Below are 121896 nucleotides of genomic sequence, written 5' to 3'. Positions count from 1 at the left end.
ATGACAGTACCTCACAAGTGTCCACATCTGAAAAAACAAAACAAAAAACTTGACGAAATACTGTTACTCAATCTTGGGATGCAATTTGAAAAAAGTAGTGGTGATGCTTCAATCAACAAACATGACTATAACCAGCCCAGGTCTGCGTCTAGGTGTTGCCATTTTACTTTTCTGTGCAGTAGTCGACTTAATCCTTGTAATACATGCATATGGCAGTGTGGCCTAACACTAAGGTGTGCACAGATAGCTTACAGATGAAGACAAAGAGGGATTAACAGAAAAAAAAGGAATGAGTCTAAGCTGTTCATTATACCATCAGTCCTTCATGCTCCACTAACAGAGTTAACCTACACGACACGGTAGCACCTCCCTTTCTTTTTCTGCCTTTTCTCTTTTCTCTTCCTTCTCTTTCTTGTCTCCATGTCTCATTTTGCTGCTGTTTTCCTGTTTTTTAAATTATATATTAGAAGCGTATGAGGCAAAAACAATCTTTTGTCCTCATATTTTCACTCAAAACATTTCCCTATATTTGTGTTTCTCTATTTCTTGCTATCAGCTTCAATTTAAGTCAGCGTTCACTTTTTGACCCAGAGGTACCATTTCATCAAAACCCAAGGTATGTTGAACAGTAGTATTTGTACCAACTACTGCATGTGCTTATATCAGTGCTAATTTAAAGTATTTTGCTCTATTTCATGTGTGTTTGGGTCGCTGTATTTTTCATAGTGAGTGCAATTTGTAATGTTAATAAAATCACAATACAGTGTATAACTAGAGTATTCTCCAGTAGTAGTATTAATCTTCAAATGACAATACAAAAAGCTATCGCAACTATTTCCACCACTACTGTCACTATATACGTTACTACTGTATTTATATATTCTGCTGCTGCTTATAAAAATATGACATTATTGAGCCAAACAGGATCTGACCATGGAAAGTCCAGCTGGAACACAACGAGTGAAAACTGTGATATCTGCTCTCTGCAAAATCCCTCTTCTCTTCCTGCTCCTGTACCTCTTCGTGTGCTCCCTTGACATTTTAAGCTCTGCCTTCCAACTAGCTGGCGGTAAGCAATCCCATTATCACTATCTTTCATCAACTTTTAGACCTGGCAGTGCTCAGAACTCACAATGTCATTTCAATGCATTATTCAATAAAGCAATATGTAGTGTGGAAACTACATCCAAACTGTAGTTTAGTGAAGCACCAGTCACTCCACAATGAAAAGCAGGTAAACTACATCTTAACAGCTTAGTAAGTAAATCTAGTCTCGTCCATTGTCAGCTGGGATGGGCTCCAGTCGCCTGTCACCTTGTAACTGGATAAGCAGTTTCAGAAAATGAATGAATGAAGGAAAACTGGTTACAATAAGCAGTTCAACTACATCAGTGAAAACTAGAAAAGCACTCAGAGAGTGCAGACCTCTGCCAAGTAGGTGATATTCCCTCCCCCTCTGCATCAGATTTTGCAGCCTGCATCACAATTAGGTTATTTGCATCACTATCATTATTAGGTTATATATGCCTTCACCATGGAGACACTGTGGCGTATTTATTTCGTTTTTATTTTGTACCAACACAGAATATAATGTTTTTTTTTTATTTTTCACTTTCTTTTTTTCCAACACAGAACATTAATTTCAACTTTAGAATTACAACAACATTTAGCAAGTAGAACAAGACGTGCTTTCCGACCACCAGATGGTGCTATTTTCACCATCTTTAGAAATTGGAATTGCTGCTGAGGCTGTAAGACCATAGACTTTATTTATTATTTTATCCACTTTGCTTCAACCGATCACCACCAAAATTTTATCATCAGTGCCTTGTCCCATTATCCACCTTTCCTGAAAATTTCATCAAAATCCGTTCATAACTTTTTGAGTTATTTTGCAGACAAACAAACAGACAAACAGACCAACGCCGGTCAAAACATAACCTCCTTGGCGGAGGTAATAATCACAATCTGAATCCCATGGTGTGACACAGAGGTATGACTAAACTTGCACTTAGTTAAGTGTAGGCGTAAACCCAACCATGTGTGTTTGTTTCTGAAGGAAACAAAAGTCAATTTGTGGTGTTGTACCGACGCAGTGCATTTATGTTGAAAGACAGTAAACGATAAATTTCCTGTGAAACCAGAAGTGTATTTTGAAAGACGACAATGCATGTAACAGGCAGAACTTCACACGGTGTCCCAGAACATCAACAAGCAATGCACCCAGGGTACCTTGCATGTCATAGGAAAGCCTATGATGAAACGTCAACATGTGATGAGGTCGGAGTGAGAATGTGCTGCTCACTAACAAGGGAGTGTTTGCTGTTTTTATAGTATAGCAGAGTGCTTTCAACAAACAAGTCCTCCATTACATCAACTCTTGCACTTCCTCATGTATCTTTTGGTCAAGAACTGGTCTTGTCTGAAACATTACATGCACACTAACAGGCAGTGTTGGGCAGTAACTAACTTAACTACACTTCTCAGTAGCGTGGTGGTAACGTCAATGCTTTCTGAGTCAAATAGCTTTTCAGTAGCAAAGTTGATTAATTGAGGTCTGCAAAGAAGTAAGGATAATAAACCTGAGAATAAGTTATGTGACTGACATCAGTGCCACACTGAGGCATGTAGATGAAGGGAAGCCCTTTCGTATGACATCACAGACTAATCCTTCAGTTTATTTTGCTTGCTGCTTCGCTATTGGCTTTTCTTGGCAAGACCCACCCCACTCTGCCTCTGATCGGATACACTGCACTTCTTGACACGTCCGTCACGTGTCTTGCCCAAAGACTGTATGTATATATTTAGTGGATTTGCAGTGGACACTAGAGAAATAGAGACAACAAGGGCCAAGAAAAGAGCTCAGAGAGAGAGAACAGAATTAAGTAGGAAGAGAGGGGAGATTTTTTTCATGTCATAACATCCCCCCCCAAAAAAAAAAGTTTCCATTTTGGTCTGATATTTTTATTGTTTATATCAGTATCTTTTCTTTATCATACTTTGACTGAAAATAAATTTTGGAATTCTGTTTCTGAATTACTGACACAGCCAGGCAGCCTACTGATACATAACAAATACATTAGGTAGGAAGAGGAGAGAGGAAGAGAGACAGCAATGGACCGACTGATGATGTCATGTCATTGGAGGACATTTTCAATGTCACAAAGTCTTAAAAAAAAAAGAAAAGAAGGAAGTTTGTGATTTTATGATAAACAGTTCAACTTAACATTTTATTGCCTGCGTACTTGTTTGGCTGACAGTTTTTCTTATCACTGAGGTAATGCTAATTTGACATCGAGTAAAAAAACAACAACAATAAAAGCAGCTTTGCAAGTAGCAAACTACTTTTGCCATTTTCTTGTAGCTTAGCTTGCTATGTTTCTGTGGAGATAGCTTCAATAAAGTGAAACTCTATTTTGATGTAGAGTAATTGGTAGCTACGGAAGATCCCCGAAATAAGGAAATCAACACATATAATGACACCTTGATTATCATGTCTCACAAATATATCTCTTTCGCTTACTGCTAGAAGACAGTCACCATGAAGACACTACATACACACTAACTTAAATGATTATTCAAAAATGCGACAGCTGTTAAATCAGATAATAGCATACTTCTCGTTTTTATCTTACGGTTCTTGTTTTCTAAAGTACACTTCTTATTTTCTTGCAAAGCAAACAACTCATGTTTTAAGCAACAGCTGCGGTTAACTACTTAGTCACTCTGACTATGATCTCCTTCATCATTTACTCCTCTTCATCAACATATTCTACATAACTACACCCCCATACTGGATGTAGCTGCATGTTTTATTTGCTATCATGGATGCTCAGCTTGATTATGAACAGCAAAGATATCCTCCTGTCTGTCTCTTTTCTTCTGTCTCTCCTTTCCAGGCAGAGTAGCAGGAGATATCTTCCAGGAAAATGCCATCCTGTCTAACCCAGTGGCAGGGCTGGTGGTGGGAATACTGGTGACAGTGTTAGTCCAGAGCTCCTCTACCTCGACCTCCATTATAGTCAGCCTCGTCTCTTCTGGTTGTGAGTTTAAGTATTAACATTTCTACAACAATGTTAGTTGCAGGTAATTCTTAATTCATTCTTCTTCTTAAAACATGTAACGGCGGCATTTCAGATAATCAAACTAAACTTATGTTCTTTGGTACAGTGCTGGATGTTCAGTCAGCCATTCCTATTATCATGGGCTCCAACATCGGAACATCAGTCACCAATACCATTGTTGCTCTAATGCAGGCTGGGGAGAGAGATGAGTTTGAAAGGTAAAGCTGCGTGTGTGCATTTGCCCCTGTAAAGTATGTTATATATATGTAGGTATGTTTGTGTAAAAATAAGATCTTGAAATGTTTTTTACAGGGCATTTGCTGGAGCTACAGTCCACGACTGTTTTAACTGGTTGTCTGTGTTGGTGCTTCTCCCTCTGGAAGCTGTGAGCGGGATGTTGAGGCGACTGTCACAGGTCGTGGTCGACACACTACAGTTCGGTACTGGAGAAGAAGCTCCTGAACTCCTGAAAGTCCTCACTGAGCCACTCACTGGAATGATTATCCAGGTACTGTGCCAGCATATTTCCAGAAACACAGGAAATATCTTCTTTAAATGTTCAAGACTGATACAGAGGCAAATTCAGTAAGAGGCGGAGACACAGAAAGCACAACTTCCATAGGAAACAATCAAGATGTTCTTCAGAAATAATACTAGAAAGCTTTGCAATCAAATCTAATGCTTTTTATCAATTACTTGTTTTTAGCAAACATTACAGCCTCCATTTCAAATTGAAAAACTGGCATATAATGAAATTTGCACACCCAACCAGGTAGAGAAGGCAGAGAGGAAAAGGTCTCTTAAGAAAACGTCACCTATTAAACAGATCTTCCACAATTATTCTACATCAGTTTTGACTGAGAACAGCACTAGGAATGACTGAAGCTACAGTGCTCAGGGGCACAAGATAAAACTAGAATTACCGTCTTACGTTTGTATGCCTCTCATCAGTTAAGTTGCAGTTACAGTTTATATCCATGTTGGTCCAGACTCACATGTAGCAATGACTGCTGACATTACTTAAAATTCAGATGTTGCTGCAAAGAAGCTATATATTCTACAACATGGATGGGCCACTGCTATTGCTGGCATGGAGGCATAAAGAAAAATGTCAGACAGCAGATAGAAGAAGAAGACAAGTTGAAAATTGATAATGTGGCCTTTCAAAACACTTTTGACAGTAACACATTATGTACAACCCATTAAGGGACACAAAGGTGTATCATAGCATAGTTTAGGCCGAGAAAAAAAACAACGTTTTTGCCCAAACCAACAAGCTGGTTACCAAATGGGACAGACAGCCATCACTATCACTTTACTACTTGTGAAATGTCTTTAGACATGATAGCAGCAACAAACTGTAATTCTAACCAACTGTAAAATTAATCTCACAACATGATTCTCTCTATGTAGCTGGATCAGTCAGTCATTACAGCCATCGCTACTGGAGACCAGAGTGTGAGGAACAAGACTCTGGTGAAGCACTGGTGTCAAAGCACAACCATAAAGGTACTGGTACGATGCAGTTGGTACTTCGCAAAGTCAAGGAAGGATCCTTAAACGGCTAATTTTCAAGGAGGCCAAAGGATTGTTCCAATGTCAAGGATGCTTTAAATTCGACCAAGGGCCGAGTCCTAGAGAACTTTCAAGGATACATGCATCTATCCTCAGCAGGCATGATGTACCCACAAGTCTTTGCACACCATTTACCGGAATTGAGGACAGGGCATCTTTAATGATGCACACCCTGGCACTCGCTAGCCAGTTCCGATGTGTGTTCATTGAATGCTAGGCAGGAGTCTTGCCTAGCCTACGTAGGACCCAACTTGGAAGGGCCTGTCCTACCAAGGAAGCATCCTTGACTTTGAGAAGCACCAACCATGTCCCATTTTTAATGTTAATTTGTTACATGTTTCTTCTCTCATCCCAGGCGCTCTGTGACATATTTGTCTTACTTTTAGTTATTGTGTGAAAAGACACGTCTTGGTTATAAGCGTCATGCTCGTACATTTAATGTGCAAAACTAAAAGTGTGGTTATCATTATAATGTATTTAATATTACTGTTACATTATGTATATTGCATTTTAAAATTGTCCCGCCATCTCTTTGCCTCAGTCTGCGCTCTGTTTATCATTGCTGACAGGACAATGACACATCCTGGGGAACACACAACCTCTCAGAACATACACTGATATGTATGCCATTTTGACAGTTGACCTATTTCTGTGATTTAAAGTTTTTAACCTCTCTTTGAATGAAAAACATCTCTCCTCTCATACATTTTCCCTTCTTGCATGTTCTAATCACTATCTTAAACCCTCAATCGCCAATAATCAACATAACCTATAAATTAAACACACTGATTACTACGTTTGTCAGTTGTTCTTGTAGGGTAGCTTTCCTCCCTTTACATCTTGGAAGTTATATTTTGTTTCTCACTCAAACAATCTTGTTCACTACATCAAATGTCACATGTCTGTCTCTCTGGCCAGGTAGGCATCTCTTTGTGGACTGCACTTTGTCAGACTTGGCCATAGGTCTGATCCTCCTGGCCTGCTCTCTGTTGGTGCTGTGCAGCTGTCTGATACTGCTGGTTAAACTGCTCAACTCCCTGCTGAAGGGCCAAGTAGCCAGTGTTATTAATAAAGTTGTTAATACAGGTAATACACAGTTGAAATATAAAGCTCTTATCCTAAATACATCACAGCTAGATGCAAATCTTTTTAGAATATCGTAGCCTTAAAGGGATAGTGCACCCAAAATGGAAAATTCAGCCATTATCTACTCACCCTCATGCCGAGGAAGGCTCTGGTGAAGACTTAGAGTCCTCACATCCCTTGCGGAGATGGGCGGGGGCAGCGGCTAGCACACCTAATGGCAGACGGCGCCCCAGACTAACGTCCAAGAACACAAAATTGAAAACACAAAATATCTCCAACATGCTCATCCGTAGTGATCCAAGTGTCCTGAAGCCCCGACATAAAAAGTTGTTTCGAAAAACATCATTTGAACTCTGTTTTTAGCCTCACTGTAGCCTGTAGCTCTGGCTGCTTCTCTGTGCTCCGTGCTCACGTGTGCGCGCTCAGGGTGATCGGTGATGCACGGTCTCTGAAGAGCAGCAGTCTCGTCAGTACTGATGTCCAGATTCTCAAGTGCAGGCATCGCCAATTCCCAGTCTGAGCAGCAAAGACTTTCCTCATCCGTTGGCATTGCTTTGCATTTGAAACAACTACACCACCAGGTTTCCAGTGCTCAACTCCGGTATTCTGCGGCTGGCTGAGGGTTAGGCTCATGAACTGCGGTGGCTGCTTCGTCCAGTAGCCTGAGTTCCGTCCAAATACTCGGGCTCAAACAAATACGGCTCAACAAAGAAATGCTGTTCCTCCTCAATTTCAAAGTCTTCAGACATGTTGGGCTGTCCTTTGCTAAAAGACCGTAGTGCAAATTATCTTTTAGCTCTGTGGTTACCGTTGTCTCCCCCTGCGGCGCACGTGTCACGTGATGTAAACATAGTTAAGCAAAGCTCATGCTTTCGCTGGACAGAGAAGCAGTCAGAGCTACAGGCTACAGTGAGGCTAAAAACAGAGTTCATGTGACATTTTTCGAAACAGCTTTTTATGTCGGGGCTGCAGCACACTTGGATCACTACGGATGAGCAGTGTGGAGATACTTTGTGGATTCAATTTTGTGTTCTTGGACGTTAGTCTGGGGCGCCGTCTGCCATTAGGTGTGCTGGCCGCTGCCCCCGCCGATCTCCGCAAGGGATGTGAGGACTCTAAAACTTCACCAGAGCCTTCCTCGGCATGAAGGTGAGTAGATAATGGCTGAATTTTCATTTTTGGGTGCACTATCCCTTTAAGTCGATATTAAATTGAATAATGTTATCAGTGATTATGTATGGGAGGACACATTACTCTTTAAGATTCCCTCTCCTGTCCTGTCTTGTTCTGTCCTGTAGATTTCCCCTTCCCTTTCACCTGGCTGGCAGGATATTTGGCACTACTAGTCGGAGCAGGCATGACCTTCTTGGTTCAGAGTAGTTCTGTCTTCACCTCTGCCATCACTCCCCTCGTAGGTAATACATACGCACACAACCACAACATGCATAGAGTGATTTTTATGCCTACCAGCCTGAACTTCGCATTGTTTTTTTATAGGGGTTTCCCGCACATTTCATAAATGTCACATTAGTTTTACTACTTTATTTACCATGTATTATACATGGTAATAAGCTGTTGGTAACAAAAAATTCTCACAACTTTTTCCTCTTTTGCTGTTGACTCCAGCCATAAATAAATTACTACCTCAGTGTTTTTACAGTCTCAAGTTAGATGCAGCACTGTCCTGCTACTGGTCCAACATTAACAGGACCGCAGCAGATAATGGTTAAGCATGTTCGTTAAAAATCCTCCATGTGTGGGAGATTAATTCAGTCCCAGGCATAAAATAAAAGAAAAAGAAAAAAGTTGCTTGGTGTGGTTTCCCACATATCAATTCTTATAAGTATCTTAACTTTCATATTGTGCCATCAGCTATATACAAAAAACAGACTAATTACTTTTCATCTTTCAGCCAAATTAAAAATATTTGCATGGACTTTCATATGTTTGATATGTTCTGTCCTCTCACAACTCTTGGCTGCTTAAAGTCTAGTGAGTGGTCTTATTGGCTCCACTATCTATGCTTAACCCGAAGCATGTCTATGTGACAACCTCCATGAAAGCCTTGTTACCCATTAACATTTTTGGAGTCCTATATTGACCCTTCGGCACTTACGTGTTCTGACTGTGTTTACAGTACAGTCGATCTGTTTTCTTTTTCAGTTCAGCTTGTGTCCTGATCTCTTCTTTCTTTTATTTTGTGTTTTAAGTTGAATTTCCAATATTCTAGATTTTGTCAAATGCAGAATGAAAGCTATCGTACAACAGCTGTAGAACCTGTCGTTAATCACACTATGAACCCTCAGGGATCGGTGTTATCAGTATTGAAAGAGCCTACCCTTTAACCCTGGGGTCCAATCTGGGAACCACTACAACAGCTACACTGGCAGCCCTGGCTAGTCCTGGAGATAAACTAGCTGCTGCCACACAGGTATACACATACAAACACACACGCAGATAAAACTGACATTCACAGTTGCTCTTTGTGTCTCTCTGCGGTGCCAAATAAAACCCATCTCCCCACCCACCTTTGTCTGTCACTCATTCTGTTTATTTCAGCTTCTCTTGAAACACCCACACAAAACCACATCTCTTTCCCCACTACCACTGACATTACTGCTGCTATGACTGCAGTGCAACTACAATTATTAGTGCTGACTGTGTAAACATACCCCCCCCCCCCAACACATGAGCCTTGGCAACCATTCGGTCCAGTCCTGGCAGTCAGACCACTCAGAACACCACCACCATAGGAACCATACATCAATGCTCTGCAACACCCAAAACATCACACACTAAGAGACACTAAGAGAGCGCAGACGTCACATAAACCACATAAAAAGCACTGTGGTCTTGGCAAGCACTGAGCAAAAGTCTACAAACCACTTAGTCACACTCCCGTAAAGTTTTGTTCCACTGCTAAGCACACTAAATATTAGGCTTTTAAAGGTTTGCAATATGTTTGAAACTGGAGCTGAAAAATTAGTCCATTAATCAAAAGAAAATGTATCCGCAACAGTTATGATAACTGATTCATTGTTTCAGTCATTTTTCAAGCAAAAAAGTTCAGCTTCTCAAATGGTACCATTTTCTGCATTTCTCCAGTTTATATAACCGTAAATGAAATATCTTTATGATATGGTCAGACAAATCAAGACACCTGAAGATGTCATCTTGGGCTCTTCGAAATTACAATTGGGGTATTTTTTGTGTGTTTACTGGTATTTGTAATCAGCTCCCATATTTAAGTGGGCACAAACTGTGCATATGCTTGCTCTCTGGGGTTTATACTGTAGTTTTTGACAGTAAAGAAACTGTGATATGACTAAATATAAGCATCCTGCTGCTTTCACCTCCTTTAACACTGTTCTGTTTTCTGTCATATACTTCCTCTTAAGTTTATACAACACATGCCATTTGACTCAATTTCCTTTAGATCCATCTCTCTGTTATTTTATGTCTCACTTTATCCTCACCTTTTTTGTCTCAGGTTGCTTTATGTCATTTTTTCTTCAACCTCCTCGGTATCCTGCTGTGGTATCCCATCCCAGCCACCCGTTTACCCATACGCATGGCCTGTGCACTTGGCAACTGCACTGCTAGGTACAGTTAGAAATAATTTGTTTTTACTCTTAACAAGATGTGTTAAACATAGGAGCTGAACCATCAAGGAAAATCTAAATATTCTGTCACTGAAAAATATAAACTATGTTTTCTTGAATAAATCTCCACAGTGAATTAAACAATAAGATAACCTACCATGACTCACACATACACAGGTACCGCTGGTTTGCCGTTTTGTACCTCCTTCTCTGCTTCCTGCTGCTCCCATCCCTCGTGTTTGCCCTCTCCATGGCTGGTTGGAAGGTGATGACGGGGATTGGTGTACCAGTCATTATGGTGATCATATCTGGTGTAACAGTACACGTGCTCCAGGTGTGCAGACCTGATTGTTTGCCACTTAGACTGCAGAACTGGGACTTCCTTCCTGTTTGGATGACCTCGCTGCAGCCCCTCGATGACCTCATCACCAGGGTGACCCTGTGTTGCAGGCAGGGAAGAGGTAAATATAATATCTAAATGAATTACCTGTATGATTTAATCACATTTCTATCTGTTCCCTCTTAGCTAACACTGTGATACAAACACCTTACTTCCTGTTTGCATTATGACACTGATTTACCTCTTCCTGGATGCTGTCCCTGCAGACTGACCCTCCTCTTGATGTTTTGTTCCCAGGTTTGAGTTGCAAGGGAAATGATGGCCCGGTAACATCACTGGAGGGCATTACTGTCAACACGGAGAGAAAAGTCAGAGAGGAATGGAAGCCGAGTGAGGAAGGACAGGAGAGTAACAACAGCTGGCAGAAACAAAGAGAACTGGACAAACATGGATGCTGTGACCTACAAGACAATGAGGAAAACAACAGAGGAAACACAGCAACCGATGTGTCTTCAGAGAACAACAAATTAAACTTGGCTGCAGTGTGGTTCATAAAGAAAGACACAAACAATCAGGGCACTCAATTCAGCAGCACTCGCTTGTAGTGCTTGTGTCTAAGGTGTGCTAGATGTTGCATGAATATACCTGTGAGGAAGTCATCAAAAAAATAAATAAAAATGATACAGTCATGTGCTGAAAAACAGCATAAATGTAACTGCCACCAACTAATTGACCTGCGAGGTGAGTTACTGTAAATTTAAGGCAGATGGTCTGCTTTCAGATGAGTAAGGTATGAATGGTTAATAAACAGCATTTTGGATTCTTAGCACAATACAGAGGGATAATCATTAATAGGCTGGCTTATATTTAACGCAGCTGATGTCAGAGGACTTTCAACCGTGGCTTTAAATCAACCCATCCACTGTCTGTAACCTGTGATACTGTTCAGATTCACGGGAGGAGGAGGGGGGTTGCTATCCTAGCTGACATTGGGCAAGAGATGGGGTACACCCTAGACAGGTGGCCAGACAATCAATGGGATGACACACAGACGGTAAATTTAAAGTCACTAATTAACCTACATGTCTTTGGACTGTGGGAGGAAGCCAGAGACTCTGGATAAAACCCCAGTAGGAGAACATGCTAACTCCACACAGAAGAGCCCCAGCCAGCTGGCAGGATCAAACCAAGAAATGTTGTTTTGTTTTTTACAGAGGAATGCATTTTACAAAAGGTATCATCAAACATGAATGAATGTCATGTTACTTGATCTTAAACAAAACTTATTGGTGCTGCAGTTTTTCATTGTTAGTGTCACATATTGTTTAATTCACACACTGTGACATGTGCGGCCTGTGGGGAAGTTTAGTGATGCAGATGTTTGTGAGCACTGAGTACTGTACTGTATCGGTTTTGTAAATAAAACATTTGGCTATGCATTTAAATATATGACATGAGAAATAGTATGATAAGCAGTGTCCTTCAAATAATATTTCTCTGAGAAACTGGTAATATGTGCAGAGGAGTGGCCAAACGTAGGTCACCTTAAAATGTAAGGACTAAGGGAAATAAAATTTGGTACCAGTTTGATAAACACTTGAAACAGTCACACCTGTTGGCTTTTTGGCCTGCACCTGCAGTTAAAGTAAAGAAAGACCTCTGTCCTCTTCGCACTTTGTTTTTTTTAAAATTTAGTTTTAAGTGCTCTGCGTTTATAAAAAGCGCTGGTATCAACTGTGGCTATTTCTAAACAGCTTTTAAAAACTAAAATATCTGCAGTAGAACAAAGTGCGAAGTCACAAATGAAATGCTTGCATTACTCTGTGTACGGCAGGACAAATCACACGGCAGGAAGCCGGAGTGTATAAAAGGCAATGCTCGTAATTAACCCATTTACATGATTCTATACAGCGAAGTTCACAAGTAACTGATTAACTTTTACATTTCGCAAATACCTGAATATGCTAGTGTACCTTTTTCTAAGTCAATTGTGTTTAATTGCACCAATTTAGTCTCATCACAGCATTTACATGAATTAATTTAAGTGCAACTTGATCTTTACAGAATTTAAAACTGATGCAAGAGGTTCACATACAGTACTTGTTGAGTTGTATGGTATTCACAAGGGATCAGATTCCTCTTTGCATGATTGTAAGTACTGAATTTTGATAAGCCTGTCATTCTCCGCCCTTGACTAATCACACTGCAGTATTTGCAGAGAGAATGCAGTGCTGACAACCCAAAAGTCTGCATAAACTGTAGCAGTTTCAACGAGCTGCAGAAATAGAGCATGTCACCACAACCACCTCAACCCACCAAGTAGCTCAGAGGCCAAACTCACCCAATCAAAGTGCACAATATACTTCCTGTATTATCACAGTCCTTTACAAATGCAGGTATGTGAAAATGAAATACTGCCAACAGTATGAACTTCTGAATGTGTATCTGCTATAATATTTGCTTTTAGTGCCCCCCCTTCCCTCCGTATCAGGCTGCTCTGTAAAATGAATTAGAAGCAAAGATTATTTGCTATAATCTAGTATAATCTAAGTATAAAAAAGAAAGAAAGGCAAAACATATTTTTGGAAGATAGAACCATTCACATCCACACATCACATGATAATCTGCATCAAAGACTCACAGAGCAGTCAACATTGTTTCAGTTTTGAGAAACCACAGTTTGTGTCTGAAATCTTCATCTGAGAGCTTCCAGGTACAACGTGTTCACTGGCCGGTTGTGGGTGACAGCACCATAACCGCTTCCTTGACTACTATCATACAACAAGACAAAAAAGAAAAAAGAAGCATAAACCAGCTTTCTGTCAGTGGAAAATTCACAGGTCAGCCTTAAACAGTCACAAAGAACACCACTGTGAAGGAGGTAAGTGACAGCTGAATTTGCTGAATTGTGTATTTTTTTCATTATTTAGGGTGTAAAATCTGAAATGGTATCGATTCTTATCTATTTTCTGAAACAATCCGTACACACTATACATACTGTTCCAGCTTAGTTTTTATTAAGTATGCAAATATTTAGAAAAACAGTTGATTGTTGAGTCAAATACTGATGCTTTGGGTTGGTGGTTTGGTCCGTCCAGCAACCCAAAGCATTAGTATTTTTTGTTAAAGGTAATTTTTTGGCATTTTGTGTATATTAAACAGATCCAGAGTGAAGGGGGAAAAGGGGGGCTAAGACATGCAGCAAAGGGCTGCAGGTTTGAATTGAGCTCACGGCCAGTGCAGGCAGGACAAAGCCTTCATGCATGGGGTGTTCCCTCGACGAGGTGAGCTAGTGGGCACCCCCAAAGCATTGGTATTTGACGATATGGGAAATAATCAACAATCTTTCTCCAGAATTGCATACAGCACCTTAATACGGAAGCGTATTGCATTCACTTGACAAATAAAAAAAAATCTGTTTTATTGAGTAATTTTTTTATTTTTCGGTGTAATTTTTTTCTGTTTTTCGTGATATTTTGTTTTTTTGTTTTTCTGAGTATTTTTTTCCTGAGTTGAGAGAGCAGTAGAACAACAGACGCTTTCATTCCTTTCTTGAGAGCTCGATATAATGGAAGCAAACATGACCTGCTTGTTTAGTTTATGGTGTTATCATTAGTTTGTCGACTTTACGCAGGCACCTGACCATCTATATGACTTAAAGACAAGAGTATCTCCCAGTGTCTCAAACCCAAAACAAAGTAAAACTGGATTAAACTAAACAATCAGGTCATGTTTGCTTCCATTATATCGAGCTCTCAAGAAAGGAATGAAAGCGTCTGTTGTTCTATTGCTGTCTTAACTCAGAAAAAAAAACTCAGAAAAACAGAAAAAATTACCCTGAAAAACAAAAAAAAATACCATGAAAAACAGAAAAAAAATTACCAAAAAAAGAAAAAATTATACCGAAAAACAGAAAAATAAAAAAATTACTCAATAAAACAGATTTTTTTTTTTAATTTGTCAAGTGAATGCAATATGCTTCTGTACCTTTACAATTGACTTAACTTCAAACAACCAGCTTTGAATTTAGTCATTTCAAAGTCTATTTATAAAATCAAATTAGAGCAAATCTAATAAATCATTCAAAATAACATCTGATTTTTGTGTTTCAACAGAAAAACAATGATTTCTATCTACATGATCATCGCTCTGGCAACAACAGCTCTGGCTAAAGGTATTCAATTCAGTCTTTGGAGATTGGCAGAGAAATTAATGAAATACCAAATTTAGAAATGCAGCTTAAGTTCTATTCGATGTTTATTTCAACACTTAAGCAGCAAAATAAAACATAAAAAAATGATATCATAAAATGCTGTAACGAAAATGTTAATGAAAAGTTTAGAGTAACACTGAAATGAAATGCTAGACCCAAATTGTTCTCATCTGTTTCTTACAATAAGCATTTTATTAATTTGCTTTTTATTTAGGATCTATCGAGTGCAACTTCATTGAGCCTGCTGGAGCTCAGCTGTGTTTTGGAGCAGTGGGACAGCTGTTGATTTTCCATTTGCCAAATACAGCAAATACAGATATTTGGCTGAAAAAGGATAATGAACATACAATTTTTAAGAAAGTCAAAAACAAGACAGTGACTCCTCATGAAGAATTTCTGAATCAGCCTGAAGTCTTCCCCAATGGAACAATGAAACTAGGAAATGCAATGAAGAGACACACTGGAGATTATGTCTTGGAAGTATTTGGATCTAATGGGGTCTTACTGAAAAAAGTGAAAATGCATCTGGAACTACAAGGTGGGTAAATATATACGTGTATATAAATATCTCATCATCAGAACTGTATGTTGAGCGAACATTACATTTGGGACACAGTCTATGGTCAACAGAATTGGTAGTGTTTTCTAATTTGTATTTCTAACTGAAGACACTGTATATGTTACTCTCTGTCTTCCAGCTCCAGTGTCCAAGCCAGCTGTGTCTCAGAAGTGTTTGTCACCAGAGCAGATGAGCATCAGCTGCTCCTCTGAGGGAGATGAAGCAGAGTTCATTCTGACTTTGGATGGTTACTCACTGATTCAGACCAGAGCTCAATGCCAGTCCCAGAGCAGCTCAACAGAAAATGCGCAGTCAAAGGCAAGGAGTAAAACTGAACAAGACAAACCGACATTTTTGAATGTTACCATCAGCTTACACGGTCAGCTGACAGGAAACGTGATGTGTCGTGTTTGGAACAACGTCAGCAGAGATGAAACACTTCTTCATCTGACAGGCTGCACAGGTACAGAAATTAAAGAAGTGTCAGTTCCTAGTTTTTGGATCCACATTACCTCATGAGGACACCAATGAGGCAGACATCTTGCCAAATCTAAGATAAACATGAATTATTTTGCCCTTTTCCCATCTAGATGGGACAGATTAACACTTTTGTTCAGTTTTTTTGTAACTAATGAGGCTTGAGAATCACAACAAAATGTCTGCATCACTACAGTCATTACTTTGGGCTGATATGTGTTTGTGTTTTCTAGCTTTCATATCTCACTCCCCTCTTGTTGTGGCTGTGAGAGCCGGTGTTATCGCTCTACTTCTTCTGGCTTTGTGTCTTGGTATCTGCCACGTACGTAAGAAAACAAGACCCAAGACTGTGAATGAAGGTAACAGAATATAATTTCTAGGTTAGCTACCATCCTTCTTATTTTAGTTTAGGTTTTGGTATAATGTCAGTAGTCTTGTTTGTCATATATAGGCTGAAGTGGTTTCAATATAGCAGCATTTTGGATGTGAATGGAGGATAATTTGAAAGTTCTTTTAAGAAATTATGGCACACACTCAGATGCGTGTTGTGTGTGAAGTTCTCTCTCTTGACTGGGGAACTGTTTTCAAACTGTATGTAAACTCAACTGCATGTTCACGTAGTTTCTCAACAGATGTCATTTAAAGGGGAACTAATGTTTTTTTCAACCTGGGCCCTATTTTCTGATCTACTTTTGTCTAAATGAGTGATAGGATGTTCAATATTTGACATTTCTCCAGTACGAAGCTAGGGCTGACCTGCCTGCAGCCTGTGAGTGTGCGCTATATTAAATAACAGGGCACTCAGACAGCTTCAAAAAACGTCAAAATACGTCCACTAAAAGTGCATTTTTTCCACACAGATAGGCTCGGATTGTTAGTATAATTATCCGACGACATAACAGAAAGGAGAAATGAACGTCTGTGTTTACCTTCAGCTGGATTCGGACATGTTCCTCTGCCTGTTGCTGCTCCCTCTCTCTCCTCGTCCGCTCTTCAGTTTCAATGAGCTCTGCATCCATGTACGTCCATGTACAGATCCAGTTGGTCAAAACTGGGTAAAAATTCGGACATGTTTGTTGTGGCAAGTCAAAACACTCACTCAAAGAGGGAAAGTCTGGCTCTGAAATCTCACGTCTTGCGAGATTTGTGTTGTTGCAGGAAGTTACCGCTGGAGTGACCTTACAAACGCGAGGAGTTACTCTGTTTGGAGTAGTCATGGTTAAAAAAAAAAAAAAAAAAAAAGGCAGAGCTCACTGAAATTGAAGAGCGGACGACGAGAGAGAGGGAGCAGCAACAGGCAGAGGAACATGTCTGAATCCAGCTAAAGGTAAACACAGACGTTCATTTCTCCTTTCCGTTATGTTGTCGGATAATTATACTAACAATCCGAGTCTGTGTGAAAAAAAAAATACATTTTTAATGGACGTATTTTGACGTTGTTTGACGCTGTCTGAGTGCCCTATTATTTAATATAGTGCGCGCACTCACGGGCTGCAGGCAGGTCAGCCCTAGCTTCGTACTGGAGAAATGTCAAATATTGAACATCCTATCACTCATTTAGACAAAAGCAGATTGGAAAATAGGGCCCTGAGAATCTACAGTAATAGTGTTTAAAGGACACAAAGGTGTGCTATAACAAATGTTCTTTTTACGTCATTCTTGTTTATGTTTTGTTTCTACAGGTATTTCCAAAGATGACAATCATTCCTGACCTGTTTATTACTAGATGTAGCATATTGTAGCAAAGCAGCCCTTGCCTTTATTCTGTCTGTAATAAAAGCAATAAACTAAAGCCCTTTTAAAAATTAAATGTTGTGACAACACACCAAACAGCCAGTGTTTGGGTGGGTGGAACGTGTCAAGTGGCATTCACATGAAGAGGGCCCGAGGTTTCCCAGCAGAACGCTGCATTGTAACCAGATGATCAATGTTATTCACTTCACCTGTCAGTGGTTTTAATGTGTTGGCTGATCAATGTACAGCTATAATATATTTCACTATAAACTGTTGTCCTGTAAATTAAGCAGTCTTTCTTTTGATTTGTCAGCTACAATTATGAAACTGAGCAATTTGTTTAAGCCTTCATGCATGCCTTCAAAATACAAAAGTGCTTTGTTACAGTGATTTGCTTTGTATTATAGCTTTTAAATAAACGTCTATTGAAAGTCTTATTTGTGCTTATGAGCAACAAAATCAATAGATTTCATTTTCACTCCAGCATTGTACTGTTTCCTGTCTGCGTGTCATTATAGTAACCATCGAATCAAATGGAAAAAAGTGAAGATAGCACCTGTTCGAAGTCTCAAAACAGCTGTTTAAAAATTTGGTGACCTCTTTCAAGTAAAATGAATTTCAATGAGATCAGGTTGTTGACCATGCTTCATCATCTCTTCTTAGAACACCAAACCACAGTGACATCACACATTAGAAAGCTCCAAGAATTGCAGTGATCACTTTGACTACTGGGTGGAGCCAGAGGTTCCCACATGTTACCTGAAAGTAACTACATTTAATAAGGTACTGCACTATGTTGAGGTACTTGTATTTTTTTTGTGTGATAGCATTTAATGCTTACTTCATTTTATTTCACTGCAGCTATTTAACATCTTTAGTTACTTTGCAGATGGAGGTTGATCTGAGGCCAGTTTTGGTGTAATTGGTGTTGACGCTGTACATTAGAAAGACTTAAAATATCCTATATCTCCTTATAACTCAATGATAATGTCCTACAAACAATGTATTATAAGGTGATATGATGCTTATAGACTACACACAGGGGAGTAGAAGTAGAGTTATTTAAATCAAAGTGGTCACAATATATGAACAGAATAATATAAAGGGTCGAAGTAATGAGTGTAATAAAAAAAAAGTTTCATGGCTGCCAATAATACACTTACATTTTAGGTCATAATCTCACAAATAATATGTTGTAACTTCATTAAGAAAGTTCTTCAGGGAAAACGTCATCCAGATGGGAAAATCTCACACGCCACAGGCTGTTTTCGAAATATTAAAAAATTAAACGCAGTATAAAATCTGACTTGCAGCATATTAGACATTATTTCAAATGTGAGAATCCACAGTTTGCGTGTGCAGTGCTTTCTGAGAACTGTCAGACATATGATGTTCACTTTGTTAACGAGCAAGTTTTGAGTGCCAACACGTTAACCACTTCCTTGATTTTCTTCACACAAGACGACAAAACGAAAAGAAAAGAGCCTTCTCTGAGTGGAAAGTTCACAGGTCAGCCTTAAACAGCCACAGAGACGACAGCACGTTATTGTGAAGGCGGTAAGTAACAGCTTTTAATCTTACAGTATGCTGAAATAGTTTAAGTAAGCAGAAACACTTTAGCGATATGGAGTCATCCTCACTGAACCAGCTTGGTTTAAGGGTCACCACTGTATAGGGTTGTGATTTCATAATTTGGAGAGGCTCTAAAATCCAGGGAGGTAAAAAATTTCTTCTCAACATTTTTTTGTGAAACGGCTCATGTCTGATTATGAAAATAAATACTCCATGCATTTCATTTATATTGTTTAGGCTTCTTTTTTACTGAGTTTGACTTTGTAACTTCAAGCTAAGAACTAATCTTAAAAATAAATAAAAATAAAGTTAAAAGAAATAAAATGTGGCACTCAAACTTACATTTGCTTTATATGTTGCAACAGAAAAACAATGATTTCCATCTACATGATCTTCATCACTCTGGCAACAACAGCCCTGGCAAAAGGTACATTAAAGTACGTTACTGCAGTTAACTGTATGGTGCATAGATGAGATCCAGATAAGATAATAATGACAATTGTTGAATGTAGAAATGCTGTTAAAACAGAAAATAAATAAACATTTGAAACGGTCTAATTTATTCCCTTTGTCCTACTGACATCAAATGCTTGAAATAAATAAGCAAAAATGCTCTTATCTGTATTTCACAGCATTTTATTTATGTATTTATTTGGCTTTTTCAGGGTCTATTGAATGCAATCTTTCTGAGACTGCTGGAGCCCAGCTGTGTTTTGGAGCAGTGGGACAGCTGTTGACTTTTCATCTGCCAAATACAGTAAATACATATATGGGGTTGATAAAAGATAATAAATATATAATTTTAAAAATAGTAAAAAATCAGATAGTGACTCTGAATAAGGAATATGTGAATCAGGTTGAAGTCTTCAACAATGGAAAAATCACACTAGGTAACGCCATAAAGAAACACACTGGAGACTATGTGCTGGAACAGTTTGGATCTAATGGGGTTTTATTGAAAAAAGTGAATGTGCATCTAGTAATACAAGGTGGGTAAAAATATATAACAATAATAATAACAATAACAACACTGATTATTTAATGAGCATCTACAGTACCTCTGACCTGTGTGTTGAATTATGTTTCAAACAACATCAGCAGAGATGAAACTGTTCTTCGTCTGACAGACTGCACAGGTACAGAATTTAAAGAAATGTCTGCATCATTGTAGTATTGAATATGGTCTGATATTTGTTTGTGTTTTCTAGCTTCCATCTCTCACTCCCCTGTTGTTCTGGCTGTGAGAACTGGTGTGGTCACTCTACTTCTTCTGGCTTTGTGTCTTGGTATCTGCTACGTACATAAGAAAACAAGACCCAAGACTGTGAATGAAGGTAACAGAATATAATTTCTAGGTTAGCTACCATCCTTCTTATTTTAGTTGAGGTTTTGGTATAATGTCAGTAGTCTTGTTTGTCATATATAGGCTGAAGTGGTTTCAATATTGCAGCATTTCTAATGTGGATGGAGGATAATGAGAAACTTCATTTGAAGAAATTATGGCACATACTCTGAAATGTTTTATTGTAAAGCATTCTGCTAAGTGAAGCTATGTGAATCATCCTCTTCCTTGACTGGGGAACTGTCAGTTTTCCTGTCCTTCAAACTGAACCAAAGTATCACATTCACACATCAACCTTGTGTCTCAATAGAGACATTTAAAAGGGACACTTTGCCAATATTTAACCAGCTTTGTATCATAACAGTATGGGCAGTATGTGTAAAATGAAATGTGATAACTTCCCTCCATCTTACCAGCACCCAGATCTCCCTGCTCATCTCCTCGCTCAAATCGTTTCACTGGCTCTGGGGCTGTTGCTCAAACTACAGTTTGTACTTCCGCATTTCAGGAAGTGGGCGCCATACTTTTTTCTGTATTGTAAAAATGACTGCAAAACAGCTCCGTTTTATGAAAGGATCATCTGTCCAGCAGTGAAACGGCTCTGTAAATGACGAGGCTGAAGCAACAAAGACTATGTTTTTACTATAAAATTATAAATACGCCTCCAGTTAATGGTAATTGAATCTAATTTTAATGTAGCCATATCATTTTCACAAATCTCACTGCAGCTTTTTTCTGACTTATCTAAGAAGTCCTTTACAGTTACTAACCCAAGCATCTACAGTAATATTGTTTGTGAGAAAAAACTTTAAAGTTACACAAAGATGTGCTATAAAAATGTTCTTTTTTAAAAGTAATTCTAGGCTTGTTCATGTTTTTTGTTGTTCCAGGTGTCTCCAAAAGATGGCATTCTCTCCTGAGCTGTTACAAGACATAGCATGATCATCATATAAATCATCATGCAACAGCACTTGCCTAAATTCTCTAAAAACAGCAATAAACTAAACCCTTTTAAATATATATATATATTTATATATCCTTTCTGTGACAAATAAATACACTCTTATTCATTATAACTGTTCTCCTGTTAAATTAGGCATTTCTTCTTTTCATTTGTCACCAACTATTTTGAAATTGTACTATTTGTTTTTTTTAGGTTTTGTTTTTTTGCCTTTATGCATTTGCTTTCCAAATGCGACATAGTTATTTTACAGTGATTTGCTTTGTAATTGTGTCTGCATTGTATAAGATTTTTTCTAAATAAATATCTAATCAAATTCTTACTGGTGCCAATGATCAACACAATCAACTGATTTCCTTTTTCACTCAAGTGTTTTACTGTTTCCTGTCTGTATTTCACACACCATCAAGGTGAAAGGCAACACCTGTTCTAAATCTCCAAACAGCTGGTTAAAAGTTAAGTGGAGAGATATCTTTAAACATAAAATGAACTTCAGTGAGATCAGGTTCTGGACCATGCTTTCACATCTCCTCTTAGAGCATCAAACCACTGTGACATGATACATTTAAAACGTTAAGTCCATCGAAATGACAAAATCAGATGTGACAACTTTAAATAAAAAAGAACATTTGTCCTCACAATTCAGCTCCTCAGCAACTGTGCAGAGAGCAGGTAGTCGCCACTGCAGTGTCCCATAGAATGCAGTGTCATTATTTGACCACAAGGTGGAGCCAGAGGTCCTCACATGTAACCTGACAGTAACTACATTAAGTCAAGTACTGCACAATGTCGAGGTACTTCAACTTTTCTCGTATAATTACATTTAATGCTACTTTCATGGGATCCAACACTGACACATCAGTCACAAACACCACTGTTGCTATAATGCAGCCTTGAGAATGAGAGAGATGAGTCTGATGAGTAATGTTGTGTACTGAAGGTGTGTTTAGTTGCACAACTTTATCGATGTGTTTATTTTAAAGAGCAAGTGAAATTGTACTTTTAGCCTTTGCCAAAAGCGCTTGAAGAAGAAGCTTAAGTAAACATTAAATCCCCAATTATACACTGAAAACTGGCATGAACGCAGTCTGCACACATCAAACAGGAAATAGAAAAAGCTTTCTCACCATAAAATGGTTTACAGAGCTGGATCTACATGTATTCTTTTTGTGTCTCTGTCCATGGTGCTGATGTCATTGTCACTACTGCTACTGCTGGTCTTAGTGCTAGTGCTCCACAACAAGCACAGAGTATTTTGACATCAACTACATCATACACATTAGCAACCACCTTGCCACAACCCCTCAAAAAGTAAGAGCCACCTAAATAACATCAGAAACCTCACAAGACATCACAGAAACCATTACCCACAATGCAATGCCTGGAATACCACAGGGTATCCCCTAATAACCATTCAGTACTGCTTAGTCACACAGAACACTGTAGCAACTATGAATCCATGCTCTGACAAGCATCCAGAGTGTCATAACAACTACCTAACAAGAACCTACAGATAACGTAGGAACTCTAACTGCAAAAGCAGTGAGCACCACTCTGAGAGCCACATAGACGCTGTGTCCATGTACACCTTTCAAAACACCTTTCATTAGCCTCACAATCATTCACACAACACAAAAGTAGGCATGCTTTGCTTAGTCAGTGAGCACAAATAAAAAATATTGAAAATAATTAGGTGTTTGTTTTGTATCATTTTAGTTACCTCAGGGCTATTTTCAGCCTGAATGCTCTGTAATGCTGAAGCTCTGAGGCAGGCATGTCCACAGTCTGGCCCAGGGGCCAACTGTAGCCTGCAATGTGATGATTTCAAACGGCCTGAGGCTTGTCTCTCAAAATGTACTGTATGTGGCCCACTAGATAATATTGGTAAATCAAGCAAGCTTACTTTACTCCGGTAGAGGCTCCTCCAAAGCTGCCCCCTCCCTCGGCAGTGTCGGGTGTCTCCATCTCCCCGCTAAACACAGCACACAACTCACCTTTCCCCAATGCACATGAACGCACCCCCAAAGTCTGCCCCATAAACCCCGGCCTCCAGCAATGCCCCCGGGTTGAACCAAGCGCTGATGGATAATGGTCTGGTTGCAGCCTGTGTCCAGCAGAGCATGGTGTGTACCGCCGCATAGCCCTCTCCTCCTCCGGCCATCCACACGCCGCCATGGTGCCTTCAAAAATATCCAGATATTTTTGAAGGCACCGGCATCACCTCCTTCAGTAGAGGAATCTGACAACACCTCTGTAGTAGCACACTCTGCACACATACAAGTCAGTGTAGTCAAGGACAGACATTTTAAGGCCCAGACACACCAAACCAGAGAACTTTCAGGGACAAAAGCAGACTGTCGCGTCGCCTCACGTCTCGGCCAAAAAGTCGCACATGAACACACTGCAATAACTAAAACCTAGGGCTGACCTGCATGACACATCATGACAGTAGTTAGCCAGTTAGCACATTAACAATACAATCCAATTTTAGTCATCAATTCAGTCTCTGACCAAATGGCCCCTCTTCTTTGTGAATAATGACATTGAACGGCTAGAAAAGTGTTGAGGAACATTATGATGACAGTGAAGTGAAGTTGACGTTTGACCATTTGGATAAAGTCATCTTTTTATCATTTCATTTGCTGCAAAATCAATTGCCCCTTGGGGACATAAATAAAGTTAAGAACATTTGTGTAAAGTTCTGTCATAATTAGCGAATGAATTCTAAAGTTAGGGCCAAAACATGTTGTGTGAGGTCACAGTGACCTTGACTTTGGCTGTTTGAGACAAATTGGAAGAAATTCCCACAAAGTATTTTTCTAAAGATATCACATTCACGAGAATGAGACATGCAAGATCACAGTGACCTTGACCTTTGACCATCAAAATACAATCAGTTCATCTTTGACTCAAAATAGAAATTTTGAAGAAATTCCCTCAAGGCATACTTGAGATATCGCGTTCACGAGAATGGGATGGACAGAAAAGCCAAAAACATAATGTCTCTGTGCCCAGCCACGGCTATTGCCAGTGCAGAGGCATGAATAAATAAAGAAAAGCAGAAACATCTCACACAGCAAATGAGAACTCAGAAATTTGAAGACGGTAGAAAATCTACAACAAAGACTTGCAGCACATTGTTTCAAGTCTGAGAAGCCACAGTTTGCATCTACAGTCTATATCTGAGCACTGCCAGATATAACATGTTCACTTTGTGTGCTGGCGAGTTGTGGCTGACAACGCATTAACCACTTCCTTTATTGGCACAATAAACAACCAGACAACAACAGCAAAAACCAGCCTTCTGTTATTGGAAAATTCACAAGTCAGCCTAACAGCCAGGAAGAAGACATCACACCTTTGTGAAGAAGGTAGGCGACAGTGTTATATTTTAATCTTGTGCTAAAGTTATCTAAAATGAGCAGCAACGTTGTAATTTTTTTAGCATTTGTAGAGAGTGATAAATTTAAGAGCTTATTAACTCTTATCAGTTTTCTAAAACAGTCAATATGTGCTAGTCATATTGTTTACTATTATTTATAAAAATGGTATTTTTAACTCCAAACTAACTATTAACACAATTTGTAATTTTACAGTAGATAGATACATTTAAAATAGAAATAATGTGGGATTTCTGTGTCACGTTAGAAAAAGAATGATTTCCATCAGCATGATCTTCACCGCTCTGACAACAGCAGCTCTGGTGACAACAGCTCTGGCGACAGGTATTTGTGCAGTTAACTGTGCTAACATATTTCTTACACTCAGTGTATAGACAATAACTCAGTAGAAAACTGTTGTTTTTTTTAACAGAATTAAGGCAGAAAAGTTTACAGAGACAATCACTGAGGAATGCAGCTAAAGTTAGATTTACAGAAAAATATAACTTTGGCAGTAAAACATAATGATATCATAATAAATGTTGAATGGCCTTGTATCATTTCCTTTTCCCTGCTGTAATGAATGCGTTTTACAGCGCTTCATTAATTTTATTGCTCTTTTTTTTTAGGATCTCAGATATGTTTTGGAGCAGTGGGACAGCTGTTGATTTTTCAACTGTCAAACACATCTAATACAGATATTACATTAATAAAGGATGATAAACATATCATTTTGAAAAAAGTAAAACATCGGATAGTGACTCTGCATGAAGAATACCTGAATCAGCCTGCACTCTTCAACAATGGAACAATCAAACTGGGAAAAGCAATGAAGAGACACACTGGAAACTATGTGCTGGAAGAATTTGGATCTAATGGGCATTTATTGAAAAAAGTGAATGTGCATCTAGTAATACAAGGTAGGTTAAAAAACGTAACCAAAAAAAATGTGTCTGATTCCAACTGTGGATGAAAAAAAAATCTACTTTATCTGATACAAGAATTTAACCAGACCTTTTAAACTTTGCTAATATTCTTCACCATAGACATTTCTATGTTAAATATGTAGGCACCTCTAAATAAGGTGTCTTTAATTTATAAAGCTAAACATACTGATGCAAAATGCTCATATTATTTCATGTTTCATCACTGATTATTTCACTATCATCTAACTCTAACCTCAGTGTTAAGATAACATTACTGACACAAAGGCTGATCAAAGTATGTTTTAGGGCTGCCCACAGTATCAGTTTTGGGTCATCCTGGTACATTTTAACACTATTCCAGACACTTGACTTTTTCGACATCTTGCTAGCGTATCTGTAAGCCTGTCAGTTTAAATGTTCTTGTCTGAGAAAAACTAATAATTATATATAATTCTGTTGGATAACTACTTCTTAATTTACAGGGTATTTGGGATTTTGGGGGTAATGGTATAGAAGATATTGATTACCTGGTTCAGAAGCTTATTCAGATTAGCCTTAGTACATTGTCTCTGTTGGGTTTGAGGCAATATCTTATTACACACCCAATCTTTCAATTTACATTGTCAGTTTTTTGTTAGGTGTGTTTCTTAAGTGTTATACACACATAGCCATAGCCTTCTTTCTAATGAAAAGTTTGAATAGTTACTAAATTGTTTTAGCCCTGGAAAGGTTTTTTGTTTTTTATTTTACTATCAAAAATAGGCACTGGATGAGATCATGGCTCCATAGTTAACAGAGTTCGTAGTGGATTCTACTTTGCATTTTGTACTGTAGACACTTTTTATGTTACTCTCTGTTTGTCTTCCAGCTCCAGTGTCAAAGCCAGCTGTTTCTCAGACGTGTTTGTCACCAGAACAGATGAACATCAGCTGCTCCTCTGAGGGAGATGAAGTAGAAATAATTTTAACTTTAGATGATGTCCTACTGATGCGGACCAGAGGCCACAGTCAGTCCCAGAGCGACAGCACAGCAAACATGGAGTCACTGGCTAATGTTATACTCAGTTTACATGGTCAGCTGACAGGAAACTTGACGTGCCGTGTTTCAAACAACATCAGCAGAGATGAAACAGTTTTTCATCTGACAGACTGCACAGGTACAGAATTTAAAGAAATGTCTGCATCATTGTAGTATTGAATATGGTCTGATATTTGTTTGTGTTTTCTAGCTTCCATCTCTCACTCCCCTGTTGTTCTGGCTGTGAGAACTAGTGTTGTCACTCTACTTCTTCTGGCTTTGTGTCTTGGTATCTGCTACGTACATAAGAAAACAAGTCCCAACACTGTGAATGAAGGTAAGAACATGTCATTTCCACATTAGCTACTATCATCCTTCTTATCTAAGTTCAGGTCTTGGTGTGTCATGGTTAGTCCTGTTTGTCGCATCTGGGCTGAAGTGGTTTCTATATAGCTGCATTTTTAATGCCCAAAATGGGCAAAGGGACACTTTGCCCATTTTGAACCCGCTTTGTATCATAACAGTATGGGCATTATGTGTAAATGAAAAGTGATAACTTCCCTCCATCTTACCAGCACCCAGATCTCCCTGCTCATCTCCCAGCTCAAATCTTTTCACTGGCTCTGGGGCTGTCAAAATACAGCTTGTACTTTAGCATGTCAGGAAGTGGGTGCCATACTTTTTCTCTGTTTTGTAAAAATGGAGGCTAAAAGTACTGACATCAAACAGTAAAACCAGGCAGTGCTGATAAAATATGAACCAAGATTCTGTTACTGCTTTGCCTATTTCTCACACAGAATGTTTTTCAAAAACATATTTTACCTGTTAAAATGTTATTTGAGATCAGTGTAAGCAGTGAGCTGCGATATTGTTTCCTACTGTATGTCAAATAAACCTGTAGGAGTGTTTATTAGTCCAGTGTGGCACAGTGATTCTGGTTGTTGTAGGTTTTCTACCTCTTGAGCATCAGTGAATGCCAGAGCCCTGTTTCTTTGTTTTCTCAGGTCATACAGCACCAACAGCTCAGTTTCATGAAAGCACCATCTGTCCAGCAGTGAAACAGCTCTGTTAACGACGAGGATGAAACAACACAGACTGTGTTTTAACATTAAATTACGATAAGAAAAGATAAGACACACCTTTATTGATCCCATAATTGAGAAATTCCAGTGTTACAGCAGTCAAGAGGAAAGAGCCAGATTAAAGATTTCAAAATTTAAACTTAAAAACTTAAAAAAACTAGGCATGCAAAATAAGTACAAAAATACAAGAAACGGCAATATCAAAATTATAAATACGCCTCCTCCTTAATGTTAATTGAATCAAATTTAAATGTAGCCATATAATTTTCACAAATCTCACATCTGATGGATGGAGTCAGCTAAACACTGCAGGTTTTTCTGACTTATCTAATAAGTCCTTCACAGTTACTAACCTGAGCATCATTAATATAATGTGTGGGGAAAACACTTTAAATTACACAAAGATGTGCTATAAAAATGTTCTTTTTTTAATAATTAATTCTAGGCTTGTTCATGTTTTGTTTTTTATTGTTCCAGGTGTCTCCGAAGGTGGCATTCTCTCCTGAGCTGTTAATTACAAGATGTAGCATAAACATCATGTAAAATATTAATCATGTAACAGCACTTGCCAAAATTCTGTCTGTAAAAACAGCAATAAACTAAACCCTTTAGAAAAATATTTTCTTTCTGTGACAAATAAATACACTCTTATTCATTATAAACTGTTCTCCTGTTAAATCAGGCATTTCTTCTTTTCATTTGTCACCAACTATTTTGAAATTATACAATTTGTTTTTGTTTTTTTCAAGCCTTCATGCATTTGCTTTCCAAATACAACAGAACTATTTTACAGTGATTTGCTTTGTAATTGTGTCTGCATTGTATAAAAAAAAAAAAAAATTAAAAATAACTATCTAATCAAAGTCTTACTGGTGCTAATGATCAACACAATCGACACTTTTCACTCAAGTGTTTTACTGTTTCCTGTCTGTATTTCACACACCATCAAGGTGAAAGGTAACACCTGTTCTAAGTCTCCAAACAACTAGTTAAAAGTTAAGAGGAGAGATATCTTTAAAAGTCAAAATGAACCGCTGTGAAATTACACATTAAAAAAAGGTAAGTCTGTCTAAATGATGAAATCAGATTTGACAACTTTAAATAAAAAAGAACATTTGTCCTCACAATTCAGCTCCTCAGCAACTGTGCAGAGAGCAGGTAGTCACCACTGCAGTGTCCCATAGAATGCAGTATCATTATTTGACCACAAGGTGGAGCCAGAGGTCCTCACATGTAACCTGACGGTAACTACATTAAGTCAAGTACCGCACAATGTCGAGGTACTTCAACTTTTCTCGTGTAATTACATTTAATGCTACTTTCATGGGATCCAACACTGACACATCAGTCACAAACACCACTGTTGCTCTAATGCAGCCTCGAGAATGAAAGAGGTGAGTCTGATGAGTAATGTTGTGTACTGAAGGTGTGTTTAGTTGCACAACTTTATCGATGTGTTTATTTTAAAGAGCAAGTGAAATTGTACTTTTAGCCTTTGCCAGAAGTGCTTGAAGAAGAAGCTTAAGTAAACATTAAATCCCCAATTATACACTGAAAACTGGCATGAACGCAGTCTGCACACATCAAACAGGAAATAGAAAAAGCTTTCTCACCATAAAATGGTTTACAGAGCTGGATCTACATGTATTCTTTTTGTGTCTCTGTCCATGGTGCTGATGTCATTGTCACTACTGCTACTGCTGGTCTTAGTGCTAGTGCTCCACAACAAGCACAGAGTATTTTGACATCAACTACATCATACACATTAGCAACCACCTTGCCACAACCCCTCAAAAATGTAAGAGCCACCTAAATAACATCAGAAACCTCACAAGACATCACAGTAACCATTACCCACAATGCAATGCCTGGAATACCACAGGGTATCCCCTAATAACCACTCAGTACTGCTTAGTCACACAGAACACTGTAGCAACTATGAATCCATGCTCTGACAAGCATCCAGAGTGTCATAACAACTACCTAACAAGAACCTACAGATAACGTAGGAACTCTAACTGCAAAAGCAGTGAGCACCACTCTGAGAGCCACATAGACGCTGTGTCCATGTACACCTTTCAAAACACCTTTCATTAGCCTCACAATCATTCACACAACACAAAAGTAGGCATGCTTTGCTTAGTCAGTGAGCACAAATAAAAAATATTGAAAATAATTAGGTGTTTGTTTTGTATCATTTTAGTTACCTCAGGGCTATTTTCAGCCTGAATGCTCTGTAATGCTGAAGCTCTGAGGCAGGCATGTCCACAGTCTGGCCCAGGGGCCAACTGTAGCCTGCAATGCGATGATTTCAAACGGCCTGAGGCTTGTCTCTCAAAATACACTGTATGTGGCCCACTACACAATATTGATAAATCAAGCAAGTTTACTTTACAACAAAGACGGAAAGTTAAATATTTTTTCACTGAAAGAGGAAACAGTTGATTTGTCTCATCTGTATCTGATTTTTGTTTTTAAAATAACCCTTATGATGCAAGAAGCAGTTTGCCCCCAGCTATTTTCACACTAGGTAATCTGGTCCCCTTTCAAAAAGTAAGGCCATCTCTGTCTTAGGCAATGAAAACACAGTTGGCCACAAACCAAAACAGCAGAAGAGTACTCTTGTCTGTTTACATACCTCTACACATATCTGTACATTAGAGATCACGGGCAGCAACTTGACACACATATTGCAGAGCATAGGGGAGAACACTACAGGACTAGACACAGCATACTACTGTGCACACATTTACACAAAATGCCTGTCACGATTTTCTAAAACCCAACGTGACAACATCAGTGTCTTGTTTTGTCTGAACAAGGGTTTAGAACCTAAAGAAATTCAGTTTGCTCTCACAACAGACAAAGAAAAGGGGCAAATTGTGACCATTTAGAAGATGGAACTTAGGAAAGTTTGGCATTTTTGCTTGAAAAATGCCAATTATATATTTTTGTTCTTTTCAGCAGATGTTGGTCCAGAAGTCACAAGCTAACTGACAAAGAGGAGCATCCACAGACACATATTAAAGTCATTAAGCAAAAAATAAATAATGGAAATAAAAACATGCTTTCTGCGCTTGATGAAGTTGATATTTCTCAGTAGTTTCACCTACAGTACTCACAGAGCTGTGAGGTGACCTGTGAAACAGCACTTCATATTGAGCAATTTGAAAACTAACATTATGTGTACTGATGAATTGCTTTAAAGTTCATGATTTAAAAGGCAACGCTCTGTCATTTTTAAGCATATACAGTAACATGGAAAACATTTTTTTTTTTTTTTTTAAATAATTCTACATTAAAAATGTGTGTTAAAACATTTCCTTCTCATTCTTGCTGCTTATTATTGTCTGGTACAAAGCTATCATTGTCTCTGATTAAATCAAAAGATGTGCAAATTGTCAGCATCCCATAAACATATAATTTTGTGCTGAGCTAAAAATGTGAAAATATTTGTATTTATTTTTGCACCTGATGTTCTTTATTGATTTATGTGAGGAAATAAAACTCAAGTAGTTGCCTGTCTGCTTTAATGTATGTTGAAAGCAAACTAACTGGAAACACACAGTTATATCTGTCTATGTTTGCACTGATGTTTACAGCAGAGGCAGCAAGTCTTTCCTGTGGTGTTGTGTTTCAAACGAGGAACCATGGCTGCAGCAGAGAAAAGAAAAAAGCTGTGGTTTTTAACTGACAGTCTGAAACATTTTTTTTAATTTCACCTCGCCTATGTTGCCTGTGAGAAAATTCAGTGATGCAGATGTTGGCAAGTAATGTGTGATATATGGGTTTTAAATAAAATGTTTGGTTAACAATACAGTTAGAGACAGGAAGTGTTTCTTTCTTCACGTGCAGAAATACAACACCTCTCATCTTCAGGCAGCTTTACAATGTGCTTACAGCGTAGTTTGGTAAATACTAAAACAAAAGATGGTCTCATGGATGTTGGAACCATTTAATTTCTAAAATATAGAGAACAGCTACTCTCCCCATCAATTACAGTTCCTGTATCCATAGCATAATTAACAAATATTCTGCGTTTGTCCTGTTCTGACATTAAAAATGGTGTCAAAAGCTGTGTCATTTAATATTTCTCAGAGAAAATGGTACTATGGGCACAAGAGCAACAAAAAGCAACCACCCTTAAAATTTATACAATATAGTAAGGTGGAATATAGTAAAATTAATGTCAACTGGAGGCTTTTTGGGCGTAGTTACATCTGCAGCTGAAATGGAAACTCACACCTCAGAGTAAAGGCCTCTGCAATTTTTGTGTGTTTTTATTATTAAGGTTTCAATGCTCTGTAGCTATATGAATAAGCACTGATACCAAAGGTGGATATTTTTATATGGCTGAGGGACTCAAAAACAGTTTTCTGAGGATATTTTAAAGTCTTATATTGCTCTTGGTAACAAAAAATAAAAAAGAGAAAAAATCTCGTCTTTAAAGAAGCACTTGAAGCAGAAAAAAAAACTTTTAATAATGTGAGGTGAAGTCAGTGCAGAAAAGACAACAACTGGGACAACAATGAAATTAATCCATTTCCATTATTCTATAAAGTTTAACTGTGACTTAGTTTTTGGTACATTTTTGCAAGGCATTCAAGAATAAGGTCACAGGCTGTATGTGCACATTCCCTAAAGAAATGTACAAAGCAAAAATATATGTTGTAATCATAGAGTCTATTACATTTGGTAAAATACTTTAAGTGCCCCTCCAGACACAATTTAAGTATTTAAAAATACTCTGCTATGATTAATATTAGGTTCAACCTGGGGTCCCTACATGATAAGTAAATAAATCAATTAATAAAACTCTGAAAAGGGGCTGGAAGCACATCTATACTTTTTCTGTCACTGAGAAATTCTGGATCCATTGACCAGTGAAGAAGCAGGGGCATCAAGATGGCTAGCTTTAGAATAGTTAAAGGAGAGATTCAGCTCCACATGTTTGAGCCTCAGTCAGACCCACACTCAGATGAGGAGTTCGCTGTGAACTAAAATTGGAGACTAGCATATGGATCAGAATGGTATGTGTGAGCATCTCTCATTGGTTTATTTTGTTTGTTAACTTCTAACTGGCAGTGGCTGACACAAAGTTAGTGACATACAGCAATGGCTGCTCAGTATTAGTGTGTTTGTGTTGTCATGTTATATGTAATTGTAAAGGCTACCATAGGTCTAATTGAAGTTTACAGACAGATATATTCCATCTGTCTGAGATTTTTATATTACATGTAATACGTCTACTCTGTGCTGGAGGTTTAAGGTTGCATTGCTGGAGTTTGCATATTAGACAGCGATTGGCTAATTTGTGACGTATCTGATCTAGCCTGCCTGGTGTACATCTGGATCTCAGATTTTATGGAAATGCACAGACATCACCTCCTTCAGTAGACAAATGTGAAAACACCTCTCTAGTAACAAACCCTGCACAGATATAAGTCAGTGTAGTAAATGACAGACACTTGAAGGCCAAGACACACCAAACTAACATCTAAGAACTTAAGCCTCAAGTCATCCCTTGTCTCTGCCAAAAAGTTGCACACGAACACACTGCAATAACTAAAACCTAGGGCCAACCTGCATGACACATCATGACACTAGTTAACGTGTTAACAACACAATCCAATTTTAGTCACCAGTTCAGTCTCTGACCAAATGTCTCCCCTTCTGTTCCTGAGTTATGACACTGAGTAATGGCAAGAGGAGTGTTTTAGAAGAACATTATGATGGCAAAGTGAAGCTGAAGTTTGACCATTTGGATAAAGTCATCTTTTTATCATTTTATGTTAATAATTATTTGTGTGAAATTCTGTCATAATTAGCTAATTAATTCTTAAGTTGGCTGAAAACATGTTGTGTGAGGTCACAGTAACCTTGACCTTGGAGATATGCACCAAATTGGTAGAATTTCCTGCAAGGTGTTTTTTTGATACAATACAATATGATATTGTACTCATTAGAATAAGACACACAAGGTCACAGTGACCTTGACCTTTGACCACCAAAATCTAATCAGTTCATCCTTGACTCAAAATGGACATTTGTCCTTCCATGGAATATATAATATGTCTGAGCCCGGCCACGGCTATCACCAGCGCAGAGGCATACAAACAAAGAAAAGCAGTAAATGTTTAACATCTCACACAGCAAATGAGAGCTCAAGTCTAAGAAACCACAGTTTGTGTCTACAGTCTATATCTGAGCACTGCCAGATACAAGATGTCCACTTTGTTTGCCGGCAAGTTGTGACCGGCGACACGTTACCACTTCCTTCATTGTTGCAGCACAACAAAAAGACAGTAAGAGCATGTACCAGCCAGTCAGTGGAAAATTCACAGGTCAGCCTAACAGCCAGGAAGAAGACATCGCACCACTGTGAAGGCGGTGAGTGACAGTTTAATTTTAATCTCGTGCTAAAGAGTAATAAATCTAAGAGCTTATGAATTCTTGTCAGTTTTCTAAAACAGTCAAAATGTGCTAATCATATTGTTCATCTAATTTTCATTAAAATGGACTTTTAAACTTCAACCTACGAACTGATTTTATATTTTGTAATTTTAAGTAGATAAATACATTTTTAAAAAAAAGAACTAATGTGAGATTTTTGTGTCACATTAGAAAAGAATGATTTCCATCAGCATGATCTTCACCGTTCTGACAACAGCAGCTCTGGCAACAACAGCTCTAGCAACAGGTATTTGTGCAGTTAACTGTCCTAACATATTTCTTACACTCAGTGTATAGACAATAACTCAGTAGAAACATGTTTTTAACAGAATTAAGGCAGAAAAGTTTACAGAGACAATCACTGAGGAATGCAGCTAAAATTAGATTTAACAGAAAAATATAACTTCGGCAGTAAAACATAATGATATCATAATAAATGTTGAATGGCCTTGTATCATTTCCTTTTCCCTGCTGTAATGACATGAATGTGTTTTACAGCATTAATTTTTTTTTGCTTTTTTTTTTTTTTTTAGGATCTATCATATGTAATTTCTCAGAAGGTACTGGAGCTCGGATGTGTTTTGGAGCAGTGGGGCAGCTGTTGATTTTTCAACTGTCAAAGACATCTAATACAGAAATTTTGTTAAAAAAGGATAATAAATACATAATTTTAAAAATACAAAAGAATCAGAAAGTGACTCTGCATGAAGAATATGTGAATCAGTCTGCACTCTTCACCAATGGAACAATCAAACTAGATAAAGCAATGAAGAGACACACTGGAGACTATGTGCTGGAAGAATTTGGATCTGATGGGGTTTTATTGAAAAAAGTCAATGTGCATCTAGTAATACAAGGTAGGTTGGGTAATCTAATAAAAAAAAATATGAAAGAAAAAACGTGTCTTATTCAAATTGTGGATGAAAAAAATCTACTTTATCTAATACAAGAATTAAATAATCTAGTAATACATGGAATTTTTTTTTAAAGGGTAAATAAAATTAAATGTTTTTTTTCTAATTGTGTTTGATACCAATTGTGAATATAAAAAAAACTACTGCATCTAAGTTTGATGTCTCTATCAGGTTTGCGGCCGTATGTTTCATTCCACACTCTCACATTTATGTTTCATACTGTGTTTTACACATTGCCCTCTTTACGATGAAAACGTTTGAAAAATAATTTAATTGTTTTAGCACTCCCAAGTTGTTGTTTTTTTAAATTAAACAATCAATATAGTAATTGGATGAGATAATGGCTACATAGTTGTGGATTCTACTATGCATTTTGGACTGTAGACTGTTACTCTCTGTTTGTCTTCCAGCTCCAGTGTCAAAGCCAGCTGTTTCTCAGACGTGTTTGTCACCAGAACAGATGAGCATCAGCTGTTCCTCTGAGGGAGATGGAATAGAGTTCATTCTGACTTTGGATGATCTCTTACTGTACAATAGTAAAGTAAACATGGAGTCACTGGCTGATAGTACAGCAAAACAAAACAAATCAAGTAATTCAAATGTTACCGTCACCTTACATGGTCAGCTGACAGGAAACCTGAAGTGTCTTGTTTTAAACAACATTAGCAGAGATGAAACAGTTATTCACCTGAAAAGCTGCAAAGGTACAGTTTAACAGTTTTTTGTTTTTTTTGTTTTTAAATATCAGCTCACAACTATTTCAAATGAATGAATGAAATCACTTTCTGGCTACATGGCAATGCTTGGCTTATTAATAACAGAATACTGTACATCACTGAAGTGTTTTAGGTGGAAGTATTCACCTGAGATCTGTACACAAATACCAGATGTAAGAAAACTACTTGGAGAAAGATTTGAGAAGGACCTTGGTAGCTCTGAAACTAACAAGTCAACGTCATCATAATACCTAATTTGGTTTGAAATTTGTGTTTTCTAGATTTAGTTTCTTCCTTCCCTGTTGTGACTTTGGCTGTGGCAGCTGGTGTTGTTGCTCTCCTTCTCCTTGTGGCGCTGTGTCTTAGAGTCCTAAAACTTCATAACCAACACAGACCAACAACTACCAATGAGGGTAAGTGAAGTATGTCCTCCCTTCATCTCAATAAGGACCAAACTGACATTAAGTTAGATTGTCATAATTTTATATTGTAGATTCTGAATTTTTTGCATTACATTCATTTAATACCATTTAAATAAATCTGTAAAGACAGAAATGTTTAAATCTGTGATAGGTTACATTTCAAGTCTGTTTTTTTTTTATTTTCCCAGGTAACTCTGAAGATGAAATTATCTACACAGCTGTTAGAATAATAGAGAATACAAGGAAAACCAGACCCAACTAACATCAGAATACAACATAATTTTCTCCTAAAACATCATTAAGCACCAGCCCTGTTTAGGACCCCAAAGTTTCCATTCCTGGGAATCTATCCTGGAGATAAATAAAATGTAATCAGAGGTCATTGTGTTTATGGCTTGAAAAAAAAAAAAAAAAAAAAAAAAGAGTCAAACTTCAGACATAATCATGCTTTTTTGTGATCTTATTTTCTGTTATCTGCCCTGTATTTGAGTGACTTTGCAAGGATTCTTTTAAATACATGTGTCAAAGTTTTGTGTTTTTTAGTTTGTATTTTCTTAAAGAAATATATTGACAACATGTAATATTGATGAGTTTACTTTAGGTTTACAAATATATGTAATCTGTCTTAATTATTTTCTATTCTAGCATAGCTGTTTCCTGTAAATACTGGATTGGTGCATAGCACTGTTGTCACTGTTGCTTAGACCATTGCTTTGCAGAATAAATGGTTGAGCTGCGAGAGGCTTGGAACTGGTTAAACTTCTGCTTTAACGCAGTGTAACATCATCTGGCAATAAACTGCATAGGGTAAATAAATGAAATTTGAACAATCATATAATGCTGGTGTCTTTTTTTCCAACACAAACAGCTTGTTTCAGTTCAAGAGTTTTAAAAGTCGTGTCTCAGTAGTACAAACCACTGTGCAAAGTTTTGCGAGAAATCATCGATCAAACTGGCCTTTCATTTTCTCACAGGTGTCTGTAACCACACACCCACACCAACACAGCCTCCTTAATGCAGCACTGTTTTCAGTCATAGCAAAACTGAAGTTAGAAGCTATAATTAGCTGTGAGCAAATGCTGACATTTATCCTTCAGTGTGTGCAGAGATGAGTTGAGTCCATCCTTTGAAGCCTGAGCAGTTTTATTCAAAGGATTCTTGGTAATAAAACCTAACGACATAAAGACATACATCAAGTATCCAGTCACGGCTAAAATGAAAAACAACAGAAGATTAATTTGTTAGTCTTTGCTGTGCTGATTCTCCGACCACACACATCACTCTACCACAGCATGACCACCTCTCTGTCTCTCTCTCTTTTTCTTTTCTTTGGTCTCTTATTCTTTCTTTACAGTTAAACATGAACACCAGTTGACTCTGAGTCAGTAACACTGAAGGACCTGTAAACCAACTCTACCTACTACAAATTATGCTTTAATACTTGTAAGTTGCAACAGCAATTACATTTTGAAGGAAACACAATTCTGCCAACAAGCAACAACCAGTTTTATTTCTACTCTGATGTCACCCACTGGTTTGTGGACTCCCAATTTAAAGACTCGAGTTCAGCATTTTGATCATCGTCATCTTGACTTTTTTTTTTAAGCCAGAATTGACCATATTTGGATGAGAATGTGAAGCTGTGGGGGAGCCAGGGAAGGCTGTGACTCATAGACGGCAGCGATGCCTCACAGACAGCTTGTCACTTTAAGCGGCCACAACCTTAAATATGTGTAACTTCAAGACTCAATAAAATGTTAACAGATAAGTTATATGCAAATTCATTCCCTGTACAGTAGTAATGAATGTTGAAATTGGCTACAGAGACCAAAACTGGTTTGTACGAGGCTGTAAACATGTTTCTTTCTACTGTTAAACTGGGCATTTTAACATGGGTGTCTATGGGGATTAATTTGCTCTTGGAGCTGGCTTCAAGTGGCCATTTAAGGAACTGCAGATTTTGACACTTCTATGTTGGCCCATTTTTCCAGCCTCGGAGTTTGCCGCTTGGTTTGAACAGCCTGGAAAGAACGCAATCATGAAACATCTTTGAAATCTTTAGAAAAGCGACGTTTTGTTTCAGTTTGATTGAGCAACAGCACTTTCTAATCTGAACAACTGAAATGCAGCATGATACAGTGCACAGCACACTCCCGACTACCATTTACTGTAGGTAACACAGACTATAGATGACTAACTGACGATAGTACCTCACACAGCCCCATTTTAAAAAATCAAAACTAAATATATAAGTACACGCTGCAAGCACTGAAGACAATAATCACATAAAAAAATATATATATATGATAACAATTCAGTCTGTGTTAACTTTCTCCATAGTAGTGTGCTTATTAAAGGGCCAGTGTGTAATATTTGGCATGGTTTATTGTCAATCTGAATCTGAATCTGAATATTCTACCCATTAATATGTTTATATAAGTGTATAATCGCTATAAAATAAAATTCGTTTGGTTTTCGTAGCCTTATATTAATGCTTATATATATATATATATATAGCAAGGGCCTTGCTTTAGAGAGGTCGCCATCTTGCGCCGCCATAAGGCAGCCCGAGCGGACAATCCAGCCAGCCAAAGAACGCGTTTCGCGTGTTTAAATAAACCAACGAAGACAGTGGGAGGAAGGAAGAAGGAGGAGGAAACAGCCGAGAATGTTAGTAGTTCGTCGATAGAGAGTAGTGAAAAGTTTTTTTAGTTATAAAGTTTGCGAATGGACCACACTTACCACGCAACAGGAGAGAATGAACCCGAACCGTCATATGCGAGGAAAAGAAGACGCAACTTCACTCCTTGTGATGCACTCTCTGCAGCGCTTTTCCTCCTGATGATATATCTCCCCAACGGTGGTAGCACCGAATCCCATTCTGTGCAGCAAAATGGGAGTAGAGGATTCAGCTTCTCTTCTCGCCCACTCAGTGTACTCCGGCTCTCATCTGTATGCTCCGGCTCAAACAGGTATGGCTCTGGATCTGTGTCCGCTACAAGAAACTCTTCAAAATCGCGTTCAAAGTCGTCCATTGCAGATACTATAGTCCGGAGATATCGTTAGGCTAAATAAACAGCTGAGCTCTGTTTACCGGCTACGCTGTCAGTCAGTGCTGGAGATTGGTGGAGCGGGGGGGGGGGGGGGGGGGGGGTGTCCCGCTAGGTATTGTAAATGAGTAGGTGTGAGTTTTTGGAGTGCTCAAATAAACGGACGTTACTCTGGTCTCCTGCTATCGTAATATGGTTTAGATTTCTAAAAAAACATTCACCTCCCTGTTGTGCTAGATAGACCTACTCCTGAAAAACTCGTGTCTGCGCAAGGCTTTTTGTCCCTACGAGGCCAGCATCATTTACCCGACGGGAGGGGTGAGCGAGTGAGCCCTGCAATCTAGAATTTGACCACTGATGTCACTGTTTTCAACCCATTTTACACACTGGCCCTTTAAGATAATAGACGACTGCTGAGGCACTATTTCTACATCATCACATCATGTTAAGGTCCACTCATTCTCGGAACCCATCGGCTGTATTCGGCGTCTGACTTCCGGCAGATGGCGATACAGCCTCTGGGGGCAGACCCCTGATTTTTTGGCATTCCGGTTTGATTTGGGTGGAGGAGGCGAATTTCTGTTTCCGACTTCCGTTTATATATAAGTAAATATGCTGAACGATTGCGATGGATTCAGAGTTTGCAGTGACGCCACTTATGTTCCGCCTTGTTAGTTCACCGCATGGACCATTTAACCTGGCAACAACTGCAGCCGGCTCAAACGTGATTGGTCAATATCACGTGGACTACAAACAGCCTACAACTGGAAACCAGGGCTCTTCTGCCCCTCTCGCGGAGGCAAGATCTCCGGGGTTTGCCTACAGACTCTACATTCACTGAACATAGAGTCTGTATATAGAGACTAAGGTCCACTTAACTCTACTCATATCAAGAGTCCAGACCAACTGTCTACATGGGCTTCAAGTGAACTCTGCACCATTTGAGGCTTGAGCAAATTTCTAACTCCAATTTTGCAGTCTTGTATGTAGCCTCCTCCAAACATTTTGTCTTTCAATGTTTACACCAGAGATAAAGTGAGCCTGGACATACGACCTATCCCACTAGCAAGTGGATCTCTTGGCATACTTTGATTATTTGAGAAAACCATTGAGCATCAAGTCACTGCTTAAATTACTAAAGCTTGTTTTGTCTTCACCGCATTAATTCTCGTACCAGATCCTTCAGTCTACCACAGCATGGCCACCTCTCTCTGTTTTTCCATCCATCTTTGATCTTTTGCAATTAAACATGTAAACCCAGTGGTTGGAACTGTGGCTGAAGCAGAGACTGAGAACGGAAAAAGTTGTGGTTTCTCACAGACCCTATGACATGATCATGTCTGAGGTGATTTTTCCTTTCAGTTACCGCTAACAAACGTTGGTAATGCAAATTACCAACAAAACAAACCAGGTCACAAAGACCTTGACCTTTTACCTATGACCACCAGAATCCAATCAGTTCATTGTTGAGTTCAAGTGGATGTTTGTGTCAAATTTCAGGAAATTCACTCAAGGTGTTTTTGCATTCACGAGAATGGGACGGACGGACAGACAGAGAACATAATGCTTTTGGCAACAGCTATTGCTGGCGCAGAGGTATAAAAACACACATAAGCAAGATGTGCATTCTGTCTCACACTTATTTATCATTGTGAAGTGGTTGGAATCTTGTGCTTCAGTAGTTCCTACAGCATCTGAGTGCAAACAACTGCTTCTTCACTTCTCTCCACACAACACAAAAAGGTCAGAGATATACCAGCAGGCTGTCAGTGGAAAATTCACAAGCCAGTCAACAAGACACAAAGACGACATCGTATAGTAGGAGGCAGTGAGTGGTGAGTAGTTTTAAATTTGACAACAGTTATGCTGGAGTTAACTTAAGTGTGCAGAAAGGGTAATATTTAACAAGTTGTTGCATGATTTTTTATAACTTCTAAAAGACTAAAACGTGCATAAAAAAATCCAAGCGTGGTATCTATAAATGACCAAGCATTGGCTTTATTAAAGTGTCTTTTCAATGCCAGAAATTCACTGTGTAATGAACATAATGTAATTGTGTTCCAACAGAAAATGATTTTCATCCACATGATCATCATAGCTCTGGCAACAACAGGTGTGGCAAAAGGTACACTTCAGAATAACTGCATAGTTAACAGTGTTGGTGTGTGCACCAAAATCATACTTAAGGATGCAATATATTAAATAATTCAGATACAGTTACAGTGTCGCCTACATTTTCATGATTAACTATTGTGTTAGTTAGTAAATAATAATTATAATTAATTCAAATTATACCATTAAACACAATAAATTAATAACACTGACTGGACTTGGAATGAAATAAAAACATTATCACAATAAATACATGACTTTAAACACTTGGTGACCATCTGCATTAGATTGAAATAGTGATGATGAGGTATTTTTCCTTCTCCCTACATAAATGAAATACTACACACCAGTTTATGAGTACTCTGAATATTTTATTTATCTATTTATTTTCCCTATCAGGGACTTTGGCATGCAATTTATCTGAGACTACTGGAGCTCAGCAGTGTTTTGCTGAGCTGCTGATTTTTTTACCTGCCCACTAGAAAAAAATATATAGATGTTGTTGATAAAGATCAACAAATGCAAAATTTAAAAAAATATACTCAATACAGTAGTATCTATAGATAAGGAACACAATCATTCTGTATTCTTCACAGATGGAACACACACACACACACACACACACATATATATATATATATATATATATATATATATATATATATTTCAATAAGGTAAATTTAATTATGTAATTTAATTATACTAATCATTTATAGTGTAAAATAAATTATTTCATTATCTTTCAAATACTACAAATTCATGTGGTGAGCATATTGTGTTTCTAAGTTTTACTAACCTATAAAAGTCAACCTTATAAAAACAAATTAGTACTCTGTAGTTATTTTAAACATTTTAGTGGGTACCTATATAAACAACTATTATACATTGCATATTGCAATTATGATGGCATTTCAAATTTTATACCAATCAATATAACAAATCACACTTGTGTATATGTTATGGGTAAGTTATTTAATTCTAAAATTTAATTCTATTTTTTTTATATTAGGATGGGTATTAAATAATATACAGGCTATAGTGAAGAAATAATTTATATATTTACATATATAAATGTATTTGCATTTTTAAATATCATTTTTTAATAATATATTTAATGTATGTTGGTGAAGATTCTCAGTTATCCAGGTTATGGTAATTCTAAGTGCTAAACCATATTGGGCTTGGCTGAGTTTCTTATAGACCTTTCAGCACTCATCCAAGAGACTTCTTCAGTTCTTACTGACTGGTGAGGAGTTGCTGTTTTAAAAAAACAGCTCAACAGTTTCTTTAAAATCTAAAATGTCTCAAACCTCAAAGGTTTCCTGGAATTGAAACACATAATGAAAAAGAAGTGAATCCACAATTTACAGACTCAAAGATTAAATTTACTTTGCATTATGTACTGCATATCTTTGTCTTCCAGCTCCAGTGTCAAAGCCAGCTGTGTCTGAGATGTGTTTGTCACCAGAACAAATGAACATCAGCTGCTCCTCTGGGACTGGCTGCGGGCTCTTGTCTGTATCAGTGAATAACCGTCTAAACTCAAAATGAACTCTACTCAATCTCTCTCGGACAAACCGGACAGCTGACTCACAATCACTGACTGGGGAAGAAGCTGAAGAAGACAAATCCAGTGACTCTAATGTTAACATCAGCTTATACGGTCAGCTGACTAGAAACTTAATGTGTCAAGTTAGGAATAATGTCAACAGAGATAAAACAGTTCTCTAGCTGATAAAGTGTAAAGGTACTATATTTCAACCTATTTAAAAAAATGTTTGTTTTTTGTTCTCTTGAGATGATATTGGCTACTAGTATCTATTCCATGTTGTTTGAATACTTGACAATATTTGACAAAACATATCTACAGTATATTGAACAGTAGACTACAAATAGTACATCTGATATCTATTTCATTCTGAGCTACCATTTTGTTTGTTAATTTGTTTCTCAAATGTAACACTGCCTTTTACGTTTTTATTTTCATTGTTTTTCTTGATATAATGTGACATTGTAAAGATTTTAACAAAATCACAGATTAAAAATAATTTGTTTTAATTTTCAGACAGGATGTGTGTGTGTGATCGAGACAGTAATTACAGCATCTATACTGCACTAAATAAGACTTTTTATATGCTCTTGTTTTTGGGTTATTGTATTAAAATTGTGGAATGTCTTTATTTTGAAAGCATTCATGCATTTGTTTTTCAGACTATGCAAGTGCTTTTTTTTTGTGGTTTTATTTTTTCATGTTTCTTCACTTTTGGTATTTTCAAATCATTTCACAAATATTTTAAAAATGAACACAGTATTTTTGTTACATAAAAAAGTCAAACATCTATGCCAAAGATAACAGTAAGTCATAGAGGAAATAAAATTGGGATGACTAACAGATACATTCAGTCGCAAAAACACTCTTCCACAATAAGCTGTCAAAACCATACAGTACAGATGTCTATACCATCCATCCCTCCATTATCATCCATGCCAATTCCAAATTCATTAAAGGAAACTGTAAGTGACATTCAGAGCATTAATATAGCAACAAACAACTACTTGCTATGTAAAGACATTGTGGAGTAATGGCATCCTGAGCAGAGAGTGAAATCACACCCCTTCTCTGTGTGTTGTAATTCAAGCTCCTCTGTTTTTATTATGTTAGACAGTCCAGGCATGCATGTATGTTAGCGCAGGAGAACACCGTCCCGGCCCAAGGTGGCGGAACTGCATCATCACAGAAGCTTGGTGCCCACCCTCCGGTTACACCTAATGTCAGCACTGTTTGCATTGTTAGCACCTTTAGCTGTTAGCCGCCGGCTCAGCCATCTCCATGTTGAGAGCCAAGTGCAGGCAATTCAAGCTCAGAATCTGAACGATAGGTTATACTCTAAATGCTGCATACAGCTCCTTTAAAGCCAGGGCCTGTGAGCACTTGCATCCTGCTGACTCCATGCTGTCATTCGTCATTATGTTTGCAATCTTTAAAAGATTTTAACTGTGGCAGAACCTATGATGATTTAAAAAATCTTACACTACACAAAAGAGAATACCCACTTTCTGCACTAAAAGTCTGTACTAGGACTGGTCATTGGTTTAAATCTGAGGAACTACAATCAACTTTATGTCAACACTCTTTTTTAAACTCATGCATGATGCTCAGTCAGTTTCTAAACATACGGGACCACTTTTCTTAGTGCCTCTTTCCTTCTAGCAATGATCAACTTAGACAAACAGAAAAACAGACCAAAACCAGAATGTGATGGTGGAAACTGTTCACTGGCAAGGCGTAGATGACAGATAACCGCTTCCTTGACTTTTATCTCACAAGAGGAACACACAACAGCCTGTAAGTGACACATTCACAGGTCAGTCTCGTACAGTCAGAAAGAATACAGTGAGTGGCAGGTGTACATCTGAATCTAACAGTTTTAAAATGGTGTATTACTGTATTGGTGGTGTGTATTACTTTTATAGTTTGTAGAAGGGAGGAATTGTCATTATGGAGATAGGGATTCTATGTAAATGTTTTATTTTCCTTCCTGGGGGAATAATAAAGTCTTATCTCACTTTGTCCAGATGTCATGTTTATTAAGACGTTTTACAGCTGGAAAACATCACTGCCATCTATATAATCATCACAAGCTCTGATAAAAGGTATGCATCAGTACTGTGAACTGTGATCAACACAATAGTGTAGAGATCAAACTCAAGTACTCAAACAAACTAAGACCACATATGAAGTGGGGGAAAAAACAGCACTGTTTTACGGTTTCCGTTCAACTAGGAACAGGAAGTTAAAGTATTTTGCTTTACATGTACATTGTGTTTGTCCCATAGTAACTGGTCAGTGGTTTAACAATGAAAGCTTAAAGGCTACATCTGAAGTGTCTGGAACACTATGTGGTTTTAAAAACAGTCTCTACCTGAGAGCTTCAAGTCTGAGTTGCAAGTGTCATCTCTGACCACATGATGGCGCCAGAGGCCATTACCACATTATGGAAAGGAAATCACTATGAGCCCTGTTCCCAACCTATTTTACAAATCATGGTAGACTTCGGGCTACCTTCACCGCAACAGCCCTACGTAATGTTACCTTAACCACATGATACCCAAGAAATTTCAGAACATATGGTCTATAAAAATTGCAGGGAATGGGGTAATGTACACCAATTGAAAAGTGGGACTTTAAAGAGTGTTTTAAGACACTTTTATCAAATAAGCTACATGCACCAGTAATCAATTGACAGACTCTCACCTTCCTATCTTGACCACAAGGAGGCAACAACATGCAACAAAAGGCTGCCATCATGACAGACCCTGGAATTCCCATTTTCCTGATTTGAATCTCTAAAGAAATGATTGCACGTCCCTCAATACCTTTGAACAAATAGTGTAAACCTTTAGCTTTATATAATATTCATTGTGGCAAAGACACAAACAACACAGACTCTCTTAAACTACAGCAGAAGACTAATGTTTAAACCAGTATGCTGACTACAAGTTTTTGAGGGATATGGTACTGCAGAATGCTCCATGAAATGCAGTGATCATAATTTGACCACAAGGTGGAGCCAGAGGTCTCCACATGTAACCTGAAAGTAACTGCATTTAGTAATGCACTGCACTATGTTGAGGTACTTTTACTTTTTTGTGCAATGACATTTCATGGTACTTTATACTACAGTATGCATTTCAGAGACAAATATATTTTTTTAAATTTCCCAGTTATTTACACTTCTAACTAACTTTCTCCTTTGAGTTATCTTTTACATTTTGAAGCAGAGGCATCATTTCACCAAAACTTAAGGCATTATATTTGTTCTGCATGCTACAATGCCTGAAGCAGCGCTTATAGGAATATTTTCTGTTTTGCTAATTCTAGTTGTTTAATGATACTAATGATATGACAACTATCATCATGGGATCCAACACTGAAAAGTCAGTCACAAACACCACTGTTGCTCTAATGCAGCCTCGAGAATGAGAGATGAGTCTGAAGAGTAATGTTGTGTACTGAAGGTGTGTTTAGTTGCATAAATTTATTGCTGTGTTTATTTTTAAAAAGCAGGTGAAATTATACTTTTGGCATTTGCTACAGCTCCAGGTGGCAACTGTGTCACCTAAGTGTTTGAAGAATTAACTTAAGACAACATTAAATCCCCTATTATAAACAGTCTGCGCACAACAAACAGGAAATGGAAAAAGCTTTCTCATCAAAAATAGTTTACATATATCAAACAATGTTTTCGAACTTTTCACAGCATTTTCACTGCAAACATCAACAGAGCTGGATCTACATGCATTCTTTTTGTGTCTCTGTCCATGGTGCTGATTAATTCATATCTCTCTCACTATCAAATATCATCGTTGTCACTACTGCTACCCCTGATTTTAACAATATTAGTGCAAGTACTACACCACAAGCACAGGGTATTTTAACATTACCTTCAGCATACATGCAGTATTAGCAACCACTTTGCCACAACTCCTTACTAACCAAGACCACTTAAATGACATAAGAAACCACAGAGGACACCACAGAATCCATTAGCAACAATACATTGAGTGAAATACCACAGGAAACCCCCTGATAACAAACAACGTTGGCCACATACCAGAATGCAAAAGAGTAATCTTGTCTGTTTACACACCTGTACACATATCTGTACATTAGAGATGACAAGCAGCAACTTGACAAACACACTGCAGAGCGTAGGAAAGATTATTTTTTTTACAAGACTAGACCAAGCATACTACTGTAGTGTACACACGTGCACATTTGGGCCCAAAACCCCGGTTTTACTGACCAAATGCTCTATTTTTTCACAGATGATTTGGAAATCCAGATCGAGGCTGCAACTAGTCAATAAATCTGTCAATCATTTATCTAATTAAGATTAGTTGTTTGGTCTAATAAATATCGGGCAGGTGGGGGGTCAATACAGCATAGACTCGCAATATTTTGCATGTTGTATTGATACACGGATGCCAAGTATCGATCTTTTTAAGATAAACAATATTAAATGTAAATCGACTAAGTGATAACTCAATCAATCATTTCAGCAGATGTTGGTCCAGAAGTCACAAGCTAGCTGATAAAGACGAGCATTCACAGACACATATTAATGAGATTAAGCAAAACATAAATAATGGAAATAAAAACATGCTTTCTCTGCTTGATTAAGTTGATATTTCTCAGTAGTTCCACCTACAGTACTCACAGAGCTGTGAGGTTACCTGTGAAAGAGCACTTCATATTGAGCAATTTAAAAACTTTGAACACTCTAATTATGTGTACTGATGAATTACTTCAAATTGCTAATTTGAAAGGCAATGCTCTGATATTTCTGAGCATATAATATTTCTTTGGAGCTATATTGAAAGAACAAAACAAAATATTCTACATTGAAAATGAGTGTAAAAACATGTCCTTCTGATTCCTGCTGGATTAATTAATGCTTGTTACCATGCTGTCACTGTCTCTGATTGACTTTTATGAACAAAATTAAATGAAAAAATCTGCAAATTTAATGTCACAATCCCATAAACACATAATTTTGGGTACAGCTAAAAATGTGAAAATTTCTGTTGCAATCTTTGCACCTGATGTTCTTTGTTGATTTACATGAGGAAAAAAACTCTTAGTGTTGAATGCAAACTAAGTGGAAGCAAACATATGTGTGTGTCAATGTTTGCACTGATTATTGCACTCCGTTTACAGCAGAGGCAGCAAGTCTTTCCCGTGAGAGTTTCAAACAAGAAACCGTGGCTGCGGCAGAGGAAAGAAAAAAGCTGTGGTTTTTAACTGACAGTCTCACACATCTTTTTAAATGTCACTTTAACAATATATTTCACAAGTTGCCTGTGCGAAAGTTCAGTGATGCAGATGTTGGCAAGTAATGTGTGATATATGGGTTTTAAATAAAAGGTTTGGCTATACAAACAGTGAGAGGCAGGAAGTGTTTCTTTCTTTCTTCACGTGTCCTTTGCAGAAATACAACACCTCTCATCTTCAGACAGCTTTACCATGTGCTTACAGCGTAGTTATGTAAATACTAAAACAAAAGCATGTTTCCATGCATGGATGTTGGAACCATGACATGTTTAAACGGCTTTACAGTGCCTGTTTGACAAAATTAATATTTGGTGCATTTACAGTTGAAGACTTTTGGACACAGTTACGTCTGCAGCTGAAATGGAAACTCACACCTCAGAGTAAAGACCTCTGCCAATTCTTGTTGGTTTTTTATTCAGCTTTCAATGCTCTGTAGTTACTATATAAATAAGCACTGGTATCAAAGGTGGATCATTTTAAATGGCTGTGGGACTTGAAGCATAAAAAAGCTCAAATTTTTAAAATAATGTGAGCTGAAGTCAGTGTATAAAAGCCACCAACTGGGACAACAATGAAATGAATCCATTTCCATTATTCTATAAAGTTTAAATGTGACTTAGTTTTTGGCACTTTTTGCAAGGCATTTAAGAATAAGGTCACAAACTGTATATGCATATTAGCAAAATGTGTGTTGTAGTCATGGGTTATTATGACCTACAACATTTAGTAAAGGGTTAGCTTCCATAGGTCTAATCAAAGTTCACTACAGATATATTCCATTTGACTGAGATTTTCATGAAATGAGTCTACTCTGTGCTGGAGGTTTCAGGTTTCATTGCTGGAGTTTGCATATAAGACAGCGATTGGCTTTCTAATTTGTGACGTATGTGATCTAGCCTGCCCGGTGTATGTCTGAATCTCAGACTTTAGGGAAATGCACAGACATCGCTTCCTTCAGTAGAGGAATGTGAAAACACCTCTCTATTAACAAACTCTGCACAGATACAAGTTAGTATAGTCAAGGACAGATATTTAAAGGCCCAGACACACCAAACCGACATTTAAGAACTATACCAGTGACGAGAGTCGACTGTCGCGTCAAGTCAAACTATGTCTTGGCCAAAAAGTTGCACATGAACACACTGCATTAACTACAGCCTTGGGCCAACCAGCAAGTACGCTGTCTGCCTGTGTGAGAGGAAATAACACGTCACAGCAGCAGACAGCAGTAGCTTATAATCCTCATCAAAAAAGGGAAACAGGAAGACCTTCATGACAGTGGTTAGCCAGTTAACACCTTAACAATACAATCCAGTGTTGAAAGAACAAAGCATAGTTATTGTGCACTAGTGAACAATAGCACAATCATCACAACAAGTTCCTGCTTAAGAGCTCAATGGCTAAAGACAAATAACCTTACCTTATGGAGCCAGTTTGTCTTGATCTCACTCCCTCTTGACTTTAGCCATTTGTTCACTTTCCTAACTTCCATTGCTCTTTTGTGTGCTGAGCTGAACTGCCAATCAGAGTGATTATATTCACTGACGGGCTCCACCGTCTAAACAAAAAAAAAATACCGCTAAAAAAGCTGACAAGGGCCAACGCGTGTGGTGCAGTGGTGCAGGACACAACTCAAAGACTAGGCCAACAGACGCTCAGTGACAGCCAAATTTTCCCTCGACTACTCACAGTGCAGTATTTGTAGAGGGACTGTTGTACAGAGAACCTTAAAACCTGCATGAACTACTACACAGTTTCACAGAGCTGCTAATATTCAGCATGTCACTACAACCTGGTCATGAAGTGGCTCAGTGGCCAAACTCAATCAAAGTGCACTATATACATGTTGTGCCCCAACGCCTCATTCCTCCAACAATATAATAGGACACAGGTGTAATTAAATTAATTATGTCTTTAGAGGAGTTTTAAGTGACATTTCCAAAACAGATATGATGTATTTTTAAGAGTTTACTGGTATAAAGGTCAACAACTTCATCTCTTCCTGTGAGGCATGACTGGATGCTGGCACATAAACAGACAAAACTGACAACTATGTCTTCCGATGATAAGCTGTAATTGCTAAAGACAGTGTACATTAAGAAACACTTAAAATGTTCTTATATCTGCTTATAACTTGATCTGTTATATAAAGCAGCTTGTCTCTACTATATTTATGTGTCTGTATCTACATATGTGTGGTGACCTAAAAACCTGTATATTTGAACAGAAATACTGGCACATTCCAGCAGCACAAAACATGTATACAATCAGCACAGTTTCAAGGATGACACCCAAGAGTATTCAGTATCTGACCAAATGTCTCCCCTTCTGTTCCTGAGTTATGACATGGAATAATGGCTAGAGAAGTGTTTCTGGGGAACATTATGATGACAACATGAAGTTGAGGGTTGAGAATTTGGATAAAGTCATCTTTTTATCATTTTATCTAAACAGACGTGTGGGTGAAGGTGTTTTTCTTAAGATACTGCATTTATGAGAATGAGACATGCAAGATCACAGTGACGTTGACCTTTGACCATCAAAATCTACTCAGTTCATCTCTGACTCAAAATGGAAATTTTGAAGAAATTCCCTCAAGGCATACTTGAGAAACGGATGGACAGAAAACCCAAAAAATATAATGTCTCTGGGCCTGGCCAACGCTATCACCAGTGCAGAGGCATGAAAATAAATAAAAGCAGAAAATGTTCAACATCTCACACAGCAAATGAGAACTCAGAAATTTGAAGACGGTAGAAAATCTACAACAAAGACTTGCAGCACATTGTTTCAAGTCTGAGAAGCCACAGTTTGCGTCTACAGTCCATATCTGAGCACTGCCAGATATAAGATGTTCACTTTGTGTGCTGGTGAGTTGTGGCTGACGACACTTACCACTTCCTGTGTTGTCACAATACAACAACCAGACAACAAGAGCAAAAACCAGCCTTCTGTCAGAGGAAAATTCACAAATCAGCCTAACAGCCAGGAAGAAGACATCGCACTTCTGTGAAGACGGTGAGTGACAGTTTAAATCTAATCTTGTGCTAAAATTATATAAAATGAGCAGCAACGTTGTAATATTTTTTAGCATTTGTAGAAACTGATTTTGTTGAAGAGCTTATTAACCAGGGCTCAACAATAAGGATTGCCCGATTGCCCGGGGCAAGTAAAACTCAAGGTCGGGCATGTAAACTAACAACTCACTTGCCTGATCGGACAAGTTGCTAAAAATAGTAAAAGTTAATAAATAATCGATAAAATAAATGTATTTTAAAACGTGCTCCTTCGGCTCTGATGCAGCAGTCTCTCTGCCTGAAGTCACAGGCACACGCTGTGTAACAATGTCCTGCCCACAGCCCCCATTGATATTATTTTGCGCGACTGACGCTTCATATAATAACATAACAATATACTATTTATGGTGTTATGTCATCGTGTCATTTCTGTCTCTACATGGTCACGCATTAACAATTCTCCTCTGCTCTCTGTATCTCTCTGGCTCGGGCCTAATTTTCCTGACCAAACCTGACCCCGAGCCCGGTGCAGTTTGTCAGCTGACAAAGTTACTGTATTGAAATGGTCAGTGTGTAAATAACCATCAACAGACTGCTGTTACGTACAGACAAACACGGCACTCATGCTGAGCTTGTGTTGCGTTCAGGCGTTGTCACGTAAATAACAACTTCCAGCACTTAAATAGGTCATAGCACAAAACAGCAGCATGTCAAGTGACTTTTTACTTTTATTATATTCAATACAATTGTATGGTCCTAAATCTTGAGACACCTCATATGTAAGCTAGACAGACATTTCACCTGCTCATACTGTGCACACATGTACTGTATGTACTTAGTCCTAAAGAGCCCTTCTGGTGCCAGTAGATACACAGAAACATCCCAGCAGGCTGTGCTTTGCAAGCATACAAAAAAGTTTCACGCATGTGAAAATTATTTTTCATGCGTGTGCTTCACCTCCGCTGCTACAACTCCATCCTAGGGGAAACACTGCTGTGTGCGTTTTGTGCAACAGGTGGATGTGGTAGTCTACTGGTAGAGTAGAGAGAGAGCTAAGTAGCGTTGAAGTAGAGTAGAGCAGGGCAGAGAGATGGAAGCAAAATATATTAAACCCAGTGTTAATACAGCAGAACTGGAGAGAGGGGTGAAAAATAAATAGAGGTGGTAGGGTGCAAAATTATAGATGGAGAACGATTGACAAATTTTTCACTTTAAGCCCTGACACTGTCATATTTGTGTAGGAATTAAGCTACAATACATGACATATGTTGTTTTAATTAATAAATACAGTGTGAATAAAGATTACATAACATAAAAATAACTGCAGTCTTTGTTAATTGATAGCCGCTTAAATTAAACAATTTTTATAGGGCAAGTAAAAACTGACTTCGGGCAAGTAGATCTCTGACCAACTTGCCCGGCTGGGCAAGTGAAAAAAGAAACCTTAGCGTTGAACCCTGTTAACTCTTATCAGTTTTCTAAAACAGTCAATATGTGCCAGTCATATTGTTTACTATAATTTATTAAAATGGTGTTTTTAACTTCAAACTAACTATGAATAGAATTTGTAATTTTACAGTAGATAGATACATTTAAAATAGAAATAATGTGAGATTTTTGTGTCACATCAGAAAAAGAATGATTTCCATCAGCATGATCTTCACCACTCTGACAACAGCAGCTCTGGCGACAACAGCTCTGGCGACAGGTATTTGTGCAGTTAACTGTGCTAACATATTTCTTACACTCAGTGTATAAACAATAACTCAGTAGAAAACTGTTTTTTTTTTTTAACAGAATTAAGGCAGAAAAGTTTACAGAGACAATCACTGAGGAATGCAGCTAAATTTAGATTTACAGAAAAATATAACTTTGGCAGTAAAACATAATGATATCATCATAAATGTTGAATGGCCTTGTATTATTTCCTTTTCCCTGCTGTAATGACATGAATGTGTTTAACAGCACTTCATCAATTTTATTATTTATTTATTTTTTTTTAGGATCTATCATATGTAATTTCTCAGGGTGTACTGGAGCTCAGATGTGTTTTGGAGCAGTGGGACAGCTGTTGATTTTTCAACTGTCAAACACATCTAATACAGATATTACATTAATAAAGGATGATAAATATATCATTTTGAAAAAAGTAAAACATCGGATAGTGACTCTGCATGAAGAATACCTGAATCAGCCTGCACTCTTCAACAATGGAACAATCAAACTGGGAAAAGCAATGAAGAGACACACTGGAAACTATGTGCTGGAAGAATTTGGATCTAATGGGCATTTATTGAAAAAAGTGAATGTGCATCTAGTAATACAAGGTAGGTTAAAAAACGTAAAAAAAAAAATGTGTCTGATTCCAACTGTGGATGAAAAAAAAATCTACTTTATCTGATACAAGAATTTAACCAGACCTTTTAAACTTTGCTAATATTCTTCACCATAGACATTTCTATGTTAAATATGTAGGCACCTCTAAATAAGGTGTCTTTAATTTATAAAGCTAAACATGCTGATGCAAAATGCTCTTCACTAGATAATTATTTCATGTTTCATCACTGATTATTTCACTATCATCTAACTCTAACCTCAGTGTTAAGATAACATTACTGACACAAAGGCTGATCAAAGTATGTTTTAGGGCTGCCCACAGTATCAGTTTTGGGTCATCTTGGTACATTTTAACACTATTCCAGACACTTGACTTTTTCGACATCTTGCTAGTGTATCTGTAAGCCTGTCAGGGATGGTCAAACTGTCATAGTCACAAAACTAGACCTATCACTAAGTTTAAATGTTCTTGTCTGAGAAAAACTAATAATATATATAATTCTGTTGGATAACTACTTCTTAATTTACAGGGTATTTGGGATTTTGGGGGTAATGGTATAGAAGATATTGATTACCTGGTTCAGAAGCTTATTCAGATTAGCCTTAGTACATTGTCTCTGTTGGGTTTGAGGCAATATCTTATTACACACCCAATCTTTCAATTTACATTGTCAGTTTTTTGTTAGGTGTGTTTCTTAAGTGTTATACACACATAGCCATAGCCTTCTTTCTGATGAAAAGTTTGAATAGTTACTAAATTGTTTTAGCCCTGGAAAGGTTTTTTGTTTTTTACTATCAAAAATAGGCACTGGATGAGATCATGGCTCCATAGTTAACAGAGTTCGTAGTGGATTCTACTTTGCATTTTGTACTGTAGACACTTTTTATGTTACTCTCTGTTTGTCTTCCAGCTCCAGTGTCAAAGCCAGCTGTTTCTCAGACGTGTTTGTCACCAGAACAGATGAACATCAGCTGCTCCTCTGAGGGAGATGGGGTGGAATTAATTCTAAGTTTGGATAATCTCTTACTGATGCGGACCAGAAGCCACAGTCAGTCCCCAAGCAACAGTACAGCAAACATGGAGTCACTGGCTAATAGTACAGCTAAACAAATCAAATCCAGTAATTCAAATGTTACCATCAGCTTAAACGGTCAGCTGACAGGAAACTTGACGTGTCGTGTTTCAAACAACGTTAGCAGAGATGAAACAGTTATTCACCTGAGAAGCTGCGAAGGTACAGTGTTAAAAGGATGTTTGTTTTCTTTTCTAAATATCAGCTCACAACTATTTCACACGTATTCACTTATTTTCTGACTGCATGGGAAGGTTTGGTTTAATTGAAGTAGAATAAAAGGTTGACATAATTAATAGTGTTAGATTTTTTTGCTATCTGATACTGTACATCACATAAGTCTTGTAAGTGGAAGTATCAACCTGGAATCTTAAACTACTTCTTCGTCTTCTGTCTTATTACAATGTAATTATTATGGTCATCCACTGCTTCATATCAAAAACTCCATGAAAGACAAATGAATGGACAAGAAATATTTAAGAAAGACCTTGGTAGGTCTGAAACTCTCAAGTCAGTGTCATAATAATATTCAATTTGGTTTGAAATTTGTGTTTTCTAGATTTAGTTTCTTTGTTCCCTGTTGTGACTGTGGCTGTGGCAGCTGGTGTTGTTGCTCTCCTTTTCCTTGTGGCGCTGTGTCTTAGAGTCCTAAAACCTTGTAACCAACCCAGATCCACAACTGTTAATGACGGTGAGTAAAATATCTTCTCATTACATCCATCTCAATAAGGACCAAACTGACATTAAGTTAGATTGTCATAATTCTGTACTGTAGATTCTGAATGATTTTTTTTCTGCATTTCCGATAGCTACTGCATTACATTCATTTAATACCATTTAAATAGTTTCAAGGTTAAAAAGAAGGCATGGTGTCATCTGTGATAGGTTACATGATTTCATGTCTGTTTTTTTATTTTTCCAGATAACGCTGAAGATGAAGTTATCTACGCACATGTTAGAATAATAAAGAATACAAGGAAAACCAGACCCAACTCACAGGAGGATGAAACGTATTTTTCTCCTCAAACATAATCAAGCACCAGCCCTATCTTTTCCATTCGTAGGAACATTACCTATCTTTGAGATAAAAAAAAATGTGATCAGGGATCATTATTTTTGTGTCTTGAAAATCCAGATTGAATTGTTTTTTTGTGTGTATGTGTGATTAGGATACTTGCTATATTACACCATAGGCTACATCTTATTTTCCTCTTGATTTTTGAGCCATTTGTGAAATTTTGAAGTTGTTTTTAACATTGATGCATTTGCATCTCAAACTTAAAAATGCCTTAATGTGATTTTATTTTCTGCCTTGTAATTGTGTGGCATGATAGACAATTTCTGAGACATACAGCGGCCTGCAAAAGTTTGGGCACTCCTGATCAAAATTTGGGTTTATTGTGAATAGCTTAATAAGTAAAGGATGACCTGATTTCCACAAGGCAAATAGTTAAACAATAAAACAGTTCTCCAATATCTTAAGTAGGATTACTATTTATTTCCATCTTTTACAGTTTCAAAATAACAAAAAAGGTTTGTTTGGGCACCTGCAAGGTCAGTCTTTAGCAGTGCTTCCTTTGGCAAGTATCACAGCTTCTAAATGCTTTTTGTAGCCTGCTAAGAGTCATTCAGTTCAATTTGCCTATTCTTCATTGCAAAAGGCTTCCAGTTCTGTGAGACTCTTGTACTGTTTTGAGGTCTATCCACAGATTTTCAATGATGTTTAGATCAGGGGACTAAGAGGGCCATGGCAAAATCTTGCGCCTCTTGACTTAGTCCACTGTAGATTTTGAGATATGTTTAGAATCATTATCTTGTTGTAGAAGCCATCTTCTCTTCATTTTCAACTTTTTTCTTTTTACAAATTTGCTTGGAATTTAACTGAATCAAACTGTCCCACTATCCGTGAAATGTTCCCCGTGCCGCTGCCTACAACACAAGCCCAAAGCATGATCAATCCACCCCTGTGTTTAACAGGTGTTCTTTTCATGAAATTCTGCACCCTTTATTCTTCAAACACACCTTTGCTTACTGCGTCCAAAAAGTTCTATTTTAACTTCATCAGTCCACAGGACTTGTTTCCAAAAACCATCAGGCTTGTTTATATGTTCCTTTGCACAAGTCTGACACTGAATTCTGTGGTGACGACACAGGAAAGGTTTTCCTCGGATGACTCTTCCATGAAGGTCATACTTGTACAGGTGTCACTGCACAGTAGAACAGTGCACCAGCCCCCCAGTATGCTAAATCTTCCTGCAGGTCTTTTGCAGTCAAATTGTGGTTTTGATTTGCCTTTTAAGCAACCCTACAAGCATCTCTCTCGGAAAGTTTTCTAGGTCTTCCAGACCTCAACTTGACCTCAAAAGTTCCTGTTAACTCCCATGTCTTAATTACATTACGCACACATCAGTCCACCACAGTATGACCACATCTCTGTCCCTCTATTTTCTTTGATCTCTTATTCTTTCTTTGCAGTTAAACACAAACACCAAACCGACTCCTGCTACCTGAGGCACAAACACTGAAAGGAAATAACCTGTGGTTTAAAATGACAGGCCTGCAAACCAAACACACAAAAAATGTAAATACTAAATACATCTGCAAAATGTTCACAGTCAATGAATCTAATTTCTTTTCCTCAAATATATGTGGGTATGATTAATGTAGTTAAAAGTTCAAGTGACTTGAAGCAAGGGACACAATGTGTTCATTAATGTGTACAATGTGAATTCTGTTATGAGTGTCAAAGTCCTGCCTACAAAATCCAAGTGGTACATAAATGTAGCACTTCCTGTTAGTAAAAAAGTATTTGTAAGGGACATAATCCAGGCAGCACATTACAAAATGTGCTTGGAAGAATAAATTATTGGTGATTTACAAGAGGCAGGGTCATACAAACTCAAGTGGGGTGAAAGTCGACCAAACGACAGCAGTGTGGTTTGCTGGAGCACCCGTGCATAGACTATTCACAATTACACTTCCACCTTACACGCTGCATGGTTCGTGACCAAATTTCCTGTCACCAGCTACAGATGCATCTCTCTTAAAGAGATGTGATGTTCTGCCTTCTATGCACTAAAATCAGGTGCTCAAAGTACGTTACCATGACTTCTAGTAGCCATGTACTTCTCATACTTATGACAGCGACAGAGTGCTGCATGTCACAGTCATGAGAACAAAATCAAAAACAAAAGATAAACAGTTTAGTGCACACATAAATTTTGCTGTTAAAAGTCAATGATAACTTTCGACAAGTAGTGGCTACACATTTGAAACAATTGTCTCCGCTGCATAAACTTCCATCTTCTCCCTCCATTCTGCCTCCAGTTTCCTATTGACTACAGGCTGCATGTGTGTGTTCACAGTGTTTCTGTCTGTGTATCATTATATGTATCACTAGACGTAATCACTATGTGTACCAATAAAATCTTTTGTGAGGACATATTTGAACTTCCTGGAAACAAAAACCAAAGTGACCCTTATATATCCCAGCTGACTCCATGTATAACACTACACAGTCATGCAAAAACACATTTTCCAGCCTGAAAAAATAAAGAAGACAATTATGCTCGTTGTGAAGGATTATCAATGTCCGATACATTTCGTCTCTCAGGCAATTCTGTAAACTGTTGACTGAAATGTTTTAGTGATGAAGAATCCAAGAAAATGAGACTCGGCTCAGAACACAACATGGCTTTCTCCTATTACATTAAACATGAGCCAGCCTTTAAATTACATGTAGAAACAAATTAATAATTTTCAAATGCAAGCATGTTAATGTCACCTAACTGTTTCAGGATATTGCTCAGTATACACGAAGACATCCCTTCAGTAGTACACAGTTGTTTAGTGACTTTAGTTACCATATCTGTATTGTACTAGACTGTTTCACAGTAAGCACCTTACTTCCTATTCCCTTGCTTTTGGGCTACCATTATAAAGTACATATAATATAGTAAATGGCTTTTGTGTTTTTTAAGGGTGCTCTTTGAACCCTTCAAGTATACTTTCAATTTGTAAATTTCCTTAGAGTTATTTATGTGCAGCATTGTGGGGGAAAAAATAAAATCTTTCAAATTATTTTTTTAATAATTTATCATATTGATATGATTTAAAATTACATGTTCACACTATCCTTGTTTCCTCAAGACAAAGAAAAACATAACTGTTTTAGCTTTGATTTGTTATTAGTCAGTGATTTAACATTTAAAAAGAGTAGCTCATGAGAGACATCTGCAGGATGTATACTGTTCTCTCCAGCACTACCAGAAACCTTTATATACAAACTACAAGCAATGTAGGAATTGTTTTTGACCACAAGATGGAGCCAAAAGTCTGTACATTTAACTAGACAATAATTTTTAAGAAGTGGAGGATGTACACTATTCTCTTCAGGTACTACCAGAGAGCTTTAGTATAGTTCGGATTTTTAGAAGTGGGCTTGTATGAGGTATTTATCTAGTCAATGTATCATTGACTATTTAGTGCATTCCTTCTATTCATTTGCTTCTATTTCGTTGACCTCTCTAGCTGATCTGGTAACAAAGATGAAACCCTCAACCTGTCCTAAGTTATTCTCCTTGTAAGGAAGTTTTTTTTCAGAGTTTCCCCCATATATTTTACAAAATTTAAACTGCTCTCCATCAACTGGTTCTGTTCCTGAATTTTTTAGACTGCCCTGGTTCAACCTTCTTTAAAAAGACTGTCTTGAGTCCTCTGACCCTAATAATTTTAGGCCCATTTCTAAGCTCACATTTTTTATTAAAGATTATAGTAAGAGTGTAGTGGATCAAAGCTGCTAGCTTTTATTTATGACAATAATATCAAAAAATTCAGTCTGGTTTAAAAAAACAACAACAACTACATTGAAATTGCACCTCTTAAGGTTTCTTAAGGTCCATTCTTGTCCTTCTAGATTTAAGTGCCACATTTGACGCTACTGACCATGATGTCCTTTTGGATCGTCTCCAGACATGGGCAGGCATCAATAGCACGACTCTAAAATGGTTTAGGTGAAACCTAACAGGCAGGCATTTTTGCGTGGCCAGCGTCATATCTAATGCAACAGAAGTCCACTGTGGGGTGCCCCAGGGGTCAGTGCTAGGTCCAATTCTATTTTCAATTTTCATGATCCCTCTTGGCCATCTTATACACAGACATGAGTTAGTTTCCATTTGTACGTAGATGATACTCAGATCTATTTAAAATGTGATGCAACAAATATATTGCCTTCATGACATTCCCAAGTGGATGTCACAAATACATTTTTGCATATTGCTGACAAGACAGAGAAATTGATCATTGGACAAGACAGTGCAAAAGTTCAAATATCAAACAGAAAAGGTTCTCTGTCCCACTCAATAACTTCATATTGCAGAAACTCATGTCATTGCATGAGACCAACTGTGACAGTTCACATGGGCTACATGTGAACTCTGCCAGACGTAATGCACACCTGGATATATGACCCATCCTTATTTGGTGAACGGAGCATCAAGTCATGGCTGAAATTACTAAAGCGTGTTTTGTCTTCACTACGTTGATTCTCCGACCAGATCCTTCAGTCTACCACAGCATGACCATCTCTCTCTCTCTCTCTCTCTCTCTCTTACGCTCTCGTTATCGTTCTTTCGATCTTTGACCTTTCAGTCTTTCTTTGCAATTAAACATGCAAACACAATGGTAGGAACTGTGGCCGAAGCAGAGACTGAGAATGGAAAAAGTTGTGGTTTCTCACAGACCCTATCGAAAGCGTTGATCTTATCATATCTAAGGCTTCCTTTCAGTTAAAGCCAACATATATGGTTAGGTGTTGAGAGGCAGGAAGAGCTTATTTCTTTGCAGTATCATACATACATACATATATACACATATATATATATATACAGTACAGGCCAAAAGTTTGGACACACCTTCTCATTCAATGCGTTTTCTTTATTTTCATGACTATTTACATTGTAGATTCTCACTGAAGGCATCAAAACTATGAATGAACACATGTGGAGTTATGTACTTAACAAAAAAAGGTGAAATAACTGAAAACATGTTTTATATTCTAGTTTCTTCAAAATAGCCACCCTTTGCTCTGATTACTGCTTTGCACACTCTTGGCATTCTCTCCATGAGCTTCAAGAGGTAGTCACCTGAAATGGTTTTCCAACAGTCTTGAAGGAGTTCCCAGAGGTGTTTAGCACTTGTTGGCCCCTTTGCCTTCACTCTGCGGTCCAGCTCACCCCAAACCATCTGGATTGGGTTCAGGTCCGGTGACTGTGGAGGCCAGGTCATCTGCCGCAGCACTCCATCACTCTCCTTCTTGGTCAAATAGCCCTTACACAGCCTGGAGGTGTGTTTGGGGTCATTGTCCTGTTGAAAAATAAATGATCGTCCAACTAAACGCAAACCGGATGGGATGGCATGTCGCTGCAGGATGCTGTGGTAGCCATGCTGGTTCAGTGTGCCTTCAATTTTGAATAAATCCCCAACAGTGTCACCAGCAAAACACCCCCACACCATCACACCTCCTCCTCCATGCTTCACAGTGGGAACCAGGCATGTGGAATCCATCCGTTCACCTTTTCTGCGTCTCACAAAGACACAGCGGTTGGAGCCAAAGATCTCAAATTTGGACTCATCAGACCAAAGCACAGATTTCCACTGGTCTAATGTCCATTCCTTGCATTCCTTGTGTTTCTTGGCCCAAACAAATCTCTTCTGCTTGTTGCCTCTCCTTAGCAGTGGTTTCCTAGCAGCTATTTGACCATGAAGGCCTGATTGGCGCAGTCTCCTCTTAACAGTTGTTCTAGAGATGGGTCTGCTGCTAGAACTCTGTGTGGCATTCATCTGGTCTCTGATCTGAGCTGCTGTTAACTTGCGATTTCTGAGGCTGGTGACTGGGATGAACTTATCCTCAGAAGCAGAGGTGACTCTTGGTCTTCTTTTCCTGGGTCGGTCCTCATGTGTGCCAGTTTCGTTGTAGCGCTTGATGGTTTTTGCAACTCCACTTGGGGACACATTTAAAGTTTTTGCAATTTTCCGGACTGACTGACCTTCATTTCTTAAAGTAATGATGGCCACTCGTCTTTCTTTAGTTAGCTGATTGGTTCTTGCCATAATATGAATTTTAACAGTTGTCCAATAGGGCTGTCGGCTGTGTATTAACCTGACTTCTGCACAACACAACTGATGGTCCCAACCCCATTGATAAAGCAAGAAATTCCACTAATTAACCCTGATAAGGCACACCTGTGAAGTGGAAACCATTTCAGGTGACTACCTCTTGAAGCTCATGGAGAGAATGCCAAGAGTGTGCAAAGCAGTAATCAGAGCAAAGGGTGGCTATTTTGAAGAAACTAGAATATAAAACATGTTTTCAGTTATTTCACCTTTTTTTGTTAAGTACATAACTCCACATGTGTTCATTCATAGTTTTGATGCCTTCAGTGAGAATCTACAATGTAAATAGTCATGAAAATAAAGAAAACGCATTGAATGAGAAGGTGTGTCCAAACTTTTGGCCTGTACTGTATATATATATATATATATATATATATATATATATATATATATACACACACACTAGGGCTGTAGTCTCCTGGTCAATTATTTGGTTGATATGCTCTCGTCCCACCAAATTCTGGTTTGGTTCAGGACATATATATACACATATGTGTGTGTGTGTATATATATATATATATATATATATATATATATATATATATATGTATATACACATATACATATACACACACACACACACACACATATATATATATATATACACACACACATACATACATACATACATATATATATATATATATATATATATATATATATATATATGTACATATACATATCTATCTCCTGGCTACTATAGTAAGAGGGGACCCTTGTGTCTGTGCTGACTCCATGCATATAAAGCACACCACTACATGCTAATCTTCTAGCAACAGCTCGAACAACTGAGATAAAAATTTATCATTTATCACTATGTGAGCTCGGGCCAGTGACGCTGTAAGGCTTTTTTTTGTCAGGGGAACAACTCCAGCGGATTTTTATCCCACTTTTCTCGAGTCTTCAGTGGATTTATTGGGCTTTTTGGCCAAAGATGCCCTCACCTTTGTGCAGTGAAACACCGGGGGAAACGTGCCAGTGCGCCGTTTCTGCCAACGCGTACAACGCACACCGCTGCCAGGTATATTTCTCTCCAACGTGCGTTCGCTGACCAATAAACTGGATGAACTTCAGCTACTGGTGGTGAAAAACGAAGACTTTCTACACCTGCAGTTTTGTGCTTCACGGAGACGTAGCTGTGTGGATCGATACCGGACTCTGCGCTGCAGCTGGCTGGCTTCCAACTCTTTGGAGTGGATCGTAACATGGAACTCTAAGGTGGAGGTATCTGTTTTTATACTAAGTGGCTGGTGTAATGACGTGACAGTGATCCAGCAGCCACTGTTCTCCTGATCTGGAATCTTTTTTCATCAACTACAAACCTTTTTACTCCCCCCGCGAGTTTGTTTCATTCATTCTGGTCGGTGTTTACATCCCACTGCAGGCCAACGTGCAGGAGGTAGGCTACAGCGCACGCTCGCCGACCAGATAGCTACTGTGTGTGGAGCGGACTTTACCCAGACTCCTTAGTTATTGTCCTTGGCGACTTTAACAAAGGTAACCTCACACATGAACTCCCCAAATACAAACAGTTTATAAAATGTCCGACCAGAGAGAAGAATATTCTGGATCACTGTTACACAACTGTTAACAAAGCCTATCACTCCGTCCCCTGCGCTGCACTGGGCCACTCTGACCACAACACCGTCCACCTGATTCCCTCATACAGGCAGAAGTTAAAGCTCTGTAAACCTGTTGTGAGGTCATCTAAGAAGTGGACAGAGGCTGTGCTGTATATAGACCATCACGCACTACAGTGAGGTATAATGGAGTTAAATGAAATGAAGTTAAATTAAATGAAGTTTTATAGACTTTTTTTTTCTCTCTCTGTTTTTTTTTACTTGGGCCAGTAAGAATATACAAGGGGCCAGTAAAACTCTGAACTACTGGCCTGGGGGGGCCAGTGGGGAAAAAATGTTATGTTGAACCCTGACAGTACCTAAGTGCAAATAAGCACTTCCTCAATTCTCTTCACACAAGACAAAAAGATCAGAGATATACCAGCAGGCTGTCAGTGGAAAATTTACAAGCCAGTCAACAAGACACGAAGACGATAACGTGGGGGCGGTGAGTGATAGTTTTTACTTTGAATCCAGGTATGCTGGAATTAGCTTAAGTGTGTACAAAGTGTGTAGTATTCATTAGTCGTTGCATTATTTTTATAACAATTTTTTTAATTTTCCTAATAACAGACATAAATGCTCATTACTACAATGTGCATGAAAATAACCAAGCATTAGGTTTATTAAGGTTTCCTTATAATTACATATACAAAACTTGAGCAAATTTTATTTGATTAACCTGTGTAAAGAAGAGATTCATTGTGAAATAATGTGATTGTGTTCCAACAGAAAATGATTTTCATCTGTATGATCATCGCAGCTCTGGTGACGACAGCCATGGCAAAAGGTACACTTCAATTTAATTGTGTAGTTAATAGTGTTGGTGTGTACACCATTATCATATCTAATGATGCAATGTTTTATATTCAGAAATAGTTATTACAATATACATTTTCAAAATGGGTAAAATCAGTTAGCATAAGATTGAAACCTTTACCATGTACTTAATTCAAATGATGCCATTGCATAATAAAATGAATGCCATTTATTGTACTTAGAATAGATTACCAAAATTATCATAATTCTATGACTTTTAATGATGTTTCTTAATTTTAATTTTAATGTTTCCTTTTCCTATTAGGGGCTAGAGAATGCAGCTTATCTGAAACTACTGGAGCTCAGAAGTGTTACGGAGCACTTGCTGAGCCGCTGATTTTTCACTTGCCCAATGGTGAAAATACAAAGATGATGCTGATAAAGAATAACAAGCACAGAATTTTGAAAATCCTCAACAATACAGTAGTATCTATAGATAAGGAATACATTAATTCTGCATTCTTCAGCGGTGGAATATTTCAGATTGACAAGGCAACGAAAGAAGACTCTGGAGATTACCTGTTGGAAACATATGCAGCTACTAATGGTGTACTGCTGCATAAAATCAAAATGCATCTAGAAGTACAAGGTAAGACCAAAAAGAGAGACAAAAATCAACAAAAGGGTAGACAAAAGAAATCTGTTTTATAGCTATATATATGATGTCATAAATTACTTGATATGGGGCCTAATAATTAGTTTAAATCAGCTGTACAAAATAAATTATTTCTCTATCTATCACATCCTAGAAATTGATGGGGCAAGCAAGTTGTGTGTTTTAAAAAAGGTTGGCTAACCCATTTTATTAAATCAGGAGTATGATAACAAATTCTGTTTTTTTTCTGTTTTTTCAAACACATCACCTACATCAACAATATTATATACTTCATATTGCAAATCTTATAGCATTCATAATTTCATAATAAATTATATATAACAAATGATATTCCCATATATCAGTGGTATGAGTAATTATTTCAAGTCTCTAAATTTCAAATAATTACTTATATTTATCTGTTAATATTTTAGATTTTTTTTTTGTTTTTTTTTACTTTTGAATTTTATGTTTGATATTAAGATGTGTATTAAATAATACATAGGCTATAGTGGAAAAATCTTTCTTTTATTTTACGTGTAACAGTTTCTTTGCATTTTTAATTTTCTTTTTATTGGTAATATATTTCATGTAATTTGTTGTTGTTTTTTTTTTATATATATATATATATATATATATATATTTTTTTTTTTTTTTTTTCCATAAATTGCTCTCAAACATAACCTGCAATTTTTGCCATCTCTGTTTAATCTTTAATTTAAAAAAAAAATAAATTAAATAAAAATAAAAATATCTTAAAAATCTAAAAGGTATTCCTGGAATTTAAACAGATAATCAAAAAGGTATATGCGACACAGTTTGCAGACAAAGCAATAAAAATTTACTTTGCATTATCCACTGTAAATACTGTTTGTGACTGTACGTTTGACTTGCAGTTCCAGTGTCAACGCCAGTGGTGTCTCAGATGTGTTTGTCACCAAAGCAGATGAACATCAGCTGCTCCTCTGAGGGAGATGAAGTAGAATTCATTTTGACTTTGGACGGTTATCCACTGATACAGACCAGAGCCCACAGCCAGTCACAGCCAAACCGGACAGCTATCTCACAATCACTGACTGGGGAAGCAGCTAAAGAAGACAAATCCAGTGATTCGAATGTTAACATCAGCTTATATGGTCAGCTGACCGGAAACTTGATGTGTCAAGTTAGGAACAACGTCAGCAGGGATAAAACAGTTCTCCAGCTGATGAACTGTAAAGGTATTGTATTTCAACTTATTTCTAAAAATTATTTTGTTTTTGTTTTCTTCAGCTGATATTTGCTACCAGTTGCCATTCCATGTTTTTGACTACTTTATCAAGTTGGGGAAAAAAAAAAAAAATCATTTTCCAGTTGGATGGGTCAGGCTTTCAGATATGTTCAGTCTCAGCCTGATATGTAGACACTGGCAAGTACAGATCCAGGATCTTGATGTGTATTCTGTCCATGGCATTTGTTGTTCATGTATTTACATACTGGTGAATAGATCTAAAATGTGCTTTCAGACAGTGAGCAGTCACTGCCCAACAATTTTGGTGGTCTGTATTTTGAGCCACGGCTCCCCGCCACCTCCGATCCTACCAGCTTGTACAACACAGGCTGAATCATGTTTACTCTCATCACACAGCTAAGATACAGGAGGTTGAAGCTTAAAATAGAGGAAATGGTTTGCAATATGGCAAGGGGTTTTGCTCGTATTAAAAGCTTTTGAACCAGACTGGATAATCAGACTTTAACGCTAATGATACTCTGCTTCAGTTTCTCTAAACTGATCTGTCTTTTCTCTGCTGATGAACTCCGATAGCTGTAAAATCTGATTCTGTATTGTTTTCCTCATTGCTATGACCACACAGCTGTGACGGCAAGTTGAAAACGTTAAGCCATCATAAACGGCAGCGGCAAATAGCTGTGTGTATTTATGAGAGCAAGAACCCGTCCCCCTGCTGCATTTACATTGTAGGCTAAATAATGAACGGCAACTGATTTACTGTCTGAAAGCACCTTTACTACACCTGTTGGAAAAATGGACAAGAATTATTTCCTAAATACATTGATTGGCCCTGAGAGTGACATATCTACATCATCTCAATATCTAATTTGGTTTGATATCTGTGTTTTCTAGCTTCAGTTTCTCACTTCTCTCATGTGGCTGTGGCTGTGATCGCAAGTGCTGCTATTCTCCTTCTCCTCCTGGCTTTGTTACTTGGTGTCAAACATTTATATAAGAAAACAAGACCCATGCGTGTTAATAAAGGTAAGACAAAGATTCTACCCCAATTCCAAATCTTCATCTTCCCTCTGTCTTACTGAGGACTGTACTGGTATTGGTTGATAATCCATCAAAATAAAAATAAGAGTCCATTTTCATGATTTATGTTGGAAAGAATGGATTGATTTCACAAGTCTCAAGAGCTTTACCACACAACATTACCACCCTTTGACATGGTTGAATGTGATGGATTCAAGTATCTTGTTCAGATACATTTCAAGTGTCTGTTTTTCCCTCTCTCAGATAACGCTGAAGATGAAGTTGTCTACTCAGATGTCAGAGTGATGAAGCAGACAAGGAAACCAAGAGCTAACTGGCATCAAAATGCAACTTAATTTTCTCCTTAAATATTATTCATTATCAACATTAGTCTGAAGCCTAACCTTACCCCTGCCTACCAAAAGATATCAGGTCATTGATTTTGTGCCTTTGACAAATAAGTTAAACTTTACCCTGACACATGGAAACACCGCAGTTTTGGTTCATGTTCAACACAGTCAGCAGTTTTGAAAAACTACATCCCGTTGTATCCACAATGATCCCACTGTTATTAACTGACCTACAGCTGTGTGGGGTTTCACTGGGTGATATTTGACAAAATACCTGCAGTATATTGAACAGTAGACTACAAACAGTACTTCTGATTTCTATTTCATTCTGGGCTACCGTTTTGTTTGTAAATTTGTCTCGCAAATGTAACACTGCCTTTTGTGTTTTCATTTTCATTGTCTTTCTTTGTAATAATGTGTCATTGTAAAGATTTCAACAAAAATATCAACATGCTTCATACATAGTATAACATTATCTCTAAACTGAGCGCTAAGTGTAAAGTTGGTTAAAAACCTTTAATGTAACCGATTAAAAAGAATTTATGTTTTAATTTTCAGACATGAAGTTTGTGTGTGCTGTCTTCCTTGTAGCAATGGCAACTTAGACTGAAAAAAACAAACCAAAACCAGAAGGTGATGGTGGAAACTGTTCACTGGCAAGGCGTAGATGACAGATAACCACTTCCTTGACTTTTATCTCACTAGAGAACAGACAAGTGGAACACGCACCAGCCTGTCAGTGACACATTCACAGGTCAGTTTTATACAGTCAGAAAGAATATATTGAGTGGCAGGTATACATCTGTATCTAATAGTTTTACAATGGAGCAAAATCCTTAATTTAGATTGTGCACTATTATAAGAGCTCTGTGATCCACACAATAGTGTAGAGATCACACTCAAGTACTGAAACGTATTGTGTTTCCTCTGCATTTTACAATACAAACTAAGATCACATATGAAGCGGGGAAAAAAACAAATAACACTGTTTAACGAGTTGCCATGATAAAATTCACACAAGTTGGATCAGCCTGTGATTTCAGTTTTTACATTAATTTTAGATACCATTTTGAATCCAGCCCTCAATGGACTAATGATTTTTGTTTCCACTGACCATTGTTACGTCATTTTGCTCTCAACAAATTATACAATGTACATCAGTAAAGATTTTCAACTTCTGATGTGTGATTTAAGCGTTCCCAAACTTTTCTGAGCAGTGCACTTTTCACAGCATTTTCACTGCAAACAGCAACAGAGCTGGATCTACATGCATTTGTTTTGTGTCTCTGTCCATGGTGCTAATTGACACAAATCTCTCACTATCAAATGTCACTGTCACTACTGCTACTGCTGGTCTTAGTGCTAGTACTCCACAACAAGCACAGAGTATTTTAACATTAACTACAGCATACACATTAGCAACCACCTTGCCGCAACCCCTTAATAATCAAGAGCCACCTAAATAATATCAGAAACCACACAATGCAATGCCTGAGAGAAATATCACAGGAAACCCCCTAATAACCACTCAGTACTGCTTAGTCACACAGAACACTGTAGCAAAGATGAATCCATGCTCTGACAAACATCCAGAGTGTCATAACAACTACCTGACAAGAACCTACAGGTAACATAGGAACTCTAATTGGAAAAGCAGCTAGCACCACTCTAGGAGCCACAGAGAAGCCATGTCCACTAGAGGTGTAACAATCCATCGACCTGGATCAATATATCGAGTAAATGAGCAATGATCCAATGTCATAGATGCAAAGTGAAAACATCGATCCACGTCATCATCTTTAGGATGCGCTTTTATTTTGAAAGTCTGTGTCACTGTCAAACAGTGGCAGGCAGATGGCAAGAAGCCTAGAGAAGGACTCTGAGGATAACGTTATTTCCTCAGGAATAAATCAGCAGTGTGGAAATTTGGATTTCGGAGAAAATACATGTCAACAGACCGAGCACATGCCGTATGTTAACAATGCCATTGTGAGATAAGACATGACGTAATGTGCTGTAATGTGACTTAAACCAACAGTGAGTAAGAAAAATAGTAACGTTGCATCGTTCACAAATAGCCCAAGAGAGTCAAGCTTTGTGTGAGGGTGTTGTACAAAGCTGCCACTAAAATAATGAACACATGTAGCCATAACACTGTTCACAAACCTTGTCAATCTTCCCCGGATTGGCAGCAGCCTTCCATCAGCATCTCTGGGTGGTGCCAGAGAAGATGATCTTCATATCTGGATGCTGCAGGTGGAGGTGGTGCAGGTCCTCCTGTTTTGCTGTGATGAGGCTGACACTTGAGACATCTCCCAGGTCACTCCCACCACAGTGGTCAGGAGGACATCCGGGACTGCTGTGGCTCATAGGTACTGACGAAGAGGGGGAGAAGGCTCTTCCGCCTCAGACCACCTCAGCCAAACCAGCGGATGTAGAAATCATCAGCACCAAGGCTGTCCCCCATGGTCTCTAACTCTCTCAGTCCCATGCTGGAAGTAGCTGTCCAGACAGTGGCTGGATGGGAAAACATATTGTAATAGTGAGAAATATATCACAATGTAGTCTACTGAGAAAGTTAACAAAAGAAATAACATGTATTAGATGAGCTACGCACATTTATCTGAAAAAACACTATTCCTAATTCAGTCAAGATGTAAATAAATGTCTGTTGTATTGTTTTACACTAAACAGCAATAGAAAAATAACTATTGCTTCCTACCTTTTCTGAAAGAGAAAGAAATAATACTTCCAATGGATGTGTTTGATGACTCATCAACAATGAAATGAACAGGACCTGCATGCAAAAAATAGCCTTCAAACACTGACCTTAACCAGAGAGCGCCAATATTAGCACACTCACTAAATGTTGAACTGTAATGTTACTCTGTTTAGCTGTGAGAACACTACACATTATTTAATAACAGTTTATTGTGGTATAATGTTAAATGAAGAGTTAAATAAACTAAATTAAATCTGCTGGCTTTTGAGCTATCAGCACACCAAGACGCCTAAGGTACAACAGTTATGCTAACTACACACCACACACTTTAAAATTAACTTACACAGGGTGACATTAACTTTAGCTAACGCTACAATAATGTTACAAGGTTGGTATTACTCCTCTTATTATGTAATATTTGCCAAATGTGGGCTTGTATGCAACTGGCTAACGTCACTGAGTTGACTTTAATACTTACCTCTAAGGTTTACCTCGAATTATGGAAGCTAACTTTGGTAGCAGCGATTTAGCACGGTAAACAGAAATCCAAGATGGCGACGGCTAAAATGCCAAACTCGATGCTTCAAAATGGCGGTCCACTAACCAATGGGTGACGTCACGGTGGCTCCGTCCATTATATTTACAGTCTATAAGCATTTATGTCAAAAACAAAACATAAACTCCAACCCTCAGTCTCCAGCTACTGCTGTACCGCCGCTGGACGGAGAGCTTCTTCCCGAGGCCGGAAGCTGGAGTTTTATGTTTTGTTTTTGACATACAGCCGGGCGCCAAGGGCCATGTGCTCAAATGAGTTCCTGTGATTGGCCAAAATGTTCATCTGATCTGTGATCTACAGATATGAATCACTTTTGCTCCATGCTCAGAGGTATTTGGTGCAAAAGTGAGTGTAAGAATTTGTCATTTGGGAGCGAAAAAAACAGCAATTAAGACTTGTATGGGCAGATTCAGATTCAAGAAAAAAATGTATTTGTGAAAAAATATTTTACAGGTGTGTGCAGCTCTCATTGCATAAATTCACATGCTGATTCGCAGATGTGCAAATGTGAATGTGTTTTGCACCATATTCACTGCAGCAACTGTAGCAAAAATGTGAGCGTATAAGTTTCAAAATTTGTGATTTGTAGAAAAGGATTTGTGTACCTGCAATGAATAATTTGAAAAGGTGTAACTGTAGGGTTGTGTTTGTGGGAGAGAAAAAGATTCACTTCAAATTTACCAATGCACATTTGGTGATATTGTTTCTCAACCACATTTCCCATAAAGCCATACTTGAACTTGATGGCACACTGCAATAATATACATAAATGCATACAGTGTATTATTTGTACTTGAGACTGTGCCTCAGTGACAGTGTCTTTGTGGTTACCAGTTCAGACCTCTGAGTTCTGGTTTGCCTTTGCTGCCATCTAGTGTTTGCTAACACAACACACTGGTAGGTTGACCTGTGAGTTGAGACAGTGCTATGAATGTTGACATCATTCAGTATTTATGACATAATGCTTGCTTTATTGCTGAGTAATACATTTTTGGAATAACCCACCACCCATTCTGAAACAAAAGAACCATACAGAATATAAAATTGTAGGGTAGGATATAGTGCAAATACATATCAATAGCAGCTTTTCTGCCAGTTCTCAGTCGTCCAGCTGGCAGAGGCAAGCCACTCCACGGTTAATCCAGTGTTTCTGTGACTTGTCAGAGGGCAGCTCAATGGACATAACGTAGTTGGTGGAGTGTCCAGTGGTGGACAATGTCCCTCTGCGGGCGCTGGTTTTGTAAACAGGACAAACATAGATGTTTTCATGTAGAAACTTGGCCATTTCTCCTGGTTTCAGCTTAATGATGGGCAAAGAGTCATAGAGGATCTTGGGGAGGGACTCTCCAATGACCATGTTCTCTCTGTCCCAGCGAGCGCCCTCCATGAAAAGACCCTTGACATAGGCCCCGTCCTCTGGCTTCTCATCTATATGGGTCTCCTCTTTGGTTACCTGGAATACAGCCCAGCGTATGAATATCCAGTGAATATATTTAATTATTATGACTGAATATGAACAAAAACAATGAAAATGTTAGCAAAATAATAACATGCCTCAAATTCAAAGCCAATGAAGTCAATGGGGATGGTGTACTTCCTGGCAAAATTCTGAGCCACTCCAGTAAGAAATGACTGGGTGAAGTAGAAGCCAGAGAGCCAGAAGACTGTAGGTGGGCCGTTATCTATCCAGTCCTGTTGAGATATGCAAAGGTAGTAGTCAATTTAAAAAATGCAATTGATTCCCTCTATGAGTGTTGTTTTAGTATTATCAGAATGTAATAGATTTGTTTTGAATATCAAAAAATATATTTAAAATGCATAATCAATTTTTCTGACATATATGCTGTTGGACTTGAACTACTGAGTATATGCTTCAATTTTTTTGTAAGTCATATTCCAAATATCTTACATTCGTTTAGGGCCTGTGTGATTCATGACAACCATCATTCTTACTTGTAGGAACTGCAGCCTGGCTAAGAGATCCGTCACATAGCTCCCCAGTGGCTTCAGAGAGGGGTACGACTTGGCTGCCCACATAGCGGGCACCTTGCCAACCAGCATACTGTTGAAAACATTCTCAAGTTCGGCAGACATAACAATCTGACCCTTCAAAGCTTTGCGGATGTTTACCAAGCTGATGCGCACCACATGAGTGAGTCTGTCGAGAGGGTGGACATATGTGATTAAGTGTTAATTGTGTGTCTTGCACAAACTGATCCATCAATTTCCAACATGAATGTTTAATTACATAGCTGCGCATGTTGTTATTACCTGTTAAAGCGGATGATTTCCTGCCTCAAGACAGTATTCATAGACTCCTCATACATGACTGGGTATTTATCCATCACCATTTGTATGTCAAAGTCTGCAGGCAGCTTAGACAGGATGTCCTCTGCAAGCTCATCCACTATTTCCTACAGTAGTATAGAGGATAAAACAACAAGTTTGCATATAAGAAAATAAGTTTGCACGTAGTGTTTCCTCAGGGGAATAAACATGAGTGTAAAAGGAAAGTCTGAGGGCTTCTGAGAACAGACAAACCTGAGCTGATTTAGCCCCCCCTCCCGTCTCCCTGGGCAGGGTCAGCAGTACTCTATCCAAGAGCTGATTGGTCTCTTGGTTATCCTTCGTGATGTCAGCATTGCTATGAAGTCCGAACACACAAGGATCAGCACAAATTGGAAGACCACGAATGTAGTCAACATACATCTGGAATAAAGAAAATCATTATTAGAAAAGTATTTCTAAAAATCTACAGATGGACCAGGTTCTCGTCAGTGCAAACCACACACTGGCTCTAGATAGGGACATTTGCATTTTTGATTTGGCTACAGTAGTTCTCCCACAGGCTTGGCACATGGGAGAAGTTTCAGTTCTGCAACCTAGATGCCACTAAATCATACACACTTGACCTATAATTAGAAATTAACCAGAGGTCTGACAGTACCTGATAGGGGCCATGAGCTGGGACATAATAGAGATCTCCCTCACACAGGTGGTAGCTCTCCTGCTCTATCAGCTCCCTACTGTAGAAGATGGACAGAAGCGACAGCAGCAGACGCCTGTCTTTGTCATCTGTCACCCTGCCGCCATAGTTGCACTCACCTGAGAAGAGAAGATCATTAAAACTAGAACTAAAACTGTTACTGTATACACCTTTGTATATGCAAAGAGAGAGGGGGATTGATTTGTAATAGAAAAAAAAACCAAACAAACACATGCCCAAAGGTTTTTAGGGCCTTTGGGGTATCTAACAGGTTATATCAGCCTGTGATTCATGGGTGGCCTACTCACTCAGAAAATCACCTTGCTGCCAATTTCATTGGTGTTAATTGATGCCTGCTGAGTAAACAACTATTGACTTTTCACCTGTAAGGTATGTGAGGGCCTCCAGTGGAATCTCATCATACTCATCCAGAAACATCTGGATCTGCCTCATACTGATCCTCAGGTCAGACTCATTGAACTCATAAGGAATATTCCAACCTGAGAGAAACAACAGCAACAGTTATTAGTTGATTGTTGTTAGGCCCAGTTCAGACCAATGATCCACGACAAGATGAAACCGTTTTAGAATACAGATACAACATTAGATACAACCAGCTGATCGTATCACTTGCTGGTCAAATCATATCCAGCCACAAAATAAGCCTGAAAAGCTGGAAAGTACAGAGTTGTTGCATAGAGATGATACACAACATGTCTCATTGTGAAACTTTGGTCTGAACTGGGCTTTACAATCACAGTAATGATACAATAAATGTATTGAAAAACCATAAAATGCTTCAAATATCAACATGAAAATCTTACACTGCATTGATCCAGGGTAAAAAAACATGACACAATGATCAAACAGTAGGTAATTACAGTTTATATTTCTCACCCAGAGGTCCAAAGTTCCTCCTCTCCTGTACCAGAGCATGGAAGAAGGAGAGACCAAACAGGAATTTCTGCCAAGTGACCTGTTTCTTGGAGCTGCCAAAGAAGGCAGGGTCAGAGATGGGGTGACTCAGGTAGGAGCGCAACAGGTTGGCTCTTATTCCTTTTGGAGGCTCATTGGTCATCTTCAGTCCATTCTGCAGGATACTGACTGGGAACTTGTCGGATGGATAGCTGGTTAACCACAACCTGGAGAGAATAAAAGATCGTTAGCTTTATCATCTTCCTCATGCAAGAATGTGTTTCAGTTAAACTCATTGTGTAGATTCTATTACCTAAAGCTCGGGTGTGTGTCCTCTGGTGTGATGGTTTCCTCACAGATCTTCTCCAGAGTGGGCATCCAGCTGGTGGCCAGGTGGCAGTTCTGCAGTACCACCCAGGTGCCCTCTTTAATGGCTTTTTCAATCATCCGAGCTGCTATGGGTCCTTGTCCCTGTCCGAGAGAAATGGTTTGGGTCTTACTGCCCCCCATTTCCAGGTCATCAGCAAATTTAAGCAGACCTAGGAAACAATGCAATACTCTAGTAAAGACTTTTGGCGTCCAAACATAAAACCACATGACACTTCTGAACCAAGTTTTGGATTAATCACCTGCAGTTGGATCAGATCCTGGTGACAACACAAAGATGAGTGGAGAGCAGCAGTTGGAGTCTTTGTAACTCCCTGCCAGGTCAAAGGTGGGTGGTTCAATGTAAGCCTGTCCCATGTTGTCCACTATGAAATCCTGCACTGCTGGAACCATTTTATCCCGTCTGAAGCACCTGATTACAACCACTCTGTCCATCCCCTCCAACTTGTTCCATTGGTCAGGTAACTGATCCTTATGGGGCTTCCCTGAATCATAGAGTTTCTTCCATTTGGATATGTTGTCTTGGACATGTTCAAAGAAACCATCCAGGTTTGGAAGCTTGGACGCCCTGACAATTTCAGACCAAGATTTGTCAGACAGCCACTCTGGAGCAGGGTTGGGGTAGGGGTTATCCAAAGCAATGCCACCTGTGAGAAGGAAGCGCCAGACTTGGTCATCTACCTGGCCCTTACCCTGCATGATGCCTACAGTAAGCAGCAGGGAGAAAAGCAGCTTATCCTTCTCAAAAAGCGAGCGGCACACATTGTTGTAGATGCTGAGGGTAAAGTGCTCAAGAATGTTGTTCATCCTTTCAGCCACATTGTCGCTCTTCAAGCTCTGGGCAATGGAATACAGGTAGAGGTTGATGAACCAGGTCAGGGAGTTCTGGTACATGGGCTCAATATTTGCCAATTCTGAGATACAGAAAAACAAAATGGAGGAGTGTTCAGCCACAGGACGGTAACCCATACGAGTATCATCAATCTCTTTCTCTGTGACACTTGCAATTTTTTGCTTCTCTGAGATCTCCTCAGAAAGGATTTTGGAGGATGACAAGATCTTAATGGCAGTCTCATTCTCCAGGATGTTCCCCTCAGAGGAGGAAAGCACTTGTAAGATCTTATCCTCAATTTCCTTCAGTTGCTTGTTGTTGGCAGCACTCTCCAGAATCAGCTGGTTCTTCTTCTCTTCAAGCTCAGGTTTCTCTTTGGCTGCTACAAGCCCTAAAAGCTGGTCCTGCAGGCCTTGTGGCGTGATCATGAAGTTAAGCAGACAGACTTTGGCAGCCACCTCTGGGAGATAGTGAGGGTTCCTCAGCCCAGTGGTCATGTAAAACAAAAAGTCTTTAGAATATTCCACAATATTCTCTCCTATTTTCATGTACTCAACACCCTGCTGTTTGAAGGTCTGTTTTAGCAACACTGGTTCAAGTGCCGGATCAAGTTCCTCTCCAACGTTCTCCAAAAGAACTGGGGTTCCAAACTGGACGCAGCTCTCCAAGATTCTCACATAGTTTGCATCAGACAGTTTGATGACAGCAAGTTTATTAGCTTTCTCCATGTTCTTGATCCACTTGTTGGCTTGACCTTGAGGGTCGATCATTAGGGGCCACCGGCGGGAATTAAACACAATGATACCATTGTCTGTGGAGAAGGAGTCCACCGGCAGTCCAGCAATCTGCCACGCCCTGATGGCAACCTGGTTACCCAGAGTGTGGCTGAGGGTAAAGTCATCTGAACAGGGGATTTTCTTCTCCTGGCACAGGATATGCCACTGCTTGCTGCACTCTACACGGTAGTCTACTGTAAATGCCCCGAGGTAAGATACAGTTGCTGAAGAGAGGAGTATGTCACCTGTCAGGTTGGTATATCTGCAGAAAGCAAATACAGTACCAATCTGATTAATATCAAACTTCAGGAACACCACACATCATGACAGTTACTTAATATTAATATACAATGCGTATATATTTTGATATACCTGATCTCTAGTTGCCTGGCAGCTTCTGTCCACCTGTCCTTCTCCCCACCCAGTCCTTCTATCAGTTTCTCTGCCCTGTTCAACTTCTGAAAACACAATTCAATGTTGTCCTCCAGGTCTTTCTTTTTGTGAATCTTAGCTGCCAAGTCATCATTCAGGCTCTGCAGTCTGTCCTCCACTTCTTTCAGCTCTGCTCTTTTCACCGCCAACATTGCCATCTGTACAGCCAGCTCATCCTCAGCCAGCTTCAGTCTCTCCTTCTTGGGGGCTACCACCTTGGCTACACGCTCATACACTTCCATTGCTCGCACCCATTTACAGAGACCCTCACAAGCCGAGGAGACATTTTTAATGACAGAGGGCTGGAAGTCGGGGTTGTTGATGAATTTATCTCTGATTTTCTTGATGTGCGGGGCAGGAATGTTGTCTTTGTCGTAGGCTTTGAGGCTTTCCAAAAACTTCAGGTCTCCAAGGAGCTTTTTTGAGGGGCCCCAAAAATCCTCAATCATCTTACCTGCAACATATTAATTTGAAATAGTTAGAGAGAATTATGCCATTTAAAAATAATTCTTTCAAAGCTCTTACCTGAGCCACTAGGGTCAGGTTTTCTCTCAGGTTTGATGCCCTTCATGATACATATGGACTCCATGACTAGTTTGACAAGAGCTGGTGGGTTTGTCATAGACTTTACTACTGTAATGTCAGAGGGTTTTAGGGTGTCCAAGGCTGACAGGGCAGCCTCCAGTGCAGGCATTGCTTCTGCCAGGTCTCCCTCACACTCATCCTGAAAGACAAACAATCTGTGTCTTAATATATAAATGTATGCAAACCAAAATACTGCAAATACCTTCTGTGAATTTTGAACTTCTTGAAAACAATGGGCAGATATATTTAGAAAGAAAAATTTGAACACAACATACATTAAGGGCATTTTTGCACTGTCAAAACTGCTCCTGAAATACATACCTTAATGGCTTGGGCTGCAGCTGCTGCTTCATTAGCCACTCTCTCATCAGCAGACACAAGCTCCTTCTTAGCGTCCACCTCCACGGTTTCTCCCTCTATCTTAGCCATCATCTTATCTGTTTCAGCTGAGGTCTGAATGAGCTCTGGCTGCAGGGCTGTCAGCTCCTCCTGCATCACTGACACCTGTGGACATAGTATCAAGTTGTATGATGATGTGTCAGTGTCATTACTTTAGTCAAAGATATTATAACACTTTGCTTGACAGGGTTTAACACCTGAGATGCAGCAAACTCCAGTTTCTGGAGACCAATGATATAGCGGTTCCTTGCAGTATTCACTTCATTCCTCTTGATATTGAGCAGAGTCTTGAAGGTGAGGATGAGTTCAAGGTAGGAGGTGGGAGTGACATAGTTGTGTCTCCTCAGTCTGGAAAAGTACCTTTCAGACATCTCTCTGACACTTGTCTGGAAGGTCTTGCACATCTCTACCACCCTGAGATCACATAAAGAAAAAAGAAAAAAAAAAACAAAACACGTGGGCATACTATACAGTTCTAGATGCAAATTTAGTCAATGCCACTATTTAGCAGCTGGAAAAAGTACTACTTTTTGGCATCCTTTTTATGTCCTTACTCCAGTCTGACATCAGTGTCTATTTCCACATCCTCAAGGAACTTGTGGGCCACCATCTCCAGAGCATCATTTGGCCATGCATGGAACCAGTCAATGGTGCAGCAGTTGATAAGGGAGGGGAACATCCTAAGACGGTTCCTGAATGCATCACCGATAGGACTCATGGCTGTTGAACACAATAACTACCAGTTACAACTACTCACTAAATCTTCAACTGAAAAAGAAAAAGGACACATAAAGCTACCTACCTAGCACAATGTGAAGATTAGCCTTTACACGACTGATGAAGAAGTTGTACATTGAGAGCGGAGTGGCATCAATCTTTTTGCCCTCAAGCCGGGCAATTCCCTGCATTTTCTCTATGATGTCAGCACGTTCATCAGCAGCAAATATGTTAGGTACATCACCAGTGTTGAGCAGCATGTTGATGTCTTCTAACATGGCCTCATCCTTAATTTGGCTGTCACTGAACAGGAACACGAGGCTCTTTCCCTCAATGCCTGCTTTAAGCATAATCTTCTTCAGGTCATCACGCCAGTCTGACATGCTGTAGTTTTTGGTCAATTCAATCTGGAACAGGACGTAATCGTTGATGAAGGTGCCCATCTTAGTGGCGCTCTGACGGCCTGAACCACCAATTCCAACGAGTAGAAGGTGACCATTGTCTTGTTTTAGCACACGGCAGATGCGGGAAATGTGCTCAATAGCAAATTTAAACATTACAAGGGACATAGGTGCCTTTGTGCTGTTGTTGTAGTCATCCAAGTAGAACTCCATCACTTCTTGTAAGGCACACAAGTCTGTGATTTCATCGTAGGCCTTATCATCAGAATCAGGCTTGGCATAGTCACCAAAGAACAAGCTACAGATGCTCTCGTCCGCCGCCTTGCCATCTGGGCTGAGATGGCTCAGAAGCTAGCCAACAATAGGGGAGATTTAGGATTAAATACAGACCACAATGCACAACACTACACAAAAGAGCAGCTCCAATCACAGTTTGTTTGTTATTGGATCTGACTTTCGAAATCAAAATATCCTTATCTGTACACATATCCTTATGCATATTCTTCATAATTATACTGTATAAGTTCCTGTGTAAATTTTCTTTTCTAGTTTTGTTGCGTTTTTATCTTGTTTAATTTTTATACACCACCAAATCACTTTTTACTTTTTTCCATTACCTTCATTTTCTTTATCTGCTATATTGTATGAATTTAGATTGCAGCGCTCTTTAATACCTCAATGACTTGGAAATCCTTAAATTTGTACTTTCCCACTGGCACATGGATGCAGAAGTAGTTCTTGAAGGACATAAGGTGTCTAACAGCAAAAACCCTTCAAACTGCTAAACTGACCTTTTCCAATAGGCTTTTTATCCACAAAATTTCAGTTATATTCGTTTAATATTCAGTTATATTCGTTCTAATTTCTAACACAAAAATGATAGAACTGAAAGTCTGTCAATCCAACTCTGATGAAATTATCTGTACCTTTTCCAAGCTCTGCTTAAAGAAGTTTGAGGTTCTCTCTTTGACAATGCCAAAGAATGTCTCCTTATCTTCCTTGTCAATGAGTCGGTCATAGAAAACACGACAGACCTCATGGATCCACAGGCGGATAAATTTGTCTCCATCCTGGCAGAAGTGGCCAACAGACATTAAGAAGAAATACATCAATTGAGAACAATCCATTTAAACATTTTGCTATTGTCTCCACTCTTACCTGCATGTGGGTATGTGGAGCCAGAAGCACACCCTGTATCACTCGTGCAAAGTCTCGCAGGTTGAAGATGTAGTGGGACTTAGATGGGGTGGGGAGGAAGCTGACCATGGTATCCTTATAGACTGCCATGGTCGCCTGGACCAAGATCTTGCCAAGCCTTGGGCAAAAGACAAAATACAGTATGTCTTTCTGACAAAGATGATTTATGTACATCTTACTCTGTGACATTTGAATTTTGACAAGCTACCTGAAGAAAGAGGCATCAAAGCCCTTGCTGAAGTGCCAGTCAGTAATGGAACTGAATATCTTGGTCAGTGTTTCATCATCAAAGGAATCAATTGTGATGATATTCAAGTGGCGGGTGAAGCGGCCTAGAATTTCAAACATTTTGTCAGTTGCAGAAAACTTTATTGCCGCTGTCTTTAATAAATTTACAAGTGGCAAATAAATAATTATTTCAAAAATACCTGTAATGTCATTTTTCCCACCACCAGGAGGCCCCATTGCAGACATAAACAGCATGTCCACTATGTTCAGTCTGGAGGTGTCCTTCTTGTCATACCAGTGATGATGGTCAATCCACTGCCTCAGCAGCTCAACTGGGGGTTGGGCTCCATAGATTTCCTTAGCTGGCATGTTTAGATCATCTATGCAGATGAGAGTACAATAAAGATCAATTTGAATGTGAAAAGTGAATGACCAACAAACCACTTTAAGCCCAATAGTATGGGATCATGTGTGCCCATCTTTACCAATATAGACGATATACTTCTTTCCCACAGGAGGTCCAAACACGCCCTTCCTTCTACGGTCCAGCTTGGCCATGATGATGTCTTGGGTCTGGTTCGCAGAGGTTCGGGCTGAGAAGTTGATACTGTTTGGAATGTAATGCTCTTTAGGCAGTTTTACTAAGAAGCTTTTGTTGATGACAGATTTGCCAGTGCCAGTGGGCCCAACAAACAGCATGGGTATTTCATGTGCCAGGTAGGTATGCAGGAAAAAAAGCTGGCGTGCTGTTTCCATGGTTGGGATAATAAGGTCTGTCACCTGGTGAAGAAAAGCAGAGTTTTAGCAAACATGGACATCCACAGTGGCTTCCTTAGCAGCGTGAATCACTGTGACATAAACACACTAACTCTGGCTGCAGCTGGAATGACATTTTCTTCAGTTGTTATTAAATCAGTCCATGTTTTCCACTGTCCTTGTCCATCCTTGTGAAAGTAGTAGTCATAGACAGTGCCTGCAAAACAGAAAGTCAACATCATGCATTGATTATGTTAAAAGGCAGATTTTTGATTGCTACTGACACTATATATGTCCAAACATTTTGTGACCTCTCTCAGGGAAGATGTTGTTCTTTTTGAGTTTGAAGCTCTTAGGCCGAGGGTGCTTATCGTCCATGCCCATGATCAGATTGCGGTAGAAGACATCAAACTTCTTATGGCTGTCCCCAGTGACGGTCCCACCCACAGTCCATACGACGGCAAATAGGAACAAACACTGCAGCCACATGGTTATCTGCTGGCTGGACATCTGTGTATCACTGGCCCCTGAGGCAGAAATTTCATCTAGATAGAGGCAGGAACGTTAACACACACACACACACACAAGGGCAAAAATAATTATGTATAAATTATGGATTAAATGTCATACTAACCCATCAGGCAGGTGTACAACTTCATTAGACTGTAGGCCAAGTGAATGGGAGATGTTTGAACCACAAAGTGACACTCGCTGTCTATAAAGTCTAGACAGGGCTGAACTAACCAATCAAACAGGTCCACTATCTGTGGGACAAAAGATCAAAGATGCAGGTATAAGACATTTGACATGTTAAAGGACATAAAAGTAACAAAAAGTGGCCACTGATGAGTCAGTTAAGACATGCAAATTTGACATCTCACCAGTTCTCTATGTTCGGGGCTCAGGCTTTCAGGCAGTGTGTTCATGTAGGAATCTCTGAGAGGAGACCAGCCCAGTTGCTGAGGTTCCATGTAGATCATACCACACCTTCAGACAGATGGTTACATTCAAATAAGTACAATATATTACCTTTTTCTAAATTTTCAAAGCCTGTGCTTTCTATACATCTTAGCTGCTGATGCAGCTTCTGTCTTTGTTGCTTACCTACTGACAGTAGCCGGAGAGGCTTGCTCCAAGTCAGCAGGTTCAAAGATCAGACTCATCTTGCTACTCATCTGGATGATCTCACCACTCATCAGACAAAGCTGGCAGAGAAGAGAGTGAACGAGACAGAGACTTCTTTAAGGGCTGTAAATCGAGGGTACCATAAAGCTTCATTTAAAAGCTGAGTCGCAATTAAGCGTTGAGTCCCTTTTACTAACTGGGTGTGGCTACACATTTTGACATATAAACACTGGTTTCTATTAGATGCCTAGGCCTCCTTGATGCTGAGAATCATTTTTATGGAAGTGTATGTATAAAACCTCTTAAATCCCACAAGGTTGTCAGCTACCTGCTTGAGCTAGTTCTCAGCTGCTTACATTGCACATACAAATATAAATGTTTAAACGTTTGTCATTATGGGCATGCTACACTTCCTTAGCTTGGTTAGATTCTAAACAATTCAATGCTTTAGTTAATTTTACTGAAACTATGAGCACCAAAAAGTTAATTGAGCTTCACCAGCGTGGTAAACAAAGGAGATGGGGAAAAACAGAAGTTACTTTCTTTCCTTTATACATCCATGGTGAGGAGGGGAGTTGAGCTGCCAAAGCAGCAGAGAAGAAGAGCTGCTACGGCAGCTGGTATGTACAAGCAGAGAGTGAGTGGGGGGAAAAATGCATTTAATTCCAGGGGCGGCAAGGCTGGAAATAGCACAGTGGCATAAACTGCTGCAAGGTGATGCATCCAGGACCGCCGACACATGTCTAGCCACTGCTGGTGTGGAGTTGTATATTAAAAATAATAGGGGCATATTTTTTGATATGTGGCGTTCGCTGATGGTGTGTTTTGGCCTTTGGTCATCAGGTATGAGCAAAAACCAACATCTGCAAAACGTCCTAATATTAGGACGACACAATGTGAAATAGTAACATCACTAGACATTTAAAATATAATGAACACAATTTTCATTCCAACTAAGATTTAATGTCTGTCCAATGTAAGAGTCCAACGTCTTTATGACATCATATTGAAGTCTGGTGCCATCAGGGTATATTTATACTAATTAATCCAAGTTGTGAATTTTATTTGAACAGGATAAAGAGGTGTTGTGTCTATATGCAGGGTGATGCGAAATGAGAGTCGTAATTCTCTCTCTCTTATCTTTCTTGGAGCAAGATCAAGTGATTATTCGTAAATGACAGCCTATATTATTCAATATCCTAAATTTGTAACGTACATACTGGTTTAAATAAACTACTTGATAGTATTTTCCATTTTTGCTAAGCAGGAGTTTTGTGCGTAAGGAATTAAAAGCCTGTCCCACATAGATGCCTGTCCCAAATATACACCAGTTGAGTTCAGTGACTGAATCAAACAAGAGCCCAGGCTATTAACTGAGGTTTTACAGGAAATCCTTCATGAAAAACTTTTTGACAGCAGTAAGAACAAAACTACAGTGAGGAAGAAATCAAAATGGCCAGTACCTTCTTGTTGTCATCCAGCACAGTATTCATGTTCTCAATCCAGACAGCATCAATGGGCCCATCAAAGATGATCCACTGTCTATTTTCTGAGGTGGAGATAGCCTGATCCCTGTAGGAGTTGGCCAGCACACCATCAGACCACTCATGGCTGACTGGATCAAAGCAGCCATACAGCTGGCCCATGGTGATGGCCTTGGGGTTGATGATGCAGTAATTCACTGCAAACTCCTCCATCAGCTTGCCTGAAAAAGAGGAATGAGTAAAAACTGTAAATAATTCAGAACTGAACCATGTATTTGTCAAAGGCTTGCTAAGGGCCAACCTACCTTCATAAAGGTCTCCAAGGGCAGCGGCAAGAACTTTGTATGCAGAGGTCTTTCCTCCTAAAGGGTCTCCTATTATCATGAAGCCATGGCGTACCAACATCATCTCATACACCTATACACGATCACAAATCAAATTTAGAGCATTTATGTGGATTTATAACAACTAGCCAAACTACTTTTATCAGTCTTATGTATGACAAAGCATTACTCCTCCTTGGTACCTGGATAATTTTGCCAATGAACCATGGGACAGACTGGAGGTTGAGCTTCGCAATGTTGTCATTAAGAGCCTTGAGGAGGATATCATAGTCTGGTTTTGGAAGGACCACTCCAGGGAATAAATCCGAGATGATACCCTGCGAGTAGCAGAGGGAAAATTTAACTGAATAACTAGTAAACCAACTGATGCATACAAACAAACACTAAGTGCAATTTTGTATAAAACGCATCACCTGAAACAGTGGCACATCCTGTGCTAGAAACTTGGCCATGTTGACGTCCATCAGTGCTCTAAGCAACAGCACACTTTCATTCTCCTCTGGATAATTCAGCTTTAGATTCCCTGCTGCAGTCAGCACAGACTTCACAGCTCGCATACCGTAGTCATAGTGGTGTTGGGAAGACAGCTGTTCGGAGCACAAGCGGTACGTGGCCACGATCTTCTGGGCCAGACTGTGAGTAAGATTGGAAGTTGAGCTGTGTGAGGCTTGATGATTGAACCAACTAGGAGCTAAGTCTAACAGAAAAAAATATGTTTGCTAACGATATTTTGTCTGGGACATCATTCACACAAACCTGCGAGATTCAAGAAAGCCCATGGAGTACAGTGAGATTTCTCCAATGAGGCCATAGTCTGGCACCATCATAGCCACAGTACGGAAAAGAGCCTACAAGACATGATTTACAGGTATACATCCAGTATACTTTACACTTTTCCCATTCCCTCCGCAGAGTGATCTTTAAGACTACAGCGCTCCAGTGTTGTACCTTTAGGTTGTCAGGGAGCTCAGCTCTGCCGGCATAACCAGGGTTCATGGTGATGAACACAGAGCAGGTCGGGTTGAGTGACAGCTCTGTCCCCTCAAACAGGAAGGTCTTCAGATTCTTGGCAATGGCCTGTTGTATGCAGAGGATCTGCTGAGCCACCACAGAGAGCACCTCCACCTGCGACACACACAAACACATTATAGGTAACTTGAGTATGTAAGCTGTGAAGTGTCAAGTTAAGGAAACAAATATGTGAACTAATTAGGACTGATAAAGAACAATACATAAAATTAATCATCATAATCAGGTCATTAGCATTAGCATAATCTGTATTAATGTATACATTTTATAATGTGAATATATTGAACTGGACTGTAACTGACTCGCATATTTACAATTTGCAGCCTAAGTATTCACTTGGTGCGGGAGCTGTTCGCTGTAAAGTAGCTTTTCTCTAAATTCATTATCTGCATAACATTCTCATGAAAACAAACAACACAAGAGTAGGTGTGTTTTCCATCTTATTGCCTCAATACAAAACAGGTAATGTGTTTTTTCTGCCATGGGTAAAATGGGTGTTCTACTCCAGAAAATTTCGGACATCAAACACTTTATTTCCTGCCTTCTGGTGAAGCTGTATTTTAGGGAGGACATCTTTTTATTCATGTAAAAACAAAACAATACAAAACACACAACTGTCGTTTTCAAATATTAATTTTCCTGTTGATCAACTATTCTCATTTAATGTTATCCCTTCTAAGTCAACACACGTGTGAAATTTTACTTTTCCATCCTTCTTTTTGTCCTTTGTTTGGGGAAGTTACACTTTTAAACATGCATTTTTAACCTATTCCATCAATGATAAATGAATTTCATATTAGTTAATTAATAAACCCCTGGACTTTAATAGCTCATGTGTGTCTCGACAAGATTTCTGCTTATGTTCAAAACTTTCTGCACATTCAAAACATATCCCACAAATCTGTGTTCTCTGAGAAGTTGAGAAATAAGTTAAATTTGAGAATAAAGTCATAATGTTTCAAGGAATAAATCTACCTATTCTTTTGTCCACTTGGCATTACATTATTGCTCTGCTAATATGATATTATTTGTGTGGATGAGGCAAAGTTGAAGTGGCTGTGCACCTCTTTTCATCGGAGAGGAAATACCAAAACTAACTAAAAACATTTTGATCAGGCATAATAAGGGATTGTCCAATACTGAAAAATAAAATACACGGTCCCTTTCTGAATCAGTTGGCTACAAGATGCGATTTGTCCTGTATTGTACAGAACTGTTAAAAGGAGGATAATACAAACAAGTTTGCTCAAATATTGGTAGGGGCAACTCTGTCCTTCCAGAACACTGGTAGGGACATGTCCATCCATATATACATTTACAGCCTTAACTAAAATGTAGGTGTGGCCAAACCGGTTTATCACAACAATCCACAGAGAAGCTCAGATTACAGCACACAGAGGGTTAGCGTGATTTAATTCTCTGCTCAGTTACACTATTATGTCTTTACTAAGCAAATAGTGGTTTGCTGCTGTACTAATGCTCTGAATGTAGCAACAGAACCTTTAAAAGACACAGTTTTGGCCAGTATAACAAATGTTATGCTCACCTCAATACGATTGAACTCATCAAAGCAGGCCCAAGCTCCAGACTGAGCCAGTCCTTTGAAGAACTTACTCATGGCCTTGTAGTCCAGACCATCAGAGCAGTTGAACACCACACACTGGAAACCAATAACAGTTTTAATCAGTCAGTATAAAAAAAAAAACTCCACACAAATCAGTGTTTTACTGAAAACCATATTGGTGTACCTGTTTAGCCAAAGCTTTCGCAAGATCTTTCGTGGTCTCAGTCTTGCCAGTTCCTGCAGGACCCTCAGGAGCACCCCCCAAGTTCAACTTCAAAGCCCCCATCAGAGTCCTTGTGCAGCACAAAATCATTTGACCAAATGATAAAATAGAAGTCAACATCTTGTGCATTTGAATTAACTTTAGAAGTTACAGACCGTCAGAATCTAATCTTTACCACAACATTGTATTTTGCAGTTCTCCATCCAAAGCCAAGATTAAGGGATCAAATAGCCTGCAGGTTACCTGTAGCAACGGTCAGTAAGCGGTGTAATGACAAGACGGGGGGAATTGCCCAGATATTCATAGCCATATTTCAAGCAGGTGGTGATCATGCGCAGCATCACATCTCCATCCTCCCAGAAGTAGCGCAGCTGAGAAATCCACGCAAAGTCATTCAGTGAGGAGACGCGGTCCTCTGCCAGTTTTGCCACAACATCTCGAGCTAGGAGAGGGAAAACAGCATGAGATGTTCTGCAAGCTAGATTTAATCAAGACATCATATTTTATCCCTTTAAAATACCAGCCATATTACCATGAACATCTATAACTGTAAGAGCACCAAGGGTCATCCTTGCCCCTCCTGGCAGCTTCCCACGCACCAACTCCACAATGTCAGCAATCTGAGCATTGCACTTCTCCACATAGGCCTTTGGGTGGAATGGAAAATCAGTCCACAGGTTAGACTACACTGTAATTATGTAACTTTTGGGCTTAGAAGATCTTTCTATGTGGAGGTGAGCAGTGGATGTACTGACAGGCAGTGAGTTGGTCTGGATGGCTTCAGATACTTCAGTAGTCCAAAAGATGGAGGAGGCACAAATGACAACTTGGCCAGGCCACTGCAACACCCACTTCTTCCTGGGCAACTAAAGCAAGAAAGAAAAAAAAAAAAAAAAAAAAAGATAAAATATCCCACAGTAGAGACAAGTTTTTTCATTGCTTTACTTGCTGTAAGTTATACTATACTAATAAATGGTAAAGATATGCAATTTACACACTGACATCATTCAAACACTTTTTATCACCCTACATTTTAATATTGCTCATAAGAACTAATGGCTGGTTTATTTAAAAACACACACACACACACACACACACACACACACACACACACACACACACACCATATCATTCATAAAAGGAAACCCAGACCCAGTATAGTTCAAGTCAAGTCAAGTCATATCCAAATACCTCCGTGTACTGCATCACTCCTCGATGGATGACTTGTTGAACACTCTTGAGCATTAGGTTCTCCACCTGCAGCAACCATTTCTCTACCATACCCTAAAAAATGTATGGGAACAGTCCAACTCATATTGTATGTTCACCATGTAATGTCCAAATAGAATCAACTATAACAGAACTATTAGGATATAATATAGGTATGATACATAAACATAAAAACTCTGTTTGTTGTATACCTTGGCTTGAGCTGGATTAATCTTTTCTGTGAAGGTCACTGTCTCCTTCTCAGAGCTGATCATGCCGACAATCTCCATGTCCTCGGTGAACTCCAGTTTGGCAATGCCCTCAAAGCACTTCTTCAGGTGGGGCTGCACACACAGTGGGTCTTTGGTTTGTGACAGGATCTCCAGCAGCTCATCGTTAGACAGGAAGAAGAACCTAGGAATATGATCAATTTAAGCAGAGGAGAGGGGAGACAGTTGTGTTAGTTGTGTTAGTGTGTCAGTGTGTTATTCGTATGTTCTGTAATCAGGGTGAAAGTAATTATCTCCTTGGTAAGTACATTTTTAATGTCCCTGAAGAGTAACACATGAACCTCTTCAGGCTTACACCTGGCAGATACAACTTTTATAATGTATGGTTGAAACCTTGGGAAATAGAGCCTCTTCTTTTCCAGGTAAGTACTGAGGCCTTTTTGGATGTCATCCAGGAAAACATTGGACTCCTGTAGCCGTTCCAGCATGTTTGGCTGCCCTGTAGCCACCAGAACACGTGCATCCTTAACCTGGACAAGTGAAATCACACAAAAGCCAAGGTGAAGCAAAGTGCATGAGATTCAGTTTTTTCAAACTAAAACAGAAAGTTGTGTTTCAAGAGGATCTCACCATCTCAGCAAGGATGGTCTTCCAGTACTTGTCCACAATGGCAAACTTGGATCCCTCCTCAGGCATCTGGGCAATGATGTCCTCAGAGCTGAAAATGGGTTCAAGGTAGAGCCAAGTAGATTGACACTTTATCATGGAGTCCAGGATGTCCTGCATACTCAGCAGTTTGTCCTCCCATTGCTAGGTAGAGATGTAATGGTGAGATTTACACAATTAGAGCAACAACAAGCTATTGTTGTGTCGCTATACTCAAGAAACAAGCAAACTCACAAAAAGTTCAATAACAGGCTAAAAATGATACAATACTCAAAATGGTAGTCTAAATAAAATCACATAAAAGCAAGTCCACAAAATAAAGACTTGGATTTATAAGATTACTGTGTTTATTATCCTGTATTCCTTACACAGGTTGTTCCCAGCCTTTTATGGTAATTTTATGCCAAAATCACATCCAGTGGTGTACAGCGGCACAGCTGAGATTTTGTTTATGCACAACAGGCAATTTAGTTACTTGTGGCATGAAATTATGCTCATATTTCCATCTGCTCAGGCCACCTCAAGAGTTATTTCTGCAGCTTTAGTTGGCAGCGATGAACACACAGACTTCCAAAACCACACAAACTACTGTCAAGTATGCTGGCTCTTTAAGTTTCATATACATTTTTTAAAGTTTAAAGGGGACCAAGGGTGACATGTCTTACCTTACATTGAGTTTCTATTGGCTTAATGAAGGGTGAACCTCGGATGGTTTGCGTCTTAATAATATGGTCATCAAGAAGCACTTGGATGTCATCCACTGCTGACACAATACTGGTACCCTGTGAAAAAATACTGAGTATATTTAATACAAGTTGATGTCAGGGTTCTGCAAAAAAAAAAATCATGGGCCATCTGAGTTAAAGTTACATCAGGTAACTTTTATAAACAATAATTTTAATACAGAGAATATGTGTAATAATCATGTTCCTCCTCCTCCTCATAGTGGTCCAAATGTCATCTGCAAGAATCCACAGGGGTTGAAAGAAAACAACCAATCAGAGCCGAGCAGTCTCTAACCCATCTGTCAATCATACTGTGAACTGCAGTCAAACTTTCAGATTAGGCAGCACTGATCAAATATGAATAAAGATTTTCTTACTGCATTGCCTATTTCTCGCCTGAAATGTTTTCAAAAACACATTTTAGTAAACTGTTTAGCTGTAAAAATAGATTGTTTCCTCCAGCAAGATGGACAAAGATTTATTTTGGCTTTACTGTGTTCCACATGGCAGCCAGGTCACAAACAAATGTCATTAGAAGCACTAGAAGGAGGCAGAAGAATTTTTTTTTCACAGATTGTCTCATGTGCTACAGCCAGGTGTTTATCAAAGTTAAGGTTTCAGCAAATATGACAAAAAGATGTTTTCAGAACAGTTACCAAGGCTTTAAAGTTAGCTGTAGTAAACGTTACCACAGCTTTGAAGACAGTGATGGCAACATTATGTGATGAGGAAGGACTGATGGAACATCAGGTACTATGATGGAAAGAAGTCATCTTACTGTATCTCTGTATGGAGTGAAAGAGAACTGGAGCTCAGCCCATTCACTTTGCATCTTCTCCATGGATTTTTCCAGAGAGTACTCCTTACTGGCCAGCGCTCCAACTTCTTCCACCCTAAAGCAGAGGTTACAAAAATTTTCAAAAAAAAAAAAACCCCATCACCTTGTGATCATGGAGAATATTTCCTTAACTCTCGGTCACTTTTTATCACAAGCCATGGTTCCCTCCATACACAGTACAGTATATTAATTGGCATGTATTTCAATATGGAGCAATGTCAATAAAGTGTCTTACTTATAAGAGAACTTGGAAAGCCCCAGGTCCAACATGTTCATCAGTGAGCTGCTCACATTCGGTTTGACAGCAAAGCCCACAATGTTGCTAATCTGTAGACAGACAAAAGTGTCTTCAATTATTCACACCAGCTTCATGGATCACAGAAGACGCAGTACACTTGGCCCTCACAAAGTGAATCTGATACTGGATTTTTATCACATCTAATGAAAGAAAAACATTAATTCAGCTGACCATCTCCCAGTGGCGGTCTTTGATGCCGGGGTTACAGATGGTCGTCAGGATGGGTATGTGCTGCTTGAACTCGTCAATCATTCTTTCGAAGCTTTTGGCCACACGACAAGGCCCAGGAAGTTTAGAGAAAGACTTGGCCAGGTTATGCATAGTCCTCCACATGGAACCCAGCTCATCAGAGATTTTCTCAGCATCCAGGTGTCGGAAAGGACCTAAGGGTTAAATGATAAAGGAAGTACACCAATGTGAAAACAGCTGAGCATTCTGCATGCACTTGCTGTGTGCTATTAGTTATTTGTGCCATATTGAGGTTTCAAAATGCAGTCACATGGTAGCTGTGAGAAACCTAAAAATGGGTGTAGTTTCCCCAGTGTGAGTCCCCTACCATTCATCCAATCTTCTGACATCCTATTAAACTTTAGTGCTGTAGTCCAAAGCTGTTCATATGGCTGTTTGTTAGCTATGAGAGTTTGAAGCACCGGGAACTGGCTCTGTACCTTCTCCAGCAAAGTCTCCTCACAGTTGATATCCTGTAGAGATTACAGTGGTATAAACACTTTGCAGGTACCAACATGACTTTCAGGATGAAGCTAGATCTAAGTTTTGGTTGGTCAAAGCTGTCAACTAAAAAAGAAAACCATGTGCAAAAACCATTTGTTGTATCAGAAACATCTCTCACCTCTAGTTCAGTGACAGCAGCCTCCAGGTTGGCAGTGATTTGAGTGAGATTTCCCACATTGTTCTTTATCTCCGCTACGTCCATTTTTCTCTTTGACTTAAAGGCCTGTATGTCCTTGTCTACATTCTGCAGCCTCTGTTCAAAGTCTAATATCCTGAGATAGTCAAATGGGGATATAACAGTTGTCATTTCAGTTGTTGGCAGTAGAGACACTATAGTTAGCTGAGTGTGTCAGAGAACACTAACATATTTCTCAACAGCTAGGAAAAGCAGTTGGTTCTGAAGGGATGTGAGAAAATGAACAGTAAAGACACAGACCAGGGTGAGAAAAGTGTTTATTCAGTAACCTTGTTTGGAGATGGTCCTCAGCCTGTACTCTCATAAAGTCCAGACGTATCTTGCTGCCTTCAATCTCAGTCACAATCTTACTGGGCCACTGGAAAACGCTGGAGTTCAGCCTCAAGTCATCAGCTAGAGAAAGAAAGAAAAAACGGCCACAAAAAAAGATATATTATTCCAACATTTGTACATAAGGACAGGGCTGAGGTCAAGCTAAAAATATAACGGAAATTTAAAAACTAACATGGTATGGTATTATTTGTGTAAACTACAAGTTACTTCTTTTTACTGCAATTGCAAATACCACAAGAGATTTCACATACAGGGTAGAGCGGCATAATCCAGGAGGAAGCTGAGGCGGTATCTAGCCTCATCAATCTCATCTATCAGCTTGTGAATGGTCACATCACTGGTCTTTTTAATGAACTGGTCGAGAGACGTCAACTCCTTTGTGGTTTCTGGGGTGCCTCTGATGATTTCAGTAATCTCCTCATACTTTTGACAGATCCTAGGAAAGAGCAATAGCATTCGGTTGACACTCACTCGTATAAACATATAATTGATTTGCTGTTTCAACTTAACGAAGAAAATAAATAGATGATGAATTCATCAGACACTTTCTGCTGTTTAAATAAAGAGGCAGAAAGTTTCCCCTCACCCCTTGTTTAACTCTCGATTCTCAACAACTTCAAACATGACGATCTTGTCTTTCAGTCTCTCAGCACGGTCACACAAGTCATCATTCAGTTTGCCAGCATATAGACGGAACATGGACAGGGGTGCTGAAATGCGCAATGAGGCAATCTCGTTCCACAAGTCGTTAATGTTTTCAATTTTCTGAAGATTGAGAAACAGAAAGAGGACTTTGGCAAAGCGAGTAGACAGGAAACGTTCAGTGTAGATTGAAGAAGGAAAGATTTAAATACCTTTCTTAGTCCCTCTAACGAGTGCCTCTCTTTGAGAAGAGCTGAGATCTCCTGCTTTGCTGTATGGTCCAGTAGATAGTTGTATTTTTGATAAACGTTCAAATACCTGAAGAATGAGATGTAGTATTAGCAGCTGATTTACACTTGCCGGTGCATCAGAATAATTGAGAGGCATAAATTCAGTTCATGTGTCATTACTTTTTAGGTCCCACAGTGTTCTTGTGGAAAATGTCTTTGGCTTTGTTGATTAGGTCAGTTACCAGCGACTCATCAGGACTGACGGTGCGCAGGTACAAGTTCTTGACATTGGGAAAAAGGTTACATTCCACCTGGCCAAAGCATATCAGTCACAAATCATACATGTTTGTCATATGAAAACAGACAGCACTGTATATTGTGTAATGTAAAATACTAGATCATGAAAGGACCAGTTCACACCAAATCAAAAATTTGTTTCCTCTTACCTGTAGTGCGATATTTTTGGTATGAGCTGTCAAATGATGAAGATATCAGCCTTAGAGATGTCTGCCTTCTCTCCAATATATATATAGATAGGAACTAGGTGGCATTCAGCTTGTGGTGCTCAAAATGCCAAAAAATACATTTGAAAAACTCAATAGCGATGTCTCTTTCCAAAGATCATGACCTGGTTTCTAAAAAAATACTCCACAGACTTCATTGTGAGGAGTCTCATGTAGGAACAATTTGCTTTCTACCAAACTACACTTGACAACCGACTCACTGCACAAAAGGAAGCTTGCATCTATTCATGGTCCAGAGAAGGCAGGTATCTCTACATCTGATATCTCCAAAACTTGGAGACTAACATCAAAACAGTCTAGATTGATAAATACTACTACAGGTCAAAGGAATCCTATGTATCTTAAAGTTGTAGTGCGAAGGGGATACTGTACCCTTGGGAGCTTCTCAGCACTCTTGATGATTCCCATGAAAGCTCTGTGGATGAGCTCCCAACAATCCTGAAAGCACGGACTAAAGGTAATGTGAGGCTCGTCCACTTGTAGCTTCACCAGTAGCAACTGAGACTGAACACACTTCATCTCATAAAACACCTCGCCAAAATCATTGCCGTCCTGAATAACACAGAATATAGAAAGAAAAAGGTGAAAAGAGGTGAAAAGTAGGAGAAGATTTGGGTGTTTCAGTCACACAATTCCAACGTGTTAAGAAAAAAACAGAACAACTAAAATTTCTGTGCAAACCTTGTATTTAGTGAAGAAATGTAACAGGTCCTGTAATGACTCTGTGACCAAGGTTCGGAGCTGCAATGACATGAGAGCAGCCACACAGCTGAAGAACTCCTGGACACGAACTGGAGCCGTCTGCATACTCTTCGGTATGAGGGGTAACCACAGGTCCTTGAAGGTGTCAAAGAGTGTCACACACTGAGGCAGCCAGCTGAAAGAAGATGGTCTAAATGAGCTCAGTTCAATTATTTGTTTGTATTTAAAGGGATAATGCCCTTTTAAAAAAAAAAAAAAATTTTGCTTTGTTTTTTGTTTTTTAAGTGGGGTCATCTCAGGTATTTATTCATAGTCTCGTAGATGTCAGTCGGCATGCCCCGAGTTTGGAGAACCAAGTTGTCCGACATGGAAACTAAGCAATAGACTGTCGTGGGGGTCGGCAACAAAACACATTTTAGCCACCTAATTAAAGTCCCACCTGAAAAAAATCAGTTTAGTGTGAGCTGCACTGAGAGTATTTTCACTGCTTCACCTTAATGTCAGACGGTGATTTACCACGGGAAAATCAAGCTGTTATATCGCTCTCTCCAAAGCCAAACTCCATTGAATAAAAAATGATTGATGATTTAACATCATTGAACATGGGCGCTGCTGATCTACTGCTGCCTCAAACAGTTATGATGTTTGTGTTATTGTGTGACTTTGGCATTTAAAAAGGTTAGTTCATATTACTCACAAAAGTCATACAATAACACAAAGTAAATAACTGATCGAAGCAGCAGTAGACCAGCAGCTCCTGTGTGTGCTACAAGTACTATTTTTTGTCAGTGGAGTCTGGTGGCTTTGATGAGAGCATAGATGGAGAACTGAAGCCTTTGAAGGCGTTCCCATTGAATAGGCTTTCTGATGGAAAGGTAAAGCAGAGAAAATACTCTCAATACACCATACACTTAAACTAATATTAATTTTTTTAGGTGGCTGAAATACATTCTGTTTCTGACCCCCATCCACAGCAGTACATTGCTCAGCTTTAATGTTGGACTTCAGCCTGCTTCTCCAAACTTGAGGTGTGTCGACTGACATCTACTGTATGTAATACACTGACTATGGATAAGTACCCCATACAACCACAACTCAAAAAATCCAAATTACCCTTTAATATCAAAGCATTAGAATAAGTGACAGGTCATATTGATAATAAATAAACTTATTAACAGTGTTGCAAGTTACATGGATATAGGAACTACAGGAATGTTTATTTAGGCTTTAAAAATGTGGGTGATTTTTATTTGAAAATTGAAATTCATAGATCCAATTGGAATATGTGCCTGGACTGGTCACATAACACTGGTCACACCAAGAGCATGTGTGACGTAATAGAATACCTGAAGCACTTCCTGCACAGTATTCTATTTCACCAATATGGTGTCTACTGAATAAAAGCTCTACTGACTGCACTAGTTACTACATTTTTATTCCCTAGTTCTTATAGCTGTTTGCACTACCCCATAGAAACACATAATGTCCTCTGGATTGTGCATATCCGGCATGGGAGACTGCAACATAATGGTATCCATGCAGGTGCAAATTACGAACACGGAAATAAACAAATTACAATGGCTCACATTTCAAGTCATGCAGCCAGCTACCCCTCAGAGCTGCGGCATGTTCTAACAGGCTATACAACAAAGGAAGCCATGGAATCCTGAAGTGGGGCAGTGTGTAAAGCAATCCACTGAAAGGCAGCTTGACATGGGTCGCACAAAGTGGACAAGCTGGTAACACGAGACTGTGCCTACAACAGGATTAGCTCTCCTGACTGTGTACATACTGGCAACCTATAAGCCCACGAGAGGACCCACTACAAGAATTAAGTCTGAACATGGCATTAGGGTCTCACTGAAAGACACTGAAATTGGCAGCACTCACTTTTGGACCAGTTCATCTCTTGTGGTTTCACACTGTCTCTGGACAAAGTCTTCGAACTCAGATGGCAGGAGGGGGAGGCTGGTGGAGGAAAGGTCCTCTAGTCGAACAAATCTCAAGGATGAGAAGCTGAAACAAGATTTTAAAAATTAAATTATTATAAAAGATAGATGTATGCAAAGACACCCACAAATATATCAAACAAATTTTCTCCTACATAATCTCCAATACACATTAATCCAAAGTAAATAAGAGCTTGTGCAGGAGAGGTAGGAAGCTAAAAGCTTATATAAAGACCTTTTCTAAAAACTCAAGGCAAAATAAAGTAAGTTACATTGAATAAAAATAATAAGTGATTGAAAGACTTCAGGAAAAAAAAAGAGAACAAGATAGAAAAACATGCATATCCATAACTGAGAGTTTAGGATTGTTTCAACATACGAAATAGGGGGTCTAGGGGTCCTCCACCAGAAAATTTTGAGCGTCAAACACATACTCTCGTTTATGCACCTTTTTTTGCGTGTTTTCTGCATCAACTTATGGTATAAATATCTTATTTTTTTTCAAAACAAAAGTGCTGTGCTGCTTTCATGCTTAAATTGGGTGGGACAAATGCATATGTCCTGAAATCTACACCTATGTACATAACAATGATTTCTTATTCCAGATGTCAAAGAGTAAACAGCCTAATTAAGAAAATACCAATGTTTCTTTACAATGTTTTTTTCAAGTAAACAGAGAGCACAAAGAATGAACAATATGGGAGTATGAATTCCACAAAACAGCACCTCTGTACCTAAATAAAAATTTTACTGAAACATAAAGGACAGTGAAGATGTTCGGACTAATACCGGCTTAGCCAGACATTCTGCAGTAGGACCATAATGGGATTGACAGTAAACAGATGTTGGCTTTGCCACATGCAGGCCTCCTTGTAAGTAGATTCCCAGGGCACTGGCGCACAGATCACCCTCCTGGGAAAGGGCTTAGGGATGCTGGATATAGACAGTCTCTGGCGCTCAGCTGGGTCCATCAGGATGTAGTCCACTGACAAGAAACAACATGGAAGACAAAATAAATGAAACAGATTGAGCAAATTTCATTTTCAGAACAAAGCAAGCAACTCTCCAGAGAGGAAAATATTAGTTCAATAATGCACCAACCAGAGTAACTAGTTTTTCAAACCCATATGATACATGAAAGAATCAATGAAAGAATCACAGTTTCTTGTGTTTAATGACGCAACAATAATAAAGTCTATAAAATCAGTCTTAAGATGATACTGGTGTATGCTTAGAATGTCAAAACAAAGCAATACTGCCATTAAAGAATTACTGACACTTTATTGTTTAGTACCTATGCTCCTCTTAAGCCAGAGGTAATAAGCTTCTTTGACCTCTTCTTCCAGGTTTGCCCTCAAAATCTGGAGGTCTTTACCACCATCAAAAGCATTGGGAGGCAGCAGACGCATGATGTTCATCATCTGCTGCTCTGACAGGGGCTCCAGTGCAGAGGTTGGGATACCTTTGGTGCAGTAGTATGTATACCTCTGTGTGCGACAAGTTAAGAACAGCAATGTGTTAGAAAAAAAGAGACTCAAAAAAATTCTTGTCAGCAACTGACATGTTCATTACAGATACTTGCCTCCAGGTCTCTCTCAGTAGGTTCTGCCTGCATGGCCCTCATCTTCTCCTCTTGTCTGTACATGAAGTCCAGCTGCTCTGTGGGACTCATAGGCCGGCTGCTGAGAGCGTCAAAGTTTGTTGAATGAGGCTCGGGCCGAGGTGAGAGGGAAGCATGAGGGGATGTATCCCTGTGAATGCATGAGCAAATCAGATCACGTGCCTCATGAAAAAGAACATCATGAAGGACAGCTACAGCTGAAATGTGTTCCTTTAAGGGCATAATTACCTTTTCCCTGGTGTAATTGCTTGTCTCTTTCCAGGTGGGGTAGATGCTAAAAGCCTCATTAAGATCAAAAATCCATTTTGAGAAGTTCCCAGAGCAGTGTTCACATTTTAAATTATAATTAGATTTAAAAAAGTAAAGAACATCTCAGCAATCTCAGACAGTTTCAGATAGACTTTCCTTAGTCACACTGACTGGAATCTGATGTAAGAGGAACATGAAAGGATACAATGTCCTGCTGCTTTTGCCAAAGACTGATGGGAAGTGCGTCGTCTGTTGCGGAGTTTAGAAATCTTAAGGTCCTGGGCGTGGAGCCTGTAGTTATTTGCAATAGACTCACTGGGCGTACGAAAGTGACGCTGCTCCTTAAAGGGAGATGCTCGGGTCCGACAATCTCTCTGGAGGATCGGTGGGTACAGACTGTGCCTCAAGACTATCTGAGGTAAAATAACAACTTGAATGTTAAGCTGGTGTACGGTAGCACGAAGGTTAATGTGGGAGTTGAACTTGGGAAATATCTGAACAAAATTACCTTCAGTAAAGACCTTTTTTACAAGATAGTGATTGATGTTCTTACTTTATACAGCTCTGAAGGTTCTTCATCCTTAGGCCATGGTGGGGGGAAAGGTTTTTCTGGTTTCTGACTCATATTGAAGATAGAGTCATCCTCCATCTGGAATTCAGACAAAAAATAGTGAGATAGAAATAAACAACACAAAGGACCAGTGACTTTTGTTTGTACATGACATTCAAACATTATATCTTAACTTTTTTAACAAGCCTTGTTTAATCAAGAGCGGCACAATGTGCAGTTAAATCCCTATTAAGACACACTGTATTTTTAAGTACAGTTCTTCACATGTAATCATTTATTTAGCTTATATGATAAAGACAAATGCATTTAGTTTTTCCTATAAAGTTGCTATTAGTATATCATTCACATGCAAATTATATAACGTTACAGATGAATAGAATAAGTTTTCAGCCCATGTTATCTATCAACATTGTACAGTGAAATTGCAAACTGAATTTTTTGAACTAGCTATACTGAGGCATAGTGTCATCTTTACGACGTTATCAAATATATCAGTCTATTTTAGGATAAGTATTTGACGGTTGATTTCACCATGAAAACGCAGCCAGACAGTTAAGCTAGGTTAACAATACCTGCTTCAGCCGTTCCATCTTGTTCAGCTTTTCTGACAGTGAAAGGGAGAAAAAAAATATTATAAAACTTACATATATGAATGAAAAAGACAAACGTTTCCATTTTTATCTGTATAACTAAAGACTAAACAAACGCTTGTACCGTTAATGTCACTCACCGTCCTAAACAAACGCTTGTATCACTTACCTCCTAACGGTCGCTCTGTAACGTTATGCCGGTAGGATTTCAGTCATTGCCGCGGGGCTTTAGTTTAAATCTTTTACGTTAAAATGTCCGTCACCGTCTGTCAAAAGTTGTAAGCGGAGTTTGGAAGTATTACTTTAACACTTTTCTACTGAGCAAATGTCACAACTAGGCCTAATGTTGTTTCAGGCTCCTGAGGATTTGAGAGAAGAACCTGATAGACTGTCGATCTCATCCGGGAAATGTCTCCATGGTAACCACAACCACCTTGGCTGCGTTCAGGTTCAGCCCCGCACAACAGCAAAACATCAACTGAAACTAAACCCGTGGTGCGTTGAAGACTCAATCGCACTACCTTTTAACGCAGTGGGGCTAAATGTGTTTCAATTTAAAGCGGATTTATCGACATGGTAAACACACGTTGATAATGTCAAAGCAAGTGTGACTCAATATAACTTTGAGGCTCTTGTTTCCTGATACCGGTCGGACCAGGTTCATATTTATGTGTGTAATATGGTCACCAAAATTAATACAAGCACTAAACACTAAACTACTATTTTAAAATCTTTTCCATTAAAAGATAACAAGGCTTTGGGTTTGTGGGTTGTCCTATGTAGTTTACCTGGAAACATTCTGCCCTCTGCTGGTAGCCGCCACCCTGCTCCTAATCAAAGTCAAAGTCAAAGTCCATTTATTTGTCTCCCTTGGGAGAAATTTGGATTGGAGACAGGGTACTGCTGCTTTAAACAGCACGAAACATACAAACAAAAATACATAAAAGACAGTAAAACATTCAGCATCTAAAAAAAAACAAAACAAAAAAAAAAAAAACATACTGGTGACCAGATAGGGACCAATGTGCAAAAACATATTTGCTCATCTGAGCTGTGCAATTTGCCATGCCTTCATGTTGAGTTAAAGTGCTGGTACACATTAGAGTGCTGGTACATATTAAAGTGCTGGTACATATTAAGGTGCTGGTACATATTTAAAGTGCTGGTTCACATCAAGGTGCTAGTACACATAAGGGTGCTGATACACCATACACAGAAAACAGTACACATAAAGGTGCTAAATAACCATACACAGAAAAAAAAAAAAATTACACCGTATGCAATACACAGTACACAATACCTGCTTACATTTGCTCATTAATGAGCTTGACTGACAACGGGACAAAGGAATGTTTGTACCGGTTGTGTTTACATAAGGGAACCCTGTACCTTCTCCCTGAGTGCATTAGTGAGTATTCATTATACAGAACATGAGAACTCTCCTCCTAATGTGAAGTGATGCTATGTAAATAATATGCAGAATATACTGAGACATTTTTATATATTCAACAATGTTCAAATCTTTAATTTAATTTGCTATATCCTCTTATTCAGCTGTAATACAATGGGCGCAAAAGCACTTGGCAGCAACTTAAAATCAAGCACAAAAATATTGTACAGCCTGGTAAGAAATTTTGCTTATACTTCTGTCATTCTTGCAATATTAGGCTTATGTTAACTTAAGTGTTGAATCTCACTGTACCAACAGGAAGAAAGCTTAGGCCCTGACCACCTGCCCCATTTACATATGCTTTAGAGCTGGCTCTTAGCCAGAATAGTGGACTGCCTGTCTCTGAGGTCATCCCTGTGGCATCTCATCTGAGCCCATCATCCCCAGGATACCAGTGTGATGGTTTTGAGTAGCCTACATCTAATATTGTTGGTCCTCTTTACCACAGGAAGTTGACTAAGACTCAGTATCTGTTACCACTGCTGTAGGGGCTGATGGACCTACTTCACATCCTCTATATGATGTGTGACAATTTCTGATTGCTCTGTCCCACATGAAAACTTGTATGGTCTTATAACACAGCTTGCCTGGCAATTGAGCACAGTAAGGTGTTATTTGCAGTTGTCATTACCTGTGTGTCCCAGTTAAGATTAAGTATTGGACTGTGGAAATGTCTCAGACTTAACAGTGTCTGTTTTTGTCTCCCCGTAGCTCCCTGTGAAGGAGCTGTACAGGGTTCACCTGCAAAGAGAAATCGCCAAATGTGACCTCCAAATGGACCATATCAGACTAAAAATGACAAAGACAAAACTTGAAATTCAGATACTGGAACACCAGTTAAAGGTGAGTTAGATCTGAAGATGGATGATGTTACTTGCTGTCACTCTTACTGTTGGAAAATCAATTTAATTTTTCAAATATATGTAACAATATTAAAGCAGTTGTATCTTTTTCGTCGGGTAAATGACGGTGGCCTCGTAGGGACAAAAAGCCTTGCGCACGAGTTTTTCAGGAGTAGGTCTATCTAGCGACGAGGTGAATGTTTATTTAGAAATCTAAACCATGTTACGATATTGTAATGAATCTCTCACGAGCAGGAGACCAGAGGAGCGTTCGGGAAAAAGGCCCGTTTATTTGAGCATAACATAACACTCCAGGGGGTAAAAGACTCCGTCCCAAACTCTGACTCTTCTAGCGTAACAGACACATTTCATAACTTTACACACATACTCGTTTACCATACTAAGTGGGGACCCCCTCCCCTCTCTGCTCCACCAATCTCCAGCCCGCACACTGACTGACAGCGTAGCCGGTAAACAGAGCTCAGCTGTTTATTTAGCCTAACAATATCTCCGGACTACAGTAGCTGCAATGGACGACTTTGAACGCGATTTTGAAGAGTTTCTTGTAGTGGACACAGATCCAGAGCCATACCTGTTTGAGCCGGAGCATACAGATGAGGAACTCCATGTGTTTGATGCTGAGCGGGCGAGAAGAGAGGCTGAATGCACAGAATGGGATTCGGTGCTACCATCTTTGGGGAGATATATCATCAGAAGGAAAAGCGCCGCAGAGAGTGCATCACAAGGAGTGAAGTTGCGTCTTCTTTTCGCAGATGACGGTTCAGGTTCATTCTCTCCTGTTGCGTGGTAAGTATGGTCCATTCGCAAACTTTATAACTAAATAAACTTTTCACTACTCTCTATCGACGAACTACTAACACTCTCTGATGTTTCCTCCTCCTTCTTCCTTCCTTCCGCTGTCTTCGTTGGTTTATTTATACACGCGAAACTGTTCTCTGGCTGGCTGGATTGTCTGCTCGGGCTGCCATACATACATGGTGGTGCAAGATGGCGACCTCTCTAAAGCAAGGCCCTTGCTATATATATATATATATATATATATATATATATATATATATATATATATATATAAAAGCATAATTATAAGGCTACGAAAACCAAACTAATTTTATTTTATAGCGATTATACACTTGTATAAACATATTAATGGGTAGAATATTCAGATTCAGATTCAGATAGACAATAAACCATGTCAAATATTACACACTGGCCCTTTAGCTCAAATGTGAATTGTGAAATGTGAGTCTGAAATGGCATTTTTTTCAATTATGAAGTGACACGTTTGAGAGACAGTATTTCGTCTTCTCTTACCTGCACACTGATGCTGTGAATTGACTTACGATTCACATAATCTCCTCCATTCTCAGATGGCGCTATGATGGGGATGCAAGTTCCATCAATGCAGCCAATTACACCAGGGAATCCTTAAATATATTAAAAGTACTCATAAATAATTCCATCATGTATCGAAGTAGATTAATTTCTTATTAACGGTGACAAATCTGGAATTCTGTGGAATTACTCTTTGATGATCCTTTCCGGTTTATGTCCAGGGAAAACCACAAAAACAGGCAAAAGTCTTTTCAGAACCAGCGTCACTTTTCTTATGGCCCAACAAACAGGTGCCTTGCCTATGTGTTCAGTGTCTCTGATGTTACAAAGGAAACTGCCGTTGGTGAAGAATCAAAGGGCAATGCATATAATTGACTCTGATGACAATGCAAATTCACGATGTGTAATCTTTGATATATGTGGGTGAAGAAGATTGTTCAAATAAATGATAGACTGTGAGATGGATCGGCATCTTTCATAGAGATACTCCTCGAGGAACGATAATACATCCAAACAGGGTCTAAGCACCTTGTCCTGACGCAACAGCCTTTGAATAATTTGTGCCTCACATCCACGACTTCATGCACAAAAGGACATGCCACGTCTGTCCTTCCTGCTACACGATCAGCAGGTGATCCTGTGAGCAACGGAGTATGTTGCCACAGTGACTGACTCAGGGTTATACTGATCACGATATTTTGCATGGTGATATTTTATCGATACCCAGATGCCATGTATCAATCTTTTATTATAGACAGTACATCATTTATTTTTGCAAATACAAATTTTAATACAAATTTGAATCACCTAAATCGCATCGATGAAACTGGTGATTTACACTCCACGTACACCTTTCCAAACATCTATCAATAGTCTCAATCATTTAGCAAAACCCCAACACAGCACTAGCTGGGGCGGCAGTAGCTCACTTCACAGGGACTTGGCTTGGGAACAAATAATTTTGTGCTAAAATAAAAATCTGAAAATGTATGTTTACGTAATTTATCTTTGCACCTGATGTTCTTTATTAATCCATAGGAGGAAATAAAACCCTTAAAAAAGTAGCACCCGCCAGTCTGCTTCATTGTAATGTTGAATGCAAACTAACTGGAAACAAACACTTATGTCTATGTTTGCACTGATGTTTACAGCAGAGGCAGCAAGTCTTTCCTATGGTCCTGTGTTTCACAGGAACCGTGGCTGCAGCAGAGCAAAGAAAAAAGCTGTGGTTTTTAACTGACAGTCTCACACATATTTTTAAATTTCACATTATCCAAGTTGCCTGTGAGAAAGTTTAGTGATCCTGGTGTTAGTAAGTAACGGATCATATATGGGTTTTAAATAAAAGGTTTGGCTATACAAACAGTGAAAGGCAGCAAGTGTTTCTTTCGTCACGTGTTCTTTGCAGAAATACAACACCTCTCATCTTCAGGCAGCTTTACAATGTGCTTACATCACAGTAACATAAATACTGAAACAACACAAGGTCTCCATGCATGCTGGGTGCTGGAACCATCTGGTTTTTCAGTTCAAACTCCAAGCAATGTAGAAATTGTTTTTGACCACAAGATGGAGCCAACTTGTAAGTGAACAATAATCTTTTGGATATAGAGGATATATACTGGTCTTTCAGGTATTACCAACGATAAGTACAAGCTGCAAGCAATGAGGAGATATGAAGTCAGAAATAATGCCCACATATAACCGGACAATAATCATAAAATGAAACTAGAGCACTCGGAGAGTGTAGACCTCTGCCAAGCAGCTCGGATTTCTTGCTATTTTATTATTTTATCCACTTCGCTTCAACCAATCACCACCAAAATTATCATCTGTGCCTTGTCCCATTTTCAACCTTTCCTGAAAATTTCATCAAAATCCGTTCAGAACTTTTGGAGTTATTTTGCAGACAAACAGACCAACGCCAGCGAAAACATAACCTCCTTGGCAGAGGTAATTAGAAAACAAATCAGTGAATCTGTGTAAACTTTCTCCATTACAGTTTGTACAGAGTGTTTAAATACAGGCACTATTTCAACACCAGCTGTCACATCATAACTCGGTTCAGGTTTAGAGACCAGACCAACTGTCCACATGGGCTACATGTGAACTTTGCACCAACTAGAATGCTCAAAGGAAAACTTTTTTCAGTTTCAGCTCTTACACCGTAACGACCACATGCACTAATGACTCATTTCCACACTCAGATATGGTGACAGCAAAATTCTAACTAACTTTGAGGGTTTGTTCACATTTTGTCTTAATGTTTACACTAGAGATAAAGTGAGCCCGGACATACGACCCATCCTCTTTGGTGAATCTCTCTGCATACTTTGATAAATTCAGAAACACACTGAGCAACAACTCATAGCTAAAAATACAACAGCTTGTTTTGCCTTCACTGTGGTATTGTACTGCAACTGCACGCCCTCTATCTACCTTTGATCTTTTAGTCCTCCTTTGCAATTAAACATATAAACACACTGGTTGGAACTGTGGCCGAAGCAGAGACAGAGAATGGAAAAAGTTGTGGTTTCTCACAGACCCTTCTGTATGGGCTGATTCTAAGGTGTTATTTCCTTTCAGTTACCGCTAACAAACACTTGTAATGCAAACTATTGAGAGTGATGTACACTATATGGTTTGGAAATTAATACCACGTGGTTACATGTTGAGACACAAAGTACTCATTTCTTTCTAGTATCCTTTACAAAAATGTATAATCTCTCATCCTCACAAAGCTTTAATATATGCTCGCAACCTAGTTAGGTGAGTAATAAAAACCTAACAGGTTTCTAAACATGGATTGAGGAACCATATAGAGACTGGAGTAAAAAATGGAAGGAAAAGTATTGAAACATTTAACATTTGACAGTTTTTTTTTCTTTTTAGGAATTGTTTTATGATGTTATTAAAGTGTGAATGATACTTTTGAAACATAACATGTTTTAATGACTCACCCTTAGGTCAAATCTCTTGATGGTAATGGTCCATGAAGAGACAACTAGGTCAACAGGACAATCCCCATTTTCTTTCCCTGTCATTGACTTATCATTTACTGTGAGTACACTGTAGGCTCTGCTAAATATGTAGAGGAAAGTGAAGAGATGATTTTGGTGCTAACTTTAAAACACTAAAACCCAGTAACGCTGCTGTATTGTAGTGTGACATCCATCACAGCCACATGAAGTGCACTCTACAGTTTCTTTGAAGAAGACCACAGGTGCAAAATGGGCCTGATACAATAGTCCATGGTAGTAAGCCATAGAGAATGAAAACTATAATCTCTTCTTCAATAGCAAAAAAATTATTGGATGAATTTACATGTACATTCTGCTGTTCTACAGTCAATGATAACTTTTGACTCACTCATTTATTTAAAGCTGTGATCCATCCACTACAAATTACTGGCTTGCAGGCAGGCGGTGCAATTTTAGATTGTATGTGATTCATTTTTGTAGAGAAATCATTTAAAAAAGTCCTCATAAATGGCTATGGTCGGCACAGGACAGACAGCATGGTTGAGAACTGTATTCATTGTGTGGAACAGAGCTTCGGGACTGTGGGAATTTCTCTTGCAGCTCTTGCAGCTTAAACAGATTGCTGATAATTTGGCAGGCAGCCTTTCAGTTTGTTAAGTAAAACCTAAAGCCTACCCTTCCCCCATTTACATCCTGCCTGTCAACATAGTTGTCTAAGAGCACAGGTCTCACAACTCAGCCATTGCTGACTCAACCAAGGGAGTGTGAGCTGAGCTCTGCTGGGCTTAGCATCTGCAGTGAACGCCACGTTCATAAGCCTAGGATGGATTGTTGTCGCCACAGACTGCTGCAGCAACTTGGTGACATCTTTCCCAGCAGAGGTGCTCCCTGCAGGACAGGCTTTTATGGGGCAAGGAGTGACCTGCACACAGCCTGGCCTGCTCATCCAGCATGGAGAATGTGTTAATCAGCTGGAGGGCCTGGAGCTTTCCACCAAGCTTACCCTTAGGGGCAGCAGTCCAGGGCTCCTTGTGACTAGGAGTGAACCTAACCAGGGACTCGGGCTCCAAGTTTGGCCCAATGGGCTGCAGCCTGGGCTGTATTGACATCCAGGGATGGGAAAATCAAGTCCAATTCTGCAGTTAAAACACACTGCATTCGATAGGTCACAAATTAACTTGATCTAAGCGAACAATATGGTCAATTAAGATCAGATTTCAAATCGGAGGTTAAAATGAAGGAAAAAAGCTAAAATAACCCAAATGATCTCACTGGGGAGACAGAGTGGGTGCCATCTTGCATGTGCGTATAGGAACAGCCACATTCTGTTTTCTTATCCCTCAAAGCTAGGACTAATGACCACAGCCAGCATGCTACTTTTTTTTTTTTTTTTTTTTTTTTTTTTTACCACTGTGTCCACTGTATGACATCTTTGCCACCAGTCTGTGTGATGCGAGTCTTGACTGATAAACTTAAATCTTAGGTAAAAATATATTAGGACTTCCTGGCAACTAAAACATGACTATAAAACACACCACTACTCACTTTCCATTTCCAACAATATGATCACTTAAGATAATCTCTTTTGCTATAATTTTCTAAGTAATAATTTGTCAGTACATTTACAATATCAATCAGGAAGTCTAAGTGCCATCCACATAACAGCTCACATGTATAATTCGGAAATGTGAAATTAAAGACAGCAGAGGACACATATCCTGCACCAAATACCCTCATTGTTTAATAGTTAAAGTTTGAAATGTTATTTATGTCAGCTGTGTTTATCTGTATATTACCAGGTCAGTAAATTTGTAATTAAACTGTAATTAAAGAGTGCAAGTGGGAAAAAAAGCAGCTCAGTGTTTCAGTAGCACTTTGCTGAATGCAAGTAACCTCTTCCGCAATTCTCTCCACACACCAAAACAAGAAGACCAGAAAGAAACAGCCTCAGTGCACACAGTTCAGTTGATGAGCCACAAGGGAGACATCTTATTGTACAAGAGGTGAGTGACATGAGTGTATGGCTGAAAATGGGTATCTTTTTTTTATTTAAATTTGTTTTTTTACTCATTGCATAGTTTTTAAAATTTCACACATTACGTTTAGACAATATGGAAACTATGTGTAATTATAATGTTAAGTGTATTTTTAATTTAAACTAAAAGACATAAAACATCATCTTTCAGGTTGTTGATTGTATTATATTTATATATTATTTGACTGTGTACAACAGAAAAAATGATTTCCATCTACCTGATCATCACAGCTCTGGTGCCAACAGCTCTGACAAAAGGTAAACTTCAAGGTAACTGTAGTTTATATTGTCTGTTGAGTGGTTTGTTGATCACAATCAAGATTTACTGATGCAATTCTCAAAGTAGTTTTAAACAGCCTTTAAATAAATTATATATATAAATTATTAACACTGATGAAATTTATAATATATGGATGGTAAATGGACATGCATTTGTACAGCACCTTTCTTCTTCGAACCACTCAAAGCGCTTTCACACTACATGATGCATTCACCCGTTCACATACACATTCATAAACTGTTGGCCAACGCTGCCATAAAATGTGACACATGCTACTTAGTTTAACATTCACATGCACTCAATTTAGGGTTCTGTATCTTGCCCAAAGATACTTTTACATGCAGACTGGAGGAGCCTCCGATGTTCCGCAGCTGCCCCATATATTAAAAGATACTCGCAGTAAATCTATAACTTTGAGAAGTTACTGGTCTACCGCACAGGAAACGGATGTGTATGATACTGTATATACATGCAATAAAATACATATAAATTGTCAGTTATGTATGTTTTTGCATTAATGGTTTGTTTGTATTGTTTCTACTAGGGCCCATGGAATGCCATTTATCTAAATCTGCTGAAGTTCAGCTGTGTGTTGGAGCACGTGGGGAGCCGGTGACTTTTCACCTGCCTTCGAATGCATCTAAGATAATCCTGAAACGGGATAAGAATTATACCATTTTAAACATCAGCAATAGAGAGGTTGTGACTCTAGATGAGGAATATTTTAGTCACTCTGTAATCCTCAGTGATACAATATTGAAGATGGACAATGCAAAGAAGAAACACTCTGGATATTATCTGTTGGAAATGTTCTCTGGTGGTAAACTGATGCACACGGTCAACATCCTTCTAGAAGTACAAGGTAGGATACAAATTTAAAACTTAAGAATTTTGGGAATGCTTTTCTGAAGTAGAAAACATGGTCAATACAAATATAGACAAAAAAGTATTTTAAAAAACTGACGTTTACTATTACTATTAACTATTAATCTAAAGCTTAGAAATACCTGTGATGACACAATGTTGTTGCAACTGTCTTTTAAATTAAGATTATTACTTTAAAATGTTATATAACTTTAAGTAATTGCATTTATGCAAAATTAAAAGTAAAACAAAAACAGGTAATAAAATACATTCATTAAAAGACTTTTTTTTTTAAATATGTAGATGTGCATTCACTTGTCAGTCTATTAGTTCAATAGAACTGACCTGCAGTAACTCCTACCTTCATTATGATTACAATGTTAGCTGAAACTATTTTAGAGAGGTGTAACTTTATGGTCAGAGGCTGGAGTTGCTTTGTTGTATTACCCTGAGATGTTCCTGGTGTTAAAGTCTACTCTTACTGTTATATACAGTTAGGTCCATAATTATTTGAACAATGATACAGTTGTCATCATTTTGGCTCTGTACACCACCACAATGGGTTTTAAATGAAACAATGAATACCTGCTTAAAGTGCAGACTCTCAGCTTTCATTTAAGGCTTTTTTCAAAAATGTAGTATGAACCGTGTAGGAATTACAACCATTTCTTCACACAGTCCCCCGACTTTAAGGGCTCATAAGTATTTGGACAAACTAACATAATCGCCAATTAAACAGTCAGTTTTAATACTTGGTTGCAAATCCTTTACAGTCAATGACTGCCTGAAGTGTTGGACACATAGGCATCACCAGATGCTGGGTTTCTTCCCTGGTGATGCTCTGCCAGCCCTTTACTGCAGCCGTCTGCACTTCCTGCTTGTGTTTTGGGTGTTTTGCCCTCAGTTTTGGCTTCAGCAAGAAAAACGCATGCTCAGTTGGATTCAGGTCAGATGATATGACTTGGCCATTGCAGAACATTCCACTTCTTTGCCTTAAAAATGTCTTTGGTTGCTTTTGCAGTATGCTTCAGGTGAATGTCCATCTGCACTGTGAAGCATCGTCCAATGAGTTTTGAAGCATTTGGTTGAATCTGAGCAGATAATGTAGCCCCAAACACTTCAGCTTTCATCCTCCTGCTCTTGTAAGCAAGACAAGACTTCACTAGAATAAATACAGAGGGTTTATCACAAGATGCAAACCATTGGTTAGCCTTAAAAATGGAAGGCCAGATTAGAGTTTGTCAAAAACCATCTAAAAAGCCTGTACAGTTGTGGAACAGCATACTATGGACAGATAAAACAAAGATCAACTACCAGAATGATGGGAAGACAAGAGAAGGAAGAAGGGAAGGAACTGCTCATGATCCAAAGCACACCACCTCATCAGTGAAGCATGGTGGAGGTACTGTTATGTCATGGCCATGTATGGCTGCCAGTGGAACTGGTTCTCTTGTATTTATTGATGATGTGACTGCTGACAAGAGCAGCAGGATGAAAGCTGAAGTGTTTGGGGCTACATTATCTGCTCAGATTCAACTAAATGCTTCAAAACTCATTGGACGATGCTTCACAGTGCAGATGGACATTGACCTGAAGCATACTGCAAAAGCAACCAAATACATTTTTAAGGCAAAGAAGTGGAATGTTCTGCAATGGCCAAGTCATATCATCTGACCTGAATCCAACTGAGCATGCGTTTTTCTTGCTGAAGCCAAAACTGAGGGCAAAACACCCAAAACACAAGCAGGAAGTGCAGACGGCTGCAGTAAAGGGCTGGCAGAGCATCACCAGGGAAGAAACCCAGCATCTGGTGATGCCTATGTGTCCAACACTTCAGGCAGTCATTGACTGTAAAGGATTTGCAACCAAGTATTAAAACTGACTGTTTAATTGATGATTATGTTAGTTTGTCCAAATACTTATGAGCCCTTAAAGTCGGGGGTCTGTGTGAAGAAATGGTTGTAATTCCTACACGGTTCATACTACATTTTTGAAAAAAGCCTTAAATGAAAGCTGAGAGTCTGCACTTTAAGCACGTATTCATTGTTTCATTTAAAACCCATTGTGGTGGTGTACAGAGCCAAAATGATGACAACTGTATCATTGTCCAAATAATTATGGACCTGACTGTATATTCAATACTGCATACAATATATCGTATAATCCTACACTTTTAAATGATTTACATTATATAAATCTATGTTTACATACATTTTAATAAGTTACATATATACACATCAATTACCACTTGCCTATTTGCATAGTACAAGTGGTGAGTTGCCATTTTTGCACACAAACGTTACTCTATATTTGTCTTCCAGCTCCAGCATCAAAGCCAGCTGTGTCTCAGATGTGTTTGTCACCAGACCAAATGAAGGTCAGCTGCTCCTTTGAGGGGGATGGAGTAGAGATCATTTTGACCTTGGACAGTGTCGTACTGCTGCAGACCAGAGGCCACAGTCAGTCCCTGCGCAGCTCAACATCAGACACACAGTCACTGGCTGTGAGAACTGAACGAGATGAAACGGTTGTTTCAAATGTTAGCGTCAGCTTACACGGTCAGCTTACTGGAATCTTGATGTGCAAGGCTCTAAACAATGTTAGCAATGAAGAGACAGTCATCCACCTCACAAGTTGTAAAGGTAGTGCATTTCAAGATTTTATTCATTTTATTCCTTTGACTGATAAAACATCCTCCCTGCAATTTTTTTTTGTTTATTAATGGTTTGACATTCTTTCGTTTTGTTACTACACAATGGCAAATAGATCTTGTCAGATGTGAGACAGGGTTGGACAAGATTAAGTTTAATATCTATATGATCTTTATATCTAATTTAGGTTGATATTAATTTTGTTTCCTAGATTCGATTTCCTGCTTCCTTGTTGTCACTGTGGCTGTAACAGCAAGTATTACCACTCTCCTTCTGGCTCTGTTGCTTGGAATCAAACATTTTCATCAGAAAAGATCTACCACTGATAATACAGGTAAGACAAAGATGCTATCCCTTGTTTCCATCTACATTCAGCAGCCTAAATTTGAAAACATTTATATAAAGCCATTGCGGGCCACACTGGCATTTCCAGGTCATTTTGGTAGCGACCTCTGTCCACGCTAAAGCCCCTGATTAACATGAAAATGGCTAAATCATGTCTTTGCCCTCTGTTCAGTTGGGAAAAACAAAAATGTGCATCACAGTCAATACTTGGTAACAAGTGGGATAGACCAAATCATGATTTCATGGTGGTGGCAGCAGCCGAGGGACAGCTTATTAAACTTTCAGTCAGTGCCCTCCTCTGGTCACCTACACTGTTTTACTGTAATTCACAAAATATTTTTGCTCGCATTTACAAATTTTTCTGTTTCTGTTGTCAGACAACTGAACCATTATCAAATAGTTATTTAGTCAAGGTCAATAAACACAACATGTTAATCAGCAGTCACTCCCAAGTTGCTGTGCTGTGGTGATAAAATCCTTTTTTTTTTTTTCTATAGTTGTGATGTCATCTGACGAAATCAACATAAAACCAGGTTAGTGACAACAGCCCTGCTGTGTATTTGACTATATTGGTATTTCAGATGAACGATTAGAGAAAGTTAAAGGTGCCTAAAGTTTCTTTTAACCGCCACACAGTCCCTAACCCTCACTGTGATGTCTAAGGCCATGTCTACATGTATACAGGTATTTTTGAATATAGATATTTTCTTCCACGTGTTGTGTGCATGCACAAACACAGTTTTAGGTCACTAAAATGTGTGGACATGTAAAACGGAGCCAAAAACAGTAACAATGGCATACTACAGTAGGTTTTTTGTTGTTGTTTTTTTTACAGCAAACGCCTCGTAGTCTGTACACTTATAAGATGCCATAACACCTTGGGCCTTGCACTAGAAAGATGTTTAAAACATAAGATTCAATAATGGAAATAAGGAGCTACAATTGTGTTACCATTGTTAATCTGTTCATACCACAGAAGGGAAATAAGCTCACTACACATGCTCAGAATCATCCTTTCTGGTATTTGATTTTTGATTTTATCACTACCTACTGGCCTAGTGAGCCTTTTGAGGGAATTTTGCACTCTAGTGTGGATGAAGATATTTTGTAAAACAACGAACAGAGAAGAGAATTTTTTTCTTCAACGGAAGGGAAAAATGTACATTTAAAAATATCCATTTGTGTGGACAAGGCCTTAGGTCATTGTTTTGCAAATGCTCTGTTTACCCTGTAAAGTTTTTTGCTCATTTTTGGGGAAGAAAATGCAGTTTAAGTCTGTCCAGAGGGCAGAAACTAAACGCAAAGGTTGTGTTTATAAATTTAACCTGGCTAATGTGGACAGACACTTAATCTTCCTTCTGTCACCATGGGAACTATGCTGACCTTTTAGCATACATTGGCCAAAATGAATATTTAACATTTCTGTACATAATTTAGCACAACAATAAGATGGTGATGGACTACCTGTTTCTTTCAGGTAACAGTGAGGATGAAGTTGTCTACTCAGATGTTAGAGTGAAGAAGAATACCAGGAAAACCAGATCCAACTAGGATAAAAATTCAACTGAATTTTCTCCTCCTCCGTAAGGTCTTCACCTAAAAATGAATGAGAAGTCATTGATCTTGTGTCTTTAACAAATAAGAGAAAATAATTTCCACATGGAGATGTGGTGATGCCATTGTCTGGGCTCATTTTGTTCAGTATTTTTAACAATCATGAAAAAAACAACTTGTGCAGTAAAATCCATGTTTTTCATTTTGCTGCAAGTAAAAATTTACAGTATGATTTAAGTTAGCTGATCTACAGTAGTGAGGAGTTGTGTGATTGGCATATTAATTAACATTTCTGAGCTACCATTTAAAAGTGTTAAGTTTGTTCTGAATCCTTTCACGCACTCACTTTCAAATTTAACAGTAACTTGTGTTATTTTCAAAGACCTGCTTTGTAACTGCGTGGCAGTGTTACGTTTTTTTAAATAAACATAGTTTATTGATATGATACTATATTTTAAAACATTAATCATGTGCCTGCCCTATCCTAAAGCATAAATTTCAGCTTGCTGAAGACTTTTTATCTTACATTTAAGATAAAAGTAATTCTAATTTTCAAACCATATGCCACCACATCTGTATCGCACAATGTTTTCACAGTAAAAAATTATGTTGTTTTTTTAAGCATTCATACTGTATGTAAGTGCTTTTATTGTTCAGGCTTTACTTTTCATGAGGTGCTTTGTAATTGTGAATAACAGTAGAATATTTTTACATTGTTTGTAATAATTTTACAATTTTCTTTTAAATAAACATATATTGATATGTTACAAATATTTTCAGTTTTTTCAAACCAAGGTCAAAAGGGGGAGAATAAGACGATGATGCTTTACAGTTTCCACAAGTAGAGAGTCTTTTCTTTGACACTGGACATTAGTTTTTTTAATGAAGCTGATGGGTGACATCTGGATTATGAAGTGAAATGTTATATTAGTGTGTTTTCAGCTTCTGTAATGTGACAGATATCTGATATGTGGTTTCAGGGTGGGGGATAATTATTTGAGAATTTGATCAAATTCAGATTTGACTGGGTCACTGACAAGTGCCATGGCTTTGTGAATATGAAACAATACAGGGCTGCAGAGGACCGATGTCCTCCACCCACACCTTCCTCCCACATGTTCCCCCAGACTGTTAGACCAGGAGACAGACAATGAGGGAAAATTCATAAATATTGTTAAATTGTTTTTTGTTTGTTTTTTTAGACTGAGATGCAGATATTCACCTTCAGCTTTAATATCATTCTGCTAGCTCCTGTGACCCTTGACCTGACAGACTGTATTTTTAGTGTCTGGTCAGTGTTCATGTCAACAGCCTGAACACTGACCAGACTGTATTTTTAGTGTCTGGTCAGTGTTCAGGCTGTTGACATGTCTTGATCTAATCCTCTGAAATTAACCTGCTCCACAGCAGATTATCCATGCAGCATGAGTTACCTTGTGGTCCAGGTTTAGGACACCATAAAACCTGAGTTAAACAAACTGATAGCTAACCCATAAATCTTGCTCTGTGATACAGCCCTAAGATATGCTGCTCTGTATGTACTCTAATCAGTTATGTCAATCTGTGTTTACAGCAGAGGTGAACCAAATTTCTTGCATGAAACAAATCAAGTATGCAAATCTGTCTAGTTTGAACAGTTAATTAGACCTAATGGCATGTTTGACACAGTCGCATCAACTCATAGCTTGAAAAGATGTTGCCTAAGTCGTTTCACTAAGCTGACTAAACCAGACTAAACATCCATTTGGAGAAAATAATTTCAGTGCCATACAGTAGATGCAGCAAGATATGTCAGTGCATGTCACAGCCTGAAAGACAACCAACGCCACAACATATAGTTCTCTGCCTTTTTATTTACTCCGTGATTTGATGAGGGTTTTTTTTCTTTAAAATTTATGTTAATGATTTTGTATTAATATATTTTTGTTAATCATTTCTGAACTCACTGTCTTAAATTGTAATTGTACTTTGGCAACACATGTGAAATGTCATGCCGTACAGCTTGTTGAACTGACTTGAAAATTGAGAGAGACTACTTCTCTTAGCACCTCCTTTCTTGAATCAATCGTAAACTGTATACTCTATAAATAGCAGACTGAGAAAAACAAACCAAAACTAGAAGGAGAAGGTGTTTGTGATTATTTTCATCTCACTAAACAGATAAGAATAGCAAACATCAGCCTGTCAGTGACACATTCACAGCTCAGTCTTTTACAGGCAGGAAGAAGATACACACATTTTAATGCAGAGAATCGCAGGTATGAATTTGAATCTAACAGTTTTAAAAGGGAGCAAAAAACGATTATGTATTATTATTAGAGTTTCTAAACGGGATGAATTGTCATTGTCTTATGATTAAGGGAAAAGGTCATCCATGTTAATGCTGTATTTTCCTTCCTGGGTGAACAATAAAGTCTCATCACATCTTGTCCAGATGTAATGTATATCGAAATGTTTTTACAGCCGTGAAAGCATCACCGTCATCAACACAATTCATCAAGAGCTCTGATAAAAGGTCCACTTCAGTACTGTGAACTGACCTGAACATACAAACCAAGGTCAAATATAAAGAGGGAATATAAGCAGACAACACTGTTTTAAGCTTACCTACAACTAGGAACAGGAAGTGCTTTGTTAACATGTACTATGGTTTGTCACTAGTACAGTAGCTGGTCAGTGATTTAACAATGAAATCTCATGGGATACAGTGTCTGGAACATCTGGTAGTGTAGTGATGATCACTGACCACATGATGGAGCCAAAGGCCATAACCACATTAATCAATTGAAAGAGTTTTTCTGTTCTATCTTGACCACAAGGTGGCAACAACATGCAACAAAAGGCTGCCGTCATGACAGACCTTGAAAACTCTATTTTCCTTATTTGAATCTTTAGTGGAACAATTGCATGGCCCTCAATTCCTTTGGACAAATTGTTCAAACCTTTGGCTTAAAAAAATCTTTCAAAGCTCACTGGACAAGCTAAAATATGATTCACTGCCAGGATGCAAACAATGCTGACCCTGTTAAACAGCTAACACAAAACAGTCTAATGGTCAAACCAGGATGCTGACTATGCAGAGAGTTAATGTGGATTAGCCAGCTTTCAAAGTTGTAATGTTTTATGTGCACTGTTTCAATAAAACATTTTTGAAAAATGATAAATAGAAAGATTAAAAAATGAAAAAATCACAGAAAATGTCTCTTAAATAACATAATAGGAAAATGTGAAATACTTTTATCATAGTTTAACTGGCTGCTCTAAATATATCTTCATATGTCAAAAGCCTTTTCAAAGTGTCCCAGTTCAACTGTAAGGTAAATAAAAAGCTGTTTTCCATTAACACAGTCTTCCCCTAAGCTAGTGGCTTAAACATTAACCAGACCTCAATCTCACGGTTTATGAGTTGTTTATTTTCTCCTAAGAACAGTCATATTGGTCACTTTAGACACTCACAATCAATCTACTGTGTAACTGTCATTATAGTGTCATTTTATAGCACTACAGTAGAGTTAGTTTCTCTAACTCTAAATGTTTACTTGGATATTAATTAGCAGTTTAACTCAGCTCCTTGTAGGCTAACTAAGATGTTAACTACCTGCCTTATGAGTCTCCTCTGCCTGCCTGCCTGCCTGCCTGCCTGCTGCTTTGTGTCGGATGTGTGCCCTTTAAATTAACATAACTTACATGCTCTATGGGTCTCCTCTACCTGCCTTGGATTCAATGTGGATTGTGGATTCCCATGGTGCCTCCTTAACGTCCCTCTGTAATTTAATGACCTGCTAGAGGAAGAAAAAAAGAATTAGAGTTGAACTGGTACTTGTTAATCAGAGTAACAGGGATGTCTCCACATTACATATATTATGGTATGGACCCACTAGGGAATGGATATTAGAAATAGATCATACTCTACATTCGCCACCACGGGGAGCCAAATGAACAACTTATGTCATTAGGACTGGCAAATTTAGTTTAGTTTCACCAACATCAATCTTTTTAATAATTATTTCCTTGCTTTATTCAAAAGTTTCTTTTTGTTATAGTGTTCTGTTTGATCCGGTTTTCCAATTTACTTGTTTCCAAAACTTTTTGACTTGTACACCTTGTGATGGCCTCGGCCATGTTGTGTTTTGCTGGCCTCTCTGTGCTCCTCCCTTCCCAGCTTCTCCCTGCCTGTCTCCCTCCCATCTCGTCAGGGAATTCACCTCACCTGTGGCCTTGTCTATAAAGGCATGGCCATTCCAAGATGGCTCTGTCTCTCCTTCCTGGATGGCTGGGGCCTCCAGGCAACCCCAGCGTTGTTTGGTTTGGTTTGGGTTGTGTTATGTTGGCTCTTTTGGTTCCTTATGATTACACACATACACCTCATACATCCAACACCTCTCACCACACCACTGATTACTGATCTGCACTTAAATCTTATTCTTTAAATAAATTTTTGGTTAATCTAACTGGTTGCTGTGTGGTTCTCCCTCTTTTGTTGTGCTCTTAAACGAGCTGGGCATAACAAGTGGGGGCTCGTCCAATTTTGAACTTGGGAGTGTCAATGTTTGGCTCTTGTGTGGCATTAAAACTGGGAGGCTCACAGTGGCTTGTTTGAGTGTTGTGTTAACCAGGGGGTAAATGGTGCAGTGTTCTCTTTGTTGACCTGCGTTCAGAGAATGGTGGCTTTAAGTTTCGCTGTGTGTGGCTGTGGGGAGGTTATGGCTGGAGCAGTTGTGTCCCTCATGTAGGCTGAAGTGGCAGTTCTCTCACAAGGAGGGGTTGCTCTGTTTTTTTTGTTTTGCAGGGCTGTTTGTTGTTTTTGTGTGTTGTCCGTGCGGTTAGTAGCAGTTGTCTCGGGAGCACCCTGGAGTATTGGCTGGGACAAGTTGTCTTCCCCAGTACAGATGGTTTACAGGTGCATAAATACCTGCCGCCAGTACGCACATGAAGACTAGGGTGCAGTTAGCTAGTTTGACTTAGGCAGCTAGGAGGGGCGCTCCTTTGTCACTCAATCTCTCTGTGGCTGTGTACTGTGTGACTTGTTGCTTTCTCTGTGAATGAGGTCTGATGTTTGCATTGGTTGTGATTTAGGTTGACAGTTAACATGGATAGTGAGCACAGTAATACACTAGTTTCTGAGTTCCTCCAGCGACCATCTCGTAGCACTTTAGCTCAGCTTGCCAAATCAGATCTGGTGGACTTGGCAGTACATTTGGGTTGGTCTAAGGCCAAGGAGGTGCCAAAAAAGGCTGAGCTACGAGACATTGTTGAGGGGCTGGCTGTGTCTGCCAATCTTTTGGAGGTGGCTCAGGCTCCAGCAGCTCTGGTGGGTCCATGTGTTGGGGATGGGGCTTGGTCATTTGAGCAGTGTCTGCAGCTGGAAAGAGAAAAGGCGAAGCTGGAGAGGGAGAGATTTCAATTTGAGTTGGAGCAGGAGAAGCTGAGGGCTGCTACAGCATTAGAGAAGGAAAGGGTTAAAGTAGAGCGGCTGAGGTTGAAGCTAATGAATGAGAATGGAGCTACAGGGCTGCATCGTGGCTTCGATGTTGCTGAAGGGTTGCGTTTGTTGCCAAAATTTGACGAAAAAGACCCTGACACATTTTTTGCTTTGTTTGAACGGGTAGCAGGCATTAGGGGCTGGTCAGATGCCCACCAGACTTTAATGCTACAGTGTATTTTCACAGGCAAGGCCCAGAGAGCTTTCTCTGCCCTCAGTTCTGTTGACAGTGCTAGTTATGGCAAAGTCAAAGCTGCAGTCCTTAAAGCATATGAACTGGTGCCAGAAGCTTATAGGCAGAAGTTTAGGAATTGGAAGAGAAGAGACCAGCAAACCCATGTTGAGTTTGTTGAAGACATTTTAACTCATTTCAATCGGTGGTGTTCGGCATCCAGTGTGGAGTCATATGATGATTTGTGTGACTTGATTGTGTTAGAACAGTTTAAAAGTTCATTGCCTGCCCAGTTGGCCACCTATATTACTGAAAAGAAGGTGAAAACAGCAGCTGCAGCAGCAGTATTGGCAGATGAATATGTTTTAACGCATGGCAGGGGCTCACCTGGTGGTCATGGCCAGAGAGAAGGGCAACGGAGGGAGAATTTTAGGCTTGGGCCTAATAGGCCTCCAGTAGCTCATGAAGTTTCTCATGCTGGCAGACATGTCCCAGGGACAGATGGGAAATTTGATCCAGGCAGGATTTATCATGCCTGTAGGAACAAGGGACACTGGAAAGGGGAATGTCCACTTAGTAAAACTGGTCAAAAATCAGCAGACGCCAGTGTGTATGTGAAGCCAGCTGGCCTGGTGACCTCTGCGCTTCACACTAACATGTCTGAATCTGTTCATCCACCAGGGACTGTGCCACCTAAGCATGTGGATGAATTGTATAAACCTTTTGTATCAGATGGTTTTGTGTCTTTAGATGGACAGCGGAAGGTACCGGTTAAGGTTCTGAGGGACTCAGGAGCTAATCAGAGTCTTATTTTGGGAAGTGTGTTGCCTTTTTCAGCCCATACAGCTACTAGTGGGAAAGCTCCTGTACTGGGTGTTGGGATGGTTACGCTCTGGGTTCCTGTTCATCGTTTCCATTTTGATTCTGATTTGGTGTGTGGTGAAGTTGATATGGCCATCCGTCCTCAGTTGCCGGTACAAGGGGTTGATGTCATCCTGGGAAATTATTTGGCAGGGTCAAAGATTTGGAAAGAGGGTCCACCACTTGTGTATGTGGGTTCAGTTTTGCAGGTACCTGAAGAGCCTGAAGGGTGTGCTAAAGAGAGCCCTACAGTGTTTCCCTCCTGTGCTGTGACCCGGGCTAGGACTAAAGCTCTATCAGAACAGTCTGAGCTCTCTGGACAGGGTCAGTCTTCTCAGGCAGGTCTCTCTGAGGGACAGGAATCATGTAAGTTTTTTTCCATTCCCTTGTCTGCATTTTTTAGGGAGGAGTGGATTAAGGAGCAGGCTGTGGATCCTACACTGGGGCCTTTATTTGAGATGGTTGGTTCGGAGGGTGATCTCAAGAGTGTCTCTAGTGGTTATTTTCTCAGTGATGGGTTACTGTTGAGGAAGTGGGTTCGTGTGGTGAGTGGGGTACAGGTTGACAGTGTGATACAGGTCGTGGTTCCTTCCAGGTTCAGAGACGTGGTGTTAAGCACTTCACATGATGGGGTGGCAGGCCATCTTGGCGTAAAGAAAACATATGATAAGGTGCTTCGCCATTTTTTCTGGCCTCGATTGAAAAAGGATATTGCTAACTATTGTAAAACCTGCAAAACATGTCAGCTAACAGGAAAGCCCAACCAGAAGCTGAAGCCAGCTCCCCTGTACCCAATTCCTGTTGTGGAGAAGCCTTTTGAGTATCTGTTGCTTGACTGTGTGGGCCCGCTTCCAAAGAGTAAGGTAGGTAACCAGTACCTACTAACAGTGATGTGTAAGAGTACACGCTATCCGGCTGCTTTTCCGCTGCGCTCTATAAAGGTTAAACCAGTGCTGAAAGCACTTACTTCCTTTATGTCAACTTTTGGCGTTCCAAAGATAGTGCAAACAGACCAGGGCAGTAATTTCATGTCCTGTACTTTTTCCCAGGTGTTAAAGCAGCTGAGGGTTGAACATCATGTCTCCAGCGCCTATCATCCGGAGTCTCAGGGTGTGTTGGAACATTTTCATCAGACGTTGAAGTCTATGTTGCGTTCCTACTGTACTGAGCTTTCTCTGGATTGGGAAGAAGGCTTACCATGGTTATTGTTGGCGATACGGGAGGTGTCACAGACCAGTACTGGTTTCAGTCCAAATGAGTTGGTGTTTGGTCACTCTGTCCGGGGTCCACTAGCAGTTCTGGGGGTTGATTTGAAACCTGAGGAGCCGTCTGAGAATGTTTTGGATTATGTAAATGACTTTCGTCGACGACTGTACATTGCCTGTGCTACTGCTCACAAG

The 121896-nt window shown here is 39.0% G+C and overlaps 5 protein-coding genes and 3 long non-coding RNA genes across 9 annotated transcripts; 7 read left to right on the top strand and 1 right to left on the bottom strand.

Annotated features, from left to right (window-relative positions):
• The first annotated feature begins 386 nt into the window (after positions 1-386).
• Positions 387-11356, top strand: LOC117271898 (sodium-dependent phosphate transport protein 2A-like). Of its 2 annotated transcripts, none has more exons than XM_078172573.1 (13): positions 387-616; positions 925-1069; positions 3900-4043; positions 4171-4282; positions 4377-4572; positions 5478-5573; positions 6209-6260; positions 6558-6725; positions 8024-8140; positions 9032-9156; positions 10216-10328; positions 10505-10788; positions 10965-11356. In XM_078172573.1, exons 2-13 carry the CDS (start codon positions 934-936, stop codon positions 11270-11272), a joined length of 1851 nt encoding a protein of 616 aa, XP_078028699.1. In that variant the 5' UTR covers positions 387-616; positions 925-933; the 3' UTR covers positions 11273-11356. The 2 variants fall into 2 exon arrangements, with proteins under 2 accessions (XP_078028699.1, XP_078028700.1); XM_078172574.1 differs by having other exon boundaries at positions 917-1069.
• A 2005-nt stretch (positions 11357-13361) lies between these two features.
• On the top strand, positions 13362-19207 carry LOC117261258 (uncharacterized). Its single transcript, XM_033633603.2, has 8 exons — positions 13362-13548; positions 13830-13951; positions 14783-14841; positions 15095-15418; positions 15579-15902; positions 16150-16275; positions 17599-18433; positions 19112-19207. The coding sequence occupies exons 3-7, from the start codon at positions 14790-14792 to the stop codon at positions 17625-17627; spliced, it is 855 nt and encodes a 284-aa protein (XP_033489494.1). The 5' UTR covers positions 13362-13548; positions 13830-13951; positions 14783-14789; the 3' UTR covers positions 17628-18433; positions 19112-19207.
• Positions 19208-20221: 1014 nt separating this feature from the next.
• LOC144464725 (uncharacterized) lies at positions 20222-21847 on the top strand. The gene is made up of 2 exons (XR_013492361.1): positions 20222-20556; positions 21455-21847. It is a non-coding gene; the product is annotated as an uncharacterized LOC144464725 (long non-coding RNA).
• Positions 21848-34265: 12418 nt separating this feature from the next.
• LOC117262231 (uncharacterized) lies at positions 34266-37257 on the top strand. Its single transcript, XM_078172091.1, has 6 exons — positions 34266-34320; positions 34555-34630; positions 34917-35240; positions 35708-36001; positions 36295-36426; positions 36624-37257. The coding sequence occupies exons 2-6, from the start codon at positions 34561-34563 to the stop codon at positions 36695-36697; spliced, it is 894 nt and encodes a 297-aa protein (XP_078028217.1). The 5' UTR covers positions 34266-34320; positions 34555-34560; the 3' UTR covers positions 36698-37257.
• Positions 37258-41227: 3970 nt separating this feature from the next.
• Positions 41228-43601, top strand: LOC144464591 (uncharacterized). The gene is made up of 3 exons (XR_013492274.1): positions 41228-41320; positions 41553-41610; positions 43021-43601. It is a non-coding gene; the product is annotated as an uncharacterized LOC144464591 (long non-coding RNA).
• A 7790-nt stretch (positions 43602-51391) lies between these two features.
• LOC144464723 (uncharacterized) lies at positions 51392-56341 on the top strand. Its single transcript, XM_078172572.1, has 6 exons — positions 51392-51450; positions 53081-53157; positions 53453-53776; positions 54698-55021; positions 55419-55550; positions 55782-56341. Exons 2-6 carry the CDS (start codon positions 53088-53090, stop codon positions 55889-55891), a joined length of 960 nt encoding a protein of 319 aa, XP_078028698.1. The 5' UTR covers positions 51392-51450; positions 53081-53087; the 3' UTR covers positions 55892-56341.
• A 9507-nt stretch (positions 56342-65848) lies between these two features.
• On the top strand, positions 65849-68152 carry LOC144464724 (uncharacterized). Its single transcript, XR_013492360.1, has 3 exons — positions 65849-66285; positions 67188-67319; positions 67578-68152. It is a non-coding gene; the product is annotated as an uncharacterized LOC144464724 (long non-coding RNA).
• A 3739-nt stretch (positions 68153-71891) lies between these two features.
• On the bottom strand, positions 71892-99626 carry dnah3 (dynein axonemal heavy chain 3). Its single transcript, XM_033648902.2, has 62 exons — positions 99609-99626; positions 99019-99114; positions 98671-98878; positions 98445-98490; positions 98178-98346; positions 97890-98082; positions 97385-97580; positions 96537-96662; positions 94626-94821; positions 94317-94496; positions 93601-93731; positions 93403-93508; positions 93135-93313; positions 92800-92984; positions 92485-92608; positions 92138-92291; positions 91844-91988; positions 91459-91670; positions 91225-91316; positions 90930-91044; positions 90092-90208; positions 89391-89570; positions 89154-89290; positions 88743-88944; positions 88513-88605; positions 88077-88187; positions 87854-87968; positions 87565-87763; positions 87283-87391; positions 87081-87194; positions 85454-85630; positions 85262-85353; positions 84919-85138; positions 84688-84822; positions 84467-84578; positions 84141-84382; positions 82657-82757; positions 82434-82539; positions 82187-82316; positions 81864-82097; positions 81666-81769; positions 81282-81576; positions 80997-81176; positions 80777-80900; positions 80530-80686; positions 80298-80441; positions 79056-79722; positions 78808-78973; positions 78451-78667; positions 78176-78358; positions 77795-77993; positions 77210-77723; positions 75472-77099; positions 75156-75381; positions 74825-75069; positions 74311-74427; positions 73889-74046; positions 73483-73650; positions 73213-73355; positions 72895-73099; positions 72496-72633; positions 71892-72394 (listed from the first exon to the last, which is right to left on the bottom strand). The coding sequence occupies exons 1-62, from the start codon at positions 99624-99626 to the stop codon at positions 72041-72043; spliced, it is 12129 nt and encodes a 4042-aa protein (XP_033504793.2). The 3' UTR covers positions 71892-72040.
• Positions 99627-121896: the final 22270 nt, after the last annotated feature.

The sequence above is a fragment of the Epinephelus lanceolatus genome, chromosome 11 (genome assembly GCF_041903045.1).
Source record: "Epinephelus lanceolatus isolate andai-2023 chromosome 11, ASM4190304v1, whole genome shotgun sequence".
Taxonomy (NCBI): domain Eukaryota; kingdom Metazoa; phylum Chordata; class Actinopteri; order Perciformes; family Serranidae; genus Epinephelus; species Epinephelus lanceolatus.
Note: the sequence above shows the minus strand (reverse complement) of the source record. Positions and strands in the feature narration are given on the sequence as shown.

Bases quoted from the DNA above. Each gene is read 5' to 3' on its own strand.
- LOC117271898 (XM_078172573.1), top strand. From the start codon at position 934: ATGGAAAGTCCAGCTGGAACACAACGAGTGAAAACTGTGATATCTGCT. The intron at 4,283-4,376 runs GTAAAGCTGCGT...TGTTTTTTACAG, and splicing joins GAGAGAGATGAGTTTGAAAG to GGCATTTGCTGGAGCTACAG. The intron at 9,157-10,215 runs GTATACACATAC...TTTTTGTCTCAG, and splicing joins AACTAGCTGCTGCCACACAG to GTTGCTTTATGTCATTTTTT.
- LOC144464723 (XM_078172572.1), top strand. From the start codon at position 53,088: ATGATTTCCATCAGCATGATCTTCACCACTCTGACAACAGCAGCTCTG. The intron at 53,158-53,452 runs GTATTTGTGCAG...ATTTTTTTTTAG, and splicing joins GACAACAGCTCTGGCGACAG to GATCTATCATATGTAATTTC. The intron at 53,777-54,697 runs GTAGGTTAAAAA...TTTGTCTTCCAG, and splicing joins TGTGCATCTAGTAATACAAG to CTCCAGTGTCAAAGCCAGCT.
- dnah3 (XM_033648902.2), bottom strand. The intron at 87,195-87,282 runs GTACACCAATAT...ATTGGTTTCCAG, and splicing joins CGAAAGCTTTGGCTAAACAG to TGTGTGGTGTTCAACTGCTC. The intron at 82,540-82,656 runs GTAAGCAACAAA...ATCTGTCTGAAG, and splicing joins TCTCCGGCTACTGTCAGTAG to GTGTGGTATGATCTACATGG.
- LOC117262231 (XM_078172091.1), top strand. From the start codon at position 34,561: ATGATTTCCATCAGCATGATCTTCACCGTTCTGACAACAGCAGCTCTG. The intron at 35,241-35,707 runs GTAGGTTGGGTA...TTTGTCTTCCAG, and splicing joins TGTGCATCTAGTAATACAAG to CTCCAGTGTCAAAGCCAGCT. The intron at 36,427-36,623 runs GTAAGTGAAGTA...TTATTTTCCCAG, and splicing joins ACCAACAACTACCAATGAGG to GTAACTCTGAAGATGAAATT.
- LOC117261258 (XM_033633603.2), top strand. From the start codon at position 14,790: ATGATTTCTATCTACATGATCATCGCTCTGGCAACAACAGCTCTGGCT. The intron at 14,842-15,094 runs GTATTCAATTCA...CTTTTTATTTAG, and splicing joins AACAACAGCTCTGGCTAAAG to GATCTATCGAGTGCAACTTC. The intron at 16,276-17,598 runs GTAACAGAATAT...TTGTTTCTACAG, and splicing joins ACCCAAGACTGTGAATGAAG to GTATTTCCAAAGATGACAAT.